Source organism: Carassius auratus, unplaced genomic scaffold (assembly GCF_003368295.1).
Source record: "Carassius auratus strain Wakin unplaced genomic scaffold, ASM336829v1 scaf_tig00012727, whole genome shotgun sequence".
NCBI classification, from domain to species: Eukaryota; Metazoa; Chordata; class Actinopteri; order Cypriniformes; family Cyprinidae; genus Carassius; species Carassius auratus.
In genome coordinates, this window is record NW_020524321.1 from 1 (window position 1) to 123,129 (window position 123,129).

The following is a 123,129-nucleotide window of genomic DNA, read 5'->3' on the forward strand; positions in this document are numbered from 1 at the left end:
ACAAAATCACTAAAACTAAATTAAAATACAAATGCAACATTACAAATGATTAAAATAACTATAATAGTACTTTAAAATACTAAAATAACACAACAAAAGATTTAAATGTGTATTCTTTATACACTTTAATCCAAATGTCAGTTTACATTCTAGTTTATAACTTGCTCTGTGTTTTTTTGTTTGTTAGTTTTTTTTTTTGTGGTACATAATCACGTCAGATCACCTTCATATTGATCCAGGAAAATGTTCTGCTTGTGTAAATACTGTGTTTGTTACATGAGGGTTATGAGATTTATTTTTAGAACCATTTTAGTACTTGTTCTAGATGGCATTGATTTTGACATAACCATCTTCTCTCCAAAGAAATACATTTCCCCACTGGCACCAGGACGTCCAGCTTAAGAAGATGCCACAGTGGTAGCAGCTAAATCATATCTTAGCTTCACAATGCTCTCAGACACAGCGGTGGGCCCGAGCAGCTCTAAAATCTGACACCAGCCGTATATCCCAGAAAAATACAGTGCTTCCGCATTTCAGACTTCCTCTACCGATAAAGCCTTTTCAATGGCCCTTGACCGCCTTTTCCTCATTTTGGTGTGCAGCTGGGTATTATAAGAGACTCGTACTGCCCTGAAGTCAGTGTTTTATGTCTTTATATTAAATGAGAGATGTCCTTTATTGTTGACCTTATGTGAGTTTGAGTAAAACTTCTACTTTGAGCGAATGCATTTCAGGGAAGTCTGTCTACCAGTGTCAGTGTTTTAGAGAAATGCAGTCTTCATCTTATTGGTTTAAGGAATGAAGGAAGGTCCTACTTGCTCATTGAAAACTAAAGATATAGACATTTTAGATAAAAAAAAAAAAAAACAGTTTTATTATTTATTTGCAAGCTTGATTGAGAGTTTGGTGGATTTTATATTTCCTCATACAGTTAAGGTTGTTAAAGTATTTTGAATAGAGCTTAGTCACTTTGTGTTAAATGAATAAAATCAATTTTTCAACAAAAAATACTCCTATATCAACATTGCTTCTCATAAATCGATACTGATCATTATTGCCACCAAGCCAAACCTTGAAAGCTCTCATCTTCAGTAAGCAAGGTTGCACTTATTTGATAAAAAATATAGGAAAAACTATAATATTTGAAATTAATTGCAATTTCAAACAAATGTTTTGTGTTTTATCGTTTTATAAAATGGCATTTATTCCTATGATGGCAGAGCTGAATTTCCAGCAGCCGTTACTCCAGTCGTCTGTGTCACATGATCCTTCAGAAATCTTCTGCTGATCTTTAATGTGCTGATTTGGTGCGCAAAAAAACATTTTGTTGTAATAGTTTCAAATCTGAACGGTATTTATGTGTAATCAAAATCTTTCGTAATATAATAAATGTGTTCACTGTCAGTTTGGATCAATGTAATGCATTCTTGTTTAATTCAGTGTAGTCCCAAAATGATATTTTTATACGCAATTTGTCATTGCAATACTAAAAATTACATTCTGGTTGGTGTTGGTGATTGATATTGTGCCACAGCTAACCACCTGCATGTTTAGCAATTCCAGAATGACCTTTAAATGACTGAATGTTTGACGTGGTTCATACTGTATGGTTGTGGGATGTTTCAGGCATGCAGCCCGTGCTGTATTCTGTGAGGGAGGCGTTGGAGGGCAGACCACACTGGGTGCGAACAGGCTCTGAGATCTGCTATTACAGGTATCGCGCCTCTTTATTTCACTTCAGCTCTGTACATTTCACCTCACATGATTTCACTTTGCCTTACTTTACTGTACTTCATCCCTCTATGCAGTCCATTTTTTAATTCAGGATATATCATCTAATGTGGTTTTGACTTTCCACAGAAACCATTTCTGCCCTAGAAGAGGTCAACAAGGTTCTTTTTACACACTGACCTTCACGGTGACCTTTCGCCCGAAGATGACGTGTGCTACTTGGCTTACCACTACCCTTATACCTACACCACCCTTCAGGTGCTTGACAGGGACCCACTTTGTATAAATATTAGGGCCAGGATGTCACGCTTATCTTCAGAATCAATACTGTTGAGATATTTAGGGGCGTTGATATTAGATGAGTTGATATGTTAAGGCACTAGGTTAAGGAAAATATGAATAGACTCTTATAAAACTGTATTTTTGGTTACTAAAATTTTGGTGCATCACTACTCATAACGGCTAAAGACTAAAGCAAATGTATTTACGATATTCTCTAGACCCATTTGAAGATGCTGGAGAAGTCTGTAGACCCACGGAAAGTTTCTTCAGGCAACAAAACCTCTGCGATACGCTGGCGGGAAACTCCTGCTCTTTAGTCACGATCACAGCCTGCCCCACTTCCAGAGCCTGGAAACATCTGCACCAGCTGCGTAAGTCTGACACTAAAACCTGCAATGAGTCAGATTTATGCTCTTGTGTGTCAACGCACCTGTGAGCTGAACGTCTGAAGCTGCTTTTGGTTCGTATTCGGCAGTGAAAGTGTGTGTGTGTGTGCGTTCATGAGTGTGTGTTCGTACAGTCTGGCAGATCTTCAAGGCACTTGGAGCATCTGAGCTTTGACACCTCCTGTCAGAGGAGGAGTCGAGGAGCTTCAGGGTGGGTGGATGTATGTGGGGAGGACACGGTTATAGATGGGATGACGGTGCTTGACTCACTACCTGAAGCACATGTTATGCCAGAAGACAAAAAGTTAAAAGAACTAGGAGAGCACATATGGATTGAGAGGAAGTCAGTTTCAGTTTTTTTCGGAAGTTGCTTCAAAGGCAACATGAAATCAAAATGCACCCCTTATACGTAATATATTACCCATGTCTAATGTTTGACTTGTCAGTGTACGTTATTTAAAACATTTCTATTTTCATAATATTCAATATTACCTTATTTTCCAAACACATTTTCTTTGGTGATGACATTACCAGGCTATACATTTTTAACCAATAATATCATTATTGATATTTTTCATGAGATACCTTTTAATAAAAGGCAAAAAGACAATAAATAAAATATACATTTAAATTAATATAAATAACGTTTATTTATTTTTTTGACTCTATATCGATTTAATTTTTGCAAATAAAAAAGGAAATATTTGAATCCACAAAGTAATATTAATTTATTTGATATATATATACATATTATATATGACAATTTTTTGTATTTTCAACGCACCTGATTAATTTTTTTGGGAGGGAAAAATCAATAATTAAATTGACTGATTGTATTTTTGCCTTTATTAGATAAATCCAGGTGTAAACAGATGCTTAAACACCCCTGTGTAGTGACATAGATCACACTAAGAATAGTTATAAAGAATTTAGCAAAAGCACTTAGTGGTGGGTTCATATCTTGAATCGGTACTCTCGCCCGCTCTTGTATTAGTGCTGACAGGTGTGACTGTCAGCTGCAGGTGAAACTGCAGAGATAAATGTTTCAGACTGAAGGAAGATCGAGAGGGACATGCTGGGACATGCTGACCCAGCTGTGGGCCACCTCCACTGGTAGCACAGTGCTCGCCAAACCCTCATCTCCTGATGAATATAGAGGCGAGACATATGCAGCTTGATCCCCATAGACCGATGTAGAGCATCTGGCTCGGTTGGGGGTGGAGGGATGGCCCGTCCCAATCGACTGACTGCTGACAGTCCCCAAGACACTCTGACATACTGCAAAGTGACCTGCTGACAATTCCCAAGGACTGTCTCACACAGTGACCTGTTCACTAGCTTGGAACTTGTGCTGTTGATCAAAGACTGTCAGTGATTAGCGCGCTTAAATTCACTATGCATGCACTTTGTGTGTGCGTGTGCACATTTGTGTATGTTATTGTAATCAAATCACATAATTAAAGCTCACATATGGACTTTTTTCAGTAATTTGATGGCTAATAAAATCAGTGTCGTTGAAATGAGTTCCCATAATTTTAATTCAGGAGCTGTTTTAATTGTTTTAACAGCATTGGACTTTGAATATGACTCATATCATAACCTTTTAAAGCCTCTGGGATTTTAACTTATTTTTAGCAAACAGATGTCTTGCTGTTTTAACATCCTAATGTTCTGCATGTCTGCAATTATAAAAGAAGAAAAGGTAATTTCTTACAGTTGTGACATTTCTCAAAGTGTGATTTTCTATCTTACAATAATACAATTCTTCACAATTGTGATTTTATTTCACAACGTTTGATTTTACATCTCATAAATATTTCTTACAATTGCAACCTTTTTTTTTTTTACTCCGAGTGGGATTTTTTAAATATTGTATTACTTCTCACAATTGCAACTAATTTTCTAATTTTTTTTTATATACATCTCAAAATTTTTGCATTATTTTTCGTAATTACGAATTTTTTGAATAATTGAGACTTTACATCTTACTGTGATATATTTCTTATTTTTGAGAATCATAACTCGTTAATGCAACACATCAAATGCAGTTCAGTCTGAATAGAATACTGTTTTCATTCTTATAAGAGGCCAGAACATCCGAATGTTTGTATGCTATTTACGTCAATATAGTGTTCATTTGAAAATGTAAATAAAAATAATTCTTAAATCCACTTATTAAGTAGAATTTAGTTCTAATATAGTTCTGTCTAAATATTTATAGTCTACCAAATTTGAAGAAACTGGTTTTCCCATCAGTTGACACACAGTAGTGTTGTGACAGCCGCTGCAGCAGTCAACAGCATCCAGCGAGATTCACATGGCTATGTGTAAACATCAAGCCCGAAACACACACGCTCACACACACGCAGGGCACCTCATCCATCTGTCGTCATCCTGCAGAGTGCGTCGTCCCAGCTGACACCATGCCGAAACATCACAGTGCATTTCATTAATCTGAACATCCTTGCAAAAAACCTTCTCCAACAGAAAAGAGCCTGTATCAGTGAATCAGACATGCTAGTAGATGAACTGATTTCAGATAGGATCAGGATTGTTCCACAAGGTAAGGCCTTTTGTATCCCTCATATACATATGAATGAAATGCTTTATATTTAAATAGCTAAAAAAAAGCATCTTTTCTATCTCAGTCTATCTCAGTATTAAGTGCTATAAATTAAACTCTCTTTGTGTTTGTTTAAAATAAAGGGCATCTGATCTATAAAAGACCCTGTGAACAATTTAAAATGAACATACAGTACGCTTAGGAGTTTAAACCTGTCCATGTGAACTGTGCACATACGGCGGCAATCTGTGGCAAAATGCGGCAATAAACTCTGGCATTTGCCTGTTGGAGGATTACACCTTAATTAGCACATGGGGGTTTAGCACATGAGCTTTGCCTTTACACATAGTGGGATTTTCATAATCACTTTGCTGTTTATCTCGGATGCGGGACTTGTGCGAGCTCCCGTTCGCTGCATTATTGAATTAAAGGCCTCTGATATTATTAACTGTAATCATAGTGCCCCACATCAATCACCACAAACAAGTTAAGCCGCTTTTCTAAGCCATTGGTGATTATGAGGTGGTGCGGGTCACGGCTTGTTTCTGTGTATATAAGAGAGAAAGTGACTGGACGTCGCTGTGGAATGAAGACTTGACACATCAGACAAGCCGTGGCAGCTTTGGTTTAGTATTAAAGTTGTGTGGCTGACCAACAGAACAACATGGATTAAAGTGGCAGCTCTACTCTCACAGACTTATAATTAAACAAATCCCTTTGATTAGCTGTTCCTGGAAATAACACCAGTTCACTTTACGTTTACACTTCTATGATATTCTTTATAACAGCAGGAGCGAATATGTCTTGCAGCTGTCTAAATAACGAAGATGTCACGCTATATAAATAAAACCATTTTAGCTGGCTGTTATTTGTGTGCTTTGCCTTGAGGTTTATATCACTAAACAGACAGGTTATAATTGTTTAGAATTATGTATTTGGGACTTTTCGAGTGCTATACAAGAAATTAAACTTACGTGTGTGTGTATATATATATATATATATATATATATATATATATATATATATATATATATATATATATATATATATATACGTAAGTTTAATTTCTATATATATACACACATTAGGGAACATTTTATATTAACCTGAAAAACCCTGAAAAGACCTGGAAACTGTAAAAAAAATAAAATAAGTCTAGAAAGATCATCCAAATTGTCACAATTAATTAAATCAAATCCAGGAAATAAATAAGAACAAAATTGCCTAATTAAATCTAGGAAATTCTTAAAGTATAATTTTCTGTTAATAATATAATAATAGGCTATATTTATTCATTTGGCATTCTGTTATTATAATTATTATTAATAATAATACTACTTCAAATAAAATAATACATTCAATATTACATTATATAAATATATATGTGTGTGTGTGTGTGTGTGTGTGTGTAAGTATATATATATATATATATATATATATATATATATATATATATATATATATATATATATATATATATATATATATATATGTGTGTGTGTATATGTGTATATATACAGGTCCTTCTAAAAAAATTAGCATATCATGAAAAGGTTCTCTAAACAAGCTATTAACCTAATCATCTGAATCAACTAATTAACTCTAAACACATGCAAAAGATTTTTTTTGCAAAAAGGCTTTTAAAAACTCCCAGCCTGGTTCATTACTCAAAACCGCAATCATGGGTAAGACTGCCGACCTGACTGCTGTCCAGAAGGCCATCATTGACACCCTCAAGCGAGAGGGTAAGACACAGAAAGAAATTTCTGAATGAATAGGCTGTTCCCAGAGTGCTGTATCAAGGCACCTCAGTGGGAAGCCTGTGGGAAGGAAAAAGTGTGGCAAAAAACACTGCACAACGAGAAGAGGTGTCAGGACCCTGAGGAAGATTGTGGAGAAGGACCAATTCCAGACCTTGGGGGACCTGCGGAAGCAGTGGTCTGAGTCTGGAGTAGAAACATCCAGAGCCACCGTGCACAGGCGTGTGCAGGAAATGGTTTACAGGTGCCGCATTCCCCAGGTCAAGCCACTTTTGAACCAGAAACAGCGGCAGAAGTGCCTGACCTGGGCTACAGAGAAGCAGCACTGGACTTTTGGACAAATTTTGCATGTCATTCGGAAATCAAGGAAGACTGGGGAGAAGGAAATGCCAAAATGCCTGAAGTCCAGTGTCAAGTACCCACAGTCAGTGATGGTCTGCGGTGCCATGTCAGCTGCTGGTGTTGGTCCACTGTGTTTTATCAAGGGCAGGGTCAATGCAGCTAGCTATCAGGAGATTTTGGAGCACTTCATGCTTCCATCTGCTGAAAAGCTTTATGGAGATGAAGATTTCATTTTTCAGCACGACCTGGCACCTGCTCACAGTGCCAAAACCACTGGTAAATGGTTTACTGACCATGGTATTATTGTGCTCAATTGGCCTGCCAACTCTCCTGACATGAACCCCATAGAGAATCTGTGGGATATTGTGAAGAGAAAGTTGAGAGACGCAAGACCCAACACTCTGGATGAGCTTAAGGCCGCTATCGAAGCATCCTGGGCCTCCATAACACCTCAGCAGTGCCACAGGCTGATCGCCTCCATGCCACGCCGCATTGAAGCAGTCATTTCTGCAGAAGGATTCCCGACCAAGTATTGAGTGCATAACTGAACATAATTATTTGAAGGTTGACTTTTTTTGTATTAAAAACACTTTTCTTTTATTGGTCGGATGAAATATGCTAATTTTTTGAGACAGGCATTTTGGGTTTTCATGAGCTGTATGCCAAAATCATCAGTATTAAAACAATAAAAGACCTGAAATATTTCAGTTGGTGTGCAATGAATCTAAAATATATGAAAATGTAATTTTTATCATTACATTATGGAAAATAACGAACTTTATCACAATATGCTAATTTTTTTGAGAAGGACCTGTGTGTGTGTGTATATATATATATATATATATATATATATATATATATATATATATATATATATATATATATATATATATATATATATATATATATAAAGATATGTGTGTGTGTGTGTTTTATTATTATTATTAAATTATCAGGCTTTATCCTCATCTTGAGGTCAAAATGTAAACAGACATTAATATCCTTTACAAAGTAAAATCAGGGTAACAGACGGTTTTAGGCAAATACATGACCTTACTTGACTTAAAAACAATTCATCATGTTGCAAAAAAGGCATTACACAATTATATAAGTGCATTTACATTTATTTGGCTGTGAAAATTTTCAATTTAGAAAAGCCCTTTGAGCATGTTAAACAGAAATACAGGGTTCTTATCTTTTAGTCACATTGCCCATGCTTTCTGCTGACAGTCAATGATAAATCCTATTTGCAATACCTTTCTGCTTGCATTTGACTCTGCATTAACAGAGTCTGTGCTCCATTGGCATGCATCCTGCAGCCTACATGTTTCTTTCTTCCTCTCTCTTTTAATATCGAAATCTGTGCTGTCGCTCTGTCCTTCATGTTCACACTGTCTCTTCAAATAGACATCATAACCCCCATTTCACCCGACGGAATCCAGAAACTGGGCTATGGTATGTGAAAATGATGACTTCACTGTTTGATTTTACACCTTTATTTCAACTGAAATGCTGCTGGAAAAACTCTGAACCCATATATATCTTTTAGCTTTTCAATAATTTACCCAACAGCTCGACTCTATTGTTATGACTGTGTGAAGTCATGCGTAACAAGAATAAATCTGTACTCATAAAATCAAGATTATGAGTCTAAATGAAGTATGCGGTTATAAAAACCAGAGAATGTAGTTGTAAAATACAAGTGACCTCATTGTAAAAATAGGATCACCCCATTTATTAAAAAATAAAAAACACACGGACACAGTGAATACAGCGAATCCTCTTGTCACTGAAAGTGTCTCCCTGAAGAAAATCGCTTTTGGCAAAACTGCCACACTAAACAGGATTACGCTTGATAATTAACAAACCAAGAAATGAGCATGAGCTAGACTCCTATGAAACACTTTTAATTAATAAAAGGCTAAATTAAAAGCTGCATTTTCATAAGCTTTGCGGGGCAAATTCATCTCATGATTACAAATGGACAAGTCTGATATGTTCTAATTGGACCTGATTTGCATATACAGGAAAGGATTACAGAGATTGGTTTTGATAGCTTAAGGCTGCCTTTGTACTTTACGATCAAGAGGCGGAGACTTTTTCTCCTTGGGCGTGTGTGAGTGAAGAGTGTGTTAGCGCGTGAAAACTGCTGATTAAAGATGTATGCCGCATTTGAACAAAATGTATTATATCATGCAGATATATATGGTTTTTAATTAAAGTGTTTAATTCGAGCAACTTAGTTTGTTACTCTATTGATATTCAGTGCTGGAGTCTATGTTTAAGTGTAGGCCTAGGTTTATGACCATTTAAAGCATAACATTACCAGTCAAATGTGTTACTCTGTGTTCAAAAGCCTACAACCTGTGCCTTAGTCCTAGGCTTAGTACTAGAACTAAATTTAGGCATACACCCAGAATATTTCTGCTTCTGCAGGCATTTTAAAAGTGTGTAATACTTAAAGTAAGTGCTGCAGTGCCTAGTAAATCATGATTTAATTCTGGGTCTTGTCTGCAGAAATTTGTCTGGTTGTTCATCTGCAGACATTTAAAAAGGTGTGAAACTGAATACATATTGTAAGTCAGGATGTAAGTCTGGGTCTAAGTTTTGATTTAATGCTTGCAGAAATTAAATGTAAGACTAATTTAATTTTGTTTGTGTCTATGTTGGGTTCTAAGTCTGGTTGTGGTTGTGCATCTGCACGCATTTTAAAATCTGCTAAATTTCCCCCTGGTTTTACAGACAAGGCTTAAGCTAGTCCCAGACTAAAATGCCTGTTGGAGCTGTCTCAACTGAGAATGTCTTGCTCTGGCATATCTTAAAATATATCAGTGTCATTGTTCTTTGTCAAGATACACACCTGTAATGTTTTCTTCTATGGCATTTTTGCTAAATTTGCTTAAACAAAGGTGTAGTCCTGGCTTAAACTAAGCCATGTTTTTGAAACTGGGATTTAGTTTTATAATTCTGGGTCTATGTCTAGTTCTACATCCACATCTATGTATGGATCTGGTTTTAAGTTATTTTTAACTTAATTGTTAAGTCAGGTCCATGTGTGTAAGTTTGGTTTTATGTCCACAAACATTTTAAAATGTGTAAAACTAACTTAAATGTATAAGTCAGGGTATACGTCTGATTCTAAATATGGTTGTACAACTCCAGACATTTTGAAATCTGTAAAATTAACTTATTTTTATAAATCAGGGTGTAAAGGCCTGTTCATACCAACGATGATAACTATGAAGATAACAATAAATATATAGTTCTAAAAATCGTTCTTAATGTTAAGGAATAGCAGAGTACACACTGCAGCTATAACTATAAAAGGCACAGAGAAATAATAAAGTTAGAATCACTTTCAGAATTATTTTTTCCCCCTCCGGCTGATAAATGATAAAAAAAACATTTACAGCCAAACAGAATCAAGCTGTAATGATGAGCCAAAACGTTCGGATCCAAATGCAGCACTACAAAGAATGGTCAAACAGGCAGAAATCAGGAAAGGCATCGGGTGTGTCAGGAATAACCAGTCAAAACCAGAAACAAGCAGAGATCATAAGCCCCACTTTCAAAAGCCTTTCCTTTGAACGCCATAAGTGCTGTTCAACAGAGGCACATAAACCTGGCTATTTAAACCCTGACACACACACACACACCACACATTCAGAAGCAAACACGTGCATGCACACTTAGAGGAAACCGATAGACCAGGATGTTTTTAGGCAATGTCAGTGGGAGGTAAGTTTGCACAGATAGCCGCGAAACAACAGGAGAGACAAAGGCACTATTTGCCCTCTCATCTTTCTCTTTCCTTTATAATTTCTGTTTTCACTTCTCTAGCTCTTTGTCTGTATACTGTTTGGGTTGAAGTCTACTGTGTGCCAAAGACTCCTCCGTACACGGAGTGAAAGCCCGACTCTTAAAGGATTGGGCTGTACTCTTCCCACTGGGAGCGTGGGAAGACTGACTTGTGTGGTAGCGGCAAAGAGATCTAACCAAGGACTCCATTCTCTCGTAGCTTCACGAAGCACTCCCACGTCTTTGTACACTCACTTTGCATGTGTGGCAAGCAACATATATTTTATTGGGCTTTTAAGGATGCAAACGTTTAAATGGGATCAATGCAATAATACAAATGGAATGGATATGTGGAGGTTTATTTTCACAGATGGATAAAAATAGCTCATGCAGCTTATTTGTGCAGAGCAGATTGCTGTCGAATGTAGAATACTGCATTTCGTTGCCTTGTACCTACATGTGCAGTGACAATAAAGTTGAATCTAATCTCATCTAAAAAGAATAGAGGGGAAACGGTAGTTTATTGCACAAAAATGTTCTTTTACTGGTAAGGTGGAGTAGTGACAAATGAATATGCAGGGATTCAAGTGAACGAGTGTGAACGCAGAGATGAAGGGCAGATGGAGTGAAGGTTTAAGTAGCGAGGACATAGGGTTTGCAGGGAGGACTTCATCAGATCAGCCGAACACATCGCAAGACTCTGATTCCGACTTGAATAAGAATTTCAATTATCTCTCAATTTTCTTCTTCTTTTTTGCAGAGCTGGAGCAGTCACCTCTTGAGGGAAATTGAGTGTGTGCAGCTTATGTGATATTTATAAAGCATATTTTATGTTTAGGACACTTTTGTTAGGTTTACCTGCTTTTTCAGTATCGTTTTGGAATGGTATAATTCAGTCGTTCCCAACCTTTTCCAGCTCGCGGCCCACACAACCAAACACATATGTTTGTGTGGCCCACTGCAAAAAAAATTACTGACCCCGCTATTGTTGGGTTAATAACTTAGTACTCAGAAGCTAGATTGTTAACTGTATTTATTGAATGGACTAGGGCTGTGCGATATGGACAGAAAAAAAAAAAAAAAAAAAAAACTTTCGAGATTTCTATGATCAATTTTGCAATTTCGATTTTAATCCGAATTTTGACACACACAGATATGCTTTACAGTCATAAATGCATTCAGGATTAATTTGAAACATATTTCCAAAAGAAAACCAATAAGAGCTTTATCAAAATGTTGTAACGTCTCTAGAACAGATATGTCAAAATAATCACTATAGTAAAGGTGTAACAAAATTTAAAGACTTATGGCAAAAAAAAAAAAACCTTAGGCCTACTCCGTTTGCAGTTTGCAGTAAGTGTACGTGGTGCAGAAGCAGCAGCGAGAGCGCGTTAATGTAACGCGAAAGCACATTAAAATAATGCACGAGTGTGAATCTCTCTGTTCACACAAAGATTTCCTTTGCTCTGTCACAAAACCAGACGTGCGTGCTCTGATACACGCTGTCCTCGCCCGGAGAGAGTTTGTGCACTTAAAACGTGTCTCCTCTCACTTAAACTGCATCCTGTGCGCTCACAAATCTCTCTATGCCCATGTGCTAGATATAAATTATTTTCGCACGTTTTTATTTCTAGCCTTTTACCTCATGCAGTGTGAACGCTCTGATCCGTTAATATGGGCTCTGAAAAAAGGCGCATCACAGACAGTCTGTGAACCTGGAGTAGGCATCTGCCCAGTCTGTTCTGTTCTCGCGCTAGGCACGTTGCGTTCTGATTGGATCAGATAGCATACTGCGGGAGGTCAGGGCTGCGAAACATCATGCTATAAAGCGATTTATTTTACAATTAATTTTATGACGATTTCTATTAATCACACAGCCCTAAAATGAACTGGCAATGAACAGAAAATAACTCTTGCTGGCACCGCTCAACAAAACGAGAAAACCAGATCCAGGCAGAGCTCGGCAGCGGGTAGACAGTCAGCAGAGCAAGCAGTCAGGGGGGAACATGTTGACAGCCATTTATGTTGACCTTGTTGACAGCCTTGATTTATGCATGTTTGAATTTGTTGTTCTGAAGCATATGCAGCAAAAATATTAATTGGTGGTTTATTCTTAAACCAATCAGCGAGCTTTAATAGTGGAAGCATAGTTACAGTGTAATATTTATTTGTTGTTATTTAATTATATGAAAGTATGTTATTGTGTTATGACTTATACATTTTTACATATATTAACAATATTAATATATGCTGTCCACAGTTTGAAAACCACTGGTATAGTTATTTTGAGTAGTGAAACCAAATAAATATCTTAACATATATGAATAAATTGATATTGTATAAATAAATATATAAATATTAAATCTCATCTATAGTTTTATGTTTGTTTATTTTCATTAATACATTTATATACCATTTATAAATACCAATATATTAAGCCTCCGTTTTTATTGAATGTTTGATTGGATCTAGGAACAGTATATATGTAATCCATAATATATTGTGGCAAAGTGCAAAAAAAAAATATTATATTGTGTTGCACGGATAAAAAATATTTAACATCTATTTGAGTACTTTTTTAATTGGGTTTAAAGTAAAAAATAAAAATCATCAGTCAAAGTGTAATAATCCTTTTATTGCCTGTTAAATTAGATTACTTGAACTTTGATATTCATAAAAAAATAACAAGCAAACAAACAAACAACTTGAAAATAGTTTTGAAAAGGAAATTATGTACATTTTTTACAGCCATTATAAACTTCTCTTATATGTGATTTAAAAAAGTTTTTCTATAAGGTGTTAAACTGACATAAATGCAGATTTCTTTTTTCAAAATAATTGTCTTTTCATCGTCTTTGACTATCCTTATTTCTCATTGACCCTTATGCTGAATGCAAAATTGTAGGTCACTTGCTATTCATGACAAATGTATGACATTCATTATTATGGGAAAAGGCAGTGATAATGGTTCTCATTTATGGCTCAAAAAAAAAAAAAAATCATCACTCCAGCCTAATTGCATGGACATATTCAGATTCAATTAAATACAGAAAATGAAACTGAGCCGGTGAAAGAGCGCATAAACAGAGGCCATGCAGAAACTCATTATGAAATCATCAATACCAGAATCACACAAATTAGTCGCCCCTTCTGCTGTCTTTTGTGGGGTGTCAGCCAGGGCCATAATAGTCAAGCTAAATTAAATGTTAATGTGTTTTTGATAAGCTTTGTCCATCTCTTTTGGCTTTGTAAACTTGCTAAGCAAGGTGATGTAATTTTCCCGTCCAGATGAAACGAGTCAAGGGAGACGCCGACCGAAAATTTGACGCGCAGTAATTGCTGTATAATGTTGTGACAGCACAGTGTCACACTGATTTGGTGGCTTTCTCCTTTTTAAAAAATGAGCAATCCACAATGCAAGCTACACACTAAATGCCACAGGTTACTATTTACAGGTATTAAATACATAAATGTATGGTAAAGCAGTATGTTTATAAATTAAAACCTGTTTTCTCATATTCATGTTTCTTTTAGGTAACCGGCCATGTGTGGTGCTGACAGCAAGGGTTCATCCAGGAGAGAGCAATGCCAGTTGGGTACTGAAGGGCACGCTGGAGTTCCTGTGCAGCAGTGATCCTTTAGCCGAGAGCTTGAGAGAGGCCTACATCTTTAAAATCATCCCCATGCTCAACCCTGATGGGGTCATTAATGGCAAGTATGTATATATACACAAACATACCCGCATCGTGTGTGAATGACTACATTTAATTCTTGCAAAACATTGAATTTATTAAAAGTTATCTGTGCTGTTTTTTTTGCACAGTTTTTGAATGCAAGAATAAATTGGTGTGCCTTTGGCACCTTTGCTCATTCTGTGTTATTTGACCTTGGTAAGGGACCCTGATTGAGGAACATTTGTGACCCTGGACCACAAAAGCAGTCTTAAGTCGCTGGGGTATATTTGTATCAATAACCAAAAATACATTGTATGGGTCAAAAAATATCGAATTTTCTTTATGACAAAAATCATTAGGATATTATGTAAAGACCATGCACTATGAAGATATTTTGTCAATTTCCTACTGTAAATATATTAAAACTCATTTTTTTTTTTATTAGCAATATGCATTGCTATGTACTTCATTTGGACAAATTTAAAGGCGATTTTCTCAATATTTAGATTGTTGTAGTTTTTTTGCACCCCAGATTTTCAAATAGTTGTATCTCTGCCAAATATTGTCCTATCCTAATAAACCATACATCAATGGAAAGCTTATTTATTCTGAAAAAAATTGACCCTTATGAATGATTTTGTGGTTCAGGGTTTGATTTACCTCTATAATAGGAAAACCCAGTTTTATGGAACTAATGTACAGAACAGGGAGCATGATTAGTGTTAGCTTACAGCAGGTGGCGCTTATGGAACAGCAGCGATAGAGTTTCCTTGGATACCACTGTAAACAAAGCAGCTGCGCTTACTTTTACACGCCTTACCCCAATATATTCATGAATCAGTATTGAATGAAATAATTTGCTCTGTCATAGCAGCAAGGTTAAGAAATTATGACAATTGTGATTATTATTTTTATGTCTTTGTCTAGATAGATCGATAGATCCTTTGATTGATTTCCTTTTTCACAATGGCAGGTCACACCATATTGTTTTAAACTAAAAACCTTTTCAACATAGCCTGCTGGTTATAAATTACCTCTCGCTGTAATCTCAGTATAGCAGGTCCCTGCTTTTGGCACTATTCATGATTGCCTTAGGCATCTGTAAGCAGGCTATTTCTTCCTGTCTGAAAGTTCAGTCACCGTCTTGTCCAACAGAGCTGCACACATTAAGGCAGTCACCTTTTTGCCCTTGGAATTGAGTGCTGAAATGAAAAAGACAAATGCCAGCGTGTTTTAATCTACCGGATATCGCCATATCTCCCCTGCTGTTCCCAGCTAGATAGTATTTACATGTGTAAAACCAATACAGAGGTCAACTCTGTGGCCATCCCTATTTAAGAGCTCTCCTACCCGGCTTATCAACACTCTATTCACAGCCAGGGAATGATCGATTTTCCTCGCAGCTTCCTCACTACTGAGAGTGACCTGATTTCCTTGCCAAGAGAGCGGGGTCTCCTCCGTTGCATGGCCTCTTCCTTATCACTAGTATGTGAGCTTCTGTATGCGACACTATTGATCAGGCGTGCTAACTGTATTAGAGAGGATGCTCAGAGAATGGAGGTGTAGAGCGAGGATTTATTCCTCCAGTGTCCTCATAACAAATGTGTGGATGATAAAGACAAGATCTCCTGAAGTTATAAGCTCCAAGTCCGAAAGTGTGCAATAACCAGATTGGTTTTTGTGAACTTTGTGGTATTTATGGACAAAAGAATAGAGGAAGTGAGGTCAAGACTCGATCTGTGTTGGTGTGTTGGTGATGTGTAATTTCTTTCTTTCTTGTTTTTATGTCCTGATTCTGATCCAGATTTTGATTTCGTTCATGATTCTGGTTTTGATGTTTGACGTTTTGAACATGCTGTAAAACTGGGACATTCCCGGAAGTGGAGTTGAGATTTGAATCTTATTAGAAATAATCACAGTTCTAAGCTATTAAAAGGTTAATTCACTAAATTTATTATTATAATTTTTTTGATGAATTACTAACGCTTGAGTTGTTCCCAAGCCTGGATGACTTTCTTTTGTGGAAAACAATATATGTTTTATTTTTGCCTCTGCACTGAAAATCAATAGGGTCCAATTTGTTGTTGTTTTGGACCCTTTGACTTTCACTGTATGGACAAAAACAGTTGGCACATTCTTCAAACTATCTTTTTATTATTTTTATTATTTATTTTTTTAGCTGAAGAAATTGAAGTTTGTAATTTCATGAGTGTGAGAAAATTCATTTCATATTTTTGAGTGAACTGTCTCTTTAAATGTCACAACACAAGCACCAATACAATCCACACTCTATTGGAACCCATTTAGAATTTGTTTTCCCATAAGCCTTCACAAATTACTGTGACAAATTTAAATTTCACTTCAACACAGCGTAAAATTCACCTTTAGGGTATTACTTCCTGTGTGTGAGGACTTTATTAACAGTTTCAGGGCAGCTTGTTGCTTGGTGACAGGTCTGAAGTACGTGGGAGAGCATTTGATGGCTTTAGTGCTGATCTCACATCCTCAATAACACAGACGCTAGGTCTGTCGACATTGAAAGAGATGTAGCTGCAGTCGGAAAGCAACATTAATGTATGCATTGTGTATTTAGATAAATAACCTTGTAGTTTTATTACATTTCTTACTGTTAGTGTGTTCAAAAGCTGAAAGCTTAGCAACAGAATTCACAAATGCACCTCCATAAAGTCCACCGCACACTTGGGAAGCGGCAGAGCTCACTTTTAAGATTGGACATCTTCTAAATATGGGTACTTTCGTCAGTTTCATTTATATGGTAATGCAGTATTGCATAGATATAAATACAGCGGTGTTGCAAGCCCTTTGAAATGGAAATGACAATGTGCGAAAAGGTCACATTTGCTTCCATCAAATTCATCACAGACTTTAGAAATTTCAAAGGGAAATGTCCATTATGTAGGTCAAGGGGTCTGAAGTTTTGTGAAACCCTGTGTCCATTTTGAATTGAATTTTAACACCGAGGAATAAAGTGTTCATGAAGCGGCGTTCATTGTGAAATGCTATTAGCACTAGCCATTTTACAGTACTTTTAGATAATACACTATGATTATGATTACTCATATTTGTGGCTTACTGGCAGTAAATTAGGTAATAATCAGTTTTATGACTTGTTATATAGAATACTTATGCTTAAAAATGTATTTTAATCAACTTAGATTTATATACTGGCCATTATTTACTACAGAAAGCTACAGTTTGTGACTAGTTTTACAATCTAGGCCTTTTAATTTTAAACCTGTCAAATGTGTAAAGGAACCCCTGAGAAGCATGCAGATTATACACCATTTGTTTTCAGTTTCAATTTCAAATTTTCAGCTTCAGTTTGCTGACGAAAGGTTTTAAGTTTAGCTCCCTCTGTACTGTTTATGTAGCATGTAGCATTAGCATTCACATAGATCTGTGTGAGTCTCTTGTTGAAATTCGAAAAAGACAATCCTTTGAGCAATCTGTTGTTGACTGCAGGGACAGGGAGAAGTAAACAGATGTGACTTGTGACAAACAGCAGTTTGGCGTCTGTTGTTATCTTGCTGAGCGGCATGTTTGGGGGTGAAAGAGCTCACTTTCTGCTTTGGCTTAGCATGAGACAAAACAAGAGATGTGAACAGAGAGGCTGCTGTCAAAAGCATCTCTCGGTAATATCAAATAGAATTGGGTTTCCAACATCGTGAACTCCCATATGAATTGCACATCAGCTGTACATAACCCGCCGGCGCCATGTCCCAGTGTTCCACATCAGCTTTGCTGCTTTTACGGCTCACAATAAAAGCTGGACAGGTAAACATGAAGCATCTATCTATCTATCTATCTATCTATCTATCTATCTATCTATCTATCTATCTATCTATCTATCTATCTATATATATATATATATATATAAATTGTATTGACCCCAATATAAATTGTAATATAAATTGTATTGACCCCAACTTTGGTAGGGTAGTGTATATGCAACAGTGCTTTAAAGGGTTGAATTTAGCGATGCAACTTCTTAGAGAAGCTTTTAACCAGAGAAGATGCATTTCTGAATTCACACCCTTTAAAGCAAAACTCTGAAGCTAAAATGCAAATTAAAGAAAATAAAAATCCATATACACCAGCGACCAATTGTCCATATTCGAACCCTAATGAATTCACCACCTTCAACAATTTAAAGTTCCCCATAAAATAAACAAAATAAATAAAAAAATCCCACCGATTCACATTTAAAAACTTAGATGCAAGACGGTTTCATAGAAACATAAGTGTGGTTTTTATTTTCATTTATTTTAGATGTGATCTACTTTGAATTTGAGTGTCGTGTTTTAGAGTGTTGTAAAAGCCATAAAAAGATGCGAGATGTGAGCGGTCAAATACGTCCATCTAGCTCATGTTTACATAGAAAAGCAACAAAAGCAGACCAGTGGAATGCAAAAATTCATTCTTTGTTATCTGACCTTACTTGTGACTGACTAGTCAGCTAATTGTTAAGCCAGCCAACTAGTCGATTATCAAAATATGCCCTTTGTACATTCTAGAGATTACACTTGCCAGAATCAAACCTGAAATTGTCCTTTGCTATAGGCCACATGGCAGAGATTTTATTTCTATCTTCATTTCCCACAGCCAAGTGTTTTGCATTCACCAGAGAGGACAGATGTATCTGATTCACTGATTATTGGACATATTTGACAACTATTCCACACCTATTCCCCAGGACAGCATCAGCTTGGCACATTGGAACCATTTAGGGCAATTCGCATGAATCACCGTCCCGACGTCTGGCACGGATCAGGCTGCGCTCAGCACAGTTGAGTGGGCATCTGCCAGTGCTTTCTCTAACCGTGCCGAATAACCAGGTGAGATCTCTCATAAGCCGCCAGTGCTTGTGTGGGCTAACAATCCAGATATAGTGTTGGATAGGAACGCGATCGGCTTGTTTGCTTGAATAAAGACTCTTTAAAATGAACCGACAAGCAAGCAAATCACGCTTTGTTAGTTCAGATGCAAGATGGAGTTTAATTATGCCTGAAATTGAATTTGTTTGACCATTGTGACTAGTGGAAACTTGAAGGCTGTGATGTATAATCTTGGTTTGGAGAGTCAATGGAACTTTAAAGACTTTTCACCAGCCTGTCAGATCACAGAATGGTTGAAAAGGGTTTAAGATGTAGCGATCACAGCTGTCTGCCCATACAAGCTGGGTCAGTGTACCCGCACCAGCATATGTACCTTTGAGGCCTCTTTTGTGCATGCGAGCTGGGATGCAAGTGCTTTTGAGTGTCTTCTGTTCACCCCATGCAATGTTCAAGAAAATCGGTTTTGAAAAGATGACACACATATCTGCATTTCTTTGTTATTTGTTTAGGATATGAGCTCTTTGAGTAGATTCTACATTGCGATCAGTCGATCTGACACCTTATATTCATATAGTGATCATCGGTGTAGAAGGATTCAGTTAGGACCATTTTCTCAACCGAATGAATACAGCCAAGAACAAATTTACAGTGCTGATCCTAAAATTAGAATTTTGTCTTTCAGATATTCAGTTTTGACACTTGGATGTGCATTGTAAATGCTTTGTCTGCTTGACCAGTTGACATAAATCAACCGATTAGTCAAGAACTGAATTGGGAAAGATTTTTGTTATTATTATTGTTTATTTATTTGCACTGTACAATAGTTAATTATTTTAAGAATTTGACATGACAGTGTACATTTAGAGTTCAGTAAAAAGTTTTTCACGTTTTTTATTTTTTATTCTGGACCAATATCAATTTTATATTTATATTTATATAAATATTTGTTATTTCAGGGTTAGGGTTAGGGTTACTTTTTATATTTTATATATTAAAATTATTTATTTAATTGCATTTTACTTTTTATGTTTTATTTTAATATAAAATAAAGATATAAAAAGTAAAAAAATAATAATAATATATATTAATTGTACTTATTTCATTTATTTTAAATGTTTTTATGTAAGATATTTTTTTTTACTTTTTATGTTTTATTTTAATATAATATAAAATATGTAAAAAAAAAAATATATAAAAAGCATCTAGATATTTCCCTCCATTTCTTATTGATCTCAATGAGAAGTTAGTATCGTTCATTGAAGACATTTGTTGTTACTCAAATGCAGAAAACAAAATAAATGTTATACGCAACTCTGCTATGAAATGAAGTGGCCATAATATTATAAAAGTCTTTAAGAAAGTTTCATTGCAACTGACTATGCTAGTAAACTTTATGGAATTAAGCTAAGCTCATGGTTTTCAATGGTGTGACTCTCAATTCCCATCAATTTAACCTTACATGGATTATTTCAGAAAGAAATTATTTATTTTTGGGTCAACTTGTTTTATCTGCAAACCTCTTATTAAATCAGAACTTTGAAGAAAATTTTCCTTGACGTTTGCAGCTTGCCTTTTCAGCTCCATAACAAAGTGCCACTAAAACCTCATGTTCCGTTCAGTCTGAAGTAACTTGTTGTCCATTATCAATTTGTTCATTTCTTGCCCATGCCCAAATGTACTCAGTCACCATGACGAGATGAGTCAGTTTCAGCTGTGCCCGGCACCACACCGAGTACTAATTCACTTTTGCAACTTTCTGCCTGTTGCTGACACACAGGAACTCTCCAGTGACAGCTTTCAGGTAATGAAATAACCCAGCTGGGATATTCTTTACCCCTGTCAGGGACAAAGAGTACACTACTGTCACGTCAACGGAAATGATTCAGCTTCGTAAAGCGAGAGCAACGCTGAAATATTTGGCCCCAGCAGGATACGCTTTCTCTGGCTGTTGAAGTCTTGGGGCGTGAAGTACCCTTGCCCCTCTGCAGACAGGAAATTTGAGATCGCCTGACCCTGTTCAGCTGCTGGTGCTGACGCAGGTTCTGCCTTTATTCTCAAGGTACTGGCCGCCTGGACAAACACAGCACCAGCTGCAGAAGAGGAGGTGGGATATAATATTGTGGATCTTTCATTCCAAGGAGAAACTGGCCTTGAATTTGCTCAACTTTGCTCTATTCATTAATATATACCTAGCTACATCACAAGTTAAGGTTGTATCTTGCATTTTCTGTTGATGAAATGAGTCAACCGGCCATTCTCTCTGACAACTCCCTGTTTGGTTCTCTCAGCTTGTCTGTTTTCATGTATGTGTGTGTGTGTGTATGTGTTTATATATATATATATATATTATATATATATATATATATATATATATATATATATATATACATTATATATTAGGGCTGTGCAAAAAATCGAATGCGATTTTCTTGCACATCTCATCAGTAAAGACGCTCCTGTGATTAGAAGTATATCTCAAGCACGTGTGTTCAGATCACAGTTGCCAGGTTTTCACAACAAATCCTGCACAGTTGCTTCTCAAAACTAGTCCAAAACTAGCCAAAATCGCGTTTCCAGGAGGTTCCCCGATAAAAAAGAAATGCTTTGCGGGGTTTATTTTTAAGTTTAATGGCATGGTTGCCTTGGTAAAATTCGCATTTTAGGGGCTAAATATCATGTTATTGGTATTGTCGCTTCGACCTGCGGACATAAAAAAAACAACCACAGACTTGGCAACACCGGTTGGCATTTACTACAGAGAACTGTAATTAACTGACAATCTACACAATATCAGTGGCGATTCTTTGTTGATTTTGAAAGTGATTTTGTGTTGGTTGTCGGTAGACTACGGCTCTGTGTAGTAACTGCTGCTCCGCCTGAACCAGTGTTGCCAAGTTTGCGGTTGTTTTCCATGTCCGCAGTTCGAAGCAGCCCCAATACCAATAACATGATATTTAGCCCCTAAAATGCGAATTTTACCAAGACAACCATGCCAAAAAACAAAACGTATATTTTAACCCCGAGAAGCTATTGTTTTTTATCTGGGAACCTCCTGGAATCGCGATTAATTTTGGACTAGTTTTGAGAAGCAAAAGGGCATGAGTTGTTGTGAAAACATGGCAACCCTGATCTGAACACACGTGGTGGAGATAATACTTCTAATTCAAGGAGCGTCTCCACTGATGAGATGTGCATGAAAATCGCATTAGATTTTTTGCACAGCCCTAATATATAGCCTATATATATATATATATATATATATATAATGTATATATGTATTTTATATATTTTAGAAGAAGTAGGATATAATGTTTTTACTCATTATTTCCCTCTATTCATTATTAGCTACCTAAGAGTCCTGCAAGAGGTGGGGTCCCCTTTAATTAATTATCTCCTTGCGGGCGGGTAGTGGTGCGGATGGAAAATATGCGCAATATTTGTATGTCTAAATTGCCATTACACAAAATCAATAACGAAAGTTGAATGTTAAAAAGCGAAAGTAAATCCATAATTGTTTAGCGTGTGTGATTTATCGTGGGCGCTGGTCGGGTAACGGGCCAAATATTAATAGGTCTGTGCGGGTGCGGATTAAATGTTTATATTATCACGTGTGACTGGTTGGATCTGGTGCTGAACTTTGTGGGTACGGGCGGGCACGGGTCTCCAAAAATTGACCCGTGCCGGACTCTGATCTACCTAGCTTGATCATACATTTTCATGTCATATGACATGAAATTCATTGCGTTTATCCACAGAGTGTCCTGCTGGCCTTCATCCCTAATATCAAAACAAAAAACAAACTGAATCAATCCCTACAACAAGGATTTGTTTCCCAGTTGTCCCTCTGGAAACAGTTTTTGTTTGAACAGTCTCTGTAATCTGCAGTGCACACCCCATCTGTCCTCTCGGCCTGTTTTCTGATGCCTGCAGCCCCTCATTTCCAGCCTTGTTGTGTGTTTTTCCTTTCATTCGTATGTTTTCCCTAGACAGGATGGAAAACAACAGAATGGTTGAAACATCTCATGATGAGACGGTTTGCTCAGCTTTTTGTTCTCGTCGGGAGTGCAGCGATCGTTTTATGGTTAATGCTGCATGAAGAGGCACCAAAACGTGGATTGATTCATACTGTGTCACACATGAGGCGAACACAGATCAGGGTCGACTTCCTGTCCACAGTCTCAACCTTGGAGATGGGTGGAAGTGGGCTGAGCTGTATTAAAATGTTTTGATGCATGGAGGCGGTCCAATATACGACAGTGACATATTGTGGAGAACCCCGTGGGCTGGAGGCAGACAGGTAGAAGACAAATGAATATCAGCCTGTGCTGTTCATCATTCTGTTGGGCTAAAAGTGACCACAGCCAAGCCCCCACCATCTTCAGCTCCTCCTTTCTTTTTCACCTCGGGGGTGCTTGGTTTTGGTACAGATGATGGCCACCCAGTGTAATTTGTACAGTTTTATTGCAGTTGTTTTTGTCTTGGTGAAAATGTCCCCTAGTCATACATTACATTAATATTAAACCTAAATTGGGTTTGTTTTTTTGTATATATATATATATATGTATATTTATAGGCCTACAAAAAATTGTATATATTTTGTGTGTGTGTATATATATATATATATATATATATGTCTCAAATTTGAAATATTATGCAACATTGTGATATTAACAATTAACATGACAATATATCACAAATATAAGAAAATAAATGTAGATGTCACAATGTTTAGATATAAATTCACAAATGCAAGAGATTAAGCCAGTAACAAAGGTAACATGGTGATATACACTACCATTCAGTAAGATTATTTATTTATGCATTTAATACTTTTGAGGATAAAAGGTACAGGAGAAAGAATTCAATGCTTTTATTCTGCATGGGAAATTAACAGTAATGACATTTATTACTTTACAAAAGATTCATATTTAAACATGTTAACTTTCTGTTCATCAAAGAATCCTGAAAATAATAATAAAAATAAATAAATAAATAAATAAAATAAGAGAAAGAAAATCACTGTTTACACAAAAATATTAAGGATCTGTTTTCAACATTTATAATAGGAAATGTTTCTTGATCGCTTAATCTGTATATTAGAATGATTTCTGAAGGATCATGTGACACTAAAGGCTGGAGTAATGTGTGACTAAGATTATTATACATTTGTAATAATAAATTATTTTTTTCCAGTCATTTTGATTAAATAAATGTTAATTTACAAAAGAGAAAAAAATCTGATCTACCCCAAATCCTTTATGACAATATACCAAGTATGTTAATATAATTCATATATAAAAACAATAGTAATATACTATAAATTACAAGTTGATATATGATGTTTTAATGGCAATAAACTAAGACACAGTTACAAGAATTAAATGCAGAATAATAATAATCATTTTTTAATTTTAAAATTTATTATTATTATTATTATTATTATTATTATTATTTTACCCTGAGGCATTAACATACTTTTATAGAAAACATTTTGACAGATATTAAAAATTAGATGATAGATGATAGTGGTGTTTGTATTGGTCAAAAAATGCATTTATTTTGGTCTCTGTTCATTTATATCCATTTATTTTCTCTGACTAGAACGTTATCTCCATTCTCTAGGCTCAGACCACTTTCATTTATAATGTTGTCTTTGAAGAGGGTTTTCTGATGGTTTTAGCCCTTATTGGTAGTTTTAAGAGACTAAGAAACCATAATGTGAGTCAACAATCAATAGTCTTTTGATATTGACTAGCATGAGGCGTAACTCATCAGACAGGCCTGCAGGCAGCTACACGGCCACACTTCTCACATGTGGAGGCACTCATTGTGTGCTAATCTCTCATGGTGAGCCCTCATGTTTATGAGCCGCTGGATGTCACCCTAAAAGAGAAACACACGATGAAAGGGTATTCAATGGAGGGGAATGGAGAGGACACACACAACTGAAGAAGCTGCCTCATCCAGAACAAATGGCTGTGACCTGGGGACATCCGTCTAACTGCTCTTCTGTATCTGCCGATGGTCGAAACCAGAGGCGTGAAAATGATCCACTAGCCCGATTGGATGAAACAACACCATCACGAACATCAGTTGATTTATTTAGACAAGATGTCACTATCCATACCATGCAAGGTAAATTAAACCTAACCAACACCTTAAAGTGCAAAATCTCCAGGGAGTGATACTTGATCCGTATCGAACGTCTGGCCTTTATAATCTATCCATTTGGGTTCTCCGCTTGGATCTGAAACCAACCATCACGTCATCAAAGCGCTGATGCACGTTGGTTATTTTTTCTAAGCACCTTAAATTCAGATTATTGATTATCTATACTTACTTCAGAAAATATGTCGATGGGATTCTAATGGCTTCCAGCTGTGTTACAGATTAAAGATGCAGAAAGCCAGGTCAAAATGTCAGTTAATCTGATGAACAAGCACAGTTCTGTTGCTGCGTGCACTGAATTGTGAAGTCCTCTTTGGGTACAATTGGTCCAATAACTATATACATGGGCGGCTAGTTACATTCATCTTTGCCTACCAAAATCTGAAGAGTGGCTGCATGAAGGGCTACCAGGGATTTTGAAATCTTGCGAGCCCTGGAAGGTTATGTTTGGCAATTTATGACAGAATTTTCATTTTTGGGTGAACTATAACCCTTGAAATCTGGGTTTCATTGTGAATGTAATTGAATCAAGATGAGCAAAAGGTTTTGAACCTGTGCTGAAATAAATCACCTTCAAATACACTTCAAGGTCATGCATTTGTTCCATATTGGATTAGATGTTTTATAGATGAAATACGAACAAAAGACGTTTGTTTTGCACCTTTATGTGGAGGAATAAAGGCTTGCTTCTACAAAAGTTCACACTTGATATTGCTTGAAGACGGGGAAATTTCAAAGCACGCAGTGAGGCATCGGCCAAATCAAAGCTGACAGAAAAAGATGACGGGCGAATACTATTCTGAGCTTATCTTTGCGAGAGAGCACAGTATGGTCCATTTGTCATTGAGGGGAAAAAGACAAGGAGGATGATGAAACTGACCGAAGATACTGACCGGCATGTAACTTTTCATGCTTGGAGAGATGTTTATGATTTGATGGTATGCAAGATACCTTTTGCCTTATTTTTATTCAAGCCACCCCCCATTCTGAAAGAAGAGAATGCATTTTCGGTTTGGGCTCAATGTCCCTTTTTTGTTGTTTCACAAGCTATCTGGCTGTCAGAGGCTGTGGGACCTGTTGGCTCCAAGATTAGGATTGTGCTGGCAGCTTTATCCATTTAGTTTACACCAGAGTTCAGCAGACCAGGCCCATGATCAGTCACAATAGATGGGACATGATAAAACAGAAAAAAGGGTCTTGGGTCCAATCTCAAGGCCCTTGCCCCCGGACTCTATTTAAAACCTTCCATGTAGTGATTAGAAGTCTGATTTATTTCTGTGAATTAGTTCTTATATACGGTTAGTTTCAACCTTTAAAAAATGATTAAGGGGTTCCATAATTACAACAGCATGTTGTCCCAGATATCCTGGCATTGCACATTAAATGTTTTAAAACGCATAGTGCTGTTTATTGCTTTTTATCAGTTTTTATTAGCCTTATTAAATTTTATTAGTTAGGCTATGTATTGTTGTTTTATGTGTCAATTTATTTTTGTTGCATTCATGATTCACCTCATAAATACATAGTAGTGCAATAAACAATACTTACATTTATTTATTGCATGTTTTAATAAATAGTTTAAGTGCCATTTATTTAATGTTGTTTTATTTACTTGTTTATTTAGCTGATTTTTGTTTCATTTTTTATCATTAGAATTGTATACATTTATTTGCAAATAATTTCAATTATAGGATTTTTTTTTACTTATTAGATTACTAGTTTATTTTAGTTTTGTTGATACAATTATATTTTTTTAGTAATATTTGTTCATTCATTCATTCATTCATTCATTCATTCATTCATTCATTCCTGTTTATTTGCTTTTATTTACTTATCATATTTTTCTTTTTTGCTTAGTTGTTTATAAGCATTATTTATTATGTATTGTTTTATTTATTAATTTGTTTTTTATTATATATTTTATTTATTATTAATTTTTTGAATCAGTTTTTTATATATTCTATTTTCATTTTCATTTTAGTTTGTAATTTTATTTATGTTTTCTATATAATTTTGATTCATTTTATTTCAGTTTTTGTTATTTTAACAACTTCAGCAACTATCTGTAATAAAACAAGATTGTTATACACACACATATATATGTGTGTATATATATATATATATATATATATATATATATATATATATATATATATATATATATATATATATATATATATATATATATGATTTGACAGCATTATGATTTTATCAACATACAATGAATGAGTGAGTGAATTAATAAATGAAAGAACCAGTATTTCAGAATGTTAATTGAAATATGTACATATACATATATACATATTTCAATTAACATTATAAAAATACAACAAAAAAACAACAACTGGTTCTTTCAATATAATAATTCACTCTCTCATTCATTGTATGTTGATAAAATCGTAATGCAGTCATAAGCATATTTCCAATACACTAGTTTTTAACATATCTGATTTATTTTATTTTTTATTATTATTTATTTTTTTAAGAACTTCTTGTATTGGTTGTTTTTGATTCAGACCTTGTTTTGTCATCGGGTATAAGCCACAAGTTATTTGAGGGTTGTAATTATCATCACCTTTAGGACATATGAGTAATAAGGACTTGAGAAATGGCTAGCTGAGTGTCACAGGAAATTGCATGTGCACAGAGCCTATCAGAGCTGTGATACAGAATCAAACATCTGGAAAAATTTATTCATAGGAAAACTGACCTTTTGTTTTCTATTTGTTGAAGACGCTTCAGCACTCATCTAACTGGCTTTATCAGCTGTGTGTTGGAGATGAAGCTACTCAGAAGTATGTTAAAACACAGTCAACAGATGGAAAGCACAGACCGGTGGCTTATGACTAAATTCCACCAGGCATTCTATGATGACCCGGATTAATAAATACTCTTGCGGATGTAATGCAGATTCATAACATGGCATCTGTTCCCCTTCTGGAGCCCGGCTACCATGCTGACGTATGGAAAGCAAGCATGATATCCCATAAAAGATAATTCTAAATAAGTGGATTAGCGCAAGTGGATGCATCCTGCATGCTCCAATATATTCGGTAACACTCTGGAAATGCTGGGAAATGTGATCTTTTATTTATTATTATTTATGATTTTTTTAAATCTGTTTATTATGCTTATTTTCATTATAATTAATTAATTAATTCATTAATTTCTTCTTTTATTTTATAATAATCATTTTATTTATTTTGCTAGTTGTTTATAAGCATTATTCATATGCTTATTTTTCTTGTTTATTTGTCAATTTAGTATTATCATTTATTTGTTTTAGTTATTTGGGTTGTTTAATTTAAATTATTTTAGTTTTTCTATAAAATATTAATACAACTATTTCTTTATTTGCTTATTTTTGTTTTATTTCTGTAGTTGTTTGGCTTGTTTGCTAATTTTACTATTAATTTATTATTAATTTTTTTATTTGCTAGATTTTTGTTTATAATCAATATTTTTTTATTTTTTTATAATTTATTTTTATTATAGTTGTATTTAAAAATATATATATATATATATATATATATTGTCAACATCAGTGATGTGAACGATTATATATTTGATTGTTCTTTTTGACCATGTAACATTGTTTGTTCTTGTTTTTTTCACTTGTTTTTCTTGTGATCCACCACTTGAGACACCCAGTGTACGCTTTTCACTGATAGCGTGCACCTTTTTACCAGATTTAATTGTAAACCGACTCTTTCCATAATAGTCACCCTCAGTTTTGATAAAATCGTGTCATTTTACACAATAACTTTCCCGTAGTTTTAGAGCATACTGTGCTTTTGCTGGACCCAAATTCAAGAGTTAATTTAAATAGGCACTGTTATTTTACTGTTAGAAACTTGTCAATTAAACCTTGGAGGTCATAGATTGGTCATGAAAAAGTCATAAAATGAAATGACAATGTGAATATTTTTCTCTTTCTTATTTGGTAAGACCAAATGAATACAGTGCTCATTATAACCTGCAGGAAGAAGCACTTCTCGGTTGCTTTTGCTCCAGGGTGGCCTGGTAATGTTTTTTTTCAGACCTGCAGAATACAAAGCAATATAATTTAGCATGGAGCCTGGAAGAATACACACTATTAGTGCCTCTCAAGTAATGTGGGAAGAAAAGTTAGCAAAAAAAACTGGATGACTTGATACTTGAAAGTTATGGAAGGTCGTGGCCTAGTGGTTAGAGAGTTTGACTCCTAACCCTAAGGTTGTGGGTTTGAATCTTGGGCTGGCAATACCACGATTTAGGTGCCCTTGAGCAAGGCACCGAACCCCCAACTGCTCCCTGGGCGCCGCAGTATAAATGGCTGCCCACTGCTCCAGGTGTGTGTTCACAGTGTGTGTTTGTGTTCAATGCTTTGTGTGTGCACTTTGGATGGGTTAAATACAGAGCACGAGTATAGGTCACCATACTTGGCTGAATGTCACTTTAGTTTCTTTTCTTTTTTTTTTTTGAAGTTAGCAAACAATAAATAATGACACAGTTATGATGTTAAATGGAGTTTACTTAAAAAATAGAAATTCATACTCACCCTCTTGTTATTCTAACCCTGTATTACTTTTAGTTTATGTACATTCAACATCAAGACATATCCCATGAGGGACCAGATATCTCTTGATGTCAAATTTTAAAAATAACATAAAGCTCCATAGTGAAGCACGTTTTTATTTTTGTTTCAGAAATGACTTGAAGAGCATTTTCCTCTGCACATGATCATTTCCTTGTGTTTTCAGTTGAGTCTGGCTCATTTTCCCCCTCAGGAAGAAGTTCCTGTGCCAACTCTTGCCTGTGGACAAATTAAGACACAGTGAGCTATAACTGAATAAAACTGCAGGCTTCACAAAATGCTCTGTCGTCTGCTAGCAAAATCACCAGAACTGTACAATAGCATTGCCATGTATGTGTTTAGATTTTTACACAGCCAGACATAAGCCAGTATTACAGCCATGCTGTCCGGGCAAGATAACACTGAGTGCTATGAGTAAGCGAAGCACTTCGTTTTATCCCCTTCAACTCATACAGAACTTTCTGGGACTAAACTCTGATCCAGTGATTGCCAGGCAAAAGCTGAATGTAGGAGTGTAAATGTACGATAAAACTGTCATTTCGCAAATGATGGATGTAGCTTAGGTTACATTTCATTTGAGAGCAAAACAAGAGTTTAATCCTTTACTTGTGTTGTGATGGTGTGTCATGCTAGTTGTTTTGACGCTACTTAGTCTTAGCAGATGAGTGTCAGGAATTAGTAGGTAACAACAACACTTGCATGTTTGACGTCGCTTTCATCTTTACATGTTAAGATAAGTATTACGGCTGAGAGGAGAACAAATTATTATCTAGATGTTAGCCTGTTCTGCTTGCATCAAAAGAGCCAAATGAATACCCAGCAACCCCAGTTAACCCACCAGAACAGAACTTCCACTAGTCATAAATGTGAAGCGACAGCTTCATGTCAGTAACACATAATGTTCCTAATGAAACTGTAAGTCTTTATTGCCCATGCAAATTGAAGCCTGTTTAAATAACCTAAATGTAGACTTAGACAGATTGCTGCCGCACATTCTATCAGACAGGAATTTTCTGTTTTAGATTTTTCTAGAAATAGTAGCTTGAGATGAAGTGAGGACTTTTATCTCAAATTATTTGGAGTTTCATTATGTTAAGATCTTAAACATACTTTAATTTTACTTTTAGTATTGAATGAAAGTTCTTGCTGCAAATACATGCTGTTGTTTTCTGTTTGACATTAGGCTTGCCACAATATTAATGTAAACAAGTCTTCAGCTGTCAGCTTCTAGTAAATTAAGCCGTATGCATGAATTGGTCGCATTAACCAATGAGAGCTTCTATTGAATTGCTTCTGATTTAACTGATTTATCAGTTTCTCAATTGGCTATTACATTTTACATATAGTCCTCAATAATGTCTGGACAGAACAACAATTTGAAGAGAATCCTGTAGAGCAAGAGCTAGCATACTTAACATGTTTTAATGCCGCAGACATTTGAAGGCAGCTGTAGCGCCCCCTTGAGTAGTGGAGTTTTATTTTTTTGTTATTTTTTTTAATGAGACATTTATTATTATTATTATTTTTTACTATCCTGCATGTTTTTTTTTTTTTTTTACATTGTTTCAGGCCAGCAGTGACTTAAAACCTAAAACGTGAATCATTTAGCATATTTGATCTTATTTCTTCTTCTGAGTTATGGAAAACATTTCATTACAGAACCTGTTACACTGCAGCAGTGGAAAATGAAAAATTTGTAATAAAAAAAAAAAAAAAAAGGATTATTAGATTACAAGCTAAACCTTTAATATTTTTTTTTTTCAACAAAAGCACTGTAATGAAATGTCTTTGAAGAGCAAGGTGCTCTGTTAAACATGCATGCATATTCAAATGAAGCTGAAACCTGTGTATTTTACCTGAAACTCGTTTAAATTCCACGGTGTGACTGTTTGGCCATAGAAGGCAGTTGTAGTGATTTATTCCAAGTCGAAGTGAATCTCCACATTTTTCAAGATTCAAGCGTGTGTGTGGGTGGTCATGTGTGCTGATGTACTGTTTTACAGTAGATGTAGAAGAATACATCTTTCAGTACATAACACACACAGATGCAATAAGTGAGCAAGAGGGAGATTTATGACTTTTGCAGTAAATTTGTTTGACTACATGTATGCCTATTTGTACTACAGTAGTCAACATCTGAAGTGGATCAAAACTTTTTATCAAAGTTGTCCTAAAACCAAAAAAATACCTGTTCTTGTCTTAGGACAACTTTGATGATCTTTTTTGATCCACTTCAAATGTTTACTACTGTAGAGCTCTGTGAACCTATTGTTTTATATATATATATATATGAATTAGAGAAGTGAATTAAAGTCTACACATATTGGGATAGGAGAGGGGCTGGTGAAATGAACTGTGAATGGACAATAAATATTGCTTATTGATATTGATTTTTAATCAACGTCAGGTGTTGCGCAACCCATGACTTTCAATATTAATTCAACTTTGTGAATAAACAAGCCTAAATTTGCATATATTAAACGGTCTCATTTCATTCACGTCAATTAAAAAGGTGTCTGTCCTGATTGAATGTGGGTCACGGAGTCATGTTTTCAAAGTACCATAATCCCATCCCTGAATATTTGAACTCAAAAGCATTTTTCGGTTGCCATGGTGGTATTTTTCTTCTACGCGTTATGAAAATAATTGAATATTTTATCTTTCTCTGGCATCTTACACATTATATGAAATTAGAATACAGAGCATGTGTAATGAAGATTTCAGTCCTCATTACAAAGGGAATATGAAACGACCACTTGATTAAAAAAATCCAAGTTCATCATGAATATTTGAATTCGCAAGCGAGCGAGCCGATCAATGAGCTTCAATGAGTCTTTGTATTTGCTTCATCTTCTAAAATTGCCACGCCAAACAATGGGAGATATTAAACAAGCTCCTATGACTCTGTCTTCCCCATGATAATTTGTGTGCCCTGCAGGCATGAATAAAGTAAAACATGAATATTCAAGACAAGGCCACTTCTGATCTCCCTTATGCAATCTGCACAGGTGATAATATCCAGTCGTGCATGACAAAAGGGCATTTTTATCAAGCCCGTTTTCATTGCTACCTTTTAGGAATAATCATTCTGAATGAAGAAAAACCATCAGTAGCAATCTCACACTCAGTACTTGCAATTAAACATCATTCTTTAAGATTAACACTGTGTAGGATACTTTAGAGACATCATTACTGTCTCGGGTGAAAGCAGGATACTAAATAAGCACATGGCACCGAACGTGGGGACCTGCCAGCGGTGACAAATTGCTGGTAACCAGTTGCAATGTATGTTAACCACAGCTAAGGAGAGCTTAACTTTTAACTTTATATTTCTGAAAGAGGTGCCGTCTCCCTATTATGTTGATGGATATTAACAGGTTTTGGAAAGGCAGATTCTTGAGGAATGTGTAGGCAGTGTGTTTAGACTTGAGTGACGCCTCTATTCCAGTAGAGGAGAAGGGGGCGTCTGGAAGTGGCAAGTGGCTCGTTTGTTTCATCGTTTGTGTTGGCCTGTCACTGAAGCTGATTACCTCGCACTTTAGACATGCCACACACATGTGATACATATAAAGTGTTCTGGAAGAGTACGTAGGAAGCTGGAAGGTCAAATTTGACAGCTGAATTATACGCGACTACAGTAGGATTCATGCTACCTACATGGTCCATTTACGGCGAAATGTAAATTGAATTTAGCTTGGATGGATATTTTAGGCTGTTCAAATCATCATTAGCTATTACGGGTTGATGAAACTTGTCAGTGGTTCTCAACTGTTGGCTTGCAGCCCAGAAAACAATGGTAAATGCAATTAAAGGCATGGTTCGCTTTTTTATTAACAATATTTGTTGAAATAAAAAGACATACTGTTTTGAAATTATAAGGTTGAGTAAATGACAATGAAATGACGTAGACACGATATTCATTAAAAATATTCATAAAAAAATTAAGCTATCTATATTTTTGTGCATAGTTATGCGTCCAATCAGATTTGTCATTTTTGTGGTATACTGGTACAAATCCACTGGAACCTAGCAACATTAGGCAAATGTCAACATGGGCAGGGTTGGTTAACATGCAAAGTAAAATAAAATATGGCATTTAGACACCAAAATGATCAATTTTCCAATTCAGAATTTTCAGAATTTTTGCTTATTGTTGAGCCTATTTAGTTCATAGTTACTTTAATAGATGTAGATGCTTGATTTAAAGGGCATTATTGTTACTTTTGTTCAATTTTGGTATGGTGCTGTGTGACCACTTGATGTTCAGTGTCAAATATGCTAGATGAAAGCCATCATGACTGCATTGGTTATGATGGATGTGTGCTTGAGGAATTGCATGATTGGTTATTTTAACAGCACAGCCATTTTTAAAAGGTTCATATGATGCGATTTCAAGTTTCCTTTTCTCTTAGGAGTGTTACAAGCTGTTTGTGAATAGAAAGATCCCTAAAAATTGCAAAGACTAAAGTCTCAAACCCAAATAGATATTCATTAGAAATTTAAGACTCGTCCATGACCTCCTTAAACACCTTATTTAAACACCCCCCCACATGTCTACATCAGGGTGGGGGATGATTTTCATAGCGCTGCCAAAATGTTCACGCAAAGAAAGAAAGCATAACTTTGATTCTCGTTGTAGAATTGTTGCTGCTGGCGCCGCCATGTCAAAGAGATGCTGTGTGTTTCGTTTCAAAAGTGATACAATTCTTAGTTTGGTCTTCCAAAAGAAGAGACAACTAGAAATCAGTGGTTAAGTTGTATTTTTGACCCTGTTCCAGAGCAGTTCATCCAATTATTCAGATGTGTGCAGCATTATAATCAGTAATTATGTCCCCATTGGATGCAACAAATGCCTTGTTTATAATGGGTTTTATTGTTTTTGTCTCATCATGCAGGGACACGGCATAACAATATGGGAAGGGGCATAATATTTCCATCACACGCTTTAGGCATTCGGCCATTCACAACGCATTGGATAACTGGCCAATCAGTGTACATCTCGCTTTTCAGAACGATGACCTTTGTAAAAATCGATGTGTTTCAGATAGGCAGCACATAGAGGAGAAACAATAATGTACAGTATGTGGAAAATAATGTGTTTTTTGAAAAAATATTTTTGGAACAGAAATACTCCTTCAAACGTACAACTTAATTTTTGAAACTTTGTCCATGTTTAGCATGGGAATCCAACTCTTTAACAGTTTAAAAAACTCAGTATGCATGAAATAGCATTTCACCTCCCCCCTTTAAATATTATTGAAAAATAAAGTCTACTCTTCAATGATGGTTAAATGATGACTGCTTTTTTTTTTTTAAACGTCCTTTTTTAATTTAGCGTTATTATTATTATTTTCCATTTAAATTGTATTTAAAATCCACTTGGCTCAAAAGTCCGAGGTAGTCTGATGCTTCTGTCAAACTGCATACATTATGTAAACACAGTGCTTTCTTTATGAACACATTTGTTTGTAAATTTCACAGGCTTTAAATTTATTGTTGTACTCAAATCCTTCTGTGACCTTGAACATTTCTTTCATAATCTGTTGTGATGAGAACTCAAGGTTCGGCTAATGCTTTCCTCTTCTCTCCACTGTCCCTGTTGTGTTGTTTATGAAAAATGGCGCCCCATTTTCTTTTCCTCTGATTTTCTGTGGCAGAGTCAGAGTCAATCAGTAACACTCTACACTATTCACCGGGGAGACAGATTGTTCCCTCTGCTTAAAATGATGCAGAGCGTCAGAGTGGAGGTCATTAATTAGATTTAAAATGATAATAATAGAATATAAAAAGATTTACTGTCTCTAAACTAAGCAATTCATTCATCACTAAGCAAAGACTGTTTTGTAACACTTCTATTTTTGACGCACTGAAAGATGACAGATTCCCAGAGAGACATACAGAAAAGTTAGCAGAACAACTAAAATCAGTTTTCTTTATTGATAGAAATAAAATATTTATTAAAAATTGTTATTTATTTATATAACCCATTAATTTATGTATTTTCTTACCATCATGTACAATCTTCTAAATTAAGTTAAGTTAAGTTTGCACCGCTGTAAGCTACTTTAGTTCAAAAATCTGCATTTCTAAACACACTAAATGCAATACTCTGCCTCAAGGGGATAACGCCTATCATTTAATGATTCATCATTCTGTCTTCCTGTAGTTTCATAGTTGAATGGAGCGTCATTATAAACATGATAATCTTGCAGCCTCACTTCACAGTTATATAGTACCATTACAGTCACATCTCACTTTATTCATTTTTCAAACACACTTCACGCTTGCTTGTCCCTTCACCGATAAGAAAGTGTGAATATAAAGGTAGAGCATAGTTACATTCTTTTAAAACAATACAGTGTATGTTTAATGTGTTATCAATTCCTTCACCATGTGGCTGATAGAAAAAATAAATAAATAAATTGATTCTGCTGACCAAAGATTCATTTACATTTGTTTTTCACCTTTACTTTTTTGATTGTATTCCACATACTGATTCATTTTCTATCTTGACTGTTTTTAATACTATTTCCCGAAGATTCGTTTAAATTTCTTCACTGATTCATTATGACTTATCTTTTTGTTTCCATTAGCTAAAGATTTATTGTTCACTGATTCATTTTGTAATGCAACTCTATTGATTCCATTCACCTTAGATTGATTCAGATTTGTTCAATAATTCACTGAAGATTCGTTTATATCTTTACTGATTCATTCTCTGGCCCTTTCTGTAGGTTACTGTAGTTAGTGACCAGTGAGCACCTTATTCTCAGTCTTCGAATGCAGAAAAAACAAGCTCCTATAGGCAGAGACTTCTGTGAATGAGTCAAAGATCCAAAAATGATTTGTTTAAACCCGAAAAAATCCCACTATATTGTTGAGAATCATTGAACTTGATTTGAACAGACCTTTATTCACCAACTGAAGAGGAAACTTGTCAAAACTGGCCTGCAGGTTTCTCTTCATGAATCAAACGATAGCCAACAGCACTATCCATTATTGATGGCTGAAATACAAAAAAACACTGTACTTTCGGCTTGAAGGTGAACCGAGAGACAACTGTTCCCTTAAGTACAGATGAGTCAGAGGAGATGTGTGGAAGAAAGGGTTTACGTCATCAGATCTGGGCTCACAGAGTCGGCAGCTTTTTCTCTCACCTCAGCCTCCTCATCCGTGCCACTTTTACATTTCTACCCGTTAATGGAAGTTCCTTGTGTCCCACCAAACACTTTAAATACCGACTTGTCCTCCTTGTTTTTGTTGTACCATGCAGTTACGAGTACCCTCGTTGTTTTATACTTTAAAACATAAAGGTGAACTAGGTGGTACAGTAAGTCATGTAGCTATATTATTGATTATAGAGTTCTGTACTTCATACATTCTTATGGTACCATTGACCAATCAGTGTTGCATTCAAAGTATCCCTTTTTTTGTGGAAAAATCCAGTTCCCTATTCTAACAACTTTCACCTCTTTTCCTTTTTTTCCCCTCTTCTCTCACACTACTTTTCACTCGACTAAACGTCACTGATTGTGCCCATCTCCAGCTGATGGAGATTTGAGTAGAAAACGGAGATATAACCTCATTAGCCGATGCGACGAAAAGCTATCGAGACTGATCCAACTGATCTATCTGTAACCATGGGAGTAAATTGAACTGTCCTGGTTCAGTAAGTTGATCAGGAAGTGTCTGTGTGTGCGCACACACACAGTATAATAGTGTGTGATTTCATGGGGTTAGTGTTGGCTTATGAGAGCCGTATTTCACTTTACTGTCACCCAAAGACAAGTGTGTGAATATTATAACAGTCTGTAATTGAGTATTACAACAGTCCGAATAAGATGCGTGTATTTATTATTTATTAATGGTGTAATGGTCAACCATTTTTTTTTACTTACAAATGATTAAAATATTATATTATATTATATTATATTATATTATATTATATTATATTAAAAATCTTCATATTAATGTAATAGTATTTTAATTAATATCATTAGTGAATAAATGTAGGTTATGGTTTAAATATAGACTAATATGTTTTATTATATTATTTTATATTGTGTAATGTGTGCGTGTGTGTAAATAGTTAAAAATAAAACAATATAACTGTGCAGTTTCTATATTAATTTATATATTTTATATTTAATTATATTTAAAGAAATTATGTATTCATTATTATTATTATTATTATTTATTGATTATTTATTTTTATTAACTGTTTTAATAAGTTTTTTTACTTTTAAAATATGCTAAATTACATTAATAAGATGACTATTACATATTTTGTTAATATTATTAATACATGTAATAGTTATATTATTCATATGTTTAATATTTAACTGAAATAATTCTAAATTGTAATATTTATATTTATAGTATCTATCGATCAATCTATTATCGACTGATAGATAGTACATTTATTTTTACTAATATTCATTTCATGTTTTAATTGTTATTTATAATGTATATCACCTGTTTATATATTGATTAAAAATTGTAAAATAAATTAAAAACTGCACAAAATGAATAGTACACAAACACATACATTTTTTTTTTTAAATATACATGACATTTTGTAACACATCAAAGCTCACTGGATAAGTGCTGCACACCAAAAATAATACCGTTTAAGGAACTCCAGGATTGCTTATCGATTTCAGGGATTATTGTTGCATCAGGTGGCACAGGAAATTGTTTGTGTACCCTTTCCTAATCGTGATATAAGCAAATTATATAGCGTCTATAACACACTGCATAATGCTTAGCAGTTACACCTAAGACCAATAAAATAGATTGGGATAGGACGAATGTGACTCTAAGAGAGAAATGGGGCCTTGATAATCACCCCCTTTTCTTATTTATCTATGTTGTAGCTGAACTGAGTGTAAACTGTAACTCCTGTCTAGATGAAGCAATGTGTCTGGTCAACAGAGCACTACATCGACTGCTGTTCCTCTCTGAGGTGATACTTGCGTGGATTCCTCTCATTGTCAGCCATTTCATATCCTTATAAATAGTTAATGTGAACAAATGTACAAGATATAGTTTTCTTTCCAAAACTCCCACTGTTCTGTCATTTCTTGTCTCAGTGAGCATCAAATGCTTTTCTATTTTTCAGCGGGTGATTATAAAGGGGGAGTGACTTGTGTTAATGGCTTCATTCTAAGTTTTTGGATCATAAAGTGTATAAATTATGATTGTATTATAATCCGTATATGCTTGAACAATAGTATTCTTAATTAAAGCCTTAACTACCTCTCGCCCACTGTGAATTAAATGTTTTTAGAGCAGTTAGCAGTTGCATGCTGGAGTGTGACGTGTTTGCTTTGGACAATGCGTCAGGAGGCATTTGATTGGATGTTTTTGATGTTGGCGGAATCAAATGTCTCATGGGTATTTCGTTTTGTGAAGTCTCGTTGTGTCAATTGTAGAGTTTTTGAGGTAGGCGAAGTATAAGTGATATTTTGGGATTCTGCTTTGTAAGGTGGGTGGAGTTAAATGGTCAAATTAGCATTAGGTGTTTTGTTGAGTTGGGAGTCAAATGCCCATATTTTACATGAGTCGATTCCTTTTTGATGAGCACCCTTGAAACCATGATTTAAATATATATATATATATATATATATATATATATATATATACAGTATATATATATATATATATATATATATATATATATATATATATATATATGTACAGTGTATATATATATATATATATATATATATATATATATATATATATATATATATATATATATATATATATATATATATATATATATGTATGTATATGTGTGTGTGTATATATGTATGTACTACATATATATATATATATATATATATACTAATCCTAAACCTTGTAGACCAGGATTGCTTTCATTACATTTAAGATTGGTGAAGTCCAAATTGAAATTGAAAATTGTGTTTTCAAGATGGATAGAGTCAAATTCTTACTAGAAATTCCGTATTTGAGATGGGTGGAGTCAAATGTCCAACCTGTGCTTTGTTTTGAGGCTGATGAGGTCAAAATTATCATTGTCTGTTTGGTTTTTGAGGTGGGTGGAGTGAAATTTCCATTAGACGTCCTGTTTTTGAGGTAGTTTAAGAAAAATGCCTAATGAGCAGGTGGGTGGAGTCACAATTATTATAGAGCGTTTGAGGTTGGGTGGAGTCAAATGCCCATTAGACATTCTGTAGTTGAGGTGGGTGGAGTCAAATAGCCAATGAGCGTCAAAATTGTATGTGAGTATTCTATATTTGAGGTTGGGTCAACTTCCCTTTAGACATTGTTTTTGAAGAGGGTGGAATGTATAGACATAGTTTTTGAAGAGGGTGGAGTGTAGAGCACAGTGAGTTTTTTTGTTTTGAAGTTGGTGGAGTCACAGTTATTGAGGGCTTAGTTTTTGAGGTGGGTGGAGTCAAAGTAATCATCGAGTGTTCTGTTTAGAAAAAGTCTACACCACTCTTTCTAATCTGCTTGAAATTTATATCGGATTGACCTCAGTCGGATCAATGAAGGTGTTTACATGAAGGCTTTTCAGTTCAATTGAGCCATGAAGTTTTAATTCATGCAGCCATTGTTTTTGAGTTGGACGGAGACAAATGCCCAGGTAACTTTATGTTTTGAAGTGGGGGGAATCAAATTCTCACTAGGTTCTATTGTGAAATAAATGGAGTCCAAATTATCATTTGAGTGTTCTGTTTTTGAGGTTTGGTGGAGTCAAATGGCCATTTGATCATTTAATTTCTTTTATTAAACCTGAACTATCATTTGAATGATTTTTTGGCCTTAGAGACCAGGGCTGCTTTGGGCTACTTGCAAAATGTGTCATGCACTGCAGTGCACTGGGTGAAATATTGAAAAGTAGACATTTTAAAAGCAGGACGTGTTAGAAGGGCTGTCAGTTTTTGGGAAGCCATGAAAGGGGACAAAATACTGTTCCACCTCCAGTTGTCATCAGACGCAAGAGCAGAGAAGTGTTCATAAATGATTTCTGTCAAGAACAAAATGGAGCCCTACCCCCAAAATAAGAGGAAAAAACATGAAGACACTGATGTTGTTCATAGCAGAAGCCTCAGTTTGGTTCATTAAATATTTATAATCTAGATATCCGGCAATGAATACATAATGACACAATGAGTTGGAAATCCAAGTCAGATATTGCCTAGTGTAAACATGGCTTGAACAGACAGACAGGTAATATTAAACTCTATTGAACTCTCAAATCATCTCAACTGACATCCAGTATTTCAGATTTTCTTATTTTCTCCACAATGGTGCACTTTAAACTATAGACAGCTGTAGGGTAGAGCAATTTTCTTGCCATTTCTGCTTTGCTGCCCCCCCTGGGGTGCACTGTAAACTGTCTGGAAAACCGTGTTTTGTCGCCTCAAAAATACAGTAATTTGCTTGTCTCAAGACCCCAAGAAATATGGTATTTTTGTTTAAAATGAAATTCTCTGAAGATTGTGGCCCTTTGCTTGAACTACTTCAGCAGTGAGCTGAGAACAGCTTTTCTGAGACACCTTAAAAAGTGGGTTGTATTTATAGTCATGTGGTTCTGTTTGTGGTTTCCGTTAATTTTTAATGTACCTAAAGGCATCTTAGTCCAGTTGCCAATATACTCTGAAACCAGTCTGGTTGAACAAACTGTTCAGATGGAAAGAAGACTGCAACTTCCATCTCTTGTTTTTACGCAGCCATTATTGATGTCTATGAAAACAGCCATAGCATTTGATAAAAAGCCAGTATATTTTACTGTAAATGTATTTTCAGATGGCGACTGTGTTTTACGTCATGCTTCCATTCATACAGGACCAAGAATGGCCCAAAGAAAGCACACACCGAATCATCACACAGAGCACCTGTGATCAGAGACTCAACAGTCACGTTCAGCCGTTTCAAACATGGCTTATCAATTTGCTAATGTTTGAACATTTGTGTCTTATAATTGGCTTTCAGGAACTGAATGTGGGGAAGTCTGTAGTTGCCAAGCTAACTCCAAATGTCAGTAGGATTTTGTCAGGAGATAAAGCTCAGCTGCTGCTTGTTCTCTAATCAACAGACAGGTTGTGTGGTGCGCTAGATAGCTCTGCTCACCACCGACCTTTCAGTAACCTGTAAAGGTAGACGCTGATATGGGAACGTCACAATTCCAGCGTTTTAACATTCACACAGATGCACAGGCATGCACAGAGATAGACAGATTGGTCATCTTGTCTTCAAACAAACGGGTAAGCTAAATCAGATATTGGATCGCAAAGATGGTTTTTGATTTTAATTTGATCCCTGGAAATGCATTAAAGAGTTCATGAAATCCAAATTGGACTTTTAGTTAGTTTAAAGATGACTTTCTGTTCTTTGTAATCCCTTTTTTCTTTTGATTTATTTCAGTAATCGCTGTTCTCTCACAGCGGAGGACCTCAACAGACAGTGGCTGAAGCCGGACCCTACTTTAAATCCCACAATTTACCACGCCAAAGGCTTCCTTTATTACCTCAACAGCATAGGCAGGACTCCAATGGTAAGTTTCCATAAAATCTCGCTGCTCTGTAACTGACCTATTGAATCCTAAAGTTCCACGAGGGGCTCACTGGAAATTGCTCCATGATCTCGGAGCTTTCCCATTTTAAATGCAGGTCAGGGGTGACCAAATCCATAAATATGGGTTTGAGACCATATAGGGTGAAGCCGGCCTGGATGGATCTAAGTGCTTTGTTGTTTATCAGGATACAATTGCAATTTGAAATGACTACTTATAGCGATAGTACTACTTATACTACTTAAAGTGATAAAATCATGACTGACATAATGTGTGACCAGATACATTACCATTGCTCCTATTTAAAAAGTTTTAATTTACTAAATGTGACCCATGCACACAAAGACACAGATGGTGCACAATCCCGATATAAACATACACACAGGATTGTAGTAATTCACAATATGTCATTTCAAGTTTCCATACAAACATAAACTGTTATGCCTCAAGGGAATGCTCTGGTTACTAACATAACCTCAGTTCCCTGAGATAAGAAAACGAGCGTTGAATGCTATGGGCACAGTATGAGAACAAGGTGGATTCAATTTCCACAGCTCTGGCCAGGGATGCCAAATCATGCCTCTTGCCTGAAAGAGAAGGTATATCCTCTGTGGTATCGTCCAAGGGGCTGCCGTTAGAATCTGACTTCCCTGATCTGTCTAATGTCCTGAGGAAACAGGGCAGTCGGGGAGATGGCATACCAGGGAGCACTGAGTAGATTTTAGTGGATTTTTTGGGATTTGGACTTTTTGCCCAAAGCGCTCCAGGTGAGCAGTAGCGACCTGTGAGCAGTAAGTTCCTGTTCCGATCTGACTAACACCAGCCAATCATCCAGTTAGTTCATTATGTGGATTCCCATCTGTCTCAGAGGGGAAAGAGCCACATCCATTCACTTCATAAAAGAGACAAGGTGGGTCCAACTGGTAGGACTGTATATTGATAAGCAACCACCTTGAACTATAATCTCAAGTGTGAAAGTAAGCGTCTTTCAGAACTAACGATAAAAGCCAGTGCCCAGGGCATATTTTTGTGAGGATCTGCTTCAAAGTCAGCATTTTGAGCGGCCGTTTCATAAATGCATTCACATGTCTGAGATCAAGGATGGGCTTGAGCCCGCCATCTTTCTTGAGAACGAGGAGATGGCGGCTGTAGAAGCCTGACACGTTGTTTGCTATAGGGACCATTTCTACAGCTCCTTATACAAGCAGATTTTGTTTGTAGCCATCTGAGGGTGCAGCTGAATCCCAGGCTCAAATTTAGGCTGGGTCAGAGGCGGTTCGAGTTTTGCAGGTTAGTAAGAGGATAGAGCCTTTTGGTGACTTATACCAGCCACTAAGCTATAACACTTCAGGAAGAAATAAACAGATGGCCTGCGATGACTTCTGTTCCACTGTAATCGGCTCAGCCAACCCATCCATGGAAAGGCCAAACAATTCCTTGGGAGAGATGGAGTCAAATGGGGTCAAAGAAGGGGATCTTGTCAGCTTCCTTGATTTCCATTAGATTTAGCCAAAGGTGGCACTCCTGCTGTGACCATAGTAGGTTGCAAAGCTGAGTCAGTTGCTCTGCACAGCTCCGTGAAGGCGTTCAGAACTCTGGCCGGGCTCGTCCATCTACTAGATTTTTCTCAAAATTGGCTTTGCAGACTAAGCAAAGGATTCAATGACTCAAACATAAAGACAGTCACTTTTTTTTGTGAGTAAATCAAAGGTTTTGAAAGAATCTTGATACTGTCACGACCGGTGATACAAGGATACATGGTGAGAGATCCAATTGCGGGTACGTCTTTATTTAAGGGGCAATCCAAAGAGATTAAACAGTCCAGGGCAGGGGTCGATACCAAACAAAACCAAATCAAGAATAAACAAAACATGAATTAGACAAGGACACAAAGCTAGGGCACGATGACTGACGGACATGAATTAACAAAGACTCCGTGACACATACTAAGACAGACCGGGTTAAATACACAGGGAGAGACGAACGCTAATGGGAAATTGACAGGGTGTAATGACTGACAACCAGTGATAGCTGGGTGCAATGATTAAGGCAGGGACGTGAGGAATGTGGTTAATCAATTGCTGCCATCTTGTGCTCTGGCACTGAGCTGGCAGCCATCTTGTCTCGTGGCGCTGGGCTGGCGGCCATCCTAGGCAACGGGGCTGGGCTGGTAGCCATCCTGGGCAGTGGTGCTGGGCTGACAACCACCCCATCGGAAGAGACAGGAGTGGCTGGGGCATCCCACGGAAGCTGATGCTGCAAGTAGCACACAAATTTCCAGAACTCAAATGTCTCTAAATGATCCATCTCCTCTTGAGGAACTGGGTCATCCATCCCACTGTTGAAATAATCCTTTAGGGCCGCGTCATTGCATCCCATGCCCTCGGCCAGGGACCAGAACACCTGTGCCATGGCACCCACCTCATTGCCCTCTTGCCGGAGGGCGGTCAACTTTAAATATTTCGCTCTCCGCTCCACCATCCGGGCTGGAGAACGGGAAACATCAACTGACATACGGCTGGATCCTTGCTGTGATGGAGTCCTTCTGTCACGACCGGTGATACAAGGTTACACGGTGAGAGATCCAATTGCGGGTACGTCTTTATTTAAGGGGCAATCCAAAGAGAATAAACAGTCCAGGCAGGGGTCGATACCAAACAAAACCAAATCAAGAATAAACAAAACATGAATTAGACAAGGACACAAAGCTAGGGCACGATGACTGACGGACATGAATTAACAAGGACTCCGTGACACATACTAAGACAGACCGGTTTAAATACACAGGGAGAGATGAACGCTAATGGGAAATTGACAGAGTGTAATGATTGATAACCAGTGACAGCTGGGTGCAATGATTAAGGCAGGGACGTGAGGAATGTGGTTAATGAGGTGACAGACACCGTGGGAAAGGAGGACATCTAGTGGGACACAACCCAGACACTGTGACAGATACTGGGTTTTGAATGAATTGGTTAAGTAAATATCTCACTTATAAAGGCACTCCCTGCGTCCCAATTCACAATCCAAAAACAGCACAGATAGTATGCAAATGGGGATGCAGGGATTTGTTTTGTTTGTGATTGAATCAGCATTTTGAACAAATCAATTGTGTAAATGATTCAGTGATTATATAAAAATAGACACTTTTTTTCGAAGTGTTTTTGAATGAATAACTTGAGTAAAGTATTCAATAACTCACTCATAAAGAGTCACTTGTTTTGTCCCTGAAATAAATCATGCATTTTGAATGAATAAGTTGAGTAAATTATTCAGTGATACGATCGTAAAGACAGTCACTTGTTTCATATCTGAATAATGCAGATGGTTTGAGTAAATCAGCTGAATAAATTATCTGATATCTCATTAATAAAGACAGCTGATAAATCTGTAACCTGCAGAAAGAGTCACGGGTGAAGTTTTTGATTGACTGAGTTTTAGTTTTAGAGATATTTCATGTCTCATAACAGAATTTAAAATATTTCTTTTTTTGTATTTTTTTTTCTATACACCTCCCTTTTTGAAATGCTTCTCAGGAAATAGAGTAATGGACCCATTCCACTGTGTAAGTCAAGGTGGGAAACAAAGCAACGAAAGTAGTTTTTGAGAGAATACTATTGAAAATGGTCAAACATTCTAAGACGTCATAAGCCAAACTGATGCTTACTGTTCGAAAGCTACATTTGTACTTCTTGCTTAAAATAATTCATTCAATTAAATGAATGAATTTGATTCAGAATAGCATGGAAATGACCATTGTCAGCCCTGTAATTAAGCAGGAATTACCTGTTGCGAAGAATCAAAGAACATTAGTGTTAGCTCGAGTGCTTTGATACAATTAGCCAGATTTACATATAAATTACGCCATAATTCTTATTTGATCACAGTAATAATTATGCACCGAACCTGGTCAAAGGAACATTGTCATTTCCCCAGAAACTACAGTGGAAAAAACGTGACCTGTGCCATTAACGAATGAGGAAGGAGCCCTTTTTTTGAGCCTTTACAAAAAGGTTCATCGCTATGCAATGTCTCCATTTAGCGACCACACTGTTAAGAGACTAAATTTGAATTAGAGGCAAAAATGCATTGCATTGTCTAGCATTTAATTCCCCTTGTTGTACGTGTCTGCTTGTTGTGTCCCAAGATTAATTAGTTTTGACTCGGCCTAAAGTTAACGTTGCATTGCTGTCGTGTCAGGAAAGCTAAAAAAGACACCTTCGTTTTCGCCTGACAGTGTGACCTCCTTGGCCATTATTCATTTACAAAGATGCAGAAATACAACATGATCTTGCTGTTTCACTATATGCTGTGTTATCACATTCCACAGGTGTTTTGCGATTACCATGGTCACTCCAGGAAGAAGAATGTGTTTCTGTATGGCTGCAGTATGAAGGAAACCCTGTGGCAATCTGGTTCTCCCATTAACACAGCCTCCCTGAAAGAAGACCCGGGATACAGGGTGTGCTTACTGCCTATAATCTGAGTTTTTATCCTAAGAAAGTTTTACAGATCAATTGGCTCCAGTCACAATGAAATCTATAGTCTCAGTAATGTCTCAAAATGTTCGCTGATTTGCCAAAATACCAGTCTGCAATTAAAAGTCTGATTTCAATATGGCCTTGATCATTTCTTATCAAATTCCAAAATGATCAGAGTTAACACGGTTGTATTGTAAACAGCAATATTTTAAAATATTATTACAATTTCAAAACTGTTTTGTTTTAATAAATCATAAAATCCAGTTTATTCATTTGATGACAGCTGAAATTTCAGTAGTCAGTACTTCATTCTTCAGTGTCACATGATCCTTCAGAATTCATTTGAATATAATTATTCTAATAATTATCTATATTGAAAATGGTTGTGTTTCTTTTTAAAGGATTATTTGATGAACTGGAAGTTCAAATGAACAGCATTTATTTGAAATCGAATCAATTAGATCAATTTAATGCAACCTTGATGAATGAGGTATTAAATTCTAAAGTAAAAAAAAAAAACTTACTGTCCAAAAATTTGTGAATGGTAGTGTTTACCCACATTCATTTTACAGCTCTGTACTCTTACTGTACATTCATTTTGATTTGTTTCTATTTTTATTGCTCCTATTTTAGGAGAATCATCTGAAACAAAGTTCTTCAAAGTCACACCACTAAAAACTCAATTAAATCTCCTGAGCTATGAAAGAGCAACCTTGCAATTGTTTTACAGCTATTGCTGTATCCCCGTGATCTATTTTTGCTCCCACAGGAAGAGCCAACAATGCATGATATGTTTTAGTGTCATTATTTTATCATTATATATCCAGTCATACAGTTAAAATACTTTTTTGTCTCATTTATTGTTTTCTGATTGGCACAGTTGTTTCCATCCTACATTAAACTTTTATTTGTGAGACAGTTTTTGAAGTTTGTTGCTGAAGGAAGTTTCTCCCCAACACACAGGCTGTGGCGAATTGAGTTAAAGGATCGTTTAAGGCATATGTAAATCTGTGGAATCTGTAATGTGGAAAATATTGCATCCCTGGCTGCTGTCTGACTGATGTCTGCCATCTATGCAAAGAAGTCTCTTAAACTAAATATACACAAAACTAGAACTGAAAACAGTGGCATAAAAATGCAAATACAATGAAATGCATGATTATTTTTCAAAACTCATACATTGTTTGTGTTGACAGACTATCGCTAAAACTCTGGACCGAATAGCTCCTGCGTTCTCCTTCAACAGCTGCAACTATCTGGTGGAAAAGTCTCGGGCATCCACAGCACGAGTGGTTGTTTGGAGGGAGATCGGGGTCCTCCGAAGCTTCACCATGGAAAGCACTTACAATGGCTGCAATCACGGCATCTACAAGGTTAGGCCTTTTAGCTGAAATGACTAGTTAATTTTACTTTCCTATAGTTTTGATAAAGGTCACTAAAAGGTTGCACTCATTTTTGCATGCAGCATTATAACACAAATATAGTCTTATTCACTAACCTGCCATAAAACCGTTGCTAACCACATGCTAAATGCTAACTGTGCCATTTTTTTCTTTTCTTTTTTTTATATGTGAATTAAGATCGTAATTCACAAAATAAAACCCAATTCGCATGCAATTAATATAAAGGGCAGTCTTTTTATTTATTTATTTATTTATTTATTTTTATTAAAAATTACTTGTGTACTCTACCATTCAGAAGTTTGAGGCAGGGCTCTCAAAACACAGTATAAACTGCTATTTTGTGTAATATTTTTACAATGTTAAAAATCTTTATTTTTTATATATATATTTTTAAATGTCTTTTATTCCTGTGATGGCAAAGCTGAATTTTCAGCAGCCATTACTCTAGTCTTCATTGTCACATTGTTATTTAGAAACAGTTGTGGTGTTTAATATTTTGGTGGAATCTGATTAATTTTCTTCTGTATTCTTTGAAGAAAAAAAAAAAAAAATCTTAGTGACCCCAGACTTTTGCCAGTACATATTTTCTTGCTATCATGGCATCAAATGATGGAGAAGAGTATTCTCATATCGAGACCTACACTATAGTCAAAGACCTTTTCATTTATTTTCATACAATGTAACTTTTATATTTTTGCTGAAGCATACCACAGTCCATTTTTGAACTATTCAGCTGCAAGAGCACCATCTCAAGCCTAGCTTAAATCCGACCTTCTTTTCATCTCTTGGCATTCTCCATCTGGCCTTCTCACAGTCTTCATCTTCTTTAATGATGCTGTCTGAGGTATTCATTATCTACTCATCCTCTCCTCCATTTACAAGTTTAATAATCATTCATTAACCTGATTATTTAGCCACATGCGGTTTTCCGATCATAGACCAGATACCTGTGTATTAGCTTCCCTGAGAATTAATTTTCAGAAGTTTCTTCTTTTTCATTTAAGTCTATGTACATTTTATGCAGATGTTTTACTTGGTTTGGTTGCTAGTATGAGAAGCAGAGGGAACAAATATAAAGTCTTCTGCAGTGGATGGGTACCATCAGAATGAGAGTCCAAACAGATGATAAAAACATCACAATAATCCACACAACTGTGGTCTATCAATTAACATCTTGTAAAGTGTAAAGCTAATAAAAGTCCTTTATACATACTTTTCTTTCTCTGAAAGGTGACCATTTACAAGTGAAAACAGTCCAAAACATTTCTAAGTGAGTCGTGTGTATTACTTGTGGTTTATTTTGATGTTTTTATCAGCTGTTTGAACTCTCATTCTGACGGCACCCATTCACTGCAGAGGATCCATTGGTGAGCAAGTGATGTAATGCTAAATTTTTCATAGTCTTAGAAAACCTTTCATAGTCTTAGAAAACTCTTCCTTCAAAGAGACTTAAAGTTTGGAACTCAAACTAGCTTAGCAACCAATAGTGTTATACATGGCCAGACTTGGTAACATTAGAGATACTGGCAGGTGGTATTTAGTCAAAGTAGAGTGATTCTAGTGCAGTGACATTTGCAAACGTTCTGGGAGGTCTGGCAGCCCTTTAATAAAGGACAGGGTGCCGAATTACTCTTGACCATGAACCACCTTTAAAGGTTCTGCAAGTGAGAAAAATGTTTTCGGAATGTGCTAATGGTTAAGGAATAAGGTCTGATATGAGAATGTCAGCTCTAGAGGGAGAGATTTTATTAAGTTTGAAATCCTTATTCCCTGTCAAAATTGTACATGTAGCTCACAGAGACAGGATTTGCACCAGCTAACAAGTGGACGTAAGCTGAGAGCAGCCCTATTCTTTCCTCAGTAAAACAGGATTGACTAACAAGAACTTCGACTTGGATTTATCCAACTGTGGTTGCAATCCAATTTCTGTTATTTAGCTCAATCTACTGTTTTGTTCTTATGTGCCATTGTATTATATATACAAGAAAACCTCATCAGTAGAGGATGAATATAATGTTAATAAAAATGTTAATAAAACACACACACACACACACACACACACAAAGGGGCTTATACAAAGTAAATATCATATAAATAGTATATTTTACATTTTAGATAATTACAAATGTTAACCAGACGTATTATTATTAATGTTATTTTTATTTAGTGATGTGTCGTTTGTGAACGAATCATTCTTTTTGAACGAATCTTTTAGGTGAACGAATCGTTCTCATTCATGTAATCCACTAACTCATATTTCTCGTTCAGTGAAGTTCCTCCCTCCACAGCAGCGCGGCGCTATAAGCATTGCATGCGCAGCTCAGTGAAACGGGTAAAAACAATTTAATCCTGTCAAAGAATTACTCAACCTCGAGCCAATAGCCTTTGAGTATGAGATGTGACCGAGTATGTGATTTGTTGAATGAAGTGAACGAATACGCCCTTCAGTGAACGAGTTTCATATGAGTCTGAACTAGATCTAGAGATCTTATCGTTTGTGAACGAAATGACTGAACTGGTACCCATGTCGTTTGTGAACGAGCTGAATGAACAGATACATGTTGTTTGTGAATGAAATGAACTGGTACATAGCTTATCTCGTTCGTGAACGAAATGAATTAGAGTAAACTGGGTTAGTCTGCCATTTAGCATGTCAATCTCAGAAAATGCAAAGCGCAGTTATAGGTACAGTACTGTGCACATACGCTTGTATTGATATTTAGCAACTCCACGTTTAATCCCCGATTTATGAATGTGAATATATAATATACAAACTGTCTGACCAAACAATTAAAATGCTAATTAGGCAAGAAAACCTTGTGCTTTGTTCATCTGAACAACTTAATTAGACTTTATATATTGCATGCGATTATACACACATTTTAATTAAAGCCAGATCAGTTTTTGTAACAAGTGAATACGTTCGTTGAATAAAGACACATAATACACTCTTTTTTTGCCACCTGCTGGCATATTTTGTGTATGATGAAGAAACGATCACTGAACGAATCAGTGAACGATTCTGAACGAATCATTTTGGTGAACGAACTGAAAATGAACAAATCTCTAGAAAGAATCATAATTTCCACCACTATTTTTATCTTTATCTATTTTACTTTATTTTTATATATCTATATTTTATTGACAACTACACATCATTTGAAGTCAATTATTGTGTTTCCAAACCTAGTCGACTGGCCAACGTCAGAGTGAACCGCATCCATGTTGGTGTTTGAAGAGCGTCTCGGACAATATGCAGGACGCATGAGCTTCTAAATGTGTATAGATATGGACTAATGGATCAGAAAATCAGACATTTCATTACGAGCGGTGCATAGAAGTGCAGCTGGCAGGCCAGATGTTTTGGTACATGTACTTTTAGCAATGGGCGGCAGCCCGAGAGTCTCTTGATTAAAAAGTCTGTACTAATATTCACTGCCGATGTCAGGAACTTGGCAGACCATTAGACTGTGGAGCCAATTCAAGTGGGTCCTTTAATGTGAGTTAGACGATAGTGGGAACGTAAAAAAAGAGAGAAAAGAGTGGGAAATAGATAGAAACACTCCCTCTGTTCACAGCTAATTCATGCCAATTAGCAGCTCAGACGAGCTCTGGGATTCAGGAATGGAGCGAAGCTTAATTACATTCTTAGTCAGTAAATCAGAGCCGGGTCATTCAGAGTAATGCCGTGTCTGAAATGGCATCACTGCCTAGTGGAATCCCCGATCAGATAGACGGCTACATGTGTACCATAAAAGAAACGTCGCGCTTAATCTGAGCATTGGCTGGCGGTGCCAATGAATAGTTTATGCTTTTGCATATTTTGATGGACAAGCAAGTGATGTAACATCGCCAAATCAGTCAGCTGTAAAACAACATAGCCTGCGGTTGTTGATTTCATGAGGAGTGTGGGAACCTGTATGTCATGGTTTTTTTGTTAGTTTTTTTTTGTGTGTGTGTGTGTGTGCTCTAGACAGAAAGTGAAGTGAAATTTCACCATTCTCCCAGATTGCCAATGACACCGCTGGGACCTTTACTGATGGTCTCCCACTCAAAGCAGAGGTGTCTTTTGCCAAACGAAGGATAATCTTCAAAAAGAATCGCATTTGCATCACAAAGACGGAACCTTTAATCACCTTAGCTTTGCAATTTCAGACTGCCGAATGAAATTCTCCACTTCCTTGCCTTTGCACTCCTTTCTCCTCTGAACTTAATCAACTATTGTCGTTTTTTGAAGGAAACACATGGATTAAGATAAACGAGAGGCTTGATGAAATTGGTACAAAGTTCGTCTAATTAAGTATGCCGAGTGCTACATTCTGATTAGGTTCAATTTAGTTCGAGCTGTGATAAACACTTTTGTCTCAAAGTGAAACTGTGAAGCAAAGTTAGAATTTTAGCTTAGTGAGTCCTAAAGGGAGTTTGCAGCAACAGTGTAACATTTTTAGTGGGTAATCACACTCCTCATCTAAAAATCAACACGTAATGGGCTGTAAATACTGTCTGACTCAATGTCAGATGTTTAGACTGGGTGGGATTTTTCCAGTTTGAAGGTTGAAAACAAAGCTTCAGCATACACATTTTGTGTTATAAAATAATAACTGAGAGAAAAACAAAATCTTAATTCATATTTTATGTTATTATTATTTACATTTACTCATTTAGCAGTTTATTCAAAGCGACTTACAAATGAGGACAATAAGAAGCAATCAAAATCAACAAGAGAGCAATGAAATGCAATTGCTATCCTCAGTTATCATTACGCAGTACACGTAGCAAGGTTTTTTTTTTTTTATTAAATAATAAATAAAAAGAAAATAGAATAGAAAAAAAATAGAGCAATATATTTTTAAAGAAAACAAGCTGTTAGTAAATGAATAGAATGCAAGTCTATTATTATGAATTATACATCAGTCCACAGTAGTACAACAACAACAAAAATGTTAGTTTTTGCAGTCTGATTATCTCAAACAACTCTCCTTTATTGATGACATCATCGAGGCCACCAGTTTTCAGTCTAGTCCCTCCAATCACTTCATAACTTAAACTTTTACCTATCCAGTCGATTCAAATCAATCCAATTCTGCAAAAATATGTGACATTATAAAAGTAATATAGGTCGTGAGTGCAGTTTCATGTTCACTTTGGGATAAATGTGTCATATAAGGTGAATTTTGGATTAACTGCGACAGGCCGGAGACATGAATTAGATTGACTGTTTGGATGGGCCGCTCTATGGCTGCCGCTGAGAGGCATTTCATAGAAGATGACTGATCTGATAATTGTATTTCAGGACAGTAAGTGGAGTTATGACCCATCAGATTTCCAGAAATTTAATTGGGTCTCTAAAAGAAAAAAGAAAAGAATGTAAAAAAAAAATAAAAAAGAAATAATGATGGCTACAGCCATTTTGAGGAACATATGCTGGAGACATTAATTTGATGTTTGCAAATTGATTAAAGCAACTCTCATAATATGTGATTAATTTCAAAGGACGCCTTTAATTATGGCCACAGTAATATTTCGCAAGACACAGCAAACTGAGGACACCGACTGTGCTGAGTGTGCAAGTCTGACAATCAGCCCAGAACAGCTATTAAACTCTACGCCAAAGATGAGTCTGTGTAAAAGCGGACCAGTCCCATTTTAAAAACCACCCAGTTTTTTTTTTCATAATATTACAATCAATATATCAATATATTGTCATATAATACCATATTTTAAATAAGTATGATGACATTTAAATATAAATGTAATGTAAATATATGTATTGTTTCATTTTCTGTAAAACTGATGTTCATCTGATGTTCATCTAGACGACTCCTTACCTGGTTTTGTGATATAGCTACACTTAGTATACTGTATGTTCTGGATGCCTCCAGGATCTCCATCTCGGTGTTCTCCAAGGTGAAGGGAAAGCTAGCACTTCAAACGCCAAAGACCTCTCTAAATCATTTCTGCAGGTCAGGCTTTTAGAATCGGATCTCTGTTTGCATTCGATATTCATCGGTTGCTGATGTTAAATGATGCTGTCACGCAGGAATACGAAGGGAAATGTCAGTTGCCTGGTCTACTGGAAGAGAACATGGATTTAAGATGAGGATTCATTTCACACTGATGCACAGCACGTGTATACACACACACACACACACACACACACACACACACACACACACACACACACACACACACACACAGATAGACATCAAGTGTTTCAGAAAGTTTAAAGAAAGTACTTTTAAAATTCAAAGGGTCAAGAAGTAAACACATAATGCATATTCAAATCTAAAAATTCGAAATATAATTTAAATCTTTAAATAAACACCATTTTTAGTATTTTGAAATATTTAAAAAAATATTAAATATTAAATATTAAAAATATTTAAAAAAAGATTGCAAATTGTGTGAATACATAAAGCAATTGTAAATATATTAAAGATATAATTTACTAAATAACTATAAAATTAGAAGAAAAAAAGAACATGTTTTAAGGCTATCAACCTCATATGCCCTTGCCTTTGATAGATAAGGATAAGAGAGGGAATGACTCTTCTTAAGTGTTTCTGATGGTGAGCATTTCCAAAGAAAATAATTAATGTGCAATACGCAACAGCTTTCTAATTTGATAAAGCAGGTTCAGGAAATAAGAACTAATTTATTAAATATAGTTTTTAGGCTATTTAGTGTATTTTTAGACACAAAGTGCAAACCATAATTATGGGATTGGATTAGAAAGCATGGTGTTTACTGGATGTGAACTGCTTGAATGAACAGGTGATGTTTGCCTGAGCTTAATTTCATTATCACCTTCATTAAAGCAACTGAATACCGCTTAGTTTGTAACAATCATTCTTTAAAAGTTTCTAGCTGAACTCTGGGGGCCATGTGAACGCATGGCCTATCAAAACCAGCTCTGGCTGTCTTTAGATTTTCTGTCCAATGAAACAGGACTCCTCTGATCCTTGCATTTAGTAGGATTTCATGAAAAACAAACTTTTTTTTACAAGGCTCTTTTCAAGATTCTTCATTGAATTATAAATGGTTTATTATTTAGCATCGTAAAATACATCAGCCTCTTTTTTGATTGTAAGACTGACAAAGAAGTAACAAAATCCTGCTAGCAACTGCATTGAATGTGTTAGTGTTGTGGGCCACGGAGAGCAGTGATAAAACAATGCTACATAAATGTTAATAATAAATTGCAGCCTATCACATTATTATGCATAGACAGAATAGCAAAACAGGACTGTCTGGGATTTGACCAACTGTTATTTTTCCCGAAACGTTGGCAAAAAGGCCTAAATATATAATGAACGTGCATGAGGCAGCTCAATGAGAAAATTGACTTTTAATCACAGTATTCAACGAAGGTCAAAATAAATGAGAAGCATTGTGATTAAAAATATATACATGTACTATGCGTTCAAAGATATTTCAGATATTTCTCAACCCGCTAGCCTGATTTAACTGAAAAACAGTACGTTATTTGCTGTTATTCTTACAGGGGTTGTGTAAGGAAAAACGTGCCTTTTTTTTTTCTCATTGGTGCAGTGAAACAGCTGAAAGCTAGAGAGAGCCGCTGAGTCAAAACTCCAGTCCCATCATGACTCACTTCATCAATGACACAAAGGCTTGCTAGCAGAGCTCTGTTATACTTGGGCCTCTATTGGAAAACAGTTCTGTGTTACAAAATGTCCTGCAAGATTGTTAAACCACAGGACTAAACTACAGAAGCCTCGAGGGAAATAAAGCACTTGGTTGAAAGTGGCCAGGTAGCTACTAGTTAGCAATTGTGTGACTTGTCATTGATTTATGATTGCAGGCTGAATGGAAGAAAGGTGTGTTTTGAGCGTATATGTTAGGAGGAAAGTGGTGCAAGACCAGAAAGTTTATATGCAATACATCAATGTCATCTGAAATGTCGACAGTGGCATTAGCATGTGACATGCTAATTAGTCAAGTTACTGTGTAAAAAAAAATCATTGAAATGTACAAAATCACACAGAGCATGCAAAAATGAATAATAGAAATTCACAAAAGGTAGAATAGGAATGGGCCAGGATGAACAACTAGTCATTTAGAGTTTGTCTAGATGTTTAAAAGATGAACTTTTGGATTGCGGTTGCTATTGGTTGCTACTTTTGACAAGTAGCTGTACTATGCTGTTAGCATGCTAAACTTCGAAATCCGTCTAAATGAATTTGTTCAAAACACAAATCCGCCTATTCATTGTCTATTTTAGTCAGAATGTATATTTGTCGAATGAGTCTGAGATCTTTTTTTTTTTTTTTTTTGACATTTTTTACTTCAAGACCCATGTGTTCTGGTCCACTTTTTCTTATTCTGTCCAGGGCTAAAATCACCTCCAATAGCCTTATATAGTGTTCTTTTTGAATGGACAGCGATTTGTAGTGGTTTCTGAAAACCATTGTGGGTGTTGAGTTCTCTTTTTGAGTGCATTCATTCGATCCTATAATGCACCTCAATAACAAGTTACAACCGTTTAAACCCTATTGTGTCAGTTTTAAGGTTCCTAATATTGTGTTGGGAGCCTCCTTCAATAGGTTTACATGCATGCAAGGTCAAAAAACTCTTTAGTTTTCTCACAATATGCCTTTGAGATCACTTCTTTTTCCAGTGTTTCTCAATTGATTTGTTTGTATATGAGACACTGCATGAAAGGCAACATTATAGGGCCACTTTAAAATATTCTTCATACAAAGAAAAACAGGGTTAATGTTTATTAAAAGCTTATTTGGCAAAATAAAGATGGTTATTCTATGGCATTCACTGTGAAAACCCTGTTTTAAAAACTTTATTTTTAAGAGTAAAGCTATTTTGCACAACAGTACTTCAGCTTTTCTGTCACCATCTGTGGTTAAAAGAAAAACGTTTTTTAAGGAGTTGAGGTATAAGGTTGCCTGTGATCTCCATTTAGGCTATGTGAAAAATATTTAATCTTTTCAAAATATTAGCATATCCGCCACCATAATAGCTGGATCTTCTTTTCTATACTTATGGATGATGTAAACTGTCAAGTATGAATGTTGTAAACCTGATATTTCCCACCAAATCTGACTCGACCATTCAAAATATAAACTATTATTGTAGGCCTAAAGCTCATTCACAACATAACTATGTTTTATAATCATTCTAATTCTATGAAATATGGCCTTCCTCACCATATAGTAGCAATAACAACAATGACACAGAGAAAAAAATACTTTTGCTGTTTTCCAGCTGATGAATGATACAAACATTGACAGCCAATCAGAGGAGACTTGAAAGAGCTTGTGCGTTTAAAGTGACAGACAACATAACAGCAGCACACACTGTAAACAGAAAATTATTGTGCGTTAATGTGCTCGCTAATAAAGTTGTCATTATAGTTATTGTCCATGGTGTGAGTCCATAAAAAATGATATATAGATTTTTTTTCACATCCCATGCCTTCATCCATACAACAATAATGCTGCAGTAATAATAGTAACAATAATAAAATAGAAAATAATAATAATAATAATGTGCTGCCATATGGCCATTTTCTGTGATTGATACCAGTCTATTCAGTGGCACAGAGCCATGGTGATCAAGCCGTATGCCACTGAGATTAGCTTAGAGTTAATAAGAGCTATCAGGAGAGGTAATTTACCTCTCTAATGGCTTGGGCCCTCTGAAAGGGCATGATAGCTGCTATGCCTGTGTGCGGTTTTGGCAGTCTTCCTGCTGCCCGCTTGGCTCTCCTCAACTCTGGCCTTATCAAAGGGAAAAACTGTCACTCCAATAAACAAGAAATTTGCCCCCGCCGACCGAAACGCTTTGCTGCATAAGTGAGTGAGTGGCTCTTTTTATTTTTTCCCTCTCCCTGTCACACAGAAATAGAATATAGGATCACAGTGATTTAGATTGGTTAATTTGCACACTGGAGCATGCAAACTGTGTGTATTTGTCTGTGTTAGGGAGTCATCTGTTATGTTAGTCATATTTTTGTTTCATTTGTTGTGCTTTAGTGCCCCAGCAGTTATATCAGTGCTTCACATTCTTGTTAACTGCTTGAAAACTTACTTGATTACTTTATGTGATCAACAAGTTAATTGGGTCTGATGAAAAAAAAAAAAAAAAAAAAAAAAAAATATATATATATATATATATATATATATATATATATATATATATATATATATATATATATATATGCAAGGACACAACCTCAGACAGGAATGCTTGGCCAACTATGAATTGAACACTTCACATTAAACATACATTTTCATATGTGGCAGTAACAAGTGTAATTCAAATTGTTATCAAAATAAATAAATATAGATCATTTGCAAAACTGCAAATATTTGCAAAATATTTTATATAATATTTGACACACAATCCTTAAAGGGAGTTTCTTCCAAGCTCATGGTAAACTTGAGTAATAGTATTGCATTATTCATATCTCTGTAGAGTCTTGAATTTTTTCTGATTTATAAAAGAGACACGGCGTAACACTGTCGAGCTCCTGGAGGCGTGTCGTGGGCGGAGCTAAAAACTCAAAAGCATGCAAAGCTTTTGCATAGTAATTGTCTGCATGCTGTGAAATCTATTTAAATAAAACGGGAACAAAAACTTTACTGAATTAGATTTGATTTAATTTATTTATAAAACATTTTTCACCTAATTCCCAAAAACAATCAAACACACTTACTGCCCACTGAGAGACAAACTGTTCCCTTAAAGCGGTTTGTTTTTTAAAAGCTGAACAAGGTTATCTTTCAATCACAATCAAAAACACACTTCTTTGGGGGCATTTTTGACTTTGTGGTCTAAAAACAAAATGACAAATCCTTCTCCAGCAAGTCCTGTGCAGCTCTGTCGACGACTTAAGCAACCCAAATGAAGCATGTTGATGGGAGTGCTCGCTCGTTTTTTGAAACTTCGGTTTTTTTTTAAATAAGTGTAAAAAAGTCAGAATACATGAAATAGCATTATACCTCCCCTTTAAAAACCTGAAACAGTCTGAAAAGTTAATACTAAAACCTGAAACAGTCTGAAAATAAAAGTGGTTTTTTTTTACTAAATTTTATGGTAATTAATTCAGAACTCGTACTGAGCAGTTCTCCCTCCCTTTTGGCACCTTAGTGTTTCGTTGACAGGTTACAGCAATGCTGCGATGTTTGCGGCCGTCTTGACAGAGTGAGTTTGAGTCTGCAGTATGAACATGTGTATGCTTTTGTGTCTCTCGATCACAGAAATGTCAGGTATGGGTAGGTGTTGCTCGGCCATCATTCTCTAACTTACACAGCTTCCCATTAATTTGGCCGCTTCCCCAGAGTGTGGCGAGATTCGGAAGTTATTAGTGCTGACGCCAACTCCCTTCTGACTCATCTGGCCTGCTGAGTTCACATCCAAGACTCACTTATCTACAGCGTCAAGGCTGGTACATGAGGGAAGAGAGAGAGAGAGAGAGAGAGAGAGAGAGAGAAGGGATGTCGGCATCACTCGGGGTGGGAGATGCAGACTAAATAAGGGGAGTTGTGACACCTTTATCTCACTTGATTTCTACATGACCCTGCGAGCCGTGGTTGCTCTTAATGAATTGTCTCTAATGGAGATTGTGTTGCAGTGAGACAGGGCTCAGTTTCACCAGGCTGAGGTTGCAGTGTATGAAGGGCTCCTGGGAATTCGCCGAAGCGTGTTCTCAGGAGAAGCGTGCAGCATTCACACGCTAATAACATGCTCGAGCGAGCAGGTGCAGCTGCTTCTTGGTGAAATAATCTGCAATCAGTATGTTGTTCTGAAAGGCGTGATCTGACAGTAAAATGATCGTTGAAACAGGCAAGGTTAAAGACTTTATTTGGGTGAGAATCGATATGATATGTAAGGAACAGCTTGTAATTAGAACCATTTTCATTTTGTTAGACTGTTCATTTTATGACTGACTGCTCTGATGCATATATTCACTGATGCATGTCTGTGTGTACAGTATGTGTGTGTACATATATTTTAATTATATATCCTATATATATATATATATATATATATATGTATATGTGTGTGTATATATGTACAGTATATATTTGTTTCAGTGGCACCAAGGTGTGTTTATTTGTTTATTTATTTTTTTTACAATTTTTATTAATATTTTTGTCATTATTAGTTTGTTTTACTGAGTCTTATGACTTCTTATTTTATTTACTTTTTTTAAGCATTCTGAAATCATATGGTCCTACTGAAGTTTAGCTTTTTTTTTTTTTTTACCAAAAATCTTCCCAATCATTTTACATTTCATTTACATGTTACATTTCAGCGAATTGTTTATGTATCTTTTAATTAACACACATCAAGGAAAGTAATTTTAAAAATGGTCTAGGCCTTGAAAATTCATGAAAGTGTTAGCTGGGAACCTACAGATGCTTTTTATTTACTAGATTTTACAATTATGACTTGGAGACATTTGGACCATAAAGTATTGATATAAATCTATTTATAAATAACTTTTAATTAAAATAGTTATTATGAGTGAATGGAAAGTGTAATGGAAATATCATGGAATTCTCCAAAATGTTTGGAAACCATGAAAGCTGCATGCATAATAATTATAATAAATGATAAAATATAGATTAAACTAGTTTTAGATGGAGTACAGTAGGCTGTGTCAACTTCCCCAAAAAATATTGAATGTCCACTACTCACTGAAAACGAAATCATGCCGTGTAAAAGCCATGGACACTTGTTATATTTTATGAAATGTCCTTTATTTCCAGACATTTATTGTATACAATAAATGCATATGGATGCTTTGTTTTTTTTTGATTGAAACATGAATTTGATGGAAACAAGAATACTGCCATGGATGAGGAGGATAATGATCCACAAGCTTTTTGTTTTGGTTTCACTGGTGAGTGGAGCACTGAAGAAACATTGAGACACTGTTGATTTATTGATTTTGTTAACCTGCAGTATTCCACAGCTCATTGAACCACTGGGTCAGGACTTTGGGTTATTGCAGGGTTTTGTGTGCCTAGAAAAGCGTGAACGTTTCAATACCTGCGCGGTGTTTGTTTACTAGGGGCAGAAAATATTAGTGTCTGGATTTCCATTTAATCGTTGTTTCCGGAACAATGCATTATATGAGAGGAGAGTTTGTGCACAGCATGAAGTGTGCAATAACATTGTGGTGTCAACGTGGATTCATTTTGGGACCTAACTCAATGCTGCTTTTATCAAATTTTAAAACTGCTACAACAGGCTGCAAAATTTCTGTTTTTATTTTGGGTTTGTGTTTTTGTTAGCTTTTTATTTCATTTTTGTTTTTTGTTTGTTTTTGTTTTTATTTTTGTCCTGAGTTTTGTTTTCATTTTTTGTTTGTCGTGTCTTTTGTTTGCTTTTTTTTTTTTTTTGCCTTGTTTTTTTGCTTGCTATTTTTTTTTTTTTTTGCTTTTATTTATTATCTATTAGTTGCATTCTTTTTTTTTCATTTGTTTTGTTTTGAATCAAACTTATTGTCTAATGATTAGCTTGACTTGTAGTTTACCGACGTTTTGTGATTTAATTAAGTTTCATTCATATATTTTCTTGTACAAATCATCTCCAGAATTAAGAGAAAAGTCTGTAAATGTAGTTTGACAGCCCCAATCAGTCAGTCTGTCAATTCCAAATTTCAACTGTCAATCTCGAATGTCTTCTGCTTGCAGGGGTTACAGACAGGGACGCGGGAGCTGGAGGAGATGGGAATGAAGTTCAGCCAGAGTCTTCTCACCCTCAGGAGTAATACCATCCATTATAACAGCCATCTGATTCCCCACACATATGCCCTGTTAGACGTGGACGACAGGCTACTCAACCACAAATCCAATAAGTGAGTTTTAAATGAATGTTTTTTGACCACAGACACATCTAGGACTTCAAAACTCATCAAAAGAGACCACTATATATATATATATAGTTTAAATCAAAGGTTTAAAGGCAATACTTTAAAACATTGCTCCTCTATACCGTGTTTGCTTCAGATAGTGAAAATTTTAAAAACAAAGGATATTTGAATCATTTTTCTGTTCCTTTTTATTAAGTAAAACATAAAAAAAATAGCATACTACCATACACTTTTTACTATAATGTGCACATTCAGCTGGCCTTGTGGGATTTATATTTGATAACTATAATTGTCTGTAACTATATTATGATAACATTTCTGCTTCAGTGGAGCAGAATGAAAATAAAAGCTAGATGTACATTTCCTGAAATAATAAGCCCACAGCAGCAAAGGAATAGCAAGGTTTTGTTGAAATTATCATTTGGAAAGTTGATGGAGGTTGTGCAATTATGGTTCACTTTCTATAATTATTAGAGCCAGATTTCCGATAAAAACCTATGAAGGTCTACAATAACTGGAGGAAGCAATGCTTTAGTATTGCCGTTCATCTCAATGGCACAGTTATTTTATATATTGCTTTTACTGTATACATTATGTCATTGTTTAGATTTTTTTTTTTTTTTTTTTTTACATTTTATGTTGACTAAGTTGCTTTTTATTTTTATTATTGTATAATTTTTTTTAACAATGTCTACTTTTAAATGAATGTCAGTAGAGCGTCAGTGTAAATCAATGGGAGACTAAAGAGTTTAAGATTATTAAAAGTTTGTAAAAACTAAAAATACATAAATGTAAGGCTGTAGATGGACTAAATGAGGTTGTCTGGAGCTGAATTAATTGCAGAAATTTGTAGGAAGATGTACTAGGTTAGCGACTTCAGGAGAGTAAATGTTAATACAACTTTTATGATTTGGTTTTGGGTAAATAAAACGGCACATTAGACGTTAATGCAGATGTCGCATATTGCAGAGTTTCTGTAGCCAAGGGAGGCAGCCATTTTACTTTGGCTTTTTAAATATGATCTGGAGCTGAGGGACGTGGACAGAGATTCATTCAGAGTGCATCAGCTGCCTTTCAAGTTTTCAATTTGCCACTAAAGGGGTTTCCTGGGAGCACTGCCACTTTCTCTGTTTTCCTTTCGTCTCTCCAACTCCTTTCTTCTCCACACACACTCTTTCTCTCCCCTCTCCCTTTTCTCCATTCCCAAGCATCCTCAAGTTAAAATTCACTTAGAGTCTTGATCTCTGTCATGGAATGAAATGGACCAAAGCTGAGCTATTGATTTCTGCGAAGTTCAATTAAATCCCCTTTGTGTGCGTTTTGAATTGTTACATATTGTCCACACAGAGCGCTCAGTGTTCTGAGGAGATTATCCCACCCCTCTCTCTTCTCCAGGATTTCACAACGTTTCTATTGTTACCCCTTCTTCTTTATATCACTGAGGAGAAAACGGTAAACTTGACTGGCCTTACCCAAGAGTATTGCGTAACTGAATTATGCGCAACTGCAGAATGCTGTTTACGAGCCTTGTCTGATTTATGTAGAATGTAGACTTTCATTGAGTAATAAACATTTAAGACGAACCAAGAACAACATATTTGAATTGAAATAACTTCAGCATTTGACAAATCATGTCAAATTTGGGTTCCATGATTTATCTATACGATATTGCTGTTTGTTTTTGTTTTTTAGTAGATACTATAGATATATAAATGTCAATGGGAAATCCATTTGTAAGTGTATGTGTGTGAAGGAGAGAGAGAAAGTGTCTCTATTAAAGACGTCTTTTCTGCTTTAAGATCTGTAGCGATTTGATCAGTTTCTTTTGACAGCCAACACAGCAGATGTCAACAGATGGATATCACTTTCCACTCAAAATAAGTGTCCAGCGGCGTATTATGCACCGCCTCACTCTCCTCTGTTCTATTCTCCATGCTGCTTTCATTGTGCTTTATGTGAGTCAGTCCAGGACAGCCGGCTGTACTGACGCCACGCATCCAAAATCATCTCAAGTCATGCGGACGGTTAATTCACCTCAACCCCCAGACACAAAAGAGAAGCGAGCACTTCAGGAGCTGACAGGAAGCCCTTTTTTGTTTGTGGCTTCTTTGTGAGGGAAGCAAATTCACATTCATATGGATGCTATTTTCCTGCCCGACACTTTTGGTTATGCACTTTCCGAATGAAAAGTAGCCGACAGAATGCTCAATACCAGCTAGATGTCAAATAAAGCCCAACGGCTCACAGGAAAACTCCGGCTTGCTTCATATTGAGGTCTGTCCCATCTTTTGTGTCAAAAGTTCATCTTTTTTGCCCTAAAAGACCACAGAATTGATTTTGTTATAATAAAGCATGACTTTTTTCAATAGTTTCCATGATGGGCTTCTCTCAAACGCCATGCGTCGGAATGAAAAGGTACAAAAAAAAATAATCTGACCCCAATTTTAGTCTCTTTAGAAACGCTTTCTAGTGACGTCACTTAACAGCAAGTGTTTTCTTATCTATTGAAACTAAGGACGGCCAAATGCAGCTTTAGATGCCGGACCCTTCAGAAGATAACAAGCTCTCTTAAAACTCCACACCTTTCATGACATCTTACATTACGGCTTGACACATTTGTTGGATTCTTTCATTACGCAGTTTGGAAATGAGTCCCTGCGGTAATTCTATAATTCCTCCGGAGCTCGATTTCTTTTCATCCCTCACATCAGAACGGTTCGCCAAAGTCTTGAAGCTGAAAGCTTAGTAAACCAAGGAACATATTGGATTGTGAGACACAAAGGAGATCTTTAGAAGTGTAAACAAACATACAAACTGGCAAGAGCGTCAACACATAATGCTAAATAAGAAGAACTGCAGTTGATTATTATAATTCTAAAAATTTCCTCAACAATTCCAACCAAATTTACATGCCAGTTGGTCCATTTCATCCGTTTGCAATTGTTCTCAGATTCATCCAGCACCTCCAGCTATTCCAACAAAGAGAATTGAGCCGACTTGTGAAACTTATTCCATCAAAAGTTACCACAAACTACATTAACTTGTTAATCCACTCTGAAATGACGGTCGCCCTTCAGGAAACTGAGGAAGGTTGAACCTGCCAGATTGCTTCATTTCAATTTATTTAGACCATTTAAGAAGTCTTTAGAGAGAAAAGACTCTTGCATTCATTACACTGGTTTCCAAGGCAGTCTTCATCCTTTTATTTGTCTGAGGGAGAGCATGTTTTTTTTAATTTATATATTAGATATTATTAACTTATTACAACCAGTTTTAACATTTATTGTGTGCAGATTGCTCCTTGTACTCTCAAATTTTCAATGAGCCTAAGCAGTGTCATTGAGCTGTTTGTTGATAATAGCCTACAGTATGTTCAGGAAAATATTTGTTGTTGTTGTTGTTGTTAAACTGCCCAAAATCTTTGTAAACAAGGACCTTAGAAATTTAGAATCATCACCGTTATTCATTCATTCATTCATTCATTCATTCATTGATTCTCAATAATAATTCTTACTACTTTTAATAATTGTTTGGTCAAGTATAATTCCTATGAAGTAATTATTTGGTCAATTGATAATTCTTGTTCTATATAGTTAATATGTGCAATTATATTGATGATCAATTTGTATAACAGACACACACACACACACACACATAAATATGCATTACATTATTCCAGAGACCAATATTATTATTTTTTTTACATATAGTTTAGTAAGAGTTTGTTAACTGCGTACTTTTCATTATATAATAATTTATTATATACATGCTAGATTAATGTTAAATTTATTGTACTACACTTTTTGTCATTTTATTTATCAAGAAAGCAAAGCCTTCATCTATTTGTGACTGCAGACTCACAAAAGTCAAGTCACTTTATTTATATAGTGCTTTATACAATATGGACTGTGTCAAAGCAGTTTTACAGGGTTAAATGGGAAATTGTGTCGATAATGTCAGATCATTGTTGATTTAGTGATGCCATCATCTAGCTCAGTTCAGTTCTCTATAAATAGTCTCTGTTTAATCAAGCTGACAATATTGCCAAAAATTAAATGCCCTCAACTAAGCCAAAGGCAACAGTGGCAAGGAATCAAAGCTCCATCTGTAAAAACCTTGGGAGAAACCAGGCTCAGTATGGGGGGCCAGTTCTTCTATAGCCTCCTCGTGGTCTTGTGCTGACGACTGTCTAGTTGACAAGGTCTCATATAGTTGACATGACCTCCACTGACATTAAGGGCTATAGAGGTCCAACATCTGGGCTGGATATGGACTGGATCTGGGTGACCATCTGGTCTAGTTCTGGTTGACCTAATCAATGCAGCCTAACATTCCTTTAACAGATCTGAATTATAGAAATGTGATAGTGTGTTGTGTATGCCAGGTTAAAGAGATGGGTCTTTAATCTAGATTTAAACTGACGAATTCTGTCTGCCTCCTGAACAAATAGGTATATTTTTCCAGAGTTTGGGAGCTAAATAAGAAAAGGATCTGGCACCCGCAGTTGATTTTGATATTCTAGGTATAATGGCCAGAGTTTTGAGGACTATAATGTGATAAGAACTCGTTCAAGTACTTGGGAGCTAAACCATTCAGGGCTTCAGTAATTAGCAAGATTTTAAAATGTATATGATGTTCAAAAGGGAGCCGGCACGCAACCGGGATAATATGATCACGGTTCCTAGTTCTGGTAAGAACTTTAGCTGCAGCATTTTGAAGCAGCTGGAGTTTGTTTATTAAATAATTAACACCTTATTTTGAATTTAGAAGTAGGAAATTACTAATCATCCATTTTTCTACATTAATTCTGTTAGTTTTGGGAATTGGTATGTTTCGTATGGCCACAAAGAATTATAGAGCTGAGTCTCACCAGCATAACAATGAAAGCTAACACCATGTTTCCTTATAGAATCTCCCAAGGGTAGCATGTAAAGCGTGAAAAGCAATGGTCCTAGTACTGAGCCTTGTGGTACTTGTAATCTGTGATAACTCTTTATTCAAAAACATGAAAGTGGTTCTTATAGCTCTTAAGGCAGCAACATTTCTTACTTAATTTAATCTAATTCTACATTTATGTGATAAATCTGGCATCATCAGAATTAATTTCTAAATATTCCACCAAAATCACTTAACGATCGACCATAGGGAAGCTGCACTAATTGTTCTGTACCTCTGAAGGTTTTCCAGAACTTCATATTGTTCAGTTGTTCAGTTGCACGTTTAATTATTAATGCACAATTGGACAGACTCTCCTAAAGAATCATTATAAGCATACCTAAAATTCAGAGCTGCTGTTCCCTGTGTAACTTTCCCGGCATGAACAGGGTTGATAGAAGGTTGTGCTATAAAATGAAACTACCTCTACACATCTTTTACTAGCATGCATTCAGATACAGAGGCAGAGGAAAGTGAGGAAGATAAGAGCTTGAAAAGTGGGCTGCAAACAGCTTTTGAGTGGCGTTGATTTTAATGCCTTCTAGGAGATATTTGCTGGCAGATCACTTATGAGGTGTCTGTAATAGTTTGTGAGAGCACACTCTGTAAACAAGAGCTGTGTATCCTTGTGCAGCGATGGACGTCTCCCAGGAGAGAGCTGATTGAATCGCTGTCCCCTGCTGTCACGCAGACATGCACACTCCCTCGGCCAACATGCGGCACGCAGCTTGCCCTTCTAATCTGCAAATTAAATTATTTCTGGAACTTTGGACTAGAATTTTTTTGAGGAGCTAGACATTTTGTTAAGGCTAAAAGGTTCATGGTGCATTTTCTTTAAATGAATGCATGCCAAAACCTGTTGTTTGCAAATGGCAAAAAAAATTATATAATAATAATATTTAAAATAATAATAATAATAATAATAATAATAATACCTTTCAAATATTATATTTTAAACATTAAATGATTAAATATTAAAATAATGTATTTATTTAAACTTTGTATGTGTGTATATTGTAGCAAATGTATTGAAATATCATGTTATTTATTAGTAAATTTTTAAAAAAGTTTAATAAATACGTTATTTATTAGTAAAAAATAGCAGCGATGTCATCAACATGAATCATCCTACTGCCTCTTCATACTCTTTCTAAACTGCATTATAATAGATGAGATTAGTTTAATTTAGTGACTGACAGGGGTGTCTATTTTTGTCACAATGACAAGACAAACTTGCACATAATGCACATCATTATTATGATAAAGTTCAGCAAGTATCAAATATTGACATGATCGCATCACGCAGTTGCTGCAGATTTGCCAGCTGCACATCCATGATGCGAATGTCCCGTTCCACCACATCCCAAAGCTGCTCTATTGGATCTGGTGTCTGGATCTGTACTTACTGAAACCGAAATTGATCAAATCAGCTTTATGGGACAAAGCGACATGCATGAATATAGTGATTTGAATGCATCTTCGGCTTGTGTCAGAACAGCAGCTTCATGTTTGAATGAGCTGGCTGGTTGTTTCATTGCTTATGAAAATATATTTTCCAGTTGGAAATGATTTTTTTTTTTTTTTTGTCTCTTTCCCTTTTTAAATTAGGCTCTTAAAATTCAAGCTGCTAAGACACTTTATCAAAGCCGCGAGGGGAGAATTCTAGTGACCCGTGGATTGGTTTTGGTCAGGAAGTAATGAAGGGAGGAGTGGCCCTCGTCTCTCACATTTCCATTGTGTTTTGATTGTTGATTCTAATTGCACTGGAATCTGTCGATTGGATGACAAAGATAATTCGATTGAGACTGCATACAATTACAAAACTGACAAGGTTTTACTGCTCTTGTACAAACACAATAGACAAACCATGGGAGACTAAATGAGCAAATAACTTGTGTAAATAAAATATTTGGTGGTTGAATTACAAAACCAAAAAAAAAAATTAGGATTGACAATGTTCTTTAGAATTTTGTACATCAATAACTCCTGGGAAAAACATGTATTTCATGGTTTCCACAAACATATTATGCAGTGCTGTTTTCAACATTAATACTACTACTACTACTACTAATCAGAATATTATAATGATTTCTGAAGGATCGTTTGACACTGCAGAATTAATAGCTTTTGTAAATTAGCATTGCTATCACAAGAATAAATTACAGTTTAAAATATGTTAAAATACAAAATATCTATTTCAACCTGTAATCATATTTGATAATTTTACTATTTTTACTGTACATATTTCCAAAGAAATACAGCCTTGGTGAACATAAGAAACTTATGTTTATGTAAATTAATAATGTAAATAATATGTACATTATACCAGCTTTAAAAATATTTGTCCATATTTTTTCTTCTGTGTATTTAATTTTTTATATCCGTTGAGTTTTCGTAGGAGGAAACCAAAATATGCTTTCCTAATGATATCTAAGTCACAGTTTGTCTGTTGATCATCCTTGACAAGATCTGCCATTGGCTTTGAATTGTTACTGCAAAACCTGCTGAAAACAGCATAAATGCTAAGGAATATGTATAACCCAGTGAATCTAGACAAGTTAATGATAATAAGCATTGTGCTGCTTTTTGCACCCCCCCAAAAAAATCAAATGCTTGTTTTGAAATCATCCTCTAAGCAGCCATATACCGCCTGTCGGAATAATAATGCGATCAATTGTCTGCATTTACAGTGTGTATGTAGATTGCAGGGTCGGTTTGTTTTGTGTACCACAGGAAAAAAAAAAAGTCTTTGCCTCATTTCTGTTCTTATATTCATCGAGATGTGGCACAGGCCTTGTAAATATTTGCATAATACTTGAATGAATGATATATTTATTAGCAGCTACCCAAAGTGGAATTCGAACTCTTTCTGCTGGCGCTGGCGAGATGACAAATGGAGAATGTGCTAGTGTTTCATAAGCACGTGTACCAATTTAGCAGAGCCCACAGAGATTTCTGTAGATCATTAAACCAAAATAGTGGATTTGTCGAGCTGCTTCCCACATCTAAGAAACTACTCCCAGCATTTGGAGTTGATAATAGCACAATTCAGATATTTAAGTCTCTGAACCATCAAAACTACAGCAAAACAGAAGACGGGTGTTATTTCTGCTGGGTAAACACACACTGGAGGAGGGAAGTAAATTAGGGCAGAACTTTTTGTTATTATATATCTTACATCAAACAAATGCTTGACAAGTCAAACAGTGGAAAGGTTCTATATATTGTAAGCTTTTTTATTACCCAAGAAAAGAATTATAAAAATTCTTGTTTTTGATAATGTTGTATTTTAAGAGACTTACAGATCTGTATTTTGCAATAGAAGATTAAACTGATGCAGACATATTTGGCTCATCAACATTACTGTCAGTCATGTTGAATTTATGGCGTGATATACTGTATATAAAATATAATTATATATAAAGGGACAGTCATGAAGAAAATAGTGGGTTTGACATCACACCCTAAATGGTTCAAAATAGCAGTTAAAGAGCTTCACACTGTAATGATCACCATATATCATACAACATTTTGTGAACTCCCCTCCCCCCTTCATTTATAATGTTAAAGTATCTTGTTACTTTAAATTTTTACTTTAATTTCCATTTTAATCTACTAGTTGTGAAATTAAGAATTTTACATTTTAAATTAAATTAAATTAATTAAATTAAAATAAATTAATCGGTTCATTTAGCAGACGCTTTTATCCAAAGCAACGTATAGTGCATTCAACATTTTTTTTTACTTAACATATTATATTATATTATATTATATTATATTATATTATATTATATTATATTATATTATATTATATTATATTATATTATATTATATTATATTATATTATATTAATTGTGTTTAAGACTTTTACACACACAAACACACACACACATATATATATATATATATATATATATATATATATATATATATATATATATATATATATATATATATATATAATATTTGTAATATGTATTTATATATTTATATTTAAGGCTATTCTCTTTGTGTATGAAATAAGTTCTGATGGGGGACATACGGACATACGGTAAGAATCAATATTTTTGGGATCATAACAATGGTGATTTCTGAATATAATTTTTTATTTCAGCTTTGTTTTCATAATTGGTGTGGGTGTCTTTTTTGGAGCTTTGTAATGTTTGTTAATTATGATTACAGTATATCAAATATGATATTTCTACAGAGCAAGAAAACCCTTGTTTGGTCTCCTTTTCTGCTTCTGGCGATAGTGAAATCAACGCATGTCTGGCTGTTTAGCATGCTCTAGTTAGCCCCTGCTGGTAGACACCGGAAGCTTTTATAGGAGCAAGTGCTATAGCTAATAAGATTCCCTTTCACGACTATGTGGAGTGGTCAACCGCAAACCGTGCGACTGTCTGTTTATATATCCCCCAGAGTGCCTGTGTTCAGTCTCCAGCCACAGCAACATAATCCTCCTGATAGTCATCGATTGTCTTCCATCCATACACTGAATTACAAGTGATCTTGGCGTAATTGAAATGGCAGGTGACTGTGTTCTGGAAACCTGCAGCAAATTAGCCGCACTCAGCTTCTCCTGAGACACCACTGAATTTAGGGAACTGAATTATAGATTTCATTCTTTCTTTCTGTTTTGTTCTTGGAGAGCGGGATAGTTGTCACATATTAAAATTCAAATTAAAAAAATAATAATAAATAAATAAAAACTAATACAAATTAATGAAAAATACTATGGAAGTTGATGTCTTCCTACAGAAATTGAATGCACCTTCCCTAATAAACATTGAGTGTGACAACTAGCCCCAGTCTCTCCTATATGTATCTCACATTCTGTTTCGTCTTATGATCTTTCAAGATGTGTGATGTTGTGTTTTATGACTCAACCTGCTGACTGGCACAAAGATGCATGGACTCCCTTTGGCCAGGTGGCACAGAAATGAACGGCTCACGCTCTCAGAGGCCACTTAAAGTAATTGAAAGCAACTCTGCACAAGTACACAAAGTCTTTGCTTTCAGAGAATGAAGCTCATCAAGTCAGAAACCTGCATCATTGTTGAGCAGCTACAAACAGTACTGTCGGTCATGGTGGTGTTGCTTAAACAGATGAAGGTGCCCTGTTTCCTTAAAACTGATCGTTAGAAGTTTATTCTGTTCTGACATTAAAACGTTATTGATGCATGCATGCAATAACTCTTTGGAAGTTGATATTGATGTTGTCCTTCCTGCAGTATCATGATGCATCTCCAGAGCTCACATGATCTTAGTGGAAAACGGTTTCCAAAAATTTTGAACATCAAATAATTGCTAGTAATAAGTAGACTATAAAATTTGTTTAGATTGAAATTGACTATAGTTTTCTAATGAATATTATTTTATTAACTTTTTTGCCTTTTTATAATTTTATCCGAACATATTTCAAATTTGGCTCTGATGTGTTTTGTGTTTTTCTGCCAAGTATATAATGAATGTCAGGCTCAGTACACACATCTGTGGTTCACTGGTGCAGAATGAATTTTAAATGAAACAAATGATTATTCACAAAAACATTATAAAGTTAAAAGAGAGGTCAATGGTTTTTATGGTGTCTTTCATTCACAAGTAAAGTAACATCAAATGTTGCCATAAGAGATGTATTTTTCCTTTTCACCTGTTTCTTGTACACATATATATATATATATATATATATATATATATATATATATATACACACTCAACTAAAGGATTATTAGGAACACCTGTTCTGTTTCTCATCCTTTTAAAAGACCTGTTCAAGTCCTCAAAAATCTGCATTTACCTACGTCACGTGGTCTATATATGCAAATCACCTCCCCTTACAATCAACAGGTGCTCTGACCACAAAACAGACGCTAAAATCCCTGCTTGTTATGTGTCCCGCACTGAATTTGGACACCCAGTAACAGCCAGAAGAATAGACGAGTAACTCACACCTGTTGCCGCACTGACAACCGCATAACAAATTGGTTCATTTTGCGAGTCAAGAGGACGTGATTTGTTTGTGAAAGGGACGTGTCTCCTGCGTCTCATGAGACTGCTCCCACATGCTCTGTCTCTCAACCAGAGTGTCATCTCATCTTTCCCATATAATGAAGTGGGAAAAATACAATGTTGTTCTTCACATTGTGGCACAGCAGATGTTATGTTTTTCCTTTAATTTTCACCCAGGGCAGAGAAAATGATAAACAGACTCATATGTGAACACACACACACACACACACACACACACACCAGTGGTGAGGAGGGGCGAATCGGATTGCTCGTCACATCCACGTTCTCCATGGATCCCTGTGGTTTTGATCTGATTAGTGTGACTGGGCTTTATGTTTACTGTCAATCAAAACGCTCACCAGACTCAAGGTCACAGTATCCTTCGGCGGATCCAGCAGTGGAGACAGAGCAGTGCATTTCCTTTCAAATTAATTTCGCTCCTCCGTGATGAAGTGAAGACAGAGCACTTCATTGAATTATTATTTATTTATTTTTTCCAAATGCATTGCTGCAGTATTTTAGTAATTTTATTTATTAGTATTGTTTTAAGATTGTGAAATTATTATTATTATTATTATTATTATTATTATTATTATTATTATTATTATTATTTTTAGTAATTTCATGTGGTTTTTATTTTTATTTTTCTTTATTTAACATTTATATTTTTAGTTGGCACTTTATAGATTTTTTTAGTAATTTTATGTACTTTTGTGTTTTTAATTAGATTTTAGTAAAATAGTGGATTTAGTTAGATTTCTTTTTTATGTCTAATTTCTTTTTTTTCTAAATTGAATTAGTTTTTTTTATCTAATATTATAATCCTATAATATTTATGTACAGTAATGATAGCTTAAAATGAAGAAAATGTTTTTAATTGTTTGTTTTAATTGGCTTAATGATAACAACATTGTGATTGCTTCCTCAGTTGTTTCGAGGACGATGAACCACCCTGCACGGAGGAGATTGAATATTCATCCTGCAGTGACCCATTTGGTGCCAACGAACTAGACATGGAGGTGAACGGTAACACATCCAGTGAGGAAGAGGATGAAGAAGATGCAGAAATCTGTAGGAATGGGAGGCGGTGTAATGACAGGAAGTCTCATCTCGTTCCTCACTGCTTGAAACAGGACGCCCTGGAGACTCTGACAATCGAGGCTGGACAGTGTAATGGCATTGACATCAGTAATGGCTACTTACATTAGGCCTCTTTTGTTTGTCTGTTCTGTTAAACCAAAACATTTAGTATTTAGTCCAAGAAACTAAATAAGACATGCACACCTGCAGAACATTTACTAGTCCCTTTACCTGTGCTCCCTGATATAAACTATTTGAATACGCATTGCATAATCCTAATGGCGTGATGAGCTCATGCTCTGGTTAATGCATTGGGTTGGTTTACGAATCGCTCTTATTCTAAACTAGAGGCTGGTAGCTTGCTGACAAAAGTACTCTGCTGTATAAGTGGTCTTCTGCTGAAACTCGAAAGTAAACACTTGATATTGCAAGATAGCACTGCATATAAAGTTTACCTTTAATAATATGTATTTATTATCTTAGATTGTGAAAACCAGTAATCATGTATGTTTTTAAGGTTATTAGTTCCAAAGTGATACATGTATGTTAGTGTATAAAAAGTAACTGTATGACTTAGTTTCGTGAGTGTGTGTGTGTGTGTGTGTGTATATATATATATATGAAACAGTATAAAGAGACACCAAATTAAATTCAAAGTAAAATACTGTCAGATCAATGTTGTTTCCCTCCTCCTCCCATCTTATCCAATTTATGCAGACATAGAGGTTTCGGTGGAGAAATTTGTTTTACAAAAGCCAGCCTTTGAGCCAGATTTCATCCAAATTCTATCCAGAATGTTTTGTATAATGAGTTCCGTCATCTCCGCTCAATTGGATTCACACAACCATTGGTTTGGACCGTAGCTAAAAAAGACTAACTCATGTCAGTCCATGTTCAAATTAAGGATCCAATAGAAGCCTGCAATTGCAATTAGATACTGACACTTTTTGCTCAAAGGGAATTGTGCCATTCCGGAGTAAATTTGCAGTTTCATCTTCGGTCTGTCAGACAGAAGTTTGATAATCAACAACATTATTGTATTTCCATAAATGTTTGTTTGTTTTATGAATATTGCCATGCTATGAATTAGGGGTGCTCCGATCACGATCGGCCGATCGTTAATGCGCATCTCGTCAGTAAAGCCGGTTCTCTAATCAGCGGTTAATTCCATCAGGTGTGTGATTTCACATAGAGCAGCTGTTACTACACAGAGCCGTTGTTAACTGAGAAGATGCGCCAAAAAATCTTCTCTATTAACAACGGCTCTGTGTAGTAACAGCTGCTCTATGTGAAATCACGCACCTGATGGAATTAACCGCTGATTAGAGAACCGGCTTTACTGACGAGAGGCGCATAACGATCGTGATCGGATCACCCCTACTATGAATATAATCTTGGCTAAAGGGTGTTAAGTGCAGAATGTAGCATCAGCCTGCAGTCCTTTCAGCCAAGACTGTATTACTAGTATATCACAACCCTGAGTATCCTATACTGTAGCTGCAAGCAGAATTAATTAAAACTGTGTGCGTGGGTGTATACATTGTATTACATTATATACTCATTATTGTATTTAGCTACAAAATATTAAGAAATTATTACAATAAGAAACATTCTTTCAGATGAATTGTTGTATGTTGTGTATATTTATTTATGATAAATATTGCACGAGTAGCAGTGCGATATGCCTGTATATCAGCTCAGCTGTAGGTAATCACAGAGTGCTGATATATGGACATATCTCACTGCTACAAGTGCAATATTGCGCTTATACAACAGTTTGAGGACACAAGTGTGTAAATATACAATAAATAACAACAGTGTCCCTCCTTAGAAAACCCTACTTTGTGCAACAATACTTCCTTCCGCCATGTTTTGACAGTTTCACAGCTGAGCCCGAGCCTCTGTTACTACTTAGAATCCATCATTTAACAACTAGTAACAAAGGAACGAGTTGCTTCATTAAAAGTAGTTACGAGTTGCTTCTTGAAAAGCATATTGTATTACTGTAGTAAAAGCTCATGTAGAATTTTTTGAAAGAGAGCTGGACTGATGCATAATTCATTCTTCAACTCAATCTCATATTCACAGTAAAATGTGAGTTTGAATGTCTGCTGAGGAAAGCGATATCTTTGTTGTACTGTCCTTTCATCTGTTAAGGGTGATTTCTAATGACAGCGCTACTCAGTGCATCTTACAATTTGTTTTTGAAAGTAAATATAACTTACTTGTTAACAGCCCTGTTTCAGTCTCTTTCAATATAAAAGTCGTTATGCTAAGTGCAAAATATACAATATATTTATTAACAAACCACATATTTGAAGTCTAAAAAAGTACATTCTCGCCTAAAAAAACTCACAAAAAAACTACATTCTGTGACACAAAGACAGTATTATTTTAAAAATTATAGTGGATTTGGTCAACAGGCATAGTTGGATAGTGGCTGAATAAACAAAATGATAGCATTAATGAGAAGTTTAATTAAACAATAAGAAATAAACACACACACTCACACACACACATATATACATAACATAATAGTAAATGGATTACCAAAGGTCATTATTTTTTGGTATTAAGAAATAATTACTTTGCTAAATTATCACATTTCGAAACTTCAAATTCTTAAATAGCTAATAGCCTATTCAAATTATTTTTATTATTAAAATAGTGAATGCATTTTATGTAGCTACACTCACTATTTTATCAAGCTACTTTATTAAAAGGTTACTACTTCACTAAATTATTACATTCAGAAACGGTATTCTTTTAGATGATATAATTCAAATTATCCAAAAATATATATTATTATTATTATTATATAAAATAATAGTAAATATACCATATATTTATACTCATTATTTTATTAAGCTACATAATTAAGAAATTACGTAAATCATTACTTTAAGAAAAGTAAAAAAAAAAAAAAAAATCAGCTGAAAGCCTTCGGAAGTGATTCCAAAATATGTTGTTGTTGTTGTTGTTGTTGTTATTATTATTATTATTATTATTATATAATGTCTTAATATAGCTAATTAATGCAGTAAGAAAATATTGAGTTTATGTATAATGCATTTTTATTATATAATAATAATGATGATAATAATAATAATAATAATAATAATAATAATAATAATAATAATAATATATCATTATTATAAATATAATAATTTTTATCAAACAAACACTGCACAGGACCTAAAACATCCGTGAAGTATATACTTAGAGAAAAATCAGTAAACAGTGCTGCTGCAACAGAATAATAACCAAGAAGGGGAAGTGCAGTGTGTTTTTCTGAATAAAGGCAGTATGGGAATTGACTCTATTTTCATTCTCCCTGTGTCATTCGGGCTCAATCTAGGGGTAGGTAATGACTTAGCTGTGACCTCCAGCAACCTGCAGCAAACGGCATGCTGTACTGTCCTGTAATCTCATTCCCATTTACAAAGAGATGGTTTAATTAGATCCTGGCAGGGTGGGCAACATACCTGAGCAGGGAGAGGTGGGCAGGTCTTCATTGGTATGCTGCAGACACCGAGCACGGCACACACCACTGCATTTCTTAATTGTGTCTCTCTCCAGGTCTGTCTGCTGCTCAGCTCTAGCCACCGCAGACGGAGTGGAGAAACGGTAGCGAGCACGGCATTACTGTTCCTCCCCAACAAATGACCCTCCTGGAGCTCTCATGCCTGTGCTAGTGATTACTACATTATCGCATAAATTCAACTAGCAGGTGTTTTTGTCTAAATAGCTTTAGGGAGCTCGGATTTGACACAGGAACACAGGGAAGGATGGTATGATGTAGGAAGCTTTCAAAAACACTTTGCACTTTCCAAAATCTATATTTTAGCGACAGATTTTCTTTAAAGGTTACATAACGTTGTTTGGGTTTCTTCTTCAGTGGTCATTTTAGGTTTTTAGTTAAAAACTTCTGAAGCTCACCAGTTCTAAAGAGATGAAGGAAATGTGGTTCCTCATGATTCAATCCCCTTCAAGAAGCGTTTCAGGACTGAGAGGTCAGTGCAAACTATAGACTGTCTTGAGTCTAACAAACATGCTTGTCTCCAGCTGAATATATGAAGTTTACGGTTTAAAATTGATCATTAAATATGAATATTTCTCATGCATTTTTTTTTTTTTCATTTCCTTCCGTTAAAAAACTGTGTAACAATTGCTTCAGAAAAACAGGTGCTTTTTTCATTAAAACCATGCATGTAAAGCACATGAAATTTCAACAGGAGGCTCATTGGGGAAAAAGACGCCAGTTCATCATTAATTTAAATCTCTAACTCCTCAGGAGAAGCCTAATACTGTCCAAAATGGTAAAATCTGATAGAATTGAAAAGCATCTTAGTGTTATGAATAAAACATTGCTCAGAAGCTCTGTTTATAATGAGTGTCATTCCCTTTTAACTTGATTAGATTTTGCTGGATGCTTTGTGTGGTACATCTTCCTATCAAACTGAAACCTGTTTACATTGATCATTAACTCTGCCGTCTGGATATTGTGTGTCATTTTTTGATTTATGGTCTTGCCAGTTGAAAAATAACTTTACTGAGCCATGTAGCTCTTGTATAGTGACACTGGTTTCCATTGTAGAGTATTATACCGGTTTGGATGTGATCACATGAGATGTGACTTTGGAGCTCATGCATGTTCATAAGGCTACTGCAATATTACTTTAAGCACTTGGTAAAGTCAACTTAAGTTAGTTTTATTTTAATAGCAAATTGTTTCAAAGCAGCTTTATTAAAATTATTATTTCTATTTATTTTAATCCATTTTTATGTTTTTGGTTTACGTTTTAATTTGAAAGTTTCAGTAATTTTGTGTATTACTATATGATTTTTCTTAATTTCTATTACAGATTTGATTATTTTAGTACATAAAGTTAAACTAAATTAAAATGAAAAAAAAAAATCATATTTCATGTTATTTCAGTTAACGTGCATTTGATATGGTTTTAGTTAACTATAAAAATCCTGGTATTATGGAAAAAAAAAAAATTATATTGTTTACTATAATTTTAAACTGTACAAAATTATAAAAGTGAGAAAGAGCAGGTACATCCAAACTTTAAACTGGAAGATATTTGGAAACTAGAAAGCTTGTTCCCTACAGAGCAAACGTTCTCACCTTTAAAAATAAATAAATATTTAAATAAAAAGCTCTTTTTAGAGAATTTTCCTTTCTCTTGTTCACTTTGCTTTCAAGTCTGTTTTTGCCCCAGGCGTCACTGTCATAGCAGATAAGTGTCGTGAAAAAGAGTGTGACACTAAATTACCTGTGTTAAATATGTCTGTAGTGGATAATTGGCCACTTTCTGTGCTCTTGCGTGGAGGATTTAATGCACTTCTCTCAGGGAGGCATGCACAACTTTGAAAATGTGCTGCACTACTAACAATTAATGTCAGGAAAGCTAGGTCTTTTGACAAGCCTAGGACGGATGGCCACTTTGATAGACTTGTGACGCAAATATGGTTGCCGCTCAATACAGACTGCAAGATGCCATGGCTAATAACTACATTTATTTATTTTTTCAGAAAAGAACCAGTAGCTCAGCACAAAACAGCGTTTATTTTCCTGTAACAGGCTTTTTTTTTTTTTTTGTCATTTTGTTTTGAGCACAGTTTTAATGTAGTTTAGCTGTTTATTAGTAGCTTTTAGTTGAACTCGTTTTCAAAGGAGAAGCATGATTAAAGTTTAAATCCAAATCATGAGTACCTTGCAGCTGCATTTGGCTTAGTAGCTAATTAGCTTTCACAACACCGCTTGTGGTGTGACTGTACAGTAGAAGTAGTTCTGCCAGATAATTTGGTTTCGAGTGAAGCATTGGGAATTTGAGCACAGTTGTTTTGTTCTAGTCGCTAACCAATGGGAAAGCATCACGAATCCTCCACCAACAGCACAAACACAAGACTTGAATTTTTTTTTTTTTTTTGACTGCACTGTTTAAGTTCATTACAACAGTTTGACAGCATCATGTTGATTGGCACAAAAAAAACTGAATCTTGCATATGTTATTGGTGTAATTGTGTTTAGCAGCCTAAGGCTTGCGTTTTGTGTACTGAATATCACCTTTAGGTTGTTTCTAACCCGCATGTGTAGAACACAGACCTCAACAACAGCCTGATCGATCGAACCCACGTCCAGACAAAAACATTTCATGGCCGGTTTAGCCATTACGTGATTGCAGCCTGTTGCAAGGTTGCTTTTTCCAACATGATATTTCCAGATGAGCAAGAACTCAGCAATAGATTATCTGTGATAAATAAAATGCAGCTAATCCCACTCTCAGTCAGTAACGTCTGCCGGGAGATACACAAAAAGACTGTTTCATCTTTAACAGTCGGTTTAATTGTGATCTGAAGGTTTATTATATGTCCGAATCTTTATCAGTTTTGCTTTATGAAAAAGGTGACAGCAGTCACTCGTGTCGTACTTTCATAAATTGTTTAAATATCCCCTCATTCACGCCTCCCCTCCTACACATAATGTTTCTCTTCAGAGAATTTCATTATGGTTATGAGGTGACATTTCAGCATCTTAAATGCGGGCTGTCAGTAATATTAGTAAGCTCTGTCCTTATTGATTTGCTTGTCCATACTCATTTAAAGAAAAGTAAATATTGTTCATTGAGGATGAACAATCAATTGTAAATAATAAAATACATTTACATGGAGCAATAAGGCCTTTTAATCTTATATTCCAGTTGTAAAATCGTATTTCTTTTGTTATTTGAAGCAAGATTCATACATCAACATACAGAAGTGAAAGGAGATTTATTTGAAGAAAACCTTTAGAGTATAAAAACACATTTACTTTCCAAAGTTCTGCTTTCTATGATCATGCACCTTTATTTTGATGGTTTCCCCCCAAAGTTTTAGGTTTATCAAATAAAATGTATCTTAGTTTAATGATGAGCATTCATGAATATTAATCAGTATTTAGAGGGCTGCCATTTCAATGATTTGAATTTTGTTTGAATTTGATGTTTTTTCTTTGAAATAACTATGTTTCTTCTTAATTTTTTTCTCATCTGTTATGTTTATTAGGTTTGTATGTTACATAAAACGTTGTTAAATTAATGTTTATTGCATATTTCAGTTTAATGAGTCTTACCATAATGGTGTTTAGTGCTTGTGTGAATGAGACGTGCACCTTCTATGTATCTTATTATTTAAAAGCTGCTTGTGATGGGCTTTGTTTCATCACGTGACTCTCATCACCACCTGCTTTTGGTGGTTACCAGTGTAATACAAAGGTACAAAACAGATTTCAGTGCTTCAATAAGTTCATATATTAATATTATATCAGTTAAATTATGGTATTAAACTGTAAATATAAAGTAAAACCGTTAAACCTACAACAGTGTAACTGTATTTTTTACGGTATAAAACCGTTAAACCAAAAGCGGTTTTAACTTATTTTTTTACGGTATAATTCTGGCAACCACAGCTGCTGTTTTTTTTACCGTATATTTTACAGAATATTTTTAACAATATATATATATATATATATATATATATATATATATATATATATATATATATATATATATATATATATATATATATACAGTTTTAAATAAAAATGTACTATCTTATATTTAATTAGATGAAACATTTTAACAATTTTTTTTATAGCTATGTACAGCATACTATAATGGATACATATTTGAAAGTTATATATATTCAGTGTTTTGTGAAAGTAAAAAGTTTTGTAAATGTGTAATAAATAGGTAATAATTATTTGGCTATTAGTGTTTTGTGTTGTGTTCTGTTAGGCTAGGCTAGGCTAGGCTATGATATATATGTTAAAAATTGTATGAACCTAAAAGGATTTGTGAATATTTGTGCTTCTATAAAGTTAGTTAGGCTAGGTGGTTTACATGCTGTCAATTTGTTAATAATAAATCAAATTTTACATAAGAATACCTACTCATGTTGAAATATTTGAGAACACAAGTTGATAGCATCTTCAGTTGTAAATTGTTGTGCATCGTCGCAGACAGCTGATAAGAAGTAAAAAATCCGGAAATCAGTAGATTCCTACAGCTGGCAAAGTCAAACATCAACCTTTGGGATGCCATTCTAACTTTTCTGTCTGTGGCACCAGCGGCAAATGAAACATGAAATTAAATTAGCGCCTCTATATGTTTTGTGGGCAACAGAGCCACACAAGAATGATCGTCTGTCTCTTGTTTAGTTTCCTGTTCGTAACGCTGTAGAAATAGCATTTCTCTCCCCCTTGGCTATCATGTTCTTCTCTCCCCAGCTAATGGGTATATCTTTGGATTCTATGTGTTTTTTCAAGATGCGTGAGTTAAGAATCAAGAAAAAAGTCAGTGGAAATCCTAGCACACAGAGTAATTCCAGGTTTGTCTTTACATTGTATTAAAAATACATTTAGAAAACTCAGTATTTGACTGGAAAAGTTAAGGAAAAGCTAAATTCAAGGTCAGCATCTTTCCCTGAGGTTTGCAATGTGGTTCCTCAGAACTAAATAATATTATTCCTTCAGATCTACCCAACAACTTTTTCAGATGGCAATTATAAGTTCTGCCACCTTGGTCTCCAGCTGCGCCCTGGCATCCCAAATTTCCAGTCACTTTGAATATACCTGAAATTGTTGAGAATTGATTGTCGCATTATGAGTTCGAACAGATTGTTCTCTGATCATACTTGGTTTATAATCATGCCACATCAGATTTAACTAAAATTATTTCACCCTACGAATACATTAACACAATTTCGCCACTCATTACACAGTTAAATCGACCTCAAAACAAACGTGTTACTTTATATATATATGGGAATGAAAGCAGTCTTGAATACAAATAGCCATGTTTCATTTGAATTCCATCAAGGGTTTGGGACGAAACCATTCCTGTAAATAAATAATGGAGTTTTGCTCGGGACGGGCACAATAAATGTTTAATGTGTGCTGCCCAGCGGAACACAGTGGCTAGTAGAGGCAGGTAGAGGGAAGCTGTGCGCATGTCCTGCTGTTATAGTGGACTATATATATATATATATATATATATATATATATATATATATATATATATATATATATATATATATATATATATGTGTGTATGTATGTGTGTGTGTGTGTGTGTGTTTAAATTATTTTCCTTTCATTAAAGTTTCCTTCTTGAGTAAAAAAAAAATAATATTATTTATTTTCTGTAAATGTGCTGCCATTTATTTATTTTTTGTAACTTTTTACTTTATTATTATTATTATTTCAGAAAAAAGGAGATTCAGCCAGAAAAAAAGGCGACAAATAAAATATTTAAAACCATTAAGAAAAGAAAACTTTAGATACATCAAAATAAGTGAGTGATATAAATCATACAGTGAAATGAAGAGACATACAGCCAAGTATGGTGACCCATACTCAGAATTCGTGCTCTGCATTTAACCCATCCAAAATGGACACACACAGCAGTGAACACACACACACACACCACCTACACACACACACACACACACACACACACACACACACACACACCTACCTGGAGCAGTGGACATTAATTTATTCTGCGGCGCCCGGGGAGCAGTTGGGGTTCAGTGTCTTGCTCAAGGGGACCTCAGTCATGGTATTGCTGGCCCGAGACTCGAACCCACAACCTTACGGATAGGAGTCAAACTCTCTAACCATTAGGCCATGACTTCCCCAAATATGAATTATATAACATTATTATCATAAATAAATATTATTAATTTAACAGTTTCAAATATTATTAACAGCTTCATATCATTATTAAAACTTGAAAGATTAAAGCAGTTTTAAATCGGAAATTCATAATCGCAAACCCTCATCTATATAACTATATATATATATAATTTTGTATATTTTGTGTCAATGTATTATCACAGAGAGAGAGAGAGAGAGAGAAGATAACTGAGATCAAAAAGCTTTTTGATTCATCAAGAAGCGTGGGTATGCATTGAATATATGACCTATGAAAAATTAGCAGGTTCAAAATAATTCAAAACAATATTTCTCAATATTTTCCCCCAGCTAGATTAATATTTTGATGAACTCATCTTGCATCCTATTCCCTAAAAGCACTGAATATCTCCTTTATTGCATCATTGTTTCTGCCAAAAAAAAAAAAAAAAAGTCTTTGACAGAGCTGTGTGCTACTTCCTGCCAAAGTCAGTGTCTTTGTTTTTCTTTATCTCCTTCTCTCTTTTCTCCCATTAGGAAAGTAAATGCTAGGTAAACATGGCCAGCTGTGAACCCTCTCATCCCATCTGCTCCACAGGGACGACCGGACCTTTGGCACTTACCATAATGCATTCATTGTGAGTTAAAGCAGCAGTATTAGGAGGATGATTAAGACTTACCAAAGACTAGCCAAATATCTGTTTGTGCTCAGGTATGTGAATGCTGCGTGAACAGCTGACTTCGGTGGAGGGCTGTTTTTTTGAGTGACAACCCACCGCTGGGATCTCCAGGAACTGGTGTGTCCTATGGTGATAAGGTGACTGCAGATATCAGCCAAATCTTAAGAGGACAGTGTGGGTTTCTAGTGTGTATCCTGTCTAAAACCGACAACTTTAGACAACCTTTTTTTTAAAGCGTAAACACTGTTCCTTTGTGGTGCTTTTGCAGTTTGTCCCAGCCAATCTAACAGGGCAACATGGCCCATCCAGTAGAATGAATGTGGGTGGGGCTATCAGTTTGTCTGACCAATGGCTAACTTGGTGGGAGGGGTTGTTTAAATCCTATTGTTAGCTTAATATAAGAAATGCACTGAAATGGCACACTTCAGCTTTAAGAATGAAAAAGTAAGAAGAAAAAAGTGAATGCCCTCAAATGGAATTGGTAACTGCTACTGTGGAGTTTGTGGAGTTGTGACTTTGTGAAGATTGAAAAAAAAAAATGTATGCATTGGATTCTAAAAAAACGAATGCTGTCTACATCGTCCAATACAGAGATATAATAAGATTTTGTCTCTAATTCCCAAAAGTTAAATAGGTCATTCCACAGTCTTAGTACAGACATTTTCCCCTCTCTTTCCACTGATTCTAATTCTGTACAGGTTTGATACTGCCACTGACATTTCGTCGCACCAAACTTTGGGCAAGAATTTGGAAATGTCAGAGCCAGAACGTTGCATACATGTATGTGTCCAAATAAATGTTTAATTAAAAAGCAAACATTTTCAAAATCAGCATCAGTATTACAAATCTTTAAAACAAGATCAATTTACTCAAGTGCACACATTGTCATTCGAAAAAAAAAAAACAATACTTGTTTTCAGAGAATATACATGAATTACCTAATAAAAATAATAACTCAATAATTAGAACCATTTTAATAATTAATATTATAATTTTATAATTTAGATAGATAGATAGATAGATAGATAGATAGATAGATAGATAGATAGATAGATAGATAGGTAGATAGGTAGATAGATAGATAGGTTACATTAAGAAAATAAAAATATTACATTTGAAACATATCAACATGTTAAAACCCTATGCTTAGCTAAACTGCAAAACCTTTAGCTAGTGTTTATTTATTTATTCATTTATTTATTTATTTTGAATAATGAAATGGGAGGCCTTAAAATAAATTAGCTGATGTCTACCAAGACTTGAGAACGTTCTAGGTCAGTGGCTACAGTAATTAAAAGCCTGCACAGTTTCTGGTTAACTGTGTCCTTTTCTGTCAGTCCATTTAAATTGATATGCATAAATGCTAATCACCCCATCATCCACAGAAACTTGCATAAATATACAGTGAACACAACATTTATGTAGACAACTGAATATAAAAATGGTATTAGTTATTAACTGTAAAAACAACACATGTATTCATTAAACAAAAATGTTATATATATATATATATATATATATATATATATATATATATATATATATATATATATATATATATATATATATATATATATATATATATATATATAATAAAAGATTTATAAAGATCTAATCTAGCATCATTTGTTTGCAGATGTCACTTATAATGAGATCTTCCCATCTATGCTATGACAGTCAAACAAATTTGTGAGCAGCTTAACTGTACAAATACTTTTAGTGGTCTTGTAGTTTTGCCCCCCTATAAAAGTGCAGGTTTTAGTTAAGATACTAATCAGTATTCAGGGTTTTTATGGTTTTACTGTCTCCTCTGAAGATTACTTCAATCTACCATGGACAAACTCCTGAGGATTTAGGAGCTTCACTGTTATTGACTGAATCAGTTCAGCATCTGGTGATAAAAAGCTCAGCTGCCTTTGAAATCAACACAAGCAAAACAGCAAGAAAAATAAAAAAAAATAGTAAAACCCCCACTTAATTCACATTAAAAGCTATAAATGTGATGTGAGGAAAAAAAAAATATCACAATTTAAAAATCACAATGTTCAGGCTGACAGACTGTTTGGAAAACAGTAGTAAGTGATAAGTGCCATGTATAACCTTTATCTTCACTATTAAAATGTTGACTAAAACTTTATTTGTTTTCATCTCTATTTTCAAGTTAATAAAATATTGAATCCTGTGTATTCTCAGACTCGGATGCTTCAGTACGTCCTCGTCTTCTTTTCTTGTTGCATGAGTCAATGTTGAATCACAACCATGACAAACTGGTGTATTCCCTCAACAATATTTTTCTGTTCCAGCTTTCATTTTAGTCAGGTTTCAAGAGTGACAGATGGAGATTACAAAGGAAGAGAGTATTAACTGTGCCAAGAATGGAGGGAACAAAGGGAAGTCCACGAGAGGAAGCGCTGGAGAGGAAATGGCTTGCAATCCACTTTAATTAGAGCGCCAGAGTCTCAGGTGAATTTTTCCTCCTAATAATACAAAAAAAGGCTAAATTCAAAGACTTGCATGAACAAGATGATCATGGCACTTTAATATTCTTTTCATGACAGATTGAAGCCATAAGTACTTCCTGCAGGAGATTTTTTCATTTTTCTTTACTTTTATAACGTTACACAAATAAGGCACATTAAATGTTTCTCCCCATTAATTTTTAAACAAATATGTATATGTATATGAATATATGTACATGAATACTATTATTTTGTAATTAAAATTATATAATATATTTACATGTATATATGTCATTTTAAAGATACAATTATTATACAAATTATTTAATATTAATTCAACAGAATGTCATACCATATTATAAATTATTCCATATCGCAGAAAGTAATGGTGAAGTTATACGTTCCCTTTTCCTGTTTTTCATAGCTGTCTGGAGAAGAAACTTTTAAAAATGGACACAAACTTTCCAATAAGGCTGCTGGTTAATTCGTTTATTTGATGTAATTTTACTTCATTCTGAAGTAGTTTTTTCAAGTACTCAGCAGAATAGTTATGGAATTAACGCTTTGTGTGTGTCAATTTTCTCAACCTTAATGACTTAATTACAGTCTTTAATTAAATATTAATTTCCATATAGCCACAAATCACACACACATATGATTATGAAGTTCACTGCTGTGATATATTAAAGATTTAAAAGACATACAAATATTTATTTCAATAATAGATAAAATATCAACATATTAAAGTTTCATCACTGTCTCTTCAAATATTTAGGGAGAGAAGAAAAAATTAAAACTTTTAAAACTTTTTAGAATGAACATCTGCTGTATATAATGCAGTGAAACACTGCCAACAGATTTTTTCCCTTCACATTATGAGCCCCCCACCCCAAAAAATTGTTCTTCAGCAGCAGTTATTTGGCCATTCAGATCTTATCATGCACGAAGTGAACTGTGCTTCTTCCTGCACAGCAAGCTGCATTAAAACTGTTAGTTGGGATTTTGTGTTAACTGGAACTGACTCACATTTAAACAAAGTGAGGCAGCTGTCAGGCCAGCTTACACGCAGAAATCCATTCAGCACCACGGACAGCGACCAAACACACACGCACACTGTACATGATGGCCAGGAATCTAGCATCTCTGTTAGAGCCTCTTGAGAAGGCATTTCGGCTGTCCAGAGCTCATCACAAAGATTGAAAAGCTTCAAGTTGGCTTCGTGCATTACTTGAAGAATGTTTCAGATCATGTTATCTGTAGCTGCTTATGGGCTGAAGACTAGAATCTCTTTCCCTCCACATCATCACTTGATCCAATCAGGTATGCATTAATTCCTTTTATGTTTTATATAGTGGCACTATGTAAATGGAAATAGAAGAACCTTGTTTACCCAAGACATTTCTCTGAACAACCATAACCATGTCCCACAACATCCTGAAATACTAAAGGTCCAGAAGAGCTGCAAAGTGCAACCATGCCTTCTCATCTTGACAGTGAACCGACAGATGGAGAAGATGAGAAAGATGAAACTGTCACACACAAAAAAGTAAAGCTGTCAGAAAGAGTGGGTCTTTTGGCCCTTTGGCTATTTTTACCATATTTCACACCCACACCCACTGCTCCAAGTGTGTGTTCACGGTGTATGTGTGTTCGCTGCTGTGTGTGTGCACTTTGGATAAAGGCAGAGCACTAATTCCATGTATGGGTCACCATTCTTGGCCACATGACACATCACTTTCACTTTCATCGCTTTCAAATGATATATCCGAATAACGTGTTTTGCTAAGGTTAATTTCATGACTATATATAGTCATACTATATATAGTCATACTATATGATATGACATATAGTCATATCATATAGTATTATTTCATTGAGAAATGACAGTTTGATTAGAAATAACACACACACACACACACATTTTCAACAACTGATATATTTACCTCCCCATTATATTATATATAAATTTAAAAAACAAATATGTTGTCCGTTATGGAAATAAAAACTGTGTGACAGTCATAATTTTTGAACAATTGGTCAATCAATTTTACAAAATGAAACTTTTTTTTTTTTTTTATCATCATAATAGAATGCCTTTTATGTATGTGTGTATTTATGTATACGTATTTGCATTTATTTATTTTACCTATATTAATTTAGCACTTTTGTATAAAAGCAACATTTACAACTGATGTAGATGTGCTTTTTTTAAATAAATGGAATGTATTTATTTATTTGACCTAATAAATAACTTATAAATTATTACATTTATTTCCTTTATTAAATGTATAAATTATTTCATTATTTCATTTTCTTAGTTGAGCAATTGCAGAAATATAGATGTTTTGGAAACTTACTACCAAGTCTACCAGTTTTAGTTAGCTAGTTAGTTTCCAATATTATATATATATATATATATATATATATATATATATATATATATAATAAAAATTATAGAGTTTTTTTTATAATAATAATAAAAATAATAGTAATAATAATAAAAATAATAATTCGACCCCTGCTGGGACATCAAAGGTCTTGTAGTTGTAGAAATCATTGCATTATGACAATATAAGCCAATAATTTACTAAAACAAAATTACCTACTGTAACTCCTCTCAAGCTTTGCTTTTCTTTAGGAAAAAAATGTCTGAATTACTGTTTCCAGCTCTTCTCCTCCACGACCCAGAAATCAGTATTAGCCCTGACAATTTCATTTAGTCCCAGTAGAGGAGAGGATCATAAAATGTGCTTCAGGATAGTTGAGATTGTCCTATCTCAGATGTCCCACTGATATAAATACATTTATGCTTTCTCAGGAGCATGTTTGATGTTAAATGACAGGGGAGGCCATCACATGTGTTTTTCTATTGAAAAGAATGTGTCATTTAAGCCATGGAGTATCTTCCATCAAACCTGAGCGTAGCAGACATTGTTTGATATGTAGTAGAGAGGGATGGAGTCAGTTGTGGAAGGCTGCTCTTCATCACTGTCACTTGTTTAGTGTGTTATTTTCCTCTTTCCCAACATGTGAAGAGAATGAAGGGCTGTCACTTTGACAGATGAGGTGGATGATGGGTTCCCACCACATGCTTCGTAGAAGCTGTAATGCTTAGTGTAACTAAGTCGAACCTCATCTGCTTCCTAATTTGGCTTTCAGTTTTCTTTTCTTTCTTTTCTTTTTCTTTTCTTTCTTTTCTTTGTAAGATCTGCAGTAGATCTAGATTGATGGAGGTGGATATGATTGTTTAGTTGGCACCTTCACAGTTTGTTTATGCATTTTGGCTTCATTTTTATTTTTTTATTTTTTTTTACTTATGCTTAATATTTATTGGTTTGCATTTTGCAAGTTTTAGTTGCACATTTTAGATTACAAATTGCTTGAAGTTTCTCAAGAGTGACTGTAGAAAAATTGATATTCTTAGAAAGTTTCTACCTTGTTTATGATTTCTACTAGGGATGTCAAATCGATTAATCACAATTAATTGCATATAAAATTAAAATTTTTGTTTAAATTGTGTCCGTACTGTGTATTTTCATGTATACAAATACACACACATACGTGTATATATTTAAGAAATATGTTCATGTTTATATATGATTTATATTATATATAAATATATGTTGAATATGTTTCTTAAATATATTCATGTATGCCTTTGTAGTTATATATACAGATAAATAAACACAGTACAGTACACACACATCATGTAAACACAAACTTTTATTTTGGATGTGATTAATTGATTTGGCATCCCTATTTTTCACATATGCAGAATATTTGAATATGTACTTCATTACAGATATTAAATGTGTGATTTTATTTATTAGCTTATTTGTTTATTGGTCTAGTCTTTTTTTCCCCTTGCCGCATACAGCAAAATAATAATAATAATAAATTTGAAAATCCCTCATAAAACTATTAATAACTTTTAGTATTTAATAATAATAGAAATTACTATAAAATACTTTAATCAAAATCCATCATAATTACCATCAAAAACCATTTAAATCTTTTTTTTTTTTTTTTTTTTTTTTTTTTTACAATTAAATATCAAATGTAATTCAAATTTGTCCCAGTTGAGGCATCATTTCCATCATGACCTATAAGTTTGCCTGTCTTTTTTCTTCTGACTTTGTCTCCGGCTAACACAAATTATGATTTCCAATAGTATTTTTGCAAATACATGTGAAAATGTAAATTGTATATAGGACACTTTAAATGCTAGCTATAAATTAGCCTTAGCAAGACAGACAATTGGGTAATTTTTTATCTAAAAAATGAATAATGTTGTTTCCATACCAGAATTCTATAAACATAATTTAAGATTTTGTGTAAAATAATAATAATTCTTAATAATAATAATAAAACTCCACAGCATAAACAAAAGTGCCATGTGCAATGTGCAATCACAGTAATTTAGAATACATCAGCCCTTGCTTGTCAGCTTTAGTGGCCATGTTTATAGGATGAGAGTTTTAGATTATGAGAGTCTATACAGCTCCTTTATCTCGTTTGAGTAAAGGACCATAATAATCCAATTCTGTGTTATACTCATTGGCAGAAAATAATTGTGTCTCCTTTCTCTTGTTTTGATTCAGTTTGGATAAAACAGTGACACAAAGTTTCCAGTGTTTCCATGTGTGTAATTACATGCTAGATGGTGCTAATTAAACAACAGCAAGACTGTTGAACACACTGCTTTAGATAGTGTGATGCTCTGCTGGAAAGCTTAAAATAAAACAATCCAAACAGAGTGCAGCTCATTTATATTTATGGTGGTATAATGCAGTCAAAAGTAACAATGAAGTGGAAGTAATAACCAAGTAGCTGCAAAATTACTTTACAACATTATTTAAGGCTGGAGATAAACATGCTTACGTGCTTTTTCAGTGTCTCTTTCTGCAGGTTTCATCTATATGCCAGTAGGTGGCAACAAGTTAATCAATGAATCATTTACTCAACTGTTTCTTTCAGAATCAGGAACAAAACAAGTTAATGTCTTAACAAATGACTCACTGAATTATTCCCTCTTCTGATTCATTTAGAAAACAAACAAACAAAAAAACATTTATTTTCAGAACAAAACAAGAGACTGTCTTTATGAGTGAGCCATAAAGATCCTCCAGTTGTGTGCATTGAATTATTAACTCGTTTTGTTCGAAAACACGGATTCATTTAGGATTGTGTTTAAATACAAAGTAATATTTGCATGCTTTTTTCATATATTCCTCACATTGTTTTGGTCCCCATTGACTTTCACAGGAAAAAAAGAGAGAATATTTTCAAAATCTTTTCAAAAGTATTTTGTGTTCTGCAGAAGAAAGAGTTAAACAGATTTGGATTGAATTGATGGCGAGTAAAAGATGACTATTTATGTCATCATTTATTTATTTATTGCCAAGGTTAATTTATAGCTAGTATTTTAGATATCCTTAATAAAATGTTATCTAGTCTAAATATATAATAGGAAAATGTATGTATACGATGTGTGTGTGTGTGTGTCAGTGCATGCGTGCTCAATGTATATGTGTTCAGTACACAAACATTTTATAAAACAATTAGACAAAAATCTTGACTGTGGTGGAAATGTTTGTTAAATCCTATGTTATCACCCAGCCCTGGCCCCGCAACTATGAAATCAGTTCCAAGCAGACTGTAAAAGGGTATGTGTGTGTCCATTTGCTTCCCCTTTGTAATCTTTAAAGCCACTTAGTTTCTTGTCATTTAATCTCCCCCAGATGTTGGACCTTATCTGTCCACTATTTCTCCACTCAGACTCTAGTTGTGTCCATCTAACTAACACAAAAATCAGTGTCAGGCAGTACAAGGTTCCCTGCCTCTAAATTCTTTCAGTAATTGTACAAAAAGATATATTGTTTTACTATATATACTCAATGTTACACATCACAGTCTCACAAATAAACTATAAAATAATATTTATTGCTACATACTGGGTTAAATCTGCCTGGCACACAGGTTATTACTAAAATTTCAAGTGTTAGCACAGTAACAGCATTGTGATGAGCAGGTGGTCTGAGATGTGAGATCATGAATGTGTAAAGTTATAGCTCTGTTATCATAGCCCTCTGATGCGTCATCATTCATGAAGGAGATGAGTCCTGACGGACAAATTCCGCACAGTTCTGTTTTTTTTTTTCTTAACCGCATGTAATTTTCATAACAGCCTCAAGTATCCTAAAACGCTGTGTAAGGTCCACCCAATTGGCCCAACGATGGAATCCAGCAGTAAGGGCGAAGTTATAATGTGTGTAGGCCTTTTACTTGTGCTTCTGCAAGGTTCACGTTATTTATCAGTTTTAGTTTTCGTCTAGCTCCGTGTTTAATCTGATTTTTATCCGTTCTCATGATCACAAACTTGCCAGTTTTGAGCTTGGTTAGAGGATGCAGAGTGAGCCAATACCTTTAGTTGCGATTTCCACATACTCATTCATACAAAAAGTATAGTTTCCTTAGTCATGCACAGCTGCAACTGGCTAAGTCAGTGATAGACAGCGACCAAAAGATCCTATATGATGTGCCACATGATCCATTCATTGGACCTTCAGTTTGACCTCTCCTGGACACAGATTTGCAGTAATACAAGACTCGTAATACAATTTAATCTACTAGTCACAATGATTTAAGAAGAGTTCAGAATAAGTCAAATATGACATTTCATTTGTCAGAGAACCAGTCTGAGTTTTCTCTGTAGAACATACAGAATGAAAGAACATAACCACCGATAGTCTCTATCCTTTGCCATTGAATGGAAAAGAGCACCTCATTTATTTTGCAGCAAGGTGTTCTGTATTGTAATGCATATTCCAGAAGTCAGTTATAAAGTTGACGTGAAAATAGCACAAGAAGAATATTCTACTATATTACTCAGGATTTACTTAAATATTTTTTTTAGTCTGCCAAAGCCTGACATTACATGACATAAACTAGCTTTGATCTTTTCATTTCATCTTTTCCTTTTGTGAGATTAGATCTGACAAGATGCAAGGTACCTTTTGATGTGCTATTTACAACAATAACAAAAAATATGCCTTATGCATGTAAAGCCATAATTCATTGGCAAAATATACACTTATCAAGCATACGTTGTTATTTGGATTTAAATGTTATAAACATACTTCACAGTTAATATGATTAACTATTCCTGTCCATATCCTACTTTTGTGCATATTCATCTGTTTCAGTCACATTACTTTTTCATTTATTTGCCACATTTATGACCGTCAGTGGGGCAGAGTAATGATGACGAACACAAAATGATAAACCAAAGAAAATTTTTGATTACTGGATTTGATTCATTCTGGGTCCCAGATCTAAAATTAGAACAGACCCAAATCAAAATTAGCAGTTATGTTGTATTTCATACGCAGTCCTTTTCTATTTTTGCATTAAATATGGTGAATATGTGTATGCAACAGTTCAATAGACAATATAATAGCTTGCTTTTCAGATAAATACATCTTATTTCTCTCTCTCTCTCTCTCTCTCTCTCTCTCTCTCTCTCTCTCTCTCTCTCTCTCTCTCTCTTTCTCTTTTTACAAGCAAAATCAAAGCAGTCACTAATAAAGACCTCCGTTTATTTTTCTGAATCAGTGCTTTAGAACAATTCTTTTGAATTAATGATTCAATAACTTGTTCTTAATCAGTCACTTTTTACCAGCATACTGGATAGATAGTTTGCTGCGAATGCTATCTCTTCATCAGTATCCAATGAAACAAATTTACATTCAAAAAGATATAGCGGAGATGTTCTTGAAAAAAGTTTCACATCACCAAACAGAAAAATGGAATTTCAGTTTACTTTATTTTCGACTAGAAGCTTCAATTCCCTTCCCAGAACACCCAAGGTAACACACTGGCATATTTATCATGTTTTTTCAGCGTATTTCACACCTCACGGATCAAATGCTGAATGTATAGAGCAACCTGATTGACATTTCCCTCGCCTAAGGGATTATACAAGTGTTTTAAAAGGCGACTCGGTGAGGGGCAGCAGTTAGAGAGAAAACAAACAGATCACAACAAAGAGCAGCCTTATAACACAACTATAAAACACCACAGCCGGTATATGAGGTAAAAAGCCCATCTCATTAAAAGCTGCTAGATCTCCTGCAATCCCAGAATTGTCCATTAAAATGATTAAAGGCAACAGGGAGCCTGCAGACTGTGGTGGTCTGCCAGGGAGCAAAAAGCTGTGCTCAGTGTGGTGAGCACCAGGGAGACATTGCTGTTAAGGATCAGAATAAGAACAGTGTTTGATGTCCATGTTGTCCTGTTGCACTGGTGGAGACGATTAGCTGTTGTACAGGAGGTAGTGTGTTACAATTATAAGTTTTATTTATTTATCTTTATTAAAGTGATGCGTAAAGCTGTGTGGTCCTTGTTAGATCTAATTCAAGTTACTTAAAAATATATATAATACATACATTTTGTATTTACTGTATTTATTTATTTGCCAAATATAAATGATAAAGTCAATGTTCTGGGGTCTGTTTTGTGTGTGTTTGTGTGTGTGTGTGTGTGCTCTTGTTTTTGTGACACATCAGGACACAACTTTGTATAATGACATGGGTATGACACAGGTATTACAAGGAGAGGGTGACGTATGAGGACATAACCCATGTCCCCATTTTTAAAAACACTTATAAATGATACAGAATGAGTTTTTTTGAGAAAGTAAAAATGAGAAAGTAAAAAAGTAAATTTCCTGTTAGGGTTAGGGTTAGGGGTAGGGTTGGTGAAGGGTGATAGAATATACAGTTTGAACAGTTTTAAAACCATTACGCCTATGGGAAACAAAGTGAGTGAGTGTGTGTGTGTGTGTGTGTGTGTATGTGTGTGTGTGTGTGTGTGTGTGTGTGTGTGTGTGTGTGTGTGTGTATACTGTATATTCACAGATATATAAGTGACATTCCCAAACACTGCTTGTGAGACTATGACCAACTTTAATAGCTTATAAATTCATTTTGAATGAATTTTGTTTCATCCTACCATTGTGTAATTCAAACACATGGCCTAAAGATAACTATGTGTGTCTTAAGATGAACAGGAAGTCAACAGTGTGGTTCATTTTTTCTGTTGTCTACAGATGCAGTCTGCAAACATAACAAGGTCAGAGACGTTTATTGGTTCCCTGATCTACCGCAGGTGACCCTGAAATGGAAAAGGCTGAAGTGCTATAGAGCTGGTTACCCACATTTGGCTTGTTCACCTTGAACAAGGCTTACAAGGTTTCTACGGTGAGAACACATGAGTCTGCTGTTGCCTCTGACCTTGGTAATGGAAGCCAATGTCTCTCCACCTCTCTGTGTCGAAGGAATGATGCGGATACAGAAAAATAAGGAGAAATTACCCCCGAGGAACAACAGGTAATTATATGTTATTAATTATTAAGGCAAACATCACTATTGTTGCTCATACTTAACGAAGTAATACATACAGTATCCAGGGACCACTGAATCAGTAAGAAACCACCCAAAATATCCTGGCAACCATTTAAAAACCACTAACAACTACTTTAGCATGAATTTTGAGCAAGTATAATTCATATATTTACATATATAAAACTTTACATAGTTTTTTTTTTTTATTATATCATGTGGAGTTCTTGAAGTGCGAAGTACCAGCACTTCAATATTTTTTCTCACTTTTTCTTGCATACTGGCAATTCTGACATGTTTGCCAGTACTGAGTAAAATCGCCAATGCCTGGTAATACGTGTAAGTTCAAAACAGAGCTAATGCAGAGAAAACACGGCCGATTTCATCAGAGATGGGGGAGAGAATAGTGACTCATGTCCATATGTCAGTAAATAATTATTTTTAGCATGTATTTAGTTTAAAAGCACGAGTGTTTTATAATGACTGCCAGCTGAAGGGGGTTTAGATTGAGGTACCGGCACTTATTTTTTCCACTTCAAGCACTGAACATACGTATATAGCTTGAGAATCAGTTTTAAGTCTTCTGGGCTTCGCGGAACGGGGCAAGCATTTCTTTACTCGACTTGGAGGGAGTTGCATCTCATTTAATTAACATTCCAGTGGATATGCACTCAGGACCCAGTCAGTGCCAACAAACAAATTAATTACATTGAAATGATCAACTGGGCTGGGCCACCCTAAGCGTTAGATGCAGTATGAAATTGCATTCTTAGTACCCCATAAATCCATGAATCGAGAGACTAGTGTCCAGTCCTCTAGCATATTAATGCATGCCAAACAATGACAAAGCTGTACAAATTATATCAGTTTGACTGATGTATGGAAGGAGAATATTTGCGTAGTGATTAAAGTTGTGGTACTTAGTTATTCCTGGACTGTTTCTGTGTGAAAAATAAATAAATAAAAAATATGATATATAACAGACCAGTGTAGTCTAATACTAAATTAATTGTATTAAAAAATGAACACAATATAAAAGATGGCACTGCGGATGGCCACCTCGGTTTTGAGATCCACCGCAGTTTTAATGTTTTTGTTAGTCTGCACCTTTTTCAGTTATATTCCTGCAATTAGTTTCACCAGGGACGAATTGTTGAACATTTGGTAGCACACACCACCCAATATTTCACCGGGTTTCGACTATTCTGATGTTTTGCTGGTTGTTGTAGTTGGTGGAGTAGCGGCGCTGTTCAAGCACTTCAAGACGCGTGGAAAGTGAGCCACCCAGCTCATCTAGCTCAGGCACCATTACTTTAGAATGGTGCTTCGTAGAATCCATCTGGCAAATATTTCTACCCAGCAAAACCAAACAACGGTTTCTGCTCACCTGAATAAATAAGGAACTATGTAGCCATTCTGGACAGCGCGTTAAATTTGCCAGGGCTCCAGATGTTCAGAACGGATCAAAACGTAGAATTAACAGGGAAATCGCTACAACAACTGGCTGATCAAATCATAGACACAGAGCAACAACACCTTACATGTCCCAGCAGAGACAGTAATATACTGGACCACTGCTATACCACAATAAAGGATGCGTATCACTCAGTCCCACGGGCAGTTTTGGCACTGTCTGATTGCTGTCTGGTTCATCTTACTTCAGCCTACAGGCATAAACTCAAATCAGTAAAAAGATGGACTAATGAAGCAGAGCGGGATTTACAAGCCTGTTTTGACTGCACTGATTGGAGTGTTTTTGAAGCTGGAGCCACCGACCAAGCTCACATATACTTTAACATTAGACATTTGTTTCTGTGAGGACACGTGTATCCTCAGACTCATCTAACCAACAACAATGACAAACTGTGGTTTACTGCAAAACTCCGATAACTCTGTCAGGCTAAAGAAGACACCTATAGGAGTGGGGCCAGGGTCTTGTATGAATAGGCCAAATACGCACTGACAAAGGAGATCAGATTGGCTAAGAGGAATTACTCGGAAATGCTGAGAATCCAGATTTCAGCCAAGAAAAGCACCAGGCCCAGACGGCGTTATACCAGCCTGTCTGAAATCCTGGGCTGAGCAGCTGGCCCCTATCTTCACACAGATCTTCAACAGATCACTGGATCAGGGCGATGTCCCTTCCTGCTTCAAATGCTCCACCATTATCCCCCATCCCAAAGAAATTCAAAATCACAGGACTAAATGACTACAGACCTCTCTTTAACATTGGTGGCCATGAAGGCATTTGAAAGACTGGTGCTGGCCCACCTGAACGAAATCACTGGACCCTTACTGGACTCCCTGCAGTTTGCTTGTAAACAAACAGGTCTGTGGATGATGCAGTCAACATGGGACTGCACTACATCCTGCAACATCTGGATGGACCATGGACTTATGTGAGGACCCTGTTCGTGGACATCAGCTTGGCCTTCAACACTATCATCCCAAACCTCCTTCTGTCCAAATTAGCAACCTGCCAACCTGCACTTGTCACTGTTATCCATTTGTCCTGTGGAAGCTTCTGTCACCAAAACAAATTCATCATACAATATGTGTGAATATACCTGAGCTCTTTCTGATTCTGATTCTGAATGACTGTTGTGAGCTAGTTCTTTTTATTGCCCGCGAAACAAACAACGTACAACAACTCCCAAAGAATGATCGTGAATTTAAAAAAAAAGATTGACTTCCCAAATGAATGACTTTTTTGAATCAGTACTTTTTTTGTGAATCAAAGACATACAGCACAGCCAATGTAGTTTGATTCCCAAATGAATGACTCTTTTTAGTTGGTTCTTTTTAGTGATTGAAACCTAGATTTAAATCTGATTCGATGTTCGTTTGACAACATGTAGTTAAAGATACACATTGCACATTTTGGAAGTAGTATTTTATAAATATTAATTCATCTCGCAGTGGAATTGCATTCATTTTTTCAACTTCTTAAAAACATATGACAATTCATTAAGACGAATTAAAAACCTGAACAGGAATCTTTAGCTATTTTAATATTTCTATCCCTATTAAGTTACTACTACTAAGTGATCCAGTTTCATGACATCACAATGGATTTCATCTCATCTCTAAGCTGTGCTGTGGGAGTGATCGCTTTATTCACAGATGATTGAACTGCGGAGTACAACAGACTGCAGTTTCTTCTGACAGCAACACTGTGACACTTATAAAAGTCTTTTCAAATAATTGAATAGCCTAGAGCATTCTCCTGTTTCTCAGTAAAATATGATTTGGATAAAGACACATCGTTAAAATAAGGAATATAATGTATTATATAGATAACTCACTCAGATCTCAGGGCTTGTATCTTGATATATACCATTCCCGTGGTTGCCAGCACAGATTTTCCGGCAGAGATTTGTCAGAGGTGGCAAGGAGTGTATTCATTTATCTTGGCTTTAAACACTGTTTGCTGATGTTGAATCTCTTTGAACTGAAAAATTGGACTCAGAACCACGTTTTATGGTGACAAGATGGATTGAAAATGAATGTCATTCACATTTTCTTTCTCAATTACATATCTTTAAGGAGGTTAGATTGAGGAGCTCAGCTTTGTGGCCTGCCTTTATTTAACATATGGTTTATGCTATTCAGGAGTTAAGTCATCTAGAAATTTCCATAATTCACTCTAAAACCAGTGAGCATCAGGCCCTCACTATAAATGTCATCGGAAATAAGGCATGAGCACAAGTTTGAACTTTTAACAGCTGCAATAATGCCTCACGAGCAACAAACAAAGGATATAGATGTTACACAGCAATGTTGTTCATAAATACAATCCTGTCACATGTAATTGAATCATCAGTGTCCCAGTGTTTAGTGGATCTGCTGTATATAGCCTTGGGAAGATGATTGTTTTAAGTAATGTAAACATAAAAAACGATTCACTGATTCTTTTGGCTCCTTGCAAAAACCTGCTCAAACATAATCAAAAACAATGGCAAACTGAATTATTTAATTAAATTATGCAAATTAGTTTTGGAAAATACTTTTGGGGAAGAAACTAGTTTGTTACACATAAATTCATTCATATATACATAAAATAGTTACAGTCAAACTATTCTTTGTTAGAAGGCTAGCTACACTACAATCTACAAATGAAGCAATTTTTAGCATAAGCTATGAAAAAACTACATCAAAGCCGTTTAATTAGGAAATATTTCTTATATATATATATATATATATATATATATATATATATATATATATATATATATATATATATATATATTTTATAATTAGAGGAGCATTTATTTGTCACAAAAATTTTTGGAATTCTAATTCTGGTCGAAAAATATACATTTACAATAAATACAATGAAGAAAACTATAAAATGCATAATTTGGTCAATGTCACAGTGATGAATAGCAAGATTTAGTTAAACACTTTACTACAAAAAAAAAGACACAAACTTCTGTATTTTAAAAACTTCTGAAGCATGTGAATCAAATTTATTCATATTGTTAAATATATTCATTCAATTATAATTCAGTAAATTGGACTGTATTGGATTCTTTGATTGGATACAGTAAAAAGAAAAAGTAGCTTGTTATTGAAAAAGCTTCTGCAAAGTCACTTCTCTGTTATTAGCATTGCTACTTTTAGTTAGTTAATCTCCAAAACTGAGCACCGGCAGCGCAAGCAACATGCAGATAAACTAAAATTCATGATTTTCTACCTACGTGGCTGTACCAGTCATGACCAGAACTAAACTGCAAGAAAACTCTTGCAGAGAGTGATGAATGGAAACAGGACAAAAATACAATATCTCTCCCCACAGTCACTCGCTGCCCTGCGTTTTACTAATCCAAGCAGAAATGGGCACAGATGCTCTTAAATTGACATTCCACGTGTGCCAGTAAGCCCTCCAGAAAGGAACAGGATTTCTTAGGCCTCTTCAAAGCACTCAGTGCTGCTTATTGGTGGATATCCTCCAGTGGCAGATGTTGAAAAGCAAGATGATAGACGCAGCGCCTGTGGGTTTCTTCCCACCTGGGTTGTGAACCTCGGGGATATTATTTTTTGACTGTCACTTTTATTACCTGTCAGCTTAATTTGTTTTCATCCAATTTCACTGGCCTAATTTTCCACCTCAATAGAAGTAAATATCGGTACACATAAAGAGAGAAAAGCCTGGAGGGTCCAAATAATTGATAAAGGGGTCTTGTTCCTTATTTCAGTCAGATATTAATTTTTAAAACTGGACTCTTAAAAGGTTATGGGTAACGATGGGATGTTGGCCCCCGCTAAACTTGCCGTTTAGTGCACCAAATGGGAGAAATTAATAGGGTATTGTATCTGGGAATTTCAATGCCCTAATCTTTCAGGTTCTCTCGTTCCAGCAATATTAGGGATCTTTGATACCCTAGGGAAGGCTATTGAAAAATATAGAAATAAGAGAACATCTGATATATAAGATTAAGGGCTCAAAGTAATCATTTCTCTCTCTCTCTCTCTCTCTCTTTCCTTTTCCCCAGCATGAAAACTCTCACTTTTGAGGTATCAGGTTTTTATCGTCTGCTCATATATGCAGTCGCCGATGACATCATGACACCAGTCCTTAGATGAGCCTGAGATCTTCTTTGTCCTCATAAAACTTTCAGAGCCTTATCTGGGCTTCCAACTAGAAAATTATGACCAAGACGTGATGGTCACGACTGGAAAATTGAGTGCGTCTCTGGAGAAAAAAGAAAAAAAAAGTGTTGCCAGATGAATTACACGTCCAGATGTCATGCATTCGGAGAGCTCCTGGATAAAAATGGTTGGAAAAGAAAAGCAAAGCCAACCTTGAGAGCGATGTAGAGTACCTATTTTCATGCATAATTGATGCCTTATCAGTGTCTCTGTCCCCGATGTACCACCCTTTCTGATAAGCCTGACAGCTTAGATGTGCCCTTAGCCACACACCAGCTGCTCGGCCAGGCCTGAGATGGATCAAATGTTCGACATTGCACTCCGATTACCACACCGGTACTGTCAGCATGCGTGTATGTGTGTGAAACACAGTTGAAGCCAATGCTTGACTCGATTCAGCTGTGAATTGCAATTGTCTGGACAACTTCAGATGCAATAAAGCAGAATTAGATGAGGTCTGCTGACTTGATTCACTTTGATAGGCAAACCCAGCTTTTGCCGCTTTCACACGCATAAAAGACACAGTCATTTCACAGTTATTTCACAAAACATCAGCTGTAGAAAAATGAAGCAGTAATGAGGAATGTTCAGACATAAAGCTGATATGCCTGTGCCTTTGTCTGCTTTGAATTAGGAGAAGGAAAGACATTTCCAGGTATCTACAATTTCAGGTATCTGTTTAATTGCCATGTGTGATCAAGTCTCTTCGTTGGCCGTGCCTGACTTACTATTAGAAATAACACAAACTTCAATTGCCCTCGCTGTGTCAGTTAAAATTGAAAGAAAAAGAAACATTGAGCCTTTTATAAACATTTTATTGATAATTATTACTGCTAATTGTTCATTAGAAATATATAAATAAGTATTATTATATTATATTATTGTGAAAACTTTTATATGACTCCTAAATCATATGTGTAAATGAATTTAATAAAATCTAAAATATTTGCGGAGGCGTTTCCATTTTTCTAAATGATCAGGTGATTTTTGCCTGAAAAGTTTTTTTTTTTTCAGTGAAACTGATTAGTACAGCCAGTAACACTTTAGAATAAGGTTCGATTAGTTAATGTTAGTTAATGTATTAATTAACATGAACAAACAATGAATAATACATTTATTACTGTATTTATTCATCTTTGTTAATGTTAGTTAATGAAAATACAGTTATTCATTCTTAGTTCATGGTAATTCACAGTGCATTAACTAATGTTAACAAGCACAACTTTTGATTTAAATAATGCATTAGTAAATGTTGAAATTAACATGAACTAAGACTTATAAATGCTGTAGAAGGATTGTTCTTGCTTAGTTCATGTTAACGAAAGTATTTAACTAACATTAACTAATGGAACCTTATTCTAAAGTGTTACCGTACAGCCTAATGGATCCTTTAAGTTTTTGGTTGTGGGTTCAATTCCCAGGGAACACACATACTGGTGAAAAAAAAAATGTCGCTTTGGATTAACGTGTCTGCTAAATGCATAAATGTTTGTTTTTAATGGGTTAAACTCCATTACCTTGCTTGCCATTATGTAAAGGCAAATATGTCAAAAGCTGTTTACTCAGGCTTAAAAAATGGGCTAAATGTTGGCTACACGGTCTGACAGGAAAAAGAAAGAAAACAATTACAACGGAAATTTGAGGTCGGTAAAAAGGTCAGACAGAGTGACAGCCACACTCTCATTCACCGTCTGTGCACCCCAGGGGTGCACAAAAAAATTCTAGATCCAGCGGGAAATCAAACTTTTTATCTGAACAAACAAAAAAACTCCTATAATAGCACTACACTGCAATCACTGATTTTATATAGTTTTTTCTGCCAATGAACTGGCCATAAGTGTGGTATTATTTATTTTCACAGAAATTCAAGCAAGTTCCTCTCAAGAAACCGCTTTGAGTCCAGTGATGTAGATTCTTGAGATGCCCCCACTTTGACTTCTAAAGACACAGTGTGAGTCTGGAAGAGGTTTATTCTCTGAGAAGACCGTGTGAGTGTCCTATATAACATTAAAGTCATCCTTTCCTGTGAGTATGTTGTGTTAATAAGTGAGGTTCAGTAACATCTTTCCTTCCATGTTGGCCATATCATTTTATGTAGAATTACTGTATCTAAAATAAACTGATGACGTTTAAAAGCCTATCAATGTTGAACTGCTATCATTATATTTTTTCTGAGGTTTTGTGAAAACCTAGGTTGGAATAATACTTTTTTTTGCATTTTTTGTTGAGCACAAGATAATGACCAGCAGATGCACTTTTTTGTTATTCTACCGGAGATTTAATTACATAAGTAAATATCTTCCATTTGCTCATATATCAAGTGGTATCATGGTGAAAAAAAGTTGTGTAGTTGCCACATAGTCTTTATAAGGACATCCTTTATTGTGTACATTTTTATTGATCTCTGTACATTGAGAGCATTTAACATAGAGGAAGAAGGAAATGAGGAAAAAAAAACGATGCACTTTTGTATAGCAGTGTGTTCTTCACCTGTGACTGGTAACTCATTTCATTGACATGGACAATCTGAAGTGCTAGAACAATCTTGTGAGGTACAGGATGACACACACTCACTGTAGTGTTTGTCTGTTAATTGCAACAGGAAGTAAGAAAGGAAGTACTGGATAATACGAGGAAAGTCTAAAGAAAGATAGAAACCAGTAAGAAAGAAATGGAGGGGAAACAAATGAAGGAGGAAACTAATGAAGGAATAACCCAGAAGGAAGAGAGCAAGGGTATAATGAGGAAGGAAGGAAGGAAAACTTCAAGGAAAAAATAATAAAGAAGGAAGGAATGGAAGGAAGAATGAACGAAGGAGAAAATAAAAAAGACTGGAAAGGAAAGAAGGAAGGAAGAAACAAAATAAGTCCAAGAAAGAAAGTACACAAGATTGAAACAAGGAAGTAAGAACACCGGAGGAGAAAAAATAAGGCAGGATGTACACACACAAAAAAATGACAGGAGGAGCGAGCATACACGGCAGAAAATGGGAAAGAAAAAACAGGAAGGAAGGAGGAGGAAAAAAATAAAAAACAAAGGAAAGAAAAATTATAAAGGCAAGGAAGGATGGAAAAATATGAGGAAAGAATGAAGATAAACACCTGAAGGGAGGGAAAATGGAAAAAAAGGAATAAAGACAGAACAAATGAAGGAAATATGGAAGGATGGATGAATTAATGAAGGAGAGAAGGAAAAAGGCACAAAGGAAAGAAAAAATATGATTAAGCGAATAAAAAACAAACAAAAAAAACAGAAATGGCCACTTTTTGGTTGTCTGTTATCTTTTACAAATGGCAAAATGGACAAACGAATGAAATAACCTAATCTGAATCTGAAGCATGCAAATTAATGCAAGACCAATCACAGTTTTTTTTTTTTTACATTTTTATTCTATTATTCAAAGTCACTTATCATACATGAGTGCTGTGAAAACTCTGCCCCATATGTTGCGATTAATAATCTTCTTGAAGAACAGCGAGGCTTACATTTATTCCATGTCCTTGGCTGAAATCTTCAGTAAAAATCGCATAAAACATTGCTCATGTGTGAGTGTGGTGAGTTGAGGATTTGTTGAAGAAAGCAAAAAGATGATCAAAGAGACCTCCTGAGATTCCATCTCGAATGTTTCTACTTCCATGAACAGCTGTGGAAATATTTTTTTGCAACATGTGCATGTTAAGAGTACCTATTTGTGGTATAAATAATACACCACAATAATAATAATACCACAATAATAATACCCCCCCCCCCCCCACCCACACACACATACTGTATTACAAGTTATTCTAGTACCTGAAATGAAATTGACTTCGGGGCAGCATAAAGTTAAATTAACATTAGGGAAGTTCATGGAAAAGGTAGTCTTGGGAGAGCAGTGTGGAAGTCTTGCTGAAAGTCTTAATTAAAGATCGGTGTACTCAGGTGTGAGGTATCAACAGCTCAAGGAGAGTAAACAGCACGCTAATACAGGCAAGGATTAAAAAGATCTGTTTCTTTATGGGAAAATGTCAGATATTTGCTATTTTGGACCGTCGGCAGCAGTTTTGTTTCTGCTGGAAGGCGTATCCTATTGCTGGAGGCTAGCCAAACATACGATGAACAAGTCCTCCACACCTGTTTTCTCCTGCTGAAACATGCAAACAGAATTAGAGTAGAATGAATCCACATTGTACCTAGTGCAAATGTTTCTAACGGAAGATCAATAAAGATTAACAATGTAGAGAGGTTGAAACAGCAAGCGTCCTCTCGGGGATAAACGCAGCCACATTCTCTTTGCCGAAGGACATGAGTTTAACAAGCTGGCGCCATGGTTCCACTGGGTTGTCGATACTCTGGGTATTGAGACCACCTAGCCTGACCTCTTATGAGTTTTCCTTACATCATCTTGCGCCGTTCCGGCAATGAAACCAGACACAGCGGCAGCTCGAGATTTCTGAGAACTCCTTGAAAAATAACTACAGAGGAACCTCTCCAACCATCTCAGCTAATAGGGCTGGAGGAGAACTGAGGGCTCTGCTGTCTGATGAGGTCATACTGGAGTGAAGCCGACATGCACTTGTGACATATCAAGAGACATCCAGATCAAAAGCAGAGACCCGAGATGAGAGGTCTGCTCGGAAGGCACCAGTCTTCAGTCTTCGGAGTCGTTTCAGTCAAAGCTGCTGGTTTGGCGGAGTGACTATAGCATATAGATGCTGTGGGTGGATACTTACAAGGGACCTCAAGAATCGTCATTTTCCATTCTTGTTGTTTCTGTAGGTGAGAGGATATTGTCTTGTGGCCTTGCAGGTGTGCTGTGTATGGACACATAAGCAAGTCTTACAGATGAGAAATGAAAAGTAAACCTATTTCAGGAGTGGGAGTTTATCTGCACATTTCAATCACATTTCAAATCTGGTATCAACCATGTTTTCCTGCTACATCATGTGGCTGAGTTTCCTCACTTTATCTATATTTCATCAGATCCCCCTCCTGCTCTTCTGGACCGTAAAGTGGGGTTTATATATTACCCATGATGCACCTCACTAGAATCCTGTTATTAGATTTATGCCATTTGAAGTGGCCTCTGGGAATGTAAATTAATAGAGTGAAGGGTGGTTTGCATCTTATATCATACTTTTTCTTCAAGGCTTCCTTGACATTCAAAGATTGCACTCATATTACTGTAATGCCATCCATGAAACATATAAACATGGAGATAAACACATAATCATATAGATAAACACATAATCCATAATTATCTAAAGAATGCCTCATTAAAATCTAGGGACTAAGGTGGGAGCTTGAAAAATAGGTTTGTTTTTGAATACAGAGCCAATATGGAAGACCGTGACAGATTAAATTTTCATTTGTGTGTAATTTCCCTTCAATAGTATAAATATTGTGCTATGTGGCACAATCTAAGCATTGTTCTGTTTGTTGGAGTAACAGCAACAAAGCGACACTGGCTCATCTAATGACATGAGTTGGGGGCATTTTCTTAGGTTTTATTAGTCTGCTTCGATTTTATTTTTTATATATATATTTTATTTTTTCACTTGTTTCAGTTGTTTATACTTTTATTCGAGAAACAATCCCTGAAAACAAGGGATAGTACACCCAGAAATGAACATTCTTTCAATATTTACTTCCCCTCTTGTTTTTATAATGACTCTGTTGTTCTTCTGTGGAAAACAAAAGGAAATACTTTCAAAACTGTATGGGTAAAAAACTGTTTTGTTTTGAATATATATAAAATAAAAGTTTAATATATGTTTAACATTTTATATATACATTACATATATATGTATATATATATAAATAAGTAGTAGAAATAAAATTATAGAAATTATATAAGGGAAAGTAAATTATAATAAAAAAGAATTGGGTTACTTTTTACTGAATTTTACTTAAAATCAAATAATTACCAACTCAAAAAGTCATTTTTAACTGTAAAAATGTTAACAAACACACACTATCTCAATGTGGCACTACATTAGTTTGTATTAAGTGTAAATCCATAGTGCATGTTTTCACTAACAGTGAAAAGTGCTTTGTTTTTCCCGTGGATACCGTGTGTCATGGGCCCTCGAGGGACGTGCTGAAAAGGTACTGCTTTATAGTGGATGAGAAATGGCAGCCTCCCTAAGCGTATGGTGCCACTGTATTATTTTCCTGATATAAAAGCAAGGAGGGCCCATATTGATCATGGCACTCAGACAAGCCCGCTTTCTCCCCTTGGGGAACTCTAGCGTCTCTCTTTCTCGTCGCTTCTGATAAGGGGAAGATGCTCTCACTTGTGAAACACAAGAAAGCCTGGCAAGACAACAGCACTGAGTAAGTAGTCACAGTTATACGCCCTATTTAAGTGTCTGACGCAATACTGCTGTGAAGTAACAATAAATGGAGAAGACCATGGGCCATCTGGAGATGAAATCGGAGGATGCGCTATTGGTGAGACCACTGTTTGATCAATACAGTGTGAAAATGTTATTACATCCCTCATTAAGAAACTAAGTGACCACTTGAATGAGTCAAACATTATTATGAGGTTCTGTGTTACATCTTTAATTAATATTCACTTGTTGTATGGGAAGCCAATCAATACAGCAGTAGGCCATGGCACTTGTAAGCTTGAAATGTACACCAAACAAAACATGATTTCTTCCAGTTACTAACCTAATCCATTTGAAATCATTTTTGCAATTCAGAAATGTGTCCGCCATAAATAAGTGCAAGTGGTTTCGATATGCTTGTAGTTTTTGTTGACAACCTACCCCATGTTTCATTCTCAGCCAATCGAGAAAGCCTATATATTTCATGGGGTTAAGCATGCTGTTTATAACACAAAAGAATAACGTTAGATTTAGCAGCACAAGGGCCTAAATCAATCCAAAATTGCAGTGCAACTTAAGCACCACAGTAGCCTCTATTCAATTAAAGTCCATTCTCCACGGTAGATTAATGACAAGAAATGGCAATGAGCTAAAATCACACGGAAAAGAAAATGTGTCAATACTATTATCCTTTCGCAGACATGGAACTTTGTTTTTTCATTATAGCTTGACTGAATCAGGGCCGCCATTCTATCCCATAACCCTTTTCATGTTCCCAAAGGACATGGCAGACTGTAAGCCCAAGAGAAATATCCAGCAACTCTGACATGTTTCTAACAGCCCGGTCTCATAGTGGTGGCAGATGTGTGAATCTCACGATGTGCCTGATCTCCGGCAGCACCTGGTACTCCCATGGATAAATGTGGCGCATTAAAAGGTACATTAAAGGAGGGAAGAAAATAGCTCACTTTTGGAAATGTTAATTGAACTTAGGTTATGCGTTTTTAGTAAATAATATAGCAGCCGTGGTTTCAGCAAAAAAAAAAAAGGGAGCGCTAAGAATTGCCCTGGCCACCTTGATATATAATTTAATTCTTGAAAAATATCCCCGTTACTAACTTAAAAAAGCTGTCATTGTACTGTTAATTGAATGCTTTGATGCTGGCATTTCATAAATGAGGAGGGATGGAAAGGAGGAAAAACATTTACAGACTTTTATTTAATCTATGCCGTGAGAAATGTGTGTCACAAAGTATTTCGGAACTCTAAAAATGTGTATGAAAGGAGGTGTTCAGAAATAGTCTTTTACTTACTGTCATGTGGGTCTTTACCTGTATGACACCTTTTTTCATGCAATTACAACAAGGTCTATTAATGATGATGAACTTGTTAATGATAGTTCATAAAATAAGTAGCAATATCAGATTAATGAAAGAATAATTATTTTGATCCAAATCTCTGAATGATTCATTTACTAATCGACCTGATCCGGTTCTCAGTGGAGGGCAAGATTAATTTGGTTGGCTCAACTTATGTTATTGTTTCACTTCAGGAGATCACTTTATTTAAAATGTAATTTTAAAATTTAAAATTTCAGTTCCTAATTCACGCCCTTTTGCATTCCTTTGAACAACCAAACTCATATAGGTGACAAGATACAGTAATATACAATGACAAGAGGATGGCTTAACAAGTACACAATTTTTTTTGGGAGAACTGTCCCTTTAAGAAACTACTGTATTTTCCGGACTATATGTCACACTTTTTTTCATAGTTTGGCTGGTCCTGCGACTTATAGTCAGGTGCGACTTATTTATCAAAATTAATGACATGAACTGAGAGAAATGAACGAAGAGAAAACATTACCGTCTACAGCCGCCAGAGGGCGCTGCTCATTGCTCCATTGCCCTCTCGCGGCTTTAGACAGTAATGTTTTCTCTTGGTTCTTGGTAATAAATAAATGCGACTTATAGTCCGGTGCGACTTATATATGTTTTTTTCCTCGTCATGACGGATTTTTGGACTGATGCGACTTATACTCAGGTGCGACTTGTAGTCCGAAAAATACGGTAATGGGGTTTGGTTTTGTTCACCTGTTGATATCAATACGGAGTGATGCAAATTACCCTCCTAGAGATTCCCACACAGATATTATAAACAAAAACTATAATATGCTGTGGTAATAGATATAATAATGCAGTAATCATTGGGGGAATATTGCGTTAAACTAAACCATCATTGATGCTTTGCACACACATCCCCTGTCGCTTGCGTGCAGCACCTCCATCTCCATTGTGCAGTATACACCCGGGAGGAAGCCGCCTTTCACCATCCCTTCCAACCTTCAAAGGCTTGTCAACTCACCCTGTCTGCATAATTCATTACCAGTCTGACTTGAATGGTGTTTGTAATGTCTGATCTGTAAATTGCACTGACGCAGGTCTGGTCTGATTCACAGTTGCCTGCCATTGCACTGGGAGTTTCACAGTGAGATGAATTAACAAAAGTCTTTTTTTGGAAACAGAAGGAGTGGCTGTGAATGAAAAGTAAACTGAAAAACTTGCAAGGAAAACAACAACAAACCGCAGATAAATGGCATGCAACATTAACTTTTCTGATTAGCAACACTCTATAAAGGCCTTTAATTTATTTACCACTAGTTCCACCAAACAGATGCAATGTGTTTGTTTGAGTTCCTGACTTTGTGTTTACTTTGTGTTGACTGCTACAAGGGAAACTTTGCAAATATGTTCTCTTTCCAATCATAGGTGGCATACAAGAGGTGAAAGTGAGGAATGGGGTCATTATGGATTTAGACTGGCAGGTCGACTTAATCTTATCTTCAGTCGCCTGGTGTGCAACATGAGAGACGTGTCATGTTAATTCCTCAAGACGGTCTCACACTGTCTTAATTAAAGACAAAGGGCTCTACAGCCTGCATGTAAATTAGAGATCTATTAAAGTGCTGTCTCTCACTTTTATGCTGGGTCAGAATGATGGCAGGAGATCCTTAGAAAAAGATTTACAGCTATCCATCACGCCTTAATGCTCTAGATCAGAGACGGGAAGGGTGACCTTATTAACGAGGAACCAGTCAAGATTTGACAGGTAACGTATTTTAGATGATTCATTTGGAATACTATATGTTAAACTGAGTTAGACTGTTTCTAACTCTTTGTATTGCATTTTATTCCTCTTTCAAGGTTCAGCTAAAGTGAAGCTTAGCCACAGCACTCTGGGAAGAGAACTGAAGCAGTGCTGAAATATGGTAGATACTGTCCTGGTTTTATTATTTTCTATTGGGATCCACAATAGATACACAATACAACTTCCAGATACAATTAGAAACATTCAATCATACCAATTTCTTCTTTGAGCTACAATTTGTTTTCAAACAGCATTAATTCACATTAAGCACTTGATGCACAGATTGTGTTTTAGGTAAAAAAATTTTTGATGAAAATAAATTTGAGTTGTTGTTGCCTGGACATTACTGAGGTACTCTTAAGTTTATTTTTATTTATTTATTAGTATGTTTTCTAGGGTGTTTCGAGTAGTTGCCAGGGCATTGCTGAGTTTTGACAGTACTAAGATGTGTTACGCATTTTTTATGCATTGCTATTTGTTTGCTAGGGTGTTTTGGGTGGTTCTTCCTTCAGTGCAAGTCCATGGAACTTTTGTGATTTTTTTTTTTTTCTCCATGCAAAATCAAGTCTAATTGGTTAGAAAAGAAATAGTGCAATAGAAATGCTTGGCTGAACTATTAGTTCATAGAGACGATGCTACAACAAGGCTATGAATATTTCCTTTATTATGCAGTGCTCTAATGCATCCCATATAAATGATTATGGAACATAGGTCTGTCTTGTGAGTTACCCCCAGTCATCAAATAAGGTATATTTTGCTATTGTCTTTACCACATTGCTGCTGGGGGTTAAAAGAGGACTGTGCTGTACACTGTGCTCTCTGGAAAGGTCATGACTAGAGAGGTTATTTCCATACTGCAGGTATGGAGGTGCAAACTGCCTCCTCTTTTCTACCCTGGAGACAGGCTGTCATGGACAGAGTGATTTGGGTGCACATAATATATGATGTGATGGCAGCAGTAGCTATATCATGTTCTCTGGCCTGCTGTGTGAATGAGGAGACAGTTATTTCTCTCAAGGTCAGATGGCGAAGCAGCTAAAGGGTTCTGAGGAGCCAGAATAGGTGCTCTGTTTGTGCAGATGACTTTAGGCTGTAATTCAGGCATTGTACAGCTTCAGAAGTGACATTAATCTAATATATACATTCCCAAGAATAGATATGAAGGTGGGCCGGTCCGGGTTTTGTCTTTTTTTTTTTTTTTACCACTTATTTTCATACAAATATGAAGTTGCATTTATAAAATGAAATTAAAATAAAAACAAAATTACAGGTTCAGTACTTACAGTATATTATGCAAAGGATGTGTTAAATTGATTTCAGATTGGTATAAAAATGCATTTCAAATAAACGCTGTTTTTCAACTTTAAAATAGATTGAAATAAAATACAAATAAAATATTACTTTAGTGTCACATTAGAATGAAGACTGTAGGAATGGATGAATTTAGCTTTACAATCACATGAATAAATTATTGTAATGGAAGTTACAAAGTTATTTTAAATTGTACTATTATTTATCAATATATTTTTTTTACTGTATTCTGATCAAATAATTGCAGCCTTGGTGAAGAAAAAAAAACTGTGTCAAATACGTGTTTGTTTATAAATATATATATATATATATATATATATATATATATATACGTATGTGTGTGTGTGTGTGTGTGTGTGTGTGTGTGTGTGTGCGTGCGTGCGTGCGTGCGTGCGTGCATGCGTACGTACGTACGTACATACATACATATATATATATATTTTTTTTTTTACGTAAACCAATCAAACAAAGACATGTGTATTTTTCTTTTTATTTATAGAATAAGTCTACATAAATCATCATAGGATACATAGTTAGTTACAGCAGTTTTCAGTTTATAGATGAATCAGTAAACGGAACACAGGTGGAATAACGATGAGTTACAAATAGAGGAACCGTGAGAACCGTTTTTTTCACACCCCGTTCCTTCATCATTCTAACGAGGGTTCGGACACGATGACAGAAATACTCAGGAGAAATCGTAAGGTCAGCACTTCAGCTAGGACTTCTCAGATGGAAAATACATTACGGTGGATGCCAGAGGGTGTCACAAAGTTTTTCTTTTCGAACCACACACAGCTCGATGGCAATGAAAACAAAATATCTGCACTCGTCACACATAAATATTCAGACATTTGAACTCGACATTGCCCGATCTGCTGTTCTCGCATTAAGCCCAAATGAAAAAGACCACATATAATGTATAAACACATGCGTACAGATGTGTAGCTTAAATGTCTCCCACAGTTTAATATTGCAACAGATTTTTCCCACACACAAATCACAGGAAGAGAAATATATTAGGTTGAAAGATGGATATGAAGAATATATTGACACACACATATATTGCTAATGTGTCATATGAGTTTCATTTAATGCTTTTATGAATCTCTTATCCTTTTTTCTGGTATATAATGCTTATATGACATCAAAACCAAAGGCGCCAATGAAAAAAAAGTCGATTTAAAAGAAAAATTTGAAGAACTAAAGTTGTTGACATGGATTTGAGGCCACTGCAATACAGCCTCTCGGTAATATATTTCTCTTCCTACATATGGGTTACTGGAATCAAAGAGTCCAATCACAAATATGCTCAGGATCTCCTCTCCCTGCATTCCAGATCCCTGTCCAGTCTTTCTGCTAGAGCTCAGGCACCATGACAATAAGACATCTACATTTTAATGTATGGCTTTCATCACAAGATTTATTAAGCAAAGATGGATGTTCGATATGAAATTTTAGAATCTCATCGAAATTTTCATTCTTTAATCAAGTCTTTAGTCCTTGCAAAATTTAAATAAAAAATAAAATAATATATATATAAATATTCTTATAAATTTGCCAGAAATTCTAATGCTGTCAACTTATATCCCATTGCTAATGCTTGCATAAATTATACAGTGTAGTTTACATAATCAAATATGACTCTGTTGTATTATTATCTTTCCATATTCCATAACCTGCTGGAATGTTTTTGTGAGAGGAAGTTCATAGAAAGAAACTGTAACTTCACCAAAAGCTACTTTAACCCATCAAAAAAAGAAGAAAAAAAACTTCTTAAACTAGTCTAGCAAGTATGATCAAAACATACAAAGCACAAAACTTAGCAACAGTCAGAAAATCGGTCGTCACGCAGCAAGTCTCAAGTTAAAATTGTTTGGGACCTAAGCAAGTGACTATTATCCAAATATTACGTTAGAAATATGTACTATGTTTGTTTACTATATTTATTTCAAATATATGCAAGCCCACTTTTGTGAATATAAATCTCCTTATTACCAACTCTTCAACATACTGTAAAAAAAAATAAAAAATGTCTAGAAACATCCCTCTGTTAGCATGCTAGATGATTGTAACACCGCTGAAGCTATTAAAGCATATGTGTCCTACATTTCTTCCACTGTGACCTAAGGCCAATTAATTATTTCTGACCTTATTTTCTCTTGCTGTCATTCAGGCATCAAACAATCTCTGAAAGTAATGGCCTAAAAAGAGTCTCTAGCGATTGCATGTAGTCAAAAAATAAATGTTTGCATGGTTGCATTAGCATTACATGCACTAATAAAAGAACACAAAGAGACACTGACACAGATTTCACCACCTTCCCTTTTACGTTTTGTCCTGATTGCATGAAATGCGTTAGCAAGGCTATGAACTAAATGTGGCAAACATGTTGTGAACTATAACGTCAGCTCTACCGTGATATATTTCATAGAAACTGAAAGGCCAGATGTTGCATTATAATAGTGACTAAAACATGCTCTTGTTTGCTGTAGTAGTCTGATTAAAACGTAGGGTGTAGTGGGTGGCAGCGCTATAGTGCAGACGAGCTGTGATCTGAAATGTCACCAAGGCTCTGAGGCAAACGTAGGCAGCATGCAGTGAGTCACAAACTCACCACCCCACTCCATCCATCCTTCTCGCAATGATATTTTTAGCCGGGTTATTGTATGGGTTGGTCCCTGCCAGCACCCTTTTAGCACTGCAGTGGTGTTCTTCTGTATCCATGCCACTAATGAAGACATTTAAAGCAGTTTCTCAGCAGTTGGTCCTCCAGTCAGAGAGCTCTGAGTCTCTCCTAGGCTCACAGGCAGTTGCCTCTTAAACTTCAGATCATTGGTGGATTGTGGATACAATGAGTTAATGGCAGTTTTCAACAGTTCCTTTAGAATTACACTCATGCAGTAAAAATGAAAAAAAAGCTAGTCTAACCTGGTCTCCCAGTTCAGCTGGTCCAGCTGATCAGAGATCCAGCCTGGTTTAAGCTGATGTTTTCAGCAGGTAAATCATAGAAACAGCATCTTGGCAAGGCAGTGACGAGCTAAGACTATTTTCCCAGCAGCAAAACCCTTATACACAAGCATAGGGCAAGAGAGTGATTTGAAAATGCGTCTGCTAGAAAGAAAAAGTGACTTATTGGCTCCTTATTGAGTTGACAATTGGCAGTATATTTAAAAACTTTTGGGGTTGATAACTAATCATCATGCTGTTTAGATATCGAGCTTTGACCAACAAGGTTACAGTCATTATCTGGCACAAGTGAAAAGAAACAATTACAGGGGAAAAAACTTTCCACTCAAAGTCAGAACTACCTTGTAGTAATCACCTTGGTAAAACAACTTTCTCCCACAGTTGTCCAGAGAGTGGAACAAGGTTGAATAATACATTTGAGCCAGAGCTCAAAGAAGCTCACTTCCCTTTTGTTCTGATTGACACACATTCTTCTGTGGAACAATGGGCCGTAGTCTCTATTAAGAAATAAAAAAAAGTTCTGTTGAAAAAGACTTAAAAGAGACTTAAGATGTTCACCTGGGCCTTTTGCTCGCTGGCAGACTGGCAAATTCAGAGAATGCTGGGATAGATCACCATTTGTTTAACAATTTAGTTCCAAAAGCGATAACATCCCCTCCCACATAGACAAACATAAGGACCTCCCTCAGATTAGTGCTCATGCTTCCTACTTTCCTTTTCAAACAAAGAAAGAGGGGGCTGAGATACCTTTGGAATAGAAGATCTGAGATGCGTCTTGCATCCCAATGAGTGCTGTCAGCACACTCACAGCAGCAAGGTTAATCTAGATGTCAAAGTCTGCTGACAGTGCAGGAGATTGCACTGGGGTGACATCCCCATTTGAAGTCTTAATGCCGCAGTTAATTTTAACCTCCCTTTTAACCAGAGTTGCATTTGGCCAGGCTTTCCGAGTTAAATACTCAACTGTCCTTGAATGTGGGTTCAGCTTTTCCCAAAACAAAGGAGATCTGCCGGCCTAAACTATAGATCACTTTAGGTTCTTAGTAACAAGATTCACATGCTTGTCCGTGTGCCCAGAGTAAACAGCAACTGCAGCATGAGCTGAGTCAGGCTCTCCAAAATGCAGCTGGCCCTTTCTCAGGGATATCACTGCTTCAGATGTATAAAAACATCACTATTGTTATTCATATCATCAGCAAAGCGTGCTATGAATCGACCAGAAGTCTGGAACCGCTTCTTTCCAGAGTACATTAAGAGTACTTAAGCAGCAATGCAATGGAGGTAGATAAGGACTTGTTCTGGTAGTCTCATTTGAAATTTAGGAGTGAGGTTTAAAATCAGATAAGGATCTTTAATTAAATGTTTTGAAGGCAATGAAAATGAGTTTTATTCTGCAGGCAAAAAACAGATAGCATGTTTTATGCAAGCCACATTGACAGCTGAAGATCTGCATCAACAACAAATTGGGATAACAGATTCAATCAGTAATATATTCAGTGTGACTACATCTCATGGAGATTATTGCTCCAGGTGGCCACATCATGTGTCGGGGTGCTAAATAAGTTCTAAAAGCTGGTTGGCTAATTTGATGAGGTTGTTACTGGTTTCTGAAAAAGCTACGCTTGGATTAGCATTGCCTCCGAGTGCTCAAAACAGCAGTATCAAAGACAGTAATTTGTGTAAAAAAGTTAACACATGATGTTTTGGACTGCGTCTGATTTTAACAACATTTTAGTGGGTGATTTGCCAATTATATTCGTTCTTTTTCACTGTGCCCCAGTAAGGCAGTCTTGCATGCATTAAATGCTTTGGTAAATCAAGCCCACAGTAGGTAGGATAAATGGATGAGGAGGAGGCTGATCTGAGATCAGCAGTGAAGCGTGACAGTGCCGAGGTTTCTGCAGCCCTTCTGCAGGGTTATGAAGTGCTGAAAGAGAGCTCATTCCAGACGTAATGTTCCAGCTTCCTGCCTCGCTTCTTCTCCTCATGATTAAGGTCTTAAACCTCTCATCAATCGCCCTGCGCCTGTTCCCTGCCATGGTGGCGGTAAGCGAGAGAGAGAGTTTCTTCTTGCCTCACAGCTCTGAATGCTTAACTCTGTTAGCCTGCCAACAGACAGCGCTGTGGCACTTCTATCCACTCTTTTAGCGTCTGACCTTCACTGATTCATCTCTCCTACACCTCGCTTTCTTGCACACACTGACACAACCACACACACCTCACTACTCTGCCTCAGGGGGATTACCGAAAGACTGGCCATCATATTTAAGGGATATCTAAAATCCCAGGCCAAAAACTCATTTCACTGGTAATTTCCACCATTTTTTGCAAGGTGAAGTCATTAGAGTCACGGCAACCCCTGGAGCTACCATACCGTCACCCTGCTGTCACACTCTCTCTTGTCTGATCCCCTTCTCCAAACCAACTGTGGCTCATACACTTGCATCCTTTCATTACAGAAACTACTAATTTGGTTTGTGCCTGTTCTCCAACAGCTTCAGGTGAAAAAGATACAGCCACTCTGCAGCAAACACTACCCCACCTCTCTTTGCCATGTTAGAATAATCCACCTTTCACAGGCCATTGAGCATAGATCGGACTCACTGAGTAAACCGCAGAGAAATGTTTGACCCTTTCAACCTTGTTAGTTACAGGTATGTACCCGATGACTCAAGTAATCTTCAGTAATCGTTGCCTCAAATGATTCACAGCAGTGAGACAACCTTTAGTCCTCTTCGGGAAACAGGTAGGAACTAAACACAGATTTATTTATTACAAACATAAATATGGTGAGAAGCAATATAATAGGATATAAAGCTTGTTTCACAAGATGGACAATGTTGGCCAGTCATAAAACGAATGCCCAGGAAATTTTCTAATGATTAAATGAATATAAAATGGCTAAAAACTGCAACTAATGCCAATAATAGTGTTTTCTTTTTTTAATAAACCAGTATTTTTTTGGAGAAATCTGAGTCGGCAAGTTAGATTTTTTAAGAAAATTGCCCACATTGAGGAAGGGTTGAGCAAAGACCAAATAAATAATAGCCTGTTCACATCAGCATATTCATATTCTGAAATCATGCTCCAAAATCATTCTCCAAGTCTTGTCTCGCTACAGGAAAGCTGGGAATTGCCGTCATTGGCGAAAGTTTCCTTCCAATTAGAACCTAATTCAGCGTGAATACTCACTGTGTACTACAGTTGACATGTAAAATCTGAAATGCTACATCTATTAGCGATCTGTAGAAATTACATTCAGTAAAGAGGATTGTGCTTAAAATCAAGTCTCGAATTGGGGGCTCGTCCGGGATACAGGTGAACCTGTTTCTTTAATAAACTTCAAACCTTTGGGCAAAATGATAAAGTCAGTGAATACAGTATCTGCAACAGGGCCCCATAGACGAAAATATTAAAATGAGAAGCATCTTATCACACGCAAGCACATCGCTGGTGGTGTTATTGAAAGACTTTTGCAATTTCCCCCTTGTCGTAGATGTAGAGAGAATTATCTGGCCAATGTGGGAAGCAGAAAGAAACAACACCACAAGATCAACAAATGTTCAAGTCACTTCCTCAGTGCCGGGAACTTTTCCTGATGTGATGGGTGAGATTATGGTTAAGCACAAATGTGTTCTGTCAAATTGTGATGGGCAGGTTGGCTCAAATAGCAATTTAAGACATGGTTCCTGATAGAGACCTGGGAAAAGCAGGAACGTTTCTGACAGTTTTCACTTTGGTTTGGTTGGGATAAAGTTGTGAGTGTCAAAGTGAGCACTCGGATACACATGAAATACATGTGACGCTGTTAATATATTGTAGGGTTAAGCAAAATTCTGGATGGATGTTTGAAATGTCACAGATTTTATGCTCAAGAATAGTTTGCACACATTTTCTGACAAAAGCTGAACTAAAGTTTACTTGTCGAGTAAATCAGCCATGCAATGATTACAGATTTATCATCAGGCAAACACTGAGCCAGCAAAACTGTTCAAGAGAGTGTGAACGAGAGAACACCTTACAATAAAATCCAAATGTCACTTCAGAATAAATGAAGAATGTTCCAAAGAAGCCCTTTAGTCCTAGGAAAGTTCCATTTTGAATACACAATTACGTTATCGCAGATATTGTGTTTACGGTCTTCTATTGTAAAACACTGGGGATAATATTTATTACCTGACAGAATCCAAAACATTGTTATGGATTCTCTTCTATTATGTTTTGATAACTCTACTAGTGGCTACAGTATTTACTAGAGGAAAGTAGTAAAAGAAAGAGTTGCCAAACTCGGAAAGGACGGTGTTTCTTATGGAATTTAGCTCATAAATATATATTTTATTATTATTATTATTTTAATTTTTTAAGTTTGCACATGCTAGTTCTTCCAGACAGCCTAACCATCTCACTTTTATTACTCAGACTATGGCAAAGGATGATATAATATGTTTGCAAAGAAGCAAAATCACAATTCATATATGCAATGAGGGTTAATAAATGGAATATGAGTATTTTCTGGATAAGATCGCGCTTGGGAAATAAATCTACCTTTTCTATTACATTCATTTCAGAAGCAAATGGTCTCTGGAATACAAGGAGCAAGGTTATGTCTCATGATTTTCCCTTTTGGTTGCATCCAAACCAAACAAAGGGGTAAATGAGAGAAGAAAAAAAAAAGTTCATTTAGAAATATCAACTTGCATTCATTCTATGGACATCTGGAAAAACAAGACAAAACAAAACAAAAGAAAACATTAAAATATTATCAAAATATTTATAGAATTCACTCACCATAACAGCACGCCAAGGAACTAAAATCATCTAATAAGGAAATGAAATAAGTTAACATATTGTCACTTGTGACACATACATTTACATTATATACATTCCTTGTTTTGTTTTTGTTTTATTCTAAATAAAATCCTTTGTAATGATTGGTGGATCCTTCAAGTTAATCCGTTCACTAAAAAGCTCCTCAGAATATTGAAAAGCCCTGTTGGATACTTCCAGTAGAGTCAAAGAGAAGATCCGCCAATCAGAGCACAGTAAGGCTTTTTTCTTTTTCTTTTCTTTTTAAGTCCTTGCCAAATCATCTGACATGGCTAAGGTCAGCAGTCATATCCGAAAGGCGATATACCCTTAGCAAGAAACATGGCATAGATCCACACTCAGAGAAAGAAAAATAAATAAAAATATATATATATTATAAAATGAAAAAACATGTAACCACCAGGAGAGTTGTCAAGCAGTCAGAAAAAAAAGAAAGAAAAAAAATACTATTTTTTCCATACTTTAGGGGGAATTTTTCATTATTCCTTTGTTAGAGTTTGAAAGTAGGCTGTTCTTTACCAAAACTAAAAGAAAAGAAGAAATAGAGAAAGGAGACTCCTCTTCTTGCAGAACTGTACATTTATATGCAGGTAAAACAAAATGTAAAAGTGCTTTTTAAAGACTGTTATCCAGTGTATCGAAAGGAGTAGCAGGCACTTAAGTCCATCCCTATGTTGCAGGTGTCCGACAGTGGCGCAGTAAGGTACATGTTGTTCAGGGTAAATCCCAGATCGTTTGTTCCTCCGATGGATAGACATAGACAGACATCCACACATATTCCCAATAAACACTAGCCAAGGATATCCAGGTAGACAGGTGAGGCTTTGCCCAAGGTATAAAGAATTTTCTGGATGTCTTTGATGTTCAACCTCTGCTGTGGTTCCCTCTGCCAGCATCCCAGCATAATGTCGTATACTTCCTTGGGACAAAGCCGTGGCTTCTCCAGCACGCGTCCTTGTGTGATGCATTCGATTACCTGTAAAGACGGGGAGGAAGGAGAATGGAATTACTGGATAAATATTCTATTTCAGGGGTTTTTCCAGGCCAAGGTCTCCTCTTACATACTTTATAAACTTTTGCATTGCATTTAAAGTCTGGCCTATAAGTATTTATATGCTTTGATAAAAAGTTATTTATTAATTATTGTATACAGTAATATAGGCTACATGTAAGAGGGACAATAAAGTATTTAGCTGAACTTTAGCTTTGATTAAAGGTAACAATTTATTTTCTCTTAAAATTATTCTAAGATTTGAACCAAACTAACCATTTTACTGATTTCAAACTATTTAAACATGTAAATACACTACATCAAAAATACTTCAGTATAGGAATGACTAACAATTTTCAGATATTAAAAATTGCTAGGTAAATACACAAGTAAAAAGAAATGGTAAGTAACACTGAATTTTGAAGTAGAAAGACTGAAAAAAGAAAAAAATGGTAATCTTTATTTTTATTTAGTTTTATTTACTACTATTAATTTTATCGGGAACTATTTTACATTGCACTGTTTAAATGTTTGTGGTCAGTAAGATTTTATTTGTTTAGGTTTATTTATTAATTATTTATTTGTAAAGAAATTAACACTTTATTCAGCATGTACTGTATACATTTCATTGATCAAAAGTTAAATAAAGACATGTACTGTATAAGGTTACAACAAATCTATTTCAAATAGGCATTTCTATTGCCGCTTGTTTTGAAATTTCTATCCAGGAAAGAATCCTTAAAAAAATCCACACCATTTCCACAAAAAAAAACACAAAAAACCAACAAAAAACAAACAAACCAATAAGCAGCAGTATTAAGCAAATGCTTTTACATTAACAATAATAATAAGAAATGTCTTGAGCATCACATCAGCATATTAGAATGATTTCTGAAGGAAACTTAATGGACTATGGATTATGGGTACCGGAATTCTTCTCTGAGATTCCTGATTTTTCTTTCTTTTATTTTCTTTTTTTACCATATTGAAATCACAAGAAAAAGTCATGAAAAGTGCTATCAAAATTCAGAGGTTCCTTTCTAAATTCTTTGTGCACGCTCTGAATATTTTTTTTTCTTGAAATATCTGATGCAGTGTTGCTCCACACTGTTACATGAGTGGTCTCTTGTATTTTATGTTGCAGGCCGATGCTGTGAGAGAACCTGCTAACAGTCTGAAGAACTGATTTTTTTATTATTATTTTATTTGTACAAAGATTCATATTTTCTCATTAAACAATGTT

The 123,129-nt window shown here is 35.5% G+C and overlaps 1 protein-coding gene across 1 annotated transcript; it reads left to right on the forward strand.

Moving 5' to 3' along the window:
• Positions 1-1,610: 1,610 nt before the first annotated feature.
• On the forward strand, positions 1,611-75,591 carry LOC113073659 (cytosolic carboxypeptidase 1-like). The gene is given in 11 exon segments (XM_026246482.1): positions 1,611-1,714; positions 1,861-1,928; positions 1,931-1,989; positions 2,232-2,271; positions 2,274-2,384; positions 14,397-14,577; positions 42,536-42,665; positions 47,014-47,145; positions 48,361-48,537; positions 62,250-62,413; positions 74,301-75,591. Coding segments are annotated over 11 exon segments (1,428 nt in total). The 5' UTR covers positions 1,611-1,628; the 3' UTR covers positions 74,581-75,591.
• The last annotated feature ends 47,538 nt before the right edge of the window (positions 75,592-123,129 follow it).